At 44.0% G+C, this 143,280-nt stretch overlaps 8 protein-coding genes and 1 long non-coding RNA gene across 11 annotated transcripts in view; 6 read left to right on the forward strand and 3 right to left on the reverse strand.

The window, feature by feature from the left end:
* Nucleotides 1–16,118: 16,118 nt before the first annotated feature.
* LOC137097671 (uncharacterized) lies at nt 16,119–19,234 on the reverse strand. The gene is made up of 2 exons (XR_010910350.1): nt 18,282–19,234; nt 16,119–17,008 (listed from the first exon to the last, which is right to left on the reverse strand). It is a non-coding gene; the product is annotated as an uncharacterized lncRNA (long non-coding RNA).
* A 37-nt stretch (nt 19,235–19,271) lies between these two features.
* SMTNL2 (smoothelin like 2) lies at nt 19,272–27,408 on the forward strand. Of its 2 annotated transcripts, none has more exons than XM_067472123.1 (9): nt 19,272–19,515; nt 22,215–22,320; nt 22,421–22,537; nt 23,732–23,809; nt 23,924–23,963; nt 24,066–24,245; nt 25,305–25,422; nt 25,507–25,658; nt 26,182–27,408. In XM_067472123.1, exons 1-9 carry the CDS (start codon nt 19,294–19,296, stop codon nt 26,306–26,308), a joined length of 1,140 nt encoding a protein of 379 aa, XP_067328224.1. In that variant the 5' UTR covers nt 19,272–19,293; the 3' UTR covers nt 26,309–27,408. The 2 variants fall into 2 exon arrangements, with proteins under 2 accessions (XP_067328224.1, XP_067328223.1); XM_067472122.1 differs by having other exon boundaries at nt 19,275–19,515; nt 24,063–24,245.
* A 1,437-nt stretch (nt 27,409–28,845) lies between these two features.
* Nucleotides 28,846–34,303, forward strand: TEKT1 (tektin 1). Its single transcript, XM_060756828.2, has 7 exons — nt 28,846–29,068; nt 31,085–31,250; nt 32,532–32,660; nt 33,114–33,257; nt 33,483–33,705; nt 33,792–33,988; nt 34,072–34,303. The coding sequence occupies exons 1-7, from the start codon at nt 28,879–28,881 to the stop codon at nt 34,229–34,231; spliced, it is 1,209 nt and encodes a 402-aa protein (XP_060612811.2). The 5' UTR covers nt 28,846–28,878; the 3' UTR covers nt 34,232–34,303.
* Nucleotides 34,304–36,204: 1,901 nt separating this feature from the next.
* On the reverse strand, nt 36,205–45,288 carry XAF1 (XIAP associated factor 1). Its single transcript, XM_067472124.1, has 8 exons — nt 45,086–45,288; nt 40,724–40,859; nt 40,563–40,619; nt 38,663–38,855; nt 38,509–38,576; nt 37,516–37,788; nt 36,461–36,515; nt 36,205–36,370 (listed from the first exon to the last, which is right to left on the reverse strand). The coding sequence occupies exons 1-8, from the start codon at nt 45,283–45,285 to the stop codon at nt 36,333–36,335; spliced, it is 1,020 nt and encodes a 339-aa protein (XP_067328225.1). The 5' UTR covers nt 45,286–45,288; the 3' UTR covers nt 36,205–36,332.
* Nucleotides 45,289–52,241: 6,953 nt separating this feature from the next.
* SLC13A5 (solute carrier family 13 member 5) lies at nt 52,242–72,011 on the forward strand. The gene is made up of 12 exons (XM_060756830.2): nt 52,242–52,388; nt 61,663–61,791; nt 63,032–63,168; nt 63,259–63,485; nt 63,778–63,943; nt 65,061–65,183; nt 66,754–66,966; nt 67,869–67,990; nt 69,224–69,342; nt 69,697–69,858; nt 69,973–70,110; nt 71,439–72,011. The coding sequence occupies exons 1-12, from the start codon at nt 52,284–52,286 to the stop codon at nt 71,565–71,567; spliced, it is 1,770 nt and encodes a 589-aa protein (XP_060612813.2). The 5' UTR covers nt 52,242–52,283; the 3' UTR covers nt 71,568–72,011.
* A 13,672-nt stretch (nt 72,012–85,683) lies between these two features.
* Nucleotides 85,684–92,769, forward strand: MED31 (mediator complex subunit 31). The gene is made up of 4 exons (XM_067472125.1): nt 85,684–85,780; nt 85,866–85,943; nt 86,689–86,785; nt 90,633–92,769. The coding sequence occupies exons 1-4, from the start codon at nt 85,771–85,773 to the stop codon at nt 90,898–90,900; spliced, it is 453 nt and encodes a 150-aa protein (XP_067328226.1). The 5' UTR covers nt 85,684–85,770; the 3' UTR covers nt 90,901–92,769.
* Nucleotides 92,770–93,926: 1,157 nt separating this feature from the next.
* Nucleotides 93,927–97,331, reverse strand: TXNDC17 (thioredoxin domain containing 17). The gene is made up of 4 exons (XM_060756831.2): nt 97,096–97,331; nt 96,867–96,948; nt 95,122–95,197; nt 93,927–94,111 (listed from the first exon to the last, which is right to left on the reverse strand). The coding sequence occupies exons 1-4, from the start codon at nt 97,250–97,252 to the stop codon at nt 94,040–94,042; spliced, it is 387 nt and encodes a 128-aa protein (XP_060612814.2). The 5' UTR covers nt 97,253–97,331; the 3' UTR covers nt 93,927–94,039.
* Nucleotides 97,332–98,497: 1,166 nt separating this feature from the next.
* KIAA0753 (KIAA0753 ortholog) lies at nt 98,498–122,341 on the forward strand. Of its 2 annotated transcripts, none has more exons than XM_067472127.1 (15): nt 98,498–98,685; nt 102,745–103,086; nt 103,806–104,013; nt 105,462–105,568; nt 106,878–106,922; nt 108,980–109,243; nt 109,849–110,062; nt 111,658–111,779; nt 114,132–114,259; nt 115,941–116,016; nt 117,302–117,499; nt 118,990–119,074; nt 120,654–120,747; nt 120,849–121,058; nt 122,156–122,341. In XM_067472127.1, exons 1-15 carry the CDS (start codon nt 98,626–98,628, stop codon nt 122,280–122,282), a joined length of 2,280 nt encoding a protein of 759 aa, XP_067328228.1. In that variant the 5' UTR covers nt 98,498–98,625; the 3' UTR covers nt 122,283–122,341. The 2 variants fall into 2 exon arrangements, with proteins under 2 accessions (XP_067328228.1, XP_067328227.1); XM_067472126.1 differs by having other exon boundaries at nt 98,499–98,685; nt 106,878–106,940.
* A 2,859-nt stretch (nt 122,342–125,200) lies between these two features.
* Nucleotides 125,201–143,280, forward strand: part of PITPNM3 (PITPNM family member 3) — a 46,572-nt gene continuing 28,492 nt past the window's right edge. Inside the window, exons 1-4 of the mRNA XM_060756834.2 lie at nt 125,201–125,414; nt 134,432–134,539; nt 136,826–136,942; nt 138,532–138,582. Coding sequence (XP_060612817.2) covers nt 125,369–125,414; nt 134,432–134,539; nt 136,826–136,942; nt 138,532–138,582 — 322 coding nt within the window. The 5' untranslated portion in view covers nt 125,201–125,368. The remainder of the gene's footprint in view (nt 125,415–134,431; nt 134,540–136,825; nt 136,943–138,531; nt 138,583–143,280) is intronic.

Here is a 143,280-nt window from a genome sequence, read left to right on the forward strand (position 1 = left end):
TACAATAGAATGGGATAGTACCATATAATACTATTTTAATATAAATAGAATATAATCCATAGACTCCTCCATCGTGGGGCGGGGCCTCTATAGACACCTCCCCATTTCTGAGCCAAGGGGCAGGGTTTCCATACGCCTTTTTCACTCTTGCAGAGGGGCGGGGCATAAAAGGAAGGCGGTGCCCACCCACTAGCGAAGGGGAAATAGGTGGAGCTTCCGAGGGGCCACCACGAAGAAGGCCCTCTCCCTGGGATGGAGGCGGGAGCAAGAAGAGGGCCTCCCTGGAGAATCGAAGAGATCGTGCAGGTTCGTAGAAGGAAAATAGTAGAGTTGGGAGTCATCTGTGGACTCAAACAATGATGAATCTGGACCACACTTGGCACGGATCCTCAATAGGCCCAAATGTGAACACTGGTGGAGTTTGAGGAATATAGACCTTGACATTTGGGAGTTGTAGTTACTGGGATTTATAGTTCACCTAGAATCAAAGACCATTCTGAACCCCAAGACTCCATGACCATTTCAAGCCAGGGTACAAATAAACATTATTATTATTATTATTATTATTATTATTATTGACCAAATGGTCAAGGAATAATAAAAATAATAACATTAAGTATTGTCGAAGGCTTTCATGGCTGGAATCACTAGGTTCTTGTAGGTTTTTTTCGGGCTATAGGGCCATGTTCTAGAGGCATTTCTCCTGACGTTTCGCCTGCATCTATGGCAAGCATCCTCAGAGGTAGTGAGGTCTGTTGGAATTAGGACAATGGGTTTATATATCTGTGGAATGGCTGGGGTGGGGCAAGGAGCTCTTCCCTGCTGGAGCTAGGTGTGAATGTTTCAACTGACCACCTTCATTAGCATTTGAAGGCCTGGCTGAGCCTGGGAAAATCCCCTGTTGAAAAGTGTTAATCTGTGCCTGGTTGTTTCCTCTCTGCTGTTTTGCTGTTGTAATTTTAGAGTTTTTTAATACTGGTGTCCAGATTTTGTTCATTTTCATGGTCTCTTCCTTTCTGTTGAAATTGTCCCCATGCTTGTGGATTTCAATGGCTTCTCTGTGTAGTCTGACATGGTGGTTGTTAGTGTGGTCCAGCATTTCTGTGTTCTCCAATAATATGCTGTGTCCAGGCTGGTTCATCAGGTGCTCTGCTATGGCTGACTTCTCTGGTTGAAGGAGTCTGCAGTGCCTTTCATGTTCCTTGATTCGAATATACAGTATATTATTATTATTATTCCTTGGCCAGTTGGTCAAGCCAACTTTGGACAGTCCGACGTTTGATCCGGAGGCCAGGAAACCATTAAGTCACACTAAAGCAGGTTTAAATAACATATATTATTTTTTATTTACAAAAGTATAAACATAGAGTTTCTGTATTAATATAAATATAAATATAAATATGTAAATATATGTAAATCCCTCCCTCCCTCCCTAGCCCCCCCCCCCTTATTCAATAGATAATCGAAGGAATCTATCGCCATCGCCGAAAGGCATCAGTGGCGCCGGCTTCTACGACCTCCATGTCCTCCTCCGCAGGCAATGGCCCTGTGGGGAAAATTGGCATCAGAAATCAGTGAAGTCTGCACTGAGTGACATTGTATGACTGGGGTATGACTGGGGCCTGAAGACACCCTCCTAAGAATATCCAAGCCTGGAAAAGGCTGAGGACAGAAAACTACCAAATGGATGATACGACCCACAGTGAGGCCTACTCCCACTAAGGCCTTTCCTCCCACACAGAGGGGCTACTCTCACACTGAGAGCGCTCTCAGACTGAGGCGTGGCTAAGCAACAGGCACGCCTGCTTCTATCTCCATGCCTCAAATACCTCCCTGGTGAATCCAGATGATACGACCCACAGTGAGGCCTACTCCCACTAAGGCCTTTCCTCCCACACAGAGGGGCTGCTCTCACACTGAGACCGCTCTCAGACTGAGGCGTGGCTAAGCAACAGGCATGCCTGCTTCTATCTCCATGCCTCAAATACCTCCCTGCTGAATCCAGATGATACGACCCACAGTGAGGCCTACTCCCACTAAGGCCTTTCCTCCCACACAGAGGAGCTGCTCTCACACTAAGACCGCTCTCAGACTGAGGCGTGGCTAAGCAACAGGCATGCCTGCTTCTATCTCCATGCCTCAAATACCTCCCTGCTGAATCCAGATGATACGACCCACAGTGAGGCCTACTCCCACTAAGGCCTTTCCTCCCACACAGAGGGGCTGCTCTCACACTGAGACCGCTCTCAGACTGAGGCGTGGCTAAGCAACAGGCATGCCTGCTTCTATCTCCATGCCTCAAATACCTCCCTGCTGTATCCAGATAATACGACCCACAGTGAGGCCTACTCCCACTAAGGCCTTTCCTCCCACACAGAGGGGCTGCTCTCACACTGAGACCGCTCTCAGACTGAGGCGTGGCTAAGCAACAGGCATGCCTGCTTCTATCTCCATGCCTCAAATACCTCCCTGCTGAATCCAGATGATACGACCCACAGTGAGGCCTACTCCCACTAAGGCCTTTCCTCCCACACAGAGGGGCTGCTCTCACACTGAGACCGCTCTCAGACTGAGGCGTGGCTAAGCAACAGGCATGCCTGCTTCTATCTCCATGCCTCAAATACCTCCCTGCTGAATCCAGATAATACGACCCACAGTGAGGCCTACTCCCACTAAGGCCTTTCCTCCCACACAGAGGGGCTGCTCTCACACTGAGACCGCTCTCAGACTGAGGCGTGGCTAAGCAACAGGCATGCCTGCTTCTATCTCCATGCCTCAAATACCTCCCCGCTGAATCCAGATGATACGACCCACAGTGAGGCCTACTCCCACTAAGGTCTTTCCTCCCACACAGAGGGGCTGCTCTCACACTGAGAGCGGTCACAGACTGAGGCGTGGCAAAGCAACAGGCACGCCTGCTTCTCTCGCCATGTCTCAAATACCTTCCCGCTGAATGCGGTTCCTATTCACCGACTGAAATTGCTGTTTTTGATCCGCTAGGTGGGCGGGGAGCTGGGCCGAAGATTTCGGCGGGCAAGATTGACTGCAGCTGAACTAGGGATGAACCTTGTGCTTGTGCGGCTGTACCAGGAGTTCCCATTTCCTTTTCTTTCTTGGCTTGTTTGCATGAAATCCTTTAGGGCATGCATTTTGCAATAAGGTGGCTTCCCTTGGTTTGCAATCATAGGGCCAAGGACCCATCAATCATTGTTAAGTTCTTTAGTTCCGCCCCTTTTTCTAGGTTAAGGAGGGGAAAGGGGAGCTCTAGTTTCAGTTCACCCAGAGAAGCCTTTCGTACAGGATGTCAGTCAGTTCCACCTGTAGAAAGCTTCGCCTTTTACCGCTCTTTCTTTTGTGGGGGGAATTTGGGCCCACAGCTTAACAGCCAGCCTTCGCTGGGAAACAAAGGACTTCTTTCCTCTTGGAAATTTACACAGAGACTTTGGTCTGGTAAGGACCTCTCCCGGCACCCATAACGCCAATTGGAACTGGGTGAAGGGCCCCCACGCCAGCAAAGCCTAAATACAGATTGCCCAGGGAAGGGTCAAAAGGATTTCCCTGATAGTGAACAGTTCATGAAGAAAGTTGCCAAGATTAAGAAAGCCACCAGTTGTTAGAAAACCCTGAAGTATTTGTTTGATTGAAAATTTAAGCACCAATAAAGAACTTTCTAAGCCTCTAAAGAACTTTGTATAGGGAAATCCAAAGGACTTCTCATCCGAGGCACCCCCGGCGTCCCGTTGGGCATATAGAAAACACGTCCTGTCTACAGACCTTTTCACAGGCCCAGTGCGTGACAGCACAAACCTGCTTAAGGTGCCCAAATACTCAGAAAAATACACCTGCCTCCTCCCTCCCTCCCGCGCCTCCGACTCACCCTCATCCAATTCCATGGGCTCCTCTTCTAATTGGTCCACCTCATCCATCTTCTGACTCCTGTGAGGAAGAGAAGAGGAAGCTCTCCGTTGGGTTGGGGGCTGCAGGCCCTTCCGCCCCCCACCCACTCTCAACCCCGTCCGTCAAGGAGGCCGAGAGCAACGTAAACGATCCTGCTCTGCCTCCGGAGAGCCCCGTCGCCTTCCTCCCGGCCTCCTCAAAGCCATCGGAAGAGGGACGGAGAAAGGAAGCTCCTGCCTGACATGCGGCACTTACGTTTTCAGTGGAACATACGGCTTGGAAGAGGGCCATCGGTATTGCGCCATCCTCCTCTGGAAGGAGGAAAAGAAAAAGGAGGTCATTTGCACGCTCCCAAAGAAGCCCTGGATCCAAGAGGCTCCTTCGAGTCAAAAGCCGGCCGGCCTTGCGTTCCCCATTACAACCAAGACAATGACAACCAAGACAAAGAAGGTTTTGAAAAGCACTTGTTGGGCAAGTGGGCTTATTCACAAATACAGTGTTTCCTCACTACTTCGCTTTGAGCGGACTCCCTGTGTCGCGGTTTTCACAAAATATTAATTTACAATATATACCACGGTATTTTGGCTGTTTCATGGGTTTTTAATAATAATAATAATAATAATAATAATAATAATAACAACAACACTTTATTTGTACCCCGCTACCATCCCCCCAAGGGACTCGGTGCAGCTTACATGAGGCCGAGCCCAAATACAACAATACAGGCAATAAACAACAATATAAGCCATTAAAAATAATTGTATTAATTATTATTATTAATAATAATAATAATAATAATAATAATAAAAACATAGACAATAAAATATACACCATTACCAATAAGACAACACACAATTAAAAACAGTGGGAAGGTCAAATGTAATGTTGAAATTGGAATTAATGTTGGGACATGGACGCCAAGGTGAGAGAGGCGTTTGTGGAAGGGCATACGAGGAGACCGAAAGAAATGTCAAGTGCTTTGGAGGACAAAGTGCGATGGGATCATTATTCCGGGAAGGACACCGGAACAGCCACGTCTTCAAGCTCCTCCTGAAGACTGCCAAAGTTGGGGCCTGTCTGATGTCTTTCGGGAGTGAGTTCCAGAGTCGAGGGGCCACCACCGAAAAGGCCTTCTCTCTCGTCCCCACCAACCGCGCCTGTGATGCTGGTGGGATCGAGAGCAGGGCCTCTCTCCGGATGTTCGAAGAGATTGTGTGGGTTCATATATGGAGATGTGGTCACGCAGGTAGACGGGTCCCAAACCGTTCAGGGCTTTGTAGGTAAGAACCTGCACCTTGAATTGGGTCTGGTAAATGAATGGCAGCCAGTGGAGCTCCTTGAACAGGAGGGTTGACCGCTCTGTGTAAGGAGCCCCAGTTAACCACCTGGCCGCCGCCTGGTGGTTCATCTGAAATTTCCGGGCCGTTTTCAAGGGCAGCCCCACACAGAGTGCAGCACAGTAATCCAATCTAGAGGTGACTAAGGCACCACCGCTGCCGCTCTCCGAGGCGCTCTCCCTCTTCCGTCCTCCGTCCTCCCTCCAGCCTTGAAAGGCCTTCCCTTTCTTCACTTCCACAGTTGTTCAATAATATTGTTGTTGCTCATCCGTTCGGTCGTTTCCGACTCTTCGTGACCTCATGGACCAGCCCACGCCAGAGCTCCCTGCCGGCCGTCACCACCCCCAGCTCCTTCAAGGTCAATCCAGTCCCTTCAAGGATGCCATCCATCCATCTTGCCCTTGGTCGGCCCCTCTTCCTTTTTCCTTCCACTTTCCCCAGCATCATTCTCTTCTCTAGGCTTTGCTGTCTCCTCATGATGTGGCCAAAGGACTTCATCTTGGCCTCTACTGTCCTTCCCTCCAGTGAGCAGTCGGGCCTTATTTCCTGGAGGATGGACTGGTTGGATCTTCTCGCAGTCAGAACTAACCTCCAACACCACAGCTCAAAAGCATCTCTCTTCCTTCGCTCAGCCTTCCCTAAGGTCCAGCTCTCACATCCGTAGGTTACTACAGGGAAGACCATGGCTTTGACTAGGCGGATCTTTGTTGCCAGTGTGATGTCTCTACTCTTTACGATTTTAGAGTAGAGACATCACACTGGCAACAAAGATCCGCCTAGTCAAAACCATGGTAATATATTATATGTGACAATGGGAAGACAATGGCTTTGACTATGCAATGGATCTTGGTTGCCAGTCTGATGTCTCTACTCTTTACTATTTTATCGAGACTGGACATTGCTCTCCTCCCAAGAAGGAAGCGTCTCCTGATTTCCTGGCTACAGTCTGCATCTGCAGTAATCTTTGCATCTAGAAATACAAACCCTGTCACGGCCTCCACATTTTCTCCCTCTATTTCCCAGTTGTCAATCTTTCTTGTTGCCATGATCTTGTTTTTTTTTACGTTTAGCTGCAACTCGGCTTTTGCGCTTTCTTCTTTCACCTTGATTAGAAGGCTCCTCAGCTCCTCCTCGCTTTCGGCCATCAGAGTGGTGTCATCTGCATATCTGAGGTTGTTGATGTTTCTTCCAGCAATCTTCACCCCAGCCTTGCATTCCTCAAGCCCCGCACATCCTCGCATGATGTGTTCTGCATACACGTTAGAAAGGTTGGGTGAGTCTGCAGCCTTGCCGTACGCCTTTTCCAATCTGGAACGCGTCTCCTGTTCCGTGGTCGGTTCTGACTGTTGCTCCTTGGTCCTTGTACAGGTTCCTCAGGAGAGAGGGAAGGGGGCTTGGGATGCCCACCCCTCCAAGAACTTGCCACAATTTATGATGATCCACACAGTCAAAGGCTTTGGAATAGTCAATGAAGCAGAAAGAGATGTTTTTCCGGAACTCCCGTCCTTTCTCCATTCTCCAGCATCCAGATATTGGCAATGTGGCCTCTGGTTCCTCTGCCTTTTCTGAACCCAGCTTGTCCACCTGGCCACTCTCTCTCCATGTCTTGCTGGAGTCTTCTTCCTTGCAGGGTCTTGAGCATTCCCTTCCTGGCATGATGAGAAATAAGGGCCACTGTACGGAAGTTGGAGCAGTTTTTCGCAATTCCCTTTTTGGGTATGGGGATAGAAGTGGATTTTTTCCAGTCTGATGGCCATTCTTGTGTCTTCCATATTTGCTGCCATATGGCATGCATCACCTTGACAGCATCATCCTTTAAGATTTTAAACAGTTCAGCTGGGATCCCATCGTCTCCTGCTGCCTTGTTGCTAGCAATGCTTCTTAACGCCCATTCCACCTCACTCCTCAGGATGTCTGGTTCTAATTCACTCACCGCACCGTCAAAACTATCCTCGATATTATTATCCTTCCTATACAGATCTTCTGTATAATCTCGCCACCTTCTCTTGATCTCTTCAGCTTCCGTTAGGCCCCTGCCATTTTTGTTTCTTATCATACCAATTTTTGCCTGAAATTTACCTCCAAAGAACACTGTGGCTCCCACAAATTACAGATCTGGACTGAATCTGGCACATACACCCACCATGACCCATTTTAGATCCTGGTATGGTATGGGGGAGTACAGACCACGGATGATGGGATTTGCAGCATCTTCACTCACTTCCTGAGACCACTGTGACCCTCACCCAATGACCGATAAAGACCAAACTTGGCACACAGAGCCCCCATGACCCATTAACCCCCAAGCAAACCGTTTTCACATGAAGCACCTCTTACCTTGGGAAGGAATACAACTGCATTACAGGCGGAGGTGGAGGTGGAGGTGGCTGGCAACAGTGCAGGGTTGCAGTGTTTTCTTTTACATAGGCACTTCCGACCAGGGAGCGCAAGCGGAGCGCCAAGCCTAGAAAAAAAGGGGAAGAGAAGGGGGGGAGAGCATTGGCCTCGTCTCTCAGCAGAGAAACCCACCACCCACCCACCCACCCACGATTTCACCACAAAGTCTCCACCGCACTTGGCACTCACTGAAGTGAGTGCCAAGTGCTCCACCAGATGGTACAGGGCCAAGGGCCCAGGGCCCGCTTCTTCCAGTATTAGGGCATCTGCAAAGAATCACAGAATAATAGGAGTTGGAAGAGATCTGAAACTGAATCGTCACTTCAATGCCTGATCTGCAGGATGTATTTTCATTCACGGGACCAAATTTGGCACAAATACCCAATATGCCCAAATTTGGTGGGGTTGGGGGTGATAGATTTCGTCATTTGGGGATTGTAGTTGCTGGGATTTATAGTTCACCTACAATCGCAGAGCATTCTGAACTCCATCAATGATGGAATTGGACCAAACTTGGCACACAGAGACCTCCATCTCTTGAAGGGACTCGCTGGCATGAGCCTCCCTCCAGCCTCGCAGGCTCTCCCTCGCACCACGCTGCCACACGCCAAGCACGTCTGCTCTCTCCTCATTGTTTGGGGTCTCAGAAACAGCCCTCCCCTTGGCTGAGAAGCCAGCCAATCACAGCGGAGGAGGGCTTCTGGTGGGAGGAATCGCCGTCTGTTTCCAAAAAGGGAGAGAAGGACAGGCGGAGAGAGCGTCAGCCTTCTCTGCCAAAGGAGTTCCGAAGACCATCAGAAAGAGATGTTTTGGGATGGTCTTTGGCGACCCCTCTGAAACCCCCCTCGGGATCCCCCCAGGTTGAGAAACACTGACCTCAGCAGTTTGAAACCACTGTGAGCTGTGAGTAGAGAAATTAGGCAGGGAGGTATTTTACGGCACCATAAAAAAAGAAATACCAGACTCTTGACACAAGTAAAAGTTCAACCTTCACACATGAGACTTTCTCAGATTGAGGCCTACCTCACACTCTGAGGCCTACTTCACACCTCTCCCACTGAGGCGTCCTCTCACACAGAGAAGCTTCTCTCACACTGAGAGCTCTCACAGACCGAGGTGTTACTAAGCAACAAGCTTATACAAGGGTTGAATGAAAAGTACTGCCTCCACCTTCATAACTCCTCAACAGATGGCAGTACTAGTATGTGGCAGGTACTGGCTTGTTCAGAAGACTCTCCTCTACAGTTGCATTTTGGGCCTGCCTGCACTAATGTCTATGAGGGTGCATGGGCATCTGTCGAGAGGGCTTTGATGGGGGGGGGGGAAGAAGGGGCTTGGACTGGGTGATAAGTTTGGGAGGCGGGGGGTCGGTTGTGGACTCCAGTTCCCATCCCAGGGGGCCAAGGAGGGGGGCGGGCAGCTCAGTAGGCGAAGAGGAGGAAGGTCCTGAGCCCGGGGGGGGGGGATGCGTAGAGCAGCCCCAGGAGGGCGCCCACCACCAGCCACTCCCTCCAGCTCAGACCCAAAGGCAGGATGATGGCCATGCTGCAAAGAGAAGCACCACCAAGCCTGGGAAGAAGGCACTCCACTGCCGAGAAAGAAAGAAGGGCTCCAAAGGCCGCGAGAGAGAGAGAAGCGCCAGAAGCACTCTCCCAGCAAGGGCGCCCCACTCTTCTCGGCTGAAGAGCAGAACTGTCGCCGCGTGTCCGTTGTAAACAAAGGGGCGGGGCTTGCCGAGGACGGATTGGCTGAGGCGTTAAGAGGGCGGGGCCTCTCAGAACAGAGAGCCATCCCTGAGAGGGGGCGGGGCTTCCCAAGGCTGACTGGAACGAAAGGGGCGCGTCTTTTGAAAACCAAGGAGATTGATTGGCGGAGGAATTAGGAGGCGTGGCTTCTCAGAGCTGGCCGCAATAGCTGAAAGGGGCGTGTCCTGAGCAGCCACAGGGGCGTGGCTTATAAATAAGTCTGAAATGACTTGAAAGCACACAACAACAACAACAACAATCCTATCTCATCAGCCAAAAGCAGGCCCACACTTTCCATCCAAATACTAATAAGTTTATATTGTTAAAGTTGTTCTTCATTTTAATTATTGTCTTGTTTCTAAGTGTTTTTGCACTACAAATAAGATATGTGCATCATGCATAGGAATTCATTCCTGGGTTGTTGTTTTTTTTCAAATTATAATCTGGCCCTCCAACAGTTTGGGGGACTGTGACCTCTGTTTAAAAGGTTTGAGGACCCCTGGCATAGAGTATTATTATATATAACACTATCGTTATCTATATAAATAAAAATGTCATGTTTGTTTGTGGGATTAGCATAACTCAAAAACCACTGGACGAATTGACACCAAATTTGGACACAAGACACATATCAAGCTAACGAGTGGCCATCACTCATAAAAACACTGAAAAACACAGCAGAAGAGACTTAAAAAGCCAAAAAGAACAAAAATTACATTACAACGCATGCACCAAACCACACACACACACACACATATGCAAACACACATACACACACACAAAAAAAACACATATATACAGACTGGGCCACAGCAACGCGTGGCAGGAGGCAGCTAGCATATAATATATTAATAATATGTTAATATTATATCCATATTTTTAGTTATTTAAATAATTATATTCATATTATATCAATAATAAGTTGGATTTCAACTGTTTGAAAGTCTTTTGCTTGTGTTGTTAGGCCAAGGCCATCAACATCCGACTTACTAATGCCCTGAAAGATCTCCCTAGCTACTCCAAAGATAACCAGCCGAAGCCTAACCCTGCCAAGACACAAGTGTGTGCTTCCCATCTACGTAACCGTGAAGCCAACAGGAAACTGAAAGTCACCTGGGAAGGTCAAGAGCTTGAACACTGTCCCCATCCTGAGTATCTCGGCATCACATTAGATCGAACACTAGCATATATTAAACACTGCTTGAACACCAGGCACAAAGTAGCTGCATGCAATAACATCCTGCAAAAACTTACTGGCAGTATATGGGGTGCAGACCCCAAATTAGTAAGCACATCAGCCCTGGCTTTGTCTGACTCAACTGCGGAGTATGTCTGCCCTGTTTGGCACAAGTCTGCCCATACAAAGCAAGTGAACATAGCATTGAACGAACCATGCAGAATAATCACAGGTTGTCTTAAACCTTTGGCATAGGTCTGCCCATGCAAAGCAGGTGAACATAGCACTAAATGAACCATGCAGAATAATCACAGGTTGTCTTAAACCTACACCTGTTGATAAACTCTACAACAGTGGTTCTCAACCTTTGCCCAAATTTTAAAACAAGTGGAGTTTGGGGAAAATAGATCTTGACATCTGGGAGTTGAGGTTGCCGGGATGTATAGTTCCCCTGCCAACCAAGAGCATTCTGAACACTAACAAGAATGGGGTTCAAGCAAACCTGGCATACAGAACTCCCATGACGAACAAAAAAGACTGGAGAGGTTTGGGCAAAACAGACCTTGGCATTTGGGAGTTGAAGTTGCCGGGATGTATAGTTTCCTTGCCAACCAAGAGCATTCTGAATTCCAACAACAATGGGATTGAAGCAAACTTGGCATACAGAACTCCCATGATGAACAGAAAAGACTGGAGAGGTTTGGGCAAAACAGACCTTGGTATTTGGGAGTCGTTGGGATGTATAGTTCCCCTGCCAAGCAAGAGCATTCTGAACTCCAACAAGAATGGGATTGAACCAAACTTGGCATACAGAACTCCCATGATGAACAGAAAATACTGCAGAGACTTGGGGAAACAGATCTTGGCTTTTGGGGGTTGCTGGGATGTATAGTTCCCCTGCCAACCAAGAGCATTCTGAACTCTAACAAGAATGGGGTTGAAGCAAACTTGGCATACAGAACTCCCATGACGAACAAAAAAGACTGGAGAGGTTTGGGCAAAACAGACCTTGGCATTTGGGAGTTGAAGTTGCCGGGATGTATAGTTTCCTTGCCAACCAAGAGCATTCTGAATTCCAACAACAATGGGATTGAAGCAAACTTGACATACAGAACTCCCATGACAAACAGAAAAGACTGGAGAGGTTTGGGCAAAACAGACCTTGGCATTTGGGAGTTGTTGGGATGTATAGTTCCCCTGCCAAGCAAGAGCATTCTGAACTCCAACAAGAATGGGATTGAACCAAACTTGGCATACAGAACTCCCATGATGAACAGAAAATACTGGAGAGACTTGGGGGAACAGATCTTGGCTTTTGGGGGTTGCTGGGATATATAGTTCCCCTGCCAACCAAGAGCATTCTGAACTCCAACAAGAATGGAATGGAACCAAATTTGGCACACAGAACTCCCATGAGGAACAGAAAATACTGGAGTGTTTTAAGCAAAATAGACCTTGGCTTTTGGGAGTTGAAGTTGCTGGGATGTATAGTTCACCTACAATCAAAGAGCATTCTGAACTCCAACAACAATGGAATGGAACCGAATCTGGAACACATGCCTGATCTGCTTACAGTGGATGACTGGAGGGATTTGAGGGGAACTAACCTTTGTTGTTTCTGGGAGCTGTAGTTCACTCACAAACAGAGAGACCTGGATCAGACTTGGGTGGCTAGGCCGCAAGGGGAGCCTTCCCCTGGCCCCTTCCTAGCCTGGCAAGGACCAAGTGGGGAAGGCTCCCCAGTCTGCTAGGCCGCATTTGGAGCCTTCCTCTCAGCCCTGGCCCCTTCCGAGCCAAGCAGGGGGTGAGGGCCGAGTGGGGAAGGCTCCCCTGGTCGGCTAGGCCGCATTTGGAGCCTTCCCCTCAGACCTGGCCCTTCGGAGGCGGCGGCGGCGGCCATGTTCCCCGAAACTCCTCCCCCTGACTTCCGGCCGCCCTGTCTGTGGGAAGAGGAAGGGGAGGAGCCAAGCAGGCTGAGGGGCTGGCTGAGAGGCCGGCAGCCATTTGGGAAAGGGCTTTGAGACCCCCAGGAAATGGCCCAACGACCCCCCCCCTTGAGGAGGAGCCCTGGCTTTGGAGTGCTCTCACTGGAGGTCAGCTGTGACCAGCAGTGCTGCGGAATTCGAATTAATGTGGAATTAAGGGATGGGCTGAAAGCTAACCATAAAAACTGTGTCATAGACACCAAGAATTGGAAGCCCTGACCCTTGGACGCAGGGCAATGCCCCTTTTAAATGGTGGGGTCCACCACTGGACGCATGGCTATTGTTATTGTTATTATAGAATCATGGAGTTGGGCCATCCAGTCCAACCCCATTCGGCCAAGAAGCAGGAAAATCACATTCAAAGCACCTCCGACAGATGGCCATCCAGCCTCTGTTTAAAAGTTTCCAAAGAAGGAGCCTCCACCACGCTCCAGGGCGGAGAGTTCCATTTCTGAACAGCTCTCACAGTCAGGAAGTTCTTCCTCATGTTCAGATGGAATCTTCCTTCTTGTCCTAGTCTCCAGGGCAGCAGAAAACAAGCTTGCTCCCTCCTCCCTATGACTTCCTCTCACGTACTTATACATAGCTATCATGTCTCCTCTCAGCCTTCTCTTCTTCAGGCTAAACATGCCCAGCTCTTTAAGCCGCTCCTCATAGGGCTTGTTCTCCAGACCCTTGATCATTTTAGTCGCCCTCCAGCTTGTCAACATCTCCCTTCAATTGTGGTGCCCAGAATTGGACACAATATTCCAGGTGTGATCTAACCAAAGCAGAATAGAGAATGGGGAGCATGACTTCCCTGGATCTAGACACTAGACACCTATTGATGCAAGCCAAAATCCCATTGGCTTTTTTTTGCTGCTGCATCCCATTGTTGGCTCATATTTAACTTGTTGTCAGCGAGGACCCCAAGATCTTTTTCACACGTACTGCGCTCGAGCCAGGCATCGTCCCCCATTCTGTATCAACCCTACTCCGCCTTTGTTTGGTTTCTGTGAAAGAGGTTATAGGCCTCGATGTCTACATTCCAGCGACAGGAGTCATCCCAGCAGGTTTCAGCGATGCCTATGACATCCTATTTGTGGGGTTGTGCTAAGTTCGTCTTGTGCATTTTCCATGTTCTATGCAATAGTGTAAAGACATGTGAGCCCCTGAGATCTTCCCAAGAGGTGTTTATTTGGGATTATTGTGCTTTCGGTACTTGGTCCTTGTGTTTGTGCAGCCCTCCATTTAGCCTTCTGGCAGTTACCTAATATTGTGCGTAACGTACTTATTCCTAGTGAAGAGGAAATGTTCTTTTCATACCCAGCTTTTTGAAGGATTAGTAGTAATAATAATAATAACAATAATAATAATAGAAATTTTCATAGGACACTGGGCAATGACCCTTTTAAATGGTGGGGCCCACCATTGGATGCAGGACTATCACCGCCACCACCATCATAATCATAATTCCAAGTGAAGAGGAAATGTTCTTTGCAGACCCAGCTCTTTGAGGGATGAGTAATAATAATAGTAATAGTAATAATAATAATAATAATAATCGAAATGTTCATTGAATGCAGGGCAATGTCCTTTCTAAATGGTGGGGCCCACCATTGGATGCAGGACTATCATCATCATCATCATCATCATCATCATCATTCCAAGTGAAGAGACCCAGATCTTTGAGGTATGAGTAATAATAATGATAATAATAATAGAAATATTCATTGGACACAGGACAATGCCCCTTTTAAATGGTGGGGCCCACCATTGGATGCAGGACTATATTATCATCATCATCATAATAATCATCATTCCAAGTGAAGAGGAAATGTTCTTTGCGGACCCAGCTCTTTGAGGGATGAGTAATAATAATAATAATAATAATAATAATAATAGAAATATTCATTGGACGCAGGGCAATGCCCCTTTTAAATGTTGGGGCCCACCATTGGATGCAGGACTATCATCATCATCATCATTTCAAGTGAAGAGGAAGTGTTCATTGTGGACCCAGCTCTTTGAGGGATGAGTAATAATAATAATAATAATAATAATAATAATAATAATATAAATATTCATTGGACACAGGGCAATGCCCCTTTCAAATGGTGGGGCCCACCATTGGATGCAGGACTATCATCATCATCATCATCATCTCAAGTGAAGAGGAAGTGTTCATTGTGGACCCAGCTCTTTGAGGGATGAGTAATAACAATAATAATAATAATAATAATAATAATAATAGAAATATTTATTGGACACACGGCAATGCCCCTTTTAAAAGTTGGGGCCCACCATTGGATGCAGGACTATAATAATCATCAAAAACTGTGCCATAGACACCAAGAACTGGAAAGCCCTGGTTTTTGAGTGCTCTAACTGGAGGTCAGCTGTAACCAGCAGTGCTGTGGAATTCGAAGAGGCATGCATGGAAGGCGAAAGGGAAAAATGCGTCAAGCCAATCCTGACCAGGATTCTGTCTGGAATCCGATGTTCTCAATGCGGGAGAACATGCGTGTCACTACAGGAGAACATGCATGACCCACCACAAAGACACCACATCTGGAAGACAATCATCCTCAAGCTATGAGGGATCACCTAAGTAAAGTATATACACAAACCAATATAATAACTCACCTCTGGCCTGTTTGACTAGCCAAGAAGGGTCCAGGGCACAATAATAATATAAATAATAATATAATTAATATAATATAAATATATTCTAATAATGATGATCTATTGTCGAAGGCTTTTATGGCTGGAGTCACTGGGTTGTTGTAGGGTTTTCAGGCTATATGGCCATGTTCTGGAAGCATTATCTGCTGATGTTTCACCTGCATTTATAGTTGTGACCTCAATAATAATAATAATAATAATAATAATAATAATAATAACAGCAACTTTATTTTTATACCCCACTTCCATTTCCCCGAAGGGACTCAGGGCAGCTTACATGGGGCCAAGCCCAGATAGCAAAATTAAAACATAGCACATCAAAGTGAATCAACAGCAAATTAAAACAACATAAGCAACAACATAAAACAAAATATAAAACAGGCGTCAAAACCAACAGCAATAATATGATCCAGTCTTGACATGGGTGAGTGCCATGGTGTCCAACAGATCCGAGGATATGTTGGACACCATGGGGTTGGGCTGGATGGCCTTTGGGGGTCCCCTGGAGCTCCATAGAGAGAGCTTTGTTAAAGATAGAGCTCTCTCTCTCTCTATGAAAATAATAATATTATTATAATATATATAATTAAATATATAAATTATAATAATAAAAATATAATAATAAAATATTATTATATGTATATAATATAAATATAACATAAATAAAATAAAATATTAAATATAATATATATAATAAAATAAATAATAAGAAAATAATAACATAAATAATAATATAATAAATGTATTATAATAAATATATACATACAATAAATAAAAAAATAAAAAATAATATAATAAAATAATAAAATAAAATTTAATAGTAATAAATAAAATGTTACTGTTGGATAAAATTTAATAATAAACCAATAATAAATATATATATATATAATCAATAACATTGAAGAACAAAGAATAATAATAATAATAAACTTTATTTACACCCCGCCACAATAATACACGCAATTTAGCAATAATCAATCAAATAATAATAATAAACACAATAATAATAATAAACACGATTTAACAATAATCAAAGGCATAACAATGAAATATAATAATATATATTTTAATATTAACAATAATATGTAATAATTAATAAATAAAGTTAAATAATATGTAGAAATAATAATAATAATAATAATAATAATAACATGACCCGCCTCCCTTTGTGGTCTAAGAGAGATGATATAGTGAAAGCATAGGCTAACATTTAGTGCTCAAAGGCGAGTTCTAATGGGCTGGAGAAGGCCTCCTTCCTCTCTGGCTCCTCTCCTGCGCTTGCCTTCAAAGCTGCTTCTCCTTCTTTCTCCTTCTCCTTCGTGGTGTTGTTGTTGTTGTGTTGCTGCTGCTTCCCGGGGAGCCTCTGCTTATCTTGCCAACCGGGGCCTAAAAATAGTTGCTGCTCTTTGGGGCTGGAATGTGCCTGTTGGCCAAAGAAGGAGGAGGAGGAGGAAAGGCTTCGGAGGCCCCTTTGCAGCCCCATAAATCCCAGCCCCATTAAGCACCAGTGGCTTTCTCGGCTTCTCCCAGCCGTCGAACCTGGAAATGTCAATGGGTTTGTTTTCCTCTTTGGCAGAAGGTCAGCACTCCCTTTGGCCTCCTCCGCAGACAAAGGACCCATCTATGCTGTCACATCATTATAATGAATGTGCTTGAACTAAATGGCAGTATGGGATCTCTTATTCTGAGGGGGGTGTTTCAGCAGAAGCTGGATGGCCCTCTGTTAGGAGGGATTGGGTGGTGGGTGCACCTTCCTCCCTGGCAGAAGGAGGTTGGGCTGGATGGCTTTGAGGGTCCCTTGGAGGTCTAGAGAGAGAGAGAGAGGCATGGATAGATAAGCACTGATGTAGGTACACACACAAATGCACACTGGGGTTGGACTAGATGACCTTTGGGGGTCCCTTGGAGCTCTATAGAGAGAGATAGACATGGATATATGTCGTGATGGAGATACACACACAAATGCGCACTGGGGTTGGACCATATGGCCTTTAGGGGTCCCTTGGAGCTCTATACATAATGATAGACATAGTCATAGAGATACTGATTGAGATACACACACACACATGAATACAAGAGGTTGGACTAGATGACCTTTGGGGGTCCCCTGGAGCTCTATACAGAGAGATAGACATGGTCATAGAGATACTGACATAGATACAAATGCATTCAGGGGGTTGGGCTGGATGGCTTTTGGGGGTCCCTTGGAGCTCTATGGTGCACACAGATGACCTAGGACTGCCTAGATGGCCCTCTGTCAGGAGGGATTGAATGGTGCCTTCCTCCCTTCCTTCCTGGCAGAGAGAGGGTGGGACTAGATGGCCTTTGGGGGTCCCCTGGAGCTCTATGGAGAGAGATAGCCATGGACATAGACATACTGATTTAGATACAAATGCATTCAGGGGGTTGGGCTGGATGGCCTTTGGGGTCCCTTGGAGCTCTATAGAGAGAGATAGAGGCCCATCAGAGGCCCTGATGGAGATACAGACACACAAATGCATATAAGGTGTTGGACTAGATAGCCTTTGGGGTCCCTTGGAGCTCTATGCAGAGAGAGATAGATAGATATACAAGTTCTGATTGAGATACACACAAAAATGCACATAGGGGGTTGGGCTAGATGGCCTTTGGGGGTCCCTCCTGTAGGTCTGCCTGGATGGCCCTCTGTCAGGAAGGATTGCTTGATGCCTTCCGTTGTGGCAGAGAGGGAGTTGGACTAGATGGCCTTTGGGGGTCTCCTGGAGTTCTATACAGAGAGATAGACATGGTCATAGAGACACAAGTGCACACGGGGGTTGAGCTTGATGACCTTTGGGGGTCCCTTGGAGCTCTATACAAAAAGATAGACATGGACATAGAGGCCCTTATGGAGCGACAGCCACACGAATGCATACAGGGGGTTGGACCAGATAGCCTTTGGGGTTCCCCTGGAGCTCAATAGAGACAGACATGGGTATACAAGCAATGATGTAGATACACAAATGCGCATGGGGGTTGGACTAGATGGCCTTTGTGGGTCTCTTGGACCTCTATACAGAGAAATAGACATGGTTATAGACATACTGACTGAGATACACACATACAAGAGGTTGGCCTCAATAGCCTTTGCGGGTCCCTTTTTCCTCTAGGACTGCCTGGATGGCCCTCTGTCAGGAGGGATTGAATGGTGCCTTCCTCCCTTCCTTCCGGGCAGAGAGAGGGGTGGACTAGATGGCCTTTGGGGGTCCCCTGGAGCTCTATGGAGAGAGATAATAGATCTGAGGAAGATACAAATACAAATGCATGCCCGGGGGGGAGGCGGTTTGGACTAGATGGCCTTTGGGGTCCCCTGGAGCTCTATAGAGACAGGCATGGGTATACAAGCAATGATGTAGATACACAAATGTGCATGGGGATTGGACTAGATGGCCTTTGGGGCCCCTTCTTCCTCTAGAACTGCCTGGATGGCCCTCTATCAGGAGGCATTGAATGGTGCCTTCCTTCCTGGCAGAGTGGGGGTTGGGCTGGATGGTCTTTGAGGGCCCCTTGGAGCTCTATAGAGAGAGATAGGCATTCCCATAGAGATACTAATTTAGATACACAAGTAGACACTGTGGGTTGGGCTGGATGGCCATTGGGGGTCCCTTCCTCCTCTAGGACTGCCTGGATGGCCCTCTGTCAGGAGGGATTGAATAGTGCTTTCCTCCCTGGCAGAGAGGGGGTTGGACTAGATGGCCTTTGGGGGTCCCTTGGAACTCTATACAGACATGGTCATAGACATACTGATTGGGATACACACACACAAATGCATACAGGGGTTGAACTAGATAGCCTTTGGGGGAAGATCCCTTCCTCCTAGGGCTGCCTGGATGGCCCTCTGTCAGGAGGGATCGCATGGTGCCTTCCTCCCTGGCAGAGAGGGGGTTGGGCTGGATGGCCTTTGGGGGTCCCTTGGAGCTATATGGGGAGAGAGAGGCATGTCCATAGAGATACTAATTTGGCTAGACCCATGCCTCCCTCCTCCCCCTCCCTGCCTGGGACCCTCCCATTGGCCTGCCCCTCCTGGCTCTGTATAAAGCCCCTGGGCGGGCGCCGTCCCCTCAGAGGGCGCCATGGCGGGGTCTGGCCCGGGCGAGGCGGAGGCGCTGCTGTCGGGCTTGCGGGCGGAGGTGTCGGCGGTGCGGGCGGAGCTGGAGGCGCGCGTGGGCGAGGCGGTGCGGCTGTGGGCCCCGCTGGGGGAGGCGGTGGCGCAGGCGCAGTCCGAGGCAAGCGCCCTCCGCGCCCAGGTCGAGGCCCTCGCCCAGCAGGTGGCCGCCCTCGCCGCCAGGCAGCAGGTGAGCCCTGCAGGGAGGGAGGGAGGGGGAGGGGCCTAAGAGGGGGCGGGGCTTGTGTTTCATTGGACAGAGGAGGTGGGGCTACAGCTACCCTGTCCAAAGAGGGAGGTAGGAGGAGCCAGTCAGGAAGGGGCGGGGTTAGGGCCGCTCAAGGGGAGGAGACTAAAAAATGACTGACGCCCAGCTTGTGCCAATGAAGGATCCAGCTAGGAGGGGCGGGGCTAGGGGCTGTGCAGGAGGCGGGGAATTGTATTGCTTTGGGACTGAGTCTGGCAGGGGGCGGGGCTTCGGAAGGGGAGGAGCCTAGAGAGTGAGTGACACCCAGCTTGTGGCAATGGAGACTGGAAGATAGGGCCGCTCAAGGGGAGGAGCCTAAAAAGTGACTGACGCCCACTTTATGTCTAGAGCTTGTGGAGGAGACACCTAGGAGGGGGCGTGGCTAGAGCTGTGCAGGGGGCGGAGCCAAAGAGGCGAAGAATTGCATTGCTTTGCGATGGAACTGAGGCTGGCAGGGGGCGGGGCCTCGGAAGGGGAGGAGCCTATAGAGTGACTGACGCCCAGCTTGACTACCTAGGAGGAGGCGGGGAATTGCATTTCATTGCATTTCATTGCTTTGGCCCTGAGGCTGGCAGGGGGCGGGGCTCTAGAGGGGAGGGTCCTAAATAGGGGTGGGGCCTAAAGAGTGACTGACTCCCAGCTTGTGCCAATGGAGGCTGTGGAGGATCCAGCTATGAGGGGGCGGGGCCAGAGCTCTGCAGGGGGCGGGGCCAAAGAGAGGCGGGGAATTGCATTGCTTTTGGAGTGGGCTTGCAGGGGGCGTGGCTTAGGAAGGGGAGGAGCCTAAAAGTGACATACGGCCAGGTTGTGCCAATAGAGGCTGTAAAGGAGCCAGCCAGGGGGCGGAGTTAGGGCAATTCAAGGGGAGGAGCCTAAAAGTGACTGACGGCCAGCTTGTGCCAATGGAGACTAGAAGAGCCAGCTAGGAGGGGGCGGGGTTAGGGCCACTCAAGGGGAGGAGCCTAAAAAGTGACTGACGGCCAGCTTGTGCCAATGGAGACTGGAGGAACTAGCTAGGAGGGGGCGGGGTCAAAGAGAGGCGAGGAATTGCATTGCTTTAGGCCTGAGGCTGGCAGAGGGCGGGGCCTATAGAGTGACTGACGTCCAGCTTGTGCCAATAGAGGGGCGGGGCCTAAAAAGGGACAGATAGTTGCATTACATTGCTTTGGGACTGAGGCTGGCAGGGGGCGGGGTTCTGATGGGAAGTGGGAGGAGTCTAAAGAGGGGCGGGGCCTAACGAGTGACTGACGCCCAGCTTGAGTCAATGGAGGCAGTGGAAGAGCCAGCCAGGAGGGGGCGGGGCTAAGGCTATGTAGGGGGAGGAGCCTGCACAGCCCTAGCCTTGGCATTGCATTTGAGGCTGGCAGGGGGCGGGGCTCTGGAGAGAGGTGGGAGGTGCCTAAACGGGGAGGGGCCAATCAGGAGGGGGCGGGGCTCAGGGGAAAGGGAGGAGCCTAAAGAGTAACTGATAGCCAGCTTGTCTCTAGCCCTTCACTCCCTTCCTTCCTTTCTATCTGCAAGGCCGGCCTCTCTTCCTTCCATACACACCACTTGGATCCTTCCCGACAGATGGCCACCCAGCCAGCCACAGAGAGGATGGATATGGCTATATAGGCGGAGATAGACATAGATCTGATTGAAAGAGATCTGTCATAGAACCCTAGAGTTGGAAGGGACCCCATAGGGCATATCTATAATTATAATAATAATACAAATGCACCCTCAATCCCTCCCGACAGATGGCCAGAGATCTGATTGATGTGCATATGGGTCAAAGAGATCTGTCATAGAACCCTAGAGTTGGAAGGGACCTTATAGGGCATCCCTATAATAATAATGATAATAATAATAATAATAATAATAATAAGACACCCTCAAACCCTCCTGACAGATGGCCAGAGATCTGATCGATGTGCATATGGTTAAAAGAGATCTGTCACTGAATCCTGGAGTCGGAGGGGACCAGATAGGGCATATCTATAATAATAATACAAAGGCACCCTTAAATCCCTCCCGACAGATGGTCAGAGATCTGATTGATGTGCATATGGGTCAAAGAGATCTGTCACCAAACCCTAGAGTTCAGACGGACCCCATAGGGCATGTCTATAATAATAATGCAAAGGCACCTTTAAATCCCTCCCGACAGATGGCCACCCAGCCATAGACAGATGGACAGAGACCTGATTGATGTGTATATGGTTAAAAGAGATCTGTCACTGAATCCTGGAGTTGGAGGGGACCGCATAGGGCATATCTATAATAATACCAAAGGCCCCTTAAATCCCTCCCAACAGATGGACAGAGATCTGATTGATGTGCATATGGGTCAAAGAGATCTATCACTGAACCCTAGAGTTCAGACGGACCCCAAAGGGTATATCTATAATAATAATAATAATAATAATAATGCAAAGGCACCTTTAAATCCCTCCCAACAGATGTCCACCCAGCCATAGACAGATGGACATAGATCTGATTGAAAGAGATCTGTCACTGAACTCTAGAGTGGGAAGGGAGCCCAAAGACCATCCAGTCCAACCCTTTTTACCTACTGTCAAGGAGGAGCCCATCCGATCCCTCTTGCCAGATGGCCACCCGGCCCCTGTGCTTGAAACCCTCCCTCTCTCTTGCTTGGACAGGGCCTGGACCTGGAGGGCCCCCATCCCCAGCAGAGGAGGAGGAGCAGCAGCCAGGCCCTCTTGGTGGAGAATGGGCCCCGCGTTGAGGAGAAGGAGGGTCCCCCAGGTGAGGAGACAAGGGCACAGGACCCCCCCCCCCTCTTCATTGATAGACAGTGGGGCGGGCGGCTTGGCTGCAAGACCTTCCTTCCTCTTTCTTTCCGCAGGCCATGATCCGGAGGCTGCGCTGCCGTGCAGGGCACACCTCCCAGTGACGGCAGTGACCAAGGGGGAGACTCCCGGCCACAACAGCCAGGACGGGCCCAGGGACCCCTCCCAGACAGGTAAGGCAGGGAGGAAGAAAAGGAGGGAGGGAGGGATGATAGATAGAAAGAAGGAAGGAGGGGAAGAATGATGAAAGGCAGGAAGGATGGATGGATGGAAGGAAAGAATGGAAGAAGGAAGGAAGACTGGAAGGATGGATGGATGGACAGAAGGAAAGAAGGAAAGAAAGAATGATGAAAGACAGGAAGGATGGAGAAATGGAAGGAAAGAATGGAAGGAGGAAGGAAGGATGGATGGAATGAAAGAAGGAAGGATTGATTGATTGAACGAAGGGAGGGAGGGAGGGAAGAATAATGACAGGAAGGATGGAGAGATGGAAGGAAAGAAAGAAAGGAAGGAAGGAAGGAAGGAAGGAAGGGTGGACTGAAAGAAGGATGGATGGAAGGAAGGAAGGAAGGGAAGAATGATGAAAGACAGGAAAAATGAGTGGAAGGAAAGAATGAAAGATGGATGGATAGAAGGAAGGAAGGAAAGGAGGAAGGAAGGAAAGGAAGAATTAATTATGAAAGACAGGAAGGATGGATAGATGGAAGAAAAGAATGGAAAAAGGAAGGAAGGAATGAAAGAATGATTGATAAATGGAAGGGTGAATGGAAGAAAGGAAGGGAAGAAGGATGAAAGAAAGGATGGATGGATGGAATGAAAGAATGAAAGATGGAAGGAAGGAAGGATTGATGGAATGAAAGAAGGAAGGATTGGTGAATGGAAGAATGAATGGAAGGAAGGAAGGGAAGAAGGATGAAAGGAAGGAAGGATGGATGGAAAGAAAAAAATGAAAGATGGAAGGATTGATGGAATGAAAGAAGGAAGGATTTATGAATGGAAGGAAGGAAGGGAAGAAGGATGAAAGGAAGACAGGATGGAAGGAAAGAATGAAAGATGGAAGGAAGGATTGATGGAATGAAAGAAGGAAGGATTGATGAATGGAAGGATGAATGGAAGGAAGGGAAGAAGGATGAAAGGAAGGAAGGATGGAAGGAAATAATGAAAGGTGGAAGGAATGATGGATGGATGGATGGAATGAATGAATGAATGAATGATGGAAGAAAGGCATGATGGTTGGATGGATAGATGGAAGAGTTCTGCTCTGATTGGGCCTTCCTTCTCCTTCCCTTCCTTATATTATTATTATTATTATTATTATTATTATTATTATTATTACTATCCTTCCTTCCTTCCCTCCCTCCTTCTAGATGGGAGTCCTCCCACCCAGATCCCGCTGCAGGCCCGGGTGTCCAGCTCAGCCCCGAAGTTCCCTGCGCCCCTCTCAGGTCAGAAGTCACCTTTCCCCTTCTGCCCCAAAGAGAGAGGGAGAGAGAGAGAGGGAAGAGTCCCTATGAAACCTCCACTGATCCCTCTTCCTTTCCTTTCCTACTTTTGTGCAGAGCGGTTCTCCTCCTCCGTGCCGGCCATCAGCACTGAAAGGTGAGCTCCTCCTTTGAGGGTCACAGGGTCAGACTAGATACCCTCTCGGGGCTCCTTCAATAGGGGTCTTTTTACCCCCACTCTGCTGTCCCACCCCAGCAGCCCAACCCTCAAGGGCAGCCCACCCGCCTCTCCTCTTGACCCGGCGGTCAAGCCGCAGGCCGAGCGGCGCAAGGAGCTGGTCCGGTCGCAGACTCTGCCACGCACTTCGGGGGCCCAAGCGCGCAAGGCCCTGCTGGAGAAGTTCGAGCAGGATACCGGAGGCGGACGAGGAGGAGGGAGGTACTTACCTATCTATCTATCTCTATATATACAAAATATCAAATGTAATGATTATATATAATTATTAATATGTATTGTTATATATAATATTATTAATATAAATGTATATTATATATATAATTATGGATATTTATTTATATAAATAATTGTTATCATCATATTAGATTATTATACTATTACAATGACAGGTGGCTATCCAGACTTAGATATTAGATATATATCATATTAATATGTATTGTATATTTATACTTATTATATTATATATCATTATATTAGTATGTTATCATCTTCATATTAGATTATTATACTATTACAATGACAGATGGCTATCCAGACCTAGATATTATATATATATATATATATATATATATATATATATATAAATAGATATTATAATTATTATATTATATATCATTATATTAGTATATTATCATCTTCATATTAGATTATTATACTATTACAATGACAGAGTGCTACACAGACCTAGATATTTTATATATATATGTGTGTGTGTGTGTGTGTACACACACACACACACATATATACATATATATATATTAATATGTATTATATATTTATATATATCTAGATATTATAATTATTATATATCATTATATTAGTATATTATCATCTTCATATTAGATTATTATACTATTACAATGACAGATTGCTACCCAGACCTAGATATTATATATATATATATATATATATATATAAAATTCATATTATATATATATACACACACACACACACACACACACACACACACACACACACACACACATATATATATATATATATATATATATATATATATATATCAGAGGACCCTTAGAGACACCATCAAAGCCCTCCTGACAGATGGCCATCCAGCCAAGGATGGGGTTGAGAAGGACCCCACAGAAGGCAATGGGGGAAAGACTTAGCTGCCTCCTCATTGAGGACTAGCACCTTGTGTGGGATGTGTGTGTGTGCGTTGCAAGCAGCTCTAGCCAACTCGAGCCATGAGGAGAAGTGTGGAAGGAATACACTGATGGTGATGGTTATTATTCCTTGCAGGGGGAGAGGCGGGGGGCGGCCCAAGCTGCAGCGCTCGCAAAGCCTGGGAGTGACCAGCGCCAGCGGCATCAAGCAGATCCTGCTGGAGTGGTGCCGTTCCAAGACCATTGGCTACAAGGTCGGTCAAGCGGGATCACGCCCCTTCCCATAACCTTCACCGCTTGACCACTGACTCGTGACTTCTCCTTTCCCCTTTCTCCAGCACATCGACCTGCAGAACTTCTCCAGCAGCTGGAGCGACGGCATGGGCTTCTGCGCCTTGGTCCACTCCTTCTTCCCCGAAGCCTTCGATTACCAGGCGTTGCAGCCCGGGAAGCACAGGGAGAACCTCGAGACGGCCTTCAGCGCTGCGGAGTAGGCCACACCCCCTTTACATATCGGGGAGGGTGTAGGTGGACTCAAGAGTCCCAGCCCCATTTGCTGGGCACGTCCTGCACAAGTTTGCAGTCCTCATCAAGGACTGAGATGGGCAGAGGATGAGATAGTTGGCAGGGGAAAACCCCATTGGCCACTCTGCCTGCCCATCACTACTGTCTCCTCCTATTCCCTTCCTTCTCAGGGGCACACCCCTTTTTATTCAAATGGCCCTCTTCCCTCCTCCTATCCCCTTCCTCCTTGGGGACACGCCCCTTTTTATTCAAATGACCCTCTTCCCTCCTCCTATCCCCTTCCTTCTATGACTGACACCCCTCACAGGCACGCCCCCTTTTCTTGAGCACATGGCCAGCCTGCTCTTCTTCTCCTGTGAGCATGGAGAGAGGCAAGATGTCTGCTGCAGAGAACGAGATAGTTCAGTAGTTAGCTAGTCCCCCATTTTTTTTAGGGTCACGTGTTTGAATTATGCGTCAACCAACCCCAGGTATCCCTCCCTTTGCAGGAAGATGGCCGGCTGCGACCGCTTGATCGAAGTGGAGGACATGCTGGCCATGGGGCGCAAGCCGGACCCCATGTGCGTCTTCACCTACGTCCAGTCGCTCTACAACCATTTGCGGCGCTTCGAGTGAGAAGAATGGGGGCCGGGACCCCCACCTCATTTCATCCACATTTATCTCTGCATATGTACTTACTCTTCTACTTATGTCTGTGTGCATATGTGTGTGTGTATACATACATACAGCCTGTCCCCAAGTTATGAATGAGAGGTCCTGTGGGTTTGTTCTCAAGCTGAATCTGTATGTAAGTCAGAACTGGGACATTTTTTAAGTGCAACTTGAGCCATCTATTTATTTATTTATATATTTATAAATAAATATATATGTATATACATATACCCACAGTACAGTCTCACTTATCCAACCTTCACTCATCCAACGTTCTGTATGATCCAATGCTTCCTGCCTGGATCCATTGCGATGTTTTGGTGCTTTTTCTGTCCATTTGTTTTGGTGCTTAATGTAATTGGATGTTTAATAGGCTTTTCCTTAATCCCTCCATATTATCCAACATTTTCGCTTATCCAACCTTCTCCCGGCCCGTTTATGTTGGGCAAGTGAGACTCTGCTGTATATATAATTGAGTTTCGGATCAAATAGGGAAGGGTTCACAACCCTTGTAACATTTCCTTTGCAGTCTGTGCCTCTGTTCAGAAGATAATATGTTATTATAGGATAAAATAATATTTGCAACTCGGGGACAGCCTGTATGTCATAATATTATAATATATGATGATGATAATATAATATTTGTACCTTGGGAATGGCCTGTATATAATAATAATAATAATAATAATAATAATAATAATAATCTGGCACAAACCAGTAAAGATGGTCACAGTGATCTGCATACTGGGTGCAGTGCCTAAAGACCTTGGCCTGCACTTAAACACAATCGGTGCTGACAAAATTATCATTTGGCAGCTGCAGAAGGCCACCTTATTGGGATCTGCATGCATTATTCGCCGATACATCACACAGTCCTAGACACTTGGGAAGTGTCCAACGTGTGATCCAACACAACAGCCAGCAGACTGATCTTGTCTGCTGTGGATTCATCTTGTTGTGTTTCTAATAATAATAATAATAATAATAATATACAATATTTGTATCTTGAGAATGTCTTGTATATTATTATTATTATTATGGGATAATATCATATTTGTGTCTTGGAAACATCCTGTATATAATAATAATAATAATAATAATAATAATAATAATAATAATAATAATACATTATTATTATTATTATTATTATTATTATTGGATATCATATTTGTCTTTTGGGAATGCCCTGTATATTATAATATTATTACGTATTATTGTTATTATTATTATTATGTATTATTATTATAGGATAATATATTTGTATCTTGGGAACACCCTGTATATTATTATTATTGCACGTTATTATAGGATAATATAATATTTATCTTTGGAACGGCCTGTATAATAATAATAATAATAATAATAATAATAATAATAATAATAATAATTTATTATAGGTTAATATAATATTTGTAACTTGGGGACAGCCTGTATATTATATTATTATTATTACTGTTTGTTGTTGTTGTTGTTGTTGTTATAGGACAATATATATTTGTAACTCGGGGACGGCCTGTACATGGGAAATAAAGATAAAGTGTCATGCTGTGAAGGAATGGCTTTTTGTCTAGTGGCTGCTCTGTTGGGCATTTATTAATAGATGAAATGAATCAGCTTGGTAGCAGCTGGAGCTGGATGGTCATCTGTCAGGAGGGCTTTGATTGTGTCGTGGTAGAATGGGATGTCCAGGGTTTATATATATACATACATATATATATATGTATCATAGATGCATAAGTTTCATATAATCTCCACCATGTATCCCACTTGCCTTAATAACAATAGTAATAATTTCTGCCTAATTTATTCACATATTATTATATTGTATTTTAATTTACAATGTTATTATATTATTTTTAATATTTATATTAAAATTAATATTTTATTTTCACAATTTTATTATATAATTTTAAATTACATCATTATTTTTATTATAATTTTTGATATATTGATATTTATATTATTACATTATTCATATTTATATTATTTTATTATATTATTTATATTTTATATTATTATTATTTGTCATGTCAGGAGCGACTTGAGAAACTGCAAGTCGCTTCTGGTGTGAGAGAATTGACCATCTGCAAGGATGTTGCCCAGGGGACGCCTGGATGATTTGATGTTTTTATCATCCTTGTGGGAGGCTTCTCTCATGTCCCCGCAAGAGGAGCTGGAGCTGATAGAGGGAGCTCATCCGCCTTTCCCCGGATTTGAACCTGCGACCTGTCGGTCTTCAGTCCTGCCGGCACAGGGGTTTAACCCTGTTATTATTATTATACTATTTTATTGCATTATTATTATACTATGATTGGGAGTCCAAAACACCTGGGGGCTCAGTCCCACCTTCTCATTCATGCATTCCATTCATTCATCACTTCATTCATTCATTCATTCGCCGGCGGCCAATCAGGGCCGAGCTTCGGAACCCCGCCTCCTGGAGGCATCCCCGGTCCCCATGGCAACGCATGTGTTGCTTTGGTACACACTGTGAGTCTCCCTCTGAGGCCTCTCTCTCAGTATTGGCAGCAGCCATGGCCAAGCTAATGGAGGCTCCCCCCAAGTTCCTGCTGCCCGAGTGGCGCCTCTCCCACAAGGCCCAGTGCAGCGGTGCCGAGGCCCAGCGCTCCCAGTCCGAGCGCAACGTGGCCGAGAGCCAGAGGCTGGTGGAGGAAGTGGAGCGCTGCACCCAGAAGGCCCAGGGAGACTCCAGCAAGAGGATCGGTAACACCACCTTCCCATCTTCCTTCTTTCCTTCCTCTTTCTCTCCTCCCTCCAGTCTTCCACTTTCTTCCATCTACCATTCTTATCTTAACTTTCCCCTCTTTTCCTTTCTCTTCTCCCTTCCTTTCTTCCTTCTCCAACACGCTCATTTGTCGTCACCCATTTTCCTTTTGTCTTTCCTTCCTTCCTTTCTCTCTCCTCCTTCCTTCCACCTTAGAATCATAGAATCAAAGAGTTGGAAGAGACCTCTTGGGCCATCCAGTCCAACCCCCTGCCAAGAAGCAGGAATATTGCATACAAATCACCCCCGACAGATGGCCATCCAGCCTTCTTTCTTCCATCTACTATCTTTCCCTGTCTTTCCCTTTCCTTTCTTTCTCTCCCTCTTTCTTCCCTTTCTCTTATTTTTCATTCCTTCCTCCTTTTCCCCTTCATTTCTCTTTCCCCTTCCTTTTTTCCCTTTCCCTTACTTTCCCTTCTTTTCAATTCTTTTCCCCCCCTTTTCTTTCCTTTCTTTTCCTGTCTGTCTTTCCCTTTCCTTCTTTCATTTCCTTTCCCTTCTTTTCCATTCAATCCCCCTTCTCCCTACCTTTCCCTTCTTTTTTCTTTTCCTTTCCCATCCTTTCTTTTTTCCCTTTCCTTTCTTTCTCTCCCTTTCTTCCCTTCCTCTTATTTTCCATTCCTTCCCCCTTTTCCCCTTCCTTTTTTCTCTTCCTTCCCCTTTCCTTCTTTCCCTTCTCTTTACTTTCCCTTCTTTTCAATTCCTTCCCCCTTTTCCCTTCCTTTTCCTTTCCTTCTTTCATTTCCTTTCTTCTTTTCCATTCCTCCCCCCTTTTCCCTACCTTTCCCTTCTTTTCTCTTTTCCTTTCCCATCCTTTCTCTTTCCCCTTTCCTTTCTTTCCCTTCCCCTCCCTTTCCTTTGCCTATTTCCTTCTTCTTCCCTTTCCCCCTTCCCTTCCTTTTCTTTCCCTTTACTTTCTCTTCATTTTCCTGTCTTTCCCTTTCCTTTCTTTCTCTTCCTCTTTCTTCCCTTTCTCTTATTTTCCATTCCTTCCCCCTTTTCCCCTTCCTTTTTTCTCTTCCTTCCCCTTCATTTCTCTTTCCTTCTTCCCCTTCTCATTTTCCCTTTTCAATTCTTTCCCCCCTTTCCCTTCCTTTCTTTTCCTTTCCTGTCTCTCTTTCCCTTTCCTTCTTTCATTTCCTTTCCCTTCTTTTCCATTCAATCCCCCTTTTCCCTACCTTTCCCTTCTTTTTTCTTTCCCTTTCCCCATCCTCTTTTTTCTCCTTTCCTTTTTCCCCTTCCCCTTCCCTTTTCTTTCCCTTTACTTTCTCTTCATTTTCCTGTCTTTTCCTTTCCTTTCTTCCACTTATTTTCAATTCCTTCCCCCTTTCCCCTTTCTTTCCTTCCTCTTCCTTTCTTTCCTCTTCCTTTCTTTCCCATTCCTTTCTCTTTTCATTTCTGTCTTTCCCTTTCCTTCTTTCCTTTTTCCCTTCCCCTCCCTTGCCTTCTTTCCCTTCTTTTCAATTCCTTCCCCCTTTCCTTTTTTTCCTTTCCTTCTTTTCCATTCCCCCTTTTCCCTTTCCCTTCTTTTCCTTTCCCTGTCTTTCCCTTTCCTTTCTTCCCCTTACTTCTTTTCAGTTCCTTCCCCTTTTCCCCTCCCCTTTCCTTCCTTTCTTTCCCTTCCCCTTCCTTCCCTTTCCTTTCTTTTCCATTCACCCTTTTTTCTTTCCCTTTCCCTGTCTTTCCCTTCCTTCTTTTCCTTTCCCTTCTTTCCTCACATACACCTTTATTGATCTCGGTCTGCAAACTAGCCTTCCTTCCTTCCTTCCTTCCTTCCTTCCTTCCTTCCTTCCTTCCAGGACAGGCCTGGGACAACTCGGGCCTTCCCTCCAGGTGTTTTGGACTCCAACTCCCACAATTCCTAACAGCTTACTGGAGGGAAGTTGGCCCAAGTTGGCCCAGGCCTGTTCCATGGGGAGGGTCCCACTGACTCCCTGCTCATCCATCCCACCCAGAGCAGCGGCTGGAGGAGATCGGTTTCTGGCGGGAGCAGCTGCGGGAGAAGCTTGACCACTTGGCCGAAGAGACCGAGGCCCTGATGGATGCCGAGGTCCGGCTGCGGAAAGGCATGGAGGGCATCCGGGAGCCCCTCCTCATCACCCAGCAGTGCCTCCTCAACAGGTGCGTCCAATAATAATAATAATAATAATAATAATCACCATCATCATTATGGAGGGTCCCTTCTCCCTCCATGAAAATAATAATAATAATAATAATAATAATAATAATAATAATATGAAGAATATAAAATAAATAATATAAAATAATAAGAATAATAAATCTTCCTGCTTGGGTGCCCTTGGAGTCCCTTCTCCATAATGATGATGATAATAATAATAACAACAACCCTTAAGAAATGGGGCCACAAAGTGGAGTCCACGACATGCCAGTGCGGAGAAGAGCAAACCACGGACTATAATGCAGGCTGAGCCCTGCCACATGCACACTGGAGGACCTTCTCACAGCCATACAAGAAGCACTCCCAAGTGGCCAGCTTCTGGTCAAAGGACATTTAATATAATGCCAAGTTCTATTAACTTTCTTTGTGATTTTTTTTAAAAAATACATCACAACAGGGAGCTCTGGCATGAATGGATGGCATCCTTGAAGCGACTGGATTGACCTTGAAGGAGCTGGGGGTGGTGATGGCCAACAGGGAGCTCTGGTGTGGATGGATGGCATCCTTGAAGTGACTGAATTGACCTTGAAGGAGCTGGGGGTGGTGACGGCCAACAGGGAGATCTGGCATGGATGGATGGCATCTTTGGATTGACCTTGAAGGAGATGGGGGTGGTGACGGCCAACAGGGAGCTCTGGCGTGGGCTGGTCCATGAGGTCACAAAGAGTTGGAAATGACTGAACGAATGAACAACATGAAAATAATAATAATAATAATAATAATAATAATAATAATCTTTCCAGCGTCCCTTCTCCCGCCATGAATAAAATAATAATAATAATAATAACTACTGATCTTGAACTGGAACTACACCTTGTCATAATAATAATAATCTTCCTGCTTGACAAGATTGGGTTGGACTAGATGGCCACTTGGGAGCCCCTTCTCATTCCATGAACATAATAATAAAAATAATAATCATCATCATCTTCCTGCTTGGCAAGATTGGATGGGACTAATGGCCACTTGGGGTCCCTTCTGAGTATAATAATAATAATAATAATAATAATAGTAATAATAATAAATAAATAGATAGTAATAGTAATTCTATCCTGATGATGATGGAATCTCCATACCTGGAGGTTTGGAGGATAGGTTGGGTGGCCGTCTGTTGGGAGAGTCTTGATGCCTTTCCTGCATGGAGGCTGAAGGAAAGGGGTTGGGCTGGATGGCCTTTGGGGGCCCCTTCCCGCCCGCTGGATTGTCCCCCTCCTTCCGGGCAGGGAGCGCCGCGTGGGGCCGGACCTGGTGCGGGACGAGGCGGAGAAGGAGCTGCAGAAGGAGGCCGAGGTGCTGCAAGGGGCAGAGGCGCTGATGGATCGCACACGGGAACAAGTCCTGGAACAGATCAGGTGAGAGGAGGGGAGCGAGGGAGGGGCTGCGCTGAAGCATGCGGGGCTTGGACTGACCAATTATGGATCCCCATATTGTTCCACAGCAAGGACATCTATTTCCAGGCGAAAGGCAGTCCCAAGGGTTGGTTTGACGTGCCTTCTTCCTCTTGACATGTTTCTCCCAGGTCCATCCTCTTTAAAGATTTCAGCAGGGATCCCATCAGACCCGCTGGCTTTGTTATTTGAAGCCCATCTTTGAATCTCTTTTCCTGTCCATCAACATTTCGTTTTCCATTCTTGAGCTGAGAATAAAGTAACTGCTTTGGGAGATGGTGATCTTTGGGCATCTGGACAACATGGCATTCAGGGAGGGAGGGGCTGCGCTGAAGCGCACAGGACTCGGACTGACCACAAACGAACAAAGGGAACAATGCATGCCTCTTCTTCTTCCATATTCCCCCCTCATTTTAGGTTGAACCGCTCAGCCAAGTACACCGTGGAAAAGGACCTGGCCGACAAGGAGGCCGCCCTCAACATCGACACCTACTGCGCCGCCCTCAACAACAACACGCCCGACATCCGCTATGCTCAGAACGTGGTCAAAGTGGAGGAGAAGTGAGTCTCTGCAGAGGACCTTTCGTCATAGACTCAAACTCGGTCTGGGCCCATAACCCATTTTAGGTTTTTACCTTAGTCCTCTGTTCCTTAACTTGGTTGAGCAGTCAGAAGATGGATTGCTTTGCGCTGAGATTTGTTTAATCTAGTCATCCTGACTTCGTAATTAATTGTGAATATACTTTACCTATACGCAAATTGTACTCTTCCTCCGCTTTGCTTTAGCTCGGTCAGCCCCGAGGAGTGGATAGACTTCTCTGATGCCAACGCCAACAAGGCCGACCGCCAGCGGAACAACTCCAAGTCTCTGCAGGTCCTGGTTGACCGCATCCTGGCCCAGGTGGCCGCCGACGGGCGTAGGCAGAAGGCGGCCGCGGACAACGCCCTCCGGGAGCGCATCAAGGAGACCAAGGAGGCCAAGCGCACGCTGGAGGAGCACCTGGACAAGGCACAAACAGGGGAGAAGGTGGGCTGGAATAGGTGGTCCTCGAGGGTCCCTCTGTGACCCCGTTTTTTCTCTTTCCCGTCCTGAAGGTGATGGAGCAGATCGGCTCGCAGGAGAAGAACATAACGGCCCTGCGGAAGGCCATCGTGGACAAGGAGGGTCCGGCTAAGGTGGCGCAGACCCGCTTGGAGGCCCGCACCTACCGGCCCAACGTGGAGCTCTGCCGGGATGCGGCCCACATGCGCCTCATGCGTGAGGTCAACGAGATTGAGCGCAACATCCGCAGGTGGGTCCGTTGCGGGACCTTCGTGGGGGTCGCCCCTTTTGAGCCCCCGTACTGATGCTCCCTCCCGTTTGTGCACAACGCAGGTTGCAGGAGGCGCTGGCGCAGGCTGAGCGGGAGCTAAAGGGTCTCCTCCGGCGGCAGCTGTCCCTCGAGGAGGAGATCCAGGTCAAGGCCAACTCCATCTACATCGACGAGGTCCTCTGCCTGCAGATGCGGGAGTCCATCACCATCAACGATTTCTGACCTCACGAACCTCCCTTTCTCCATTGGTCAGATTGGTTGATAGAGAAGAATAAAAGTCATAATAATCGGCGATCCCTTGTGTCCGAGTCCGATTGCCTTCCAAGCGTAGAGTCTTGCCGGTGGCTCCGTAGGTGACTATAGAGGCCTATTATTGATCCCCATGTTGTTCCACAGTGAGGACATTGATTTCCAAGTAGAAGGTAGTCTCAAGGGTTGGTTTGACACGCCTTCTTCCTCTTGACATGCTTCTCCCGGGTCCATCCTTTTCAAAGATTTCAGCAGGGATCCCATCAACCCCGCTGGCTTTGTTATTTGAAGACCATATTTCAATCTCTTTTCCTGTCAATCAACATTCCATTTTCCATTCTTGAGCTGAGAGTAAAGTAACTGTTCTCCCAAGTCCATCTTCTTTAAAGATTTCAGCAGGGATCCCATCAACCCCGCTGGCTTTGTTATTTGAAGCCCATATTTCAATCTCTTTTGCTGTCAATCAACATTCCTTTTTCCATTTTTGAGCTGAGAGTGAAGTAAATGTTCTCCCAGGTCCATCCTCTTTAAGGATTTTAGCGGGGATCCCATCAGACCCGCTGGCTTTGTTATTTGAAGTCCATATTTCAATCTCTTTTCCTGTCAATCAACATTCCTTTTCCATTCTTGAGCTGAGAGTAAAGTAACTGTTCTCCCAGGTCCATCCTCTTTAAGGATTTTAGCGGGGATCCCATCAGACCCGCTGGCTTTGTTATTTGAAGCCCATCTTTGAATCTCTTTTTTCTGTCCACAAAGGTAAAGTAACTGTTCTCTCTTTAAAGATTTCAGCAGGGATCCCATCAGACCTGCTGGCTTTGTTATTTGAAGCCCATCTTTTGATCTCTTTTCCTGTCCACAAACATTCCGTTTTCCATTCTTGAGCTGAGAGTAAAGTAACTGCTTTGGGAGAGGGTGATCTTTGGGCATTTGGACAATATGGCATTCGGTCCAGAGTAGTTGATGGTGGATGATCATGACTTCAATGCTGGTGGTCTTTGCTACACTGACACTTGTCCACCTCTCTTCCCAAGAGATTTGAAGGATTTCCCAGAGGCAATGCTGATGGAATCATTCCAGAAGTCGAGAGTGATGTTTGTAGACGGTCCACGTTTCACACAACAGAGATGGGAGGACAATAGCTTTATAAACAAGGGGGGGGGGTCTTTGGAGGCTCACCCACCCACTAACAACTACAACAACAATAATAATAGGGAGGAGGGGGTGTTGGGGGTCACTTCCTGGGTGAGGCCTCTGGCCTATCCCTTCGAAACAATAACACGGAAAGAAGCCACGTCCTCGTCATTCTCAAAAAGGGGAAAGCAGAGGGAAAGAAACCAGCTCTTTCTTTTTTTTTTCTTACCCCACCGTGCAGGGCCACAGCAACACATGGCTGGTTACAGCTAGTCGTTTTGTAAACAAGCATCTTCGCCTCCCTACGAATGTCCTGATCATTAAACAAATAGCAAGCTATTTAACTTCAGCTGACTGAAAGACAAAACCAAGGCCACAACATCTGTGTACTCCAGTACGCTGATGATAACGTAGCCAGTGCTCATTCAGAAGGCCTACAATCACGCAAAACACATTGGCAGAAGCTTGCAAAAAGCTTGGACTCTCACCGAACATCGAGAAAACCAAAGTGCCCTTTTAGCAAAAGGCACCAGCCAATCCCTCTGCAATGCCACAGAAGTCAACATTGACACTGACAACATCTGAGCTCTGCGAGTGCAGCATTTTCTTGAATAATAAAAGTATTGCAGTGCTCGAGAGTCTCCTTCAATCTTGAGCAACACCAAGGAGCCCTGGCGATAATATTATTATCATCATCAATGATACCCATATTTCCTCGAATCTAATGCTCACATTTTGGGGCTCAATGACCTGGTTGCGCCATGCTCAGCTCTCCCGCTACCCTCGAGTCCCGCAAGGATCACCCACATTCAGCCTTGGGTGCAAATGGTACTCCTTTTATTCTCCATCGGGCAGATAACGGTGGACACAAGGCACCAAGGGTTAGTCTGAATGGGTATTGGAAAAGTCATTCTTTGCAGGGGACGGGGTGTGTGTGTGTGTTTCACTGCAAGCTCTTCTCTTCTGAGGGGCTCGGCACCTCTGCAAGACAAAGACGAGAAAAAGATCACTCCTATTCGGGATGGGAAGACGGGGAAGGATGAAGGGGAGAAAGATGGCGGCCATTATTACCTTCTTTGCCCAAGAAGCGGGGACTTCTCCGCAGCGCCTGCCCCTGGCACTTCCTCTAAAAGGGAGACAGGAAAGGCAGGCGTGAATGGAGAGTGGATCCCGGTCGAAGACTGCTGTGTTAAGATAGGAATGCTGTGAAATGAAATCTCTGCTAACTGTAACCAAGACTCTGCAGTGTTTCGGGGATTGGAAATGACTGCTTTTGGGATAGAGTGCTTATTAGAGGCGATGAGCTACTAAACAAGTTAGAGGCTGTTCTAAGAAATCTCTGCTAACTGTAACCAAGACTCTGCAGTGTTTTGAGGATAGGAACTAACTCCTTGCCTTCGGGACAGTGTGCTTATTAGAGGTGGTGAGCTACTAAACAAGATCAGAGGCTGTGCTATGAAATCTCTGCTAACTGTAACCAAGACTCTGCAGTGTGTTTTGGATTGGAACTAACTGCTTGCCATTGGAACAGTGTACTCATTAGAAGCTATGAATGAGATCAGAGGTTGTGCTATGAAATCTCTGCTAACTGTAACCAAGACTCTGCAGTGTTTTGGGGATTGGAACTAACTCGTCTTCGGGACATTGTACTTATTAGAGGCGGCGAACTACTAAACAAGATCAGAGGCTGTGCTATGAAAACTCTGCTAACTGTGACCAAGACTCTGCAGTGTGTTTTGGGGATCGGAACGAATTGCTTGCCTTTGGGACGGTATGCTTCTTAGATGCTGTGAATGAGATCAGGGAATGTGCTATGAAATCTTTGCTAACTGTAACCAAGACTCTGCAGTGTTTTGGGAATTGGAACTAATTGCTTGCCTTTGGGACAGTGTGCTTATTAGAGGCGGTGAGCTACTAAACAAGATCCGAGGCTATGCTATGAAATCTCTGCTAACTGTAACCAAGACTCTGCAGTGTTTCGGGGATCGGAACTAACAGCTTGCCTTGGAGACAGTCTGTCCCGTTACGCAACTTGAGGAGGAATTTGCACGCCTACCCAGTCAGTGTTGTGTGTTTTCTCTTCTAACCCGATGACACTTCAAGCCATTTCCGTGTCCAATAATTACCTGATGCTTCCTCAAAGTGGGGCCGGGGAGAAGGATGTTGCAGCGGGAGCAGCTGGCCAAGTGGTCGTAGGCGTCCTCAACATCCTCCGCTTCGAGGGGGGATTGCACTGTCGGGGTGAAGGCCAGTGATCCGTGGGCCCTTCTACTCTTGGGGGGCTTGAAGGAGGGCCTCCCCAGTCGCGAGGGGGGTTCCTTCTCCTTCTTTTTGGGGCGGACAACGGCCTCCTCGGTGCTGAGGCTCCCCAGGAGCCGAGGGAGGGGGCAGCATTGGTCCTGGGGGAAGAAGAGGGTTGGGGTGCGGGTCAAACCTGTCGGAATTCAACCCCATGCCGCTCATGCCTGTAGTCCTCAATGAGAAGCAGATGGATAGAATCAAGCGAGGCCGAGGAAATCCCTTTCCCCCCCGTCATTTCCTGAATGCCTGTTCTGTTTTATTTATTTTATTTATTTACGACATTTATATGCTGCCCTTCTCACCCCAAAGGGGACGCAGAGGTTATTATTTGAAACACAATAAGATGAGTTCACAGCAGACACTCTGCTGGCTCTTGTATTGGGTCACACATAGGACACTTCCCAAGTTGTTGTTGTTGTTATTATTATTATTATTATTATTATTATTTTACTGACCCAAAAACACAGTATGTCACAGCAAACGAGATCTCTATGCTGGATTTGATATCACAAAATCACAAGTCGAACATTTCTCAAGCGTCTAGGACTGCGTGATATATAATAATAATAACAATAATAATAAATAATTATATTAATTATATTATTAATTAATATAATTAATATTAATAATAATTAATATTAATAATAATTAATTAATAATTAATATTATTTGAGTCCCCTCGGGGTGAGAAAAGCGGTATACAAATACTGTAAATAAATAAATAAATAAAAATTATTATTATTATTATTCTTAAGAGGTTGGATTTAAGGAAACTCAGTCTTAAGGAAGGACCATCCCATTCCTTCTTTCCTTCCTACCAGGTGTTGGAGGTGTTCTTCCTTGGGGATCCGGCGATGGCACTGCGGGCAGAGGACCGTCTTGGCTTCTGTGGGAAAGGAGAGAGAGTGGCGTTGGCATAAGGGACACAAGGAGGGGGTCATTGTCCGGAGTGACCGGCCATGCTCCTCTCACCTGCTCTCTGTCCACCGCTGCCAGGGCATTCCCAGCCGTGACGGTCCAGGGCCCGCAGCAGAACGTACTGCCCGCAGTCCCAGCAGCGCTCGGTGCGGCTGCCACAGGCCTCCTGGTGCGCCTCCAGCCGGCGGAAGGGCAGCCCCAGGTTGCAGAAAGCGCAGGTGGACGGGCGCTCCGTGCACTGCTCCGCCTGCGGGGAAAACGAGGGGAGAGGGGGACAGTATTATTATTATGAGGCTGGGTGGCCATCTGGCAGGAGGGATCATATGGTGTCTTCCTTCCTGGCAGAATGGGGTTGGACTGGATGGTCTTTGGGGTCCACTCCAACTCTAGGATTCTGTTGTTATTAAATAAACACAGACTTGATGGCCGTTGGGGTCTCCTTCAAGTCTAGGATTTTATGACTATTACTGAGGCTGGATGAGTTTGGGGTTATATGGCAGAAGGAGGTTGGACTGGATGGCCTTTGGGGTCCCTTCCAGCTCTAGAATTAAATTATTATTATTATTATTATTATTGAGGTTGGATGGCCATCTGTTGGAAGGGATTGGATGGTATTTTCCCTTATGGAGCAAGGGGGTTGGACTGGATGGCCTTTGGAGTCCCTTCCAGCTCTAGAATTAAATTATTATTATTATTATTATGAGGCTGGATGGCCATCTGTTAGAAGGGACTGGATGGTATTTTCCCTTATGGAGTAAGGCGGTTGGACTGGATGGCCTTTGGGGTCCCTTCCAGCTCTAGAATTAAATTATTATTACTATTACTATTACTATTATTACTATTATTATTATTATTAAGAGGTTGGATGGCCATCTGTTGGGAGGGATTGGATGGCAGTTTCCCTTATGGAGTAAGGGGGTTGGACTGGATGGTCTTTCGGGTCCCTTCCAGGTCTAGAATTAAATTATTATTATTATTATTATTAAGAGGTTCGATGGCCATCTGTTAAGAGGGATTGGATGGTGTTTTCCCTTATGGAGTAAGGGGGTTGGACTGGATGGCCTTTGGGGTCCCTTCCAGCTCTAGAATTGTTGTTGTTGTTGTTGTTGTTATTATTATTATTATTGCCTCCTCTCTCTCTCTCTCTCTCTATATATATATATAAAAATCATATCTATGACCGTCTTATTTGGATGGCCATCTGTTGGGAGGAATCAGATGGTGCCTTCCCTTAGGGCACTATTATTATTATTATTATGACCCCCCTCTCTCTATATATATATTAATCCTATCTATGACCATTTGTCTTTGGCTGGATGGCCATCTGTTGGGAGGGATCGGATGGTGCCTTCCTCTAGGGCACAATTATTATTATTATTATTATGACCCCCTCCTCTCTCTTCATCTCTCTTTCTCTTTCTCTCTCTCTCTATATATATATCTGAATGATATCTATGACCATTCATCTTTGGCTGGATGGCCATCTGTTGGGAGGAATCAGATGATGCCTTCCCTTATGAATCTATTATTATGCCCCCTACTCTCTCTCTCTATATATATGTATGTATGTATGTGTATATGTGTGTATATATATATATGATATTTATGACCATTCATCTTTGGCTGGATGGCCATCTGTTGTGAGGAATTGGATGATGCCTTCCCTTATGGCACTATTATTATTACCCCCTCCCCCCCCCACTCTCTCTCTATATATTAATCATATCTATGACCATTCGTCTTTGGCTGGATGGCTATCTGTCAGGAGGGATTGGATGGTGCCTTCACTTATGGCACAATTATTATTATGACCCCCCTCCTATCTATATATATATATTAATCATATCTATGACCATTTGTCTTTAGCTGGATGGCTATCTGTTGGGAGGGATCGGATGGTGCCTTCCCTTATGGCACAACTATGTATTATTATGATGATGACCCCGCTCCTCACCTGATGGTGCTCCATCCGGAACTGCTGCATGGCCTGATGGCAGAGAGGGCATCGGACCTGGAGAAAGGGTGGATGTCAACAGGAGGAGACCCCAAGACCCCTTCCCACTGGGGATCCCCGGTGCCAAGCCCCGCCCCTCTCCCAATCCCATTGGCCCTTGCCTGGCTGTGGGCCCTGGCCAAGTGGCCCTCCATGTCTCTCAGGGCCACGGTCTCCTCGCACTCGGGGCAGACGGACAGGAAGCGCAGGCAGTGGGCCTCGTGCAGGGCCAGGTTGGGGGCCGACACCTCCCGGCCGCTGGGGGTCAGAGAGAGAGAGGGAATTATGGTCATTACATCATCATCATCATCATCATCAACAACATAGACTTGGGACCTCCAAAGGCCACCCAGTCCAACCCCTTTCGGTCAAATAGGGAGATGGAATTATTGATATCACATTATTATTGCTATTATTAGATTATAAAGCCATAGCGTGCTGGAGTTTAAATAATACATAAATATGTCATATTTGTATTATTATATATAATAATAAATTAATAACCAAGGCACCCCTGAAGGCCATACAGTCCAGCCCCATAAAGGAGGGCACCATTTGATCCCCCCTGACAGATGGCCACCCAGCCTCTGATTATAGAGGCATATCATACTGGAGTTTAAATAATAATACATAAATAAATCATATTTGTATTATTATACTAGCCATCCCCTGCCACGCGTTGCTGTGGCCCACATGGGGGTTCTGTGTGGGAGGTTTGGCCCAATTCTGTCATTGGTGGGGTTCAGAATGCTCTGTGATTGTAGTTGAACTATAAATCCCAGCAACGACAACTCCCAAATGTCAAGGTCTATTTCCCCCAAACTCCACCAGTGTTCACAATTGGGCATATTAAGTCTTCGTGTAGAGTTTGGTCCAGATCCATCATTGTTTGAGTCCACAGTGATCTATGGATGTAGGTGAACTACAACTCCAAAACCAAAGGACACTGCCCACCAAACCCTTCCAGTATTTTATGTTGGTCATGGGAGTTCTGTCTGCCAAGTTTGGTTCAATTCCATCGTTGGTAGGGTTCAGAATGCTCTTTGATTGTAAGTGAACTATAAATCCCAGCAACTACAACTCCCAAATGTCAAGGTCTATTTCCCCCAAACTCCATCAGTGTTTACATTTGGGCATATTGAGTATCCATGCCAAGTTTGGTCCAGATCCATTCTTGTTTGAGTTCAGAGTGCTCTATGAATATAGGTGAACTACAACTCCTAAACTCAAGGTCAATGCCCATCAAACCCTTCCAGGTTTTTTCTGTTGGTCATGGGAGTTCTGTGTGGGAAGACTGGCTCAACTACATTGTTGGTGTTGTGGTTCAGCACCATGGGATTGAGAATAGTGCAGATGTGGGCTCTCAGCTTTCTTCCCATGAATTTAGAGACAGGTCTGTGTCTTCAATGTTTTCACAAGATCGGAATGTGGGTGATAAGACAGTTGCTGGGAAGCAAGGTCAGCCGGTTGTTGGGATGCAAGGCCGCGCAGGACAGGTGGTGCGAAGGAGTGCGCGGCTGGCAGAGAAATGTTGACCTCATCTGTGGGAAAACTGCTCGTTAAGGCTTGTTTGATGTTTGCTGTTTTGATGTGTAACGTATAAGTAATCTGCCTGGACATTGATCCTGTGTTAGTTTCAACGTTGCAATATGGCTTGCAGTAGCCTAGTTCGGGGGCTAGGGATTTAGCAACGGCCTGCTTCATGTAACCTTAAGCTGCTTCCTGGTTTGGGCTTCTTGTTTTGCTTCATGTCTTCTGCTTAAACTCCAAAGGATTATATTGGACTTTCTACCTTGTGACCACTGAATTTTTTACTGCTTTTACTCTGATTGTTTCAATAAACTTCCTACCTCTCAAGATTGGCTGGTTTTGTCAGAGAAAGCAAGGTGAATCTATTCTGAGGCACAACAGTTGGTGGAGTTCAGAATGCTCTTTGATTATAGGTGAACTATAAATCCCAGTAACTACAACTCCCAAATGACAAACTCATAATTTTTGAGTGATGTGAGATATTTTGTTGCCAAATTTGGTGTGATTTCGTTCATTGGTGCTTTTGTTTTTAAGGCACTCATTATGCACAGAGCATTTATATATATAGATAGATAGATATCTATATATATAAATCTGTTAGGTTGGTTCAACAGGACAGCAAAACTCTAAAAAACCCCAACAAAACTTAACCAAAATTCCCATGCCCATAACACAACCCACAAGGTACAAACATATCTACTCAAAATGAAAAACAACACAACAACACACTCACAAAATGGCAATACAACAAAACTAAAAAAAAAAACTCAACGAAACTTAACCAAAATTCCCATGCCCATAACACAACCCACAAGGTACAAACATATCTACTCAAAATGAAAAACAACACAACAACACACTCACAAAACGGCAAAACAACTGAGCATGCGCATTGGCGCCGAGCCGCAAGTTCCCTGGCGCCCGCACACAGCCTTCGGGCCAATGCACACACACAACCCCACTCCCCCTGCCACCGCACATACAAACGCAACCCCACGCTCCATCACTTCCCCTGCCGCCGCACATACACACACAACCCCATGCTCCATCACTCCCCTGCCCCAATCTTACCTCCTTTTACTTCAGGCCACCTCCAAACCCCACCCCGCCCCTTCCCGCCCTGTCAAAATCCAGGAAAGACAGGAAGGAAGGAAAGAAGGAAGAAAGAGAAAGGGAGGTAAAGAAAAAGGGGGAAGGAAGGAAAGTTAGAAAAAGAAGGAAGAAGAAATGGAAAAAAAAGTAAAGATGGAAGGAAAGGAAAGAGAGACAGCAGAAGAGAAAGAAAAGGGGGGAAGGAAGGAAAGAGGTAGAGAAGGAAGAAATGAGAGACAGAGGGAGGGAAAGAAAAAGGGGGAAGGAAGGAGAGAAAGAAAGAAAAAAGGGAATGAAGGAAGAAAAGAGGGAGTGAAGGAAGGGGAAAGATGTAGAGAAAGAGGGAGGGAAGGAAAGAAGGAAAGAGAGAAGGAAGAAAAGAGACCAGAAGAGAAAGAAAAAGGGGGAAGGAAGGAAAGAGATAGAGAAGGAAGAGGAGAAGGAAAGATGGGAGGAAAGGAAGGAAGGAAGGAGGGAAAGAAGGAGAGAAAGAGGGAAGGTTGGCCACAGCAACACGTGGCGGGTAAAGGTTGTTATTTCTATGATTATGATGATGCTATTATTCTTCCTCTGAGACCCTTTTAGGGGGAATGGGAGAGGTGTCAGGTCCCAGAGGCAATGCATTGCATGATTGTTATTGTTATGATGGTGGTGAAATAAAAGGAAATAAAAAGAGAAAGAAGGAAGCAAACAGGGAGGGAAGAAAGGCAAAGGAAGGAAGGGAGAGGGAATGAAGGAAAGAGAGAAGGATGAAACCAAGTAGTGAAAGAAAGAAAGAGGTAGAGAAGGAAGAAAGGAGAGAAAGGGGGAGGAAAAGGGGGAAGGAATAGGTAAGGACCTCTCTTTCATAATAGTCCAGATATCTACCTCAACTTTGATAAGTTTTACTATAGGCCACAGCAACGCGTGGCACGGCACAGCTAGTAACATATAATAAGAAATGAATAACCAAGGCACCTCTAAAGGCCATCCAGTTCATCCAGTCCCCCCAGACAGATGGCCACCCAGCCTCTGATTATAAAGCCATAGCAAGCTGGAGTTTAAATAACAAGACATAAATAAATCATATTTATATTATTATATATAATAAGAAATGAATAACCAAAGCACCCTTGAAGGCCATCCATACCAGCTCCATAAAGGCACCATTCGATCCCCCCAGACAGATGGACACCCAGCCTCTGATTATAAATCCATAGGATGTTGGAGTTTAAAAAATAATACACAAATAAATCATATATTATTATATATAATAATAATAAATGAATAGCCAAGGCACCCCTGAAGGGCATCCAGTCCAGCACCATAAAGGAGGGCACCATTCGATGCCTCCCGACAGATGGCCACCCAGCCTCTGATTATAAAGCCATAGCAAGCTGGAGTTTAAATAATACATAAATAAATCATATTTATATTATTATATATAATGATAGAGTAACCAAGGCACCCTTGAAGGCCATCCAGTCCAACCCAATAAATTAAGGCACCATTCGATCCCCCCAGACAGATGGCCACCCAGCCTATGATTATAAAGCTATAGGATGCTGGAATTTAAATAATAAAACATAAATAAATCACATTTATATTATTATGTATAATAATAAATGAATAACCAAGGCACCCCTGAAGGCCATCCCAATAAATTAAGGCACCATTCGATCCCTCCCGACAGATGGCCACCCAGCCTCTGATTATGGAGACATATCATACTAGAATTTAAATAATAATACATAAAGAAATCATATTTGTATTATTATATATAACAATAAATGAATAACCAAGACACCCCTGAAGGCCACCCAGTCCAGCCCCATAAAGGAAGGCACCATTCGATCCCTCCCGACAGATGGCCAACTCTTTACCAGTTTTTGCAGGCCCGCGTCGCCCCTTCTTCCCCTCCTTCCTCCTCCTTCCCTTCCATGGCTGACTTTGGCGGGGCTCCTCCGCCTTTCGCTTTCATTTCCGACCCTCCAGGCTCTGCTGCCAGAAAGAAACGAAACCGGTGGTTCGGATTTCCCCAATAATTCCAGTTTTGGGAGGAATCCTCCTCTGCCTTCGCCATTGCAGTACCGGCGGGAGGCCACTGGGCGGCGGCAGAGGACTACCCTGCGCAGCTAAGCCTTCAACGCCGGGGAAACTCACCTTTTTCGGGGCGGCGCTTTGTCTTTCTTTGGCCAAAAGGGGGCGCCTCGGTCCCCACGATGCCCCGCCCCTCCCGTGACGTCACAGAAGCCCTTGTGTGGCAGCCAATCCCCTGCCAGTGGGCGGAGCCACTCCCCTCTAAGCCCAGAACAGATGATGATAATAATAATAATAATAATAATAATAATAATAATAATAATAATAAATGCAAATAGTGATTGTTTTCCATGTAACAATAAAAAACATATATAATAATACATGTTATATGTTATGTATGTTATATATAATATAACATATAATATATATAAAAGTATAGATACACATTTAATCAACTACCAAGCTTGCAAAATCTGTGTTTGTCTGTTTGTTTGTTTGTTTTTGTTAAAAATGTAATACAAATGTCTGGTTGCTGATGACACACTCTCTCTCTCTCTCTCTATATATATATATATAAAAAATAATATAATATAAAACCCAGCACAGATAATAATAATAATAATAAATGCAAATAGCGTGTTTGCTTTCCATATAACAATAATAATACTATATTATATATCATAAGTTATATAATATATATAAAATCATATATATATATATATATATATATATAATATTATATTATATAATAATATATAAAACCCAGAAAAGGTAATAATAATAATAATAAATGCAAATAGTGTATTTGCTTTCCATGTAATAATATATATATGTTATATAATATATAATATATATTAAATTATGTAATATAATATAATATATATAATATACATTATATAGTAATAAAGCTCAGAACAGATAATAATAATAATAATAAATGCAAACAGTGTGTTTACTTTCCATGTAATATATATATATATATATATATATATATATATATAGAATCATAGAATCATAGAATCAAAGAGTTGGAAGAGACATCATGGGCCATCCAGTCCAACCCCATTCTGCCAAGAAGCAGGAATATTGCATTCAAATCACCCCTGACAAATGGCCATCCAGCCTCTGCTTAAAAGCTTCCAAAGAAGGAGCCTCCACCACACTCCGAAGCAGAGAGTTCCACTGCTGAACGGCTCTCACAGTCAGGAAGTTCTTCCTAATGTTCAGATGGAATCTCCTCTCTTGTAGTTTGAAGCCATTGTTCCATTGCGTCCTAGTCTCCAAGGAAGCAGAAAACAAGCTTGCTCCCTCCTCCCTGTGGCTTCCTCTCACATATTTATACATGGCATTCATATCTCCTCTCAGCCTTCTCTTCTTCAGGCTAAACATGCCCAGTTCCCTAAGCCGCTCCTCATAGGGCTTGTTCTCCAGACCCTTGATCATTTTAGTCGCCCTCCTCTGGACACATTCCAGCTTGTCAATATCTCTCTTGAATTGTGGTGCCCAGAATTGGACACAATATTCCAGATGTGGTCTAACCAAAGCAGAATAGAGGGGTAGCATGACTTCCTTAGATCTAGACACTAGGCTCCTATTGATGCAGGCCAAAATCCCATTGGCTTTTTTTGCCGCCACATCACATTCCTGGCTCATGTTTAACTTGTTGTCCACGAGGACTCCAAGATCTTTTTCACACGTACTGCTCTCGAGCCAGGCGTCCCCCTTTCTGTATCTTTGCATTTCATTTTTTCTGCCAAAGTGGAGCATCTTGCATTTGTCCCTGTTGAACTTCATTTTGTTAGTTTTGGCCCATCTCTCTAATCTGTCAAGATCGTTTTGAATCCTGCTCCTGTCCTCTGGACTATTGGCTATCCCTCCCAATTTGGTGTCGTCTGCAAACTTGATGATCATGCCTTCTAGCCCTTCATCTAAGTCATTAATCAAGATGTTGAACAGGACCGGGCCCAGGACGGAACCCTGCGGCACTCCGCTCGTCACTTCTTTCCAAGATGAAGAGGAAGCATTAGTGAGCACTCTCTGTGTTCGTCCACTTAACCAATTACAGATCCACCTCACTGTAGTTTTGCCTAGCCCACATTGGACTAGTTTCCTTGCCAGAAGGTCATGGGGGACCTTGTCAAAGAAGGCCTTACTGAAATCCAGGTACGCTACATCCACGGCATTCCCCGCATCTACCCAGCTTGTAGCTCTATCGAAGAAAGAGATCAGATTAGTCTGGCATGACTTGTTTTTGATAAATCCATGTTGACTATTAGCGATGACTGCATTTGTTTCTAAGTGTTTGCAGACCGCTTCCTTAACAATCTTTTCCAGAATCTTGCCCGGTATCGACGTGAGGCTGACCGGACGGTAGTTGTTTGGGTCATCCTTTTTTCCCTTCTTGAAGATTGGGACCACATTGGCCCTCCTCCAATCTGCTGGAACTTCTCCCGTTCTCCAAGAACTCTCAAAGATGGTTGCCAATAAAGCCCAGAACAGATAATGATAATGATAATAATAAATGCAAACAGTGTGTTTATTTTCCATTTATTTATTTATTTATTTGTGTCATCAGCAACCATACCATTGTGTTACAATTCTAACAGAGCAAAACAAACACACAGATTAAAAAGAAAAAGAAACCCACAGATTTTGCAAATTTGGTAGTTGGTTAAATGTCCTTTGACCAGTATCTGGCCACTTGCAGTGCCTCTGGGGTTGCCGCAAGAAGGTCCTCCATCGTGCATGTGGCAGGGCTCAGGGTGCATTGCAGCAGGTGGTCAGTGGTTTGTTCTTCTCCACACTCGCATGCCGAGGATTCCACCCTGTAGCCCCATTTCTGAAGGTTGGCTCTGCATCTCATGGTGCCAGAGCGCAGTCTGTTCAGCGCCTTCCAAGTCGCCCAGTCTTCTGAGTGCCCAGGGGGGAGTCTCTCATCTGGTATCACCCATGGATTGAGGTGCTGGGTTTGGGCCTGCCACTTTTGGACTCTTGCTTGCTGGGGTGTTCCAGCGAGTGTCTCTGTAGATCTAAGAAAACTATGTCTTGATTTAAGTTGTTGACGTGCTGGCTGATACCCAAACAGGGGATGAGCTGGAGATGTCTCTGCCTTGGTCCTTTCATTATTGGCTGCTACTTCCTGGCAGATGTCAGGTGGTGCAATACCGGCTAAGCAGTGTAATTTCTCCCGTGGTGTAGGGCGCAGACACCCTGTGATAATGCGGCATGTCTCATTAAGAGCCACATCCACTGTTTTAGTGTGGTGAGATGTGTTCCACACTGGGCATGCATACTCAGCAGCAGAGTAGCATAGCGCAAGGGCAGATGTCTTCACTGTGTCTGGTTGTGATCCCCAGGTTGTGCCAGTCAGCTTTCGTATGATGTTGTTTCTAGCGCCCACTTTTTGCTTGATGTTCAGGCAGTGCTTCTTGTAGGTAATAGTAATATATTAATAAAGCCCAGAACAGATAATAATAATAATAATAATAATAAATGCAAACAGTGTGTTTATTTTCCATTTAATAATATATATATATATATTACATGTTATATAATATATAATATATATTATATAATATACATTATATAGCAATAAAGCCCAGAACAGGTAAGAATAATAAATGCAAAGTGTGTTTATTTTCCATGTAATGATATTATAATATATATTGTGTGTTATTTAGTATGTAATATTTAATATTTAACATTATATATATATATATATATATATATATATATATATATATATATATAAACTGCTTGGCAGAGGGGGGTTGGACTGGATGGCCTTTGGGGTCCCCTTCCAACTCTATGAGTCTAACAACAACAACAACAATGATAATAATAATAGATAACGGATTCCTGACGGCTCTTGGGGATTTTCCCGCCACCTCGGTAGGTGACCATGTCGAAGCCTTGGTCGCTCTCTGGAATGGGGAGATGACCAGGGCAATTGACAGGATCGCTCCGGAACGTCCCCTCTCAAGTAACCGAGCTAAACCAGCTCCTTGGTTCACTGAGGAGCTGGCAGCGATGAAGCGAAGGAAGAGGGAAATAGAGAGCGTGTGGCGCTCGGACCCAAGCGAGCCAAATCGAGCACGGTTTGTGTCCTTTTTAAGGGCATATGCCGCGGCAATAAAAGCCGCAAAGAAAACTTTCTTTGCGGCCACTATTGCGTCTGCAAAAAACCGTCCGGCGGAGTTGTTTCGGGTTGTCAGAGGTCTTTTAACTCCCCCTACCTCAGGTGGGAGCCCTGACAACTCGGCCACGCGCTGTGAAGCATTTGCTCGGTTCTTTGCAGACAAAGTCGCTTTGATCCGTTCTGGGCTGGACGCCACTTTAAATGCAGTCTCTGTGGATGTGACACAAGCACCTGCTTGTCCTATTTTGATGGATTCTTTTCAGTTTGTGAAACCCGAGGATGTGGACAAGATACTTGGAGGAATGAGGCCTACCACGTCCATCCTAGACCCCTGCCCATCCTGGCTTCTGAAAGAGGCCAGAGGGGGATTGGCTGAGTGGGTAACGGTGGTGGTTAATGCCTCCCTTCGGGAAGGCACGATTCCAGCGAGCCTAAAACAGGCTATTATAAAGCCGCTGTTGAAGAAACCATCATTGGATCCCACTAAATTTGACAACTTTCGGCCTGTTTCCAATCTTCCCTTCTTGGGCAAAGTCATGGAAAGCGTGGTGGCCTCACAACTCCAGGTATTCTTGAGAGACACGGATTATCTGGATCCGGCACAGTCTGGTTTCAGACCGGGACATGGTACTGAGACGGTCTTGGTCGCCTTAGTGGATGATCTCTGCCGGGAGCTAGACAGGGGGAGTGTGTCCCTGTTGGTGCTCCTGGACCTCTCAGCGGCCTTCGATACCATCGACCACGGTATTCTTCTGGGACGCCTTGCAGAGATGGGCCTTGGGGGCACCGCTTTGCGGTGGCTCCAGTCATTTCTGGAGGGTCGTACCCAGAAGGTGTTATTGGGGGACTCCTGTTCAACATCACAGCCTTTGACCTGTGGTGTTCCTCAGGGCTCCATACTGTCCCCCATGCTGTTTAACATCTACATGAAGCCGCTGGGCGAGATCATCCGGAGTTTCGGGGTGCGGTGTCACCTGTACGCAGATGACGTCCAACTCTGTCACTCCTTTCCACCTGCTACTAAGGAGGCTGTCGAAGTCCTGAACCGGTGCCTGGCCGCTGTGACGGTCTGGATGAGGGCGAACAAACTGAAATTAAATCCAGACAAGACAGAGGTACTCCTGGTCAGTCGCAAGGCCGAGCAGGGTATAGGGTTACAGCCTGTGCTGGACGGGGTCGCACTCCCCTTGAAGGCGCAGGTTCGCAGCTTGGGTGTGACCCTGGACTCATCGTTGAGCCTGGATCCCCAGGTTTCAGCGGTGACCAGGGGAGCATTTGCACAGCTTCGGCTTGTGCGCCAGCTGCGCCCGTATCTTGGGAAGTCTGACTTGGCCACGGTGGTACACGCTTTGGTCACATCCCGCCTTGACTACTGCAACGCTCTCTACGTGGGGCTGCCCTTGAAGACGGCCCGGAAGCTCCAGCTAGTCCAGCGCGCGGCAGCCATGTTGTTAACCGGAGCGGGACGCAGGGAGCACACAACGCCCTTGCTGTCCCAGCTCCACTGGCTGCCGATCAGCTACCGGGCCCAATTTAAGGTGCTGGTGCTAACCTACAAAGCCCTAAACGGTTCCGGCCCAAAATACCTTGAGTACCGCATCTCGGCCTACGAGCCCACGAGGACCTTGAGATCATCCGGGGAGGCCCTTCTCTCGGTCCCGCCTGCCTCACAGGCACGCCTGGCGGGGACGAGAGAGCGGGCCTTCTCGGTGGTGGCCCCCCGGCTATGGAACTCCCTCCCTGCTGAAATCAGACAGGCGCCTTCCCTCATGGCCTTCCGCAAGGGCCTGAAAACCTGGCTCTTTGAAAAGGCCTTCAGCTAGTGCTATGTTTTTTGGAATGACCACCGGAATGGACTATGACTATGAGACTGGCTATGACCCCAAACTAGACGAAGCGGATTTTTATATGTTGTGTTATGGTCTTATGCTACTGTAAATTGTTGTCTTTTCTGTGTTATGTACACCGCCACGAGTCGCCTCCGGGCTGAGAGTGGCGGTTAACAAGTGCAAATAATAAATAAATAAATAAATAAATAAATAAGTTGCTGTGTCTTTCTCCTTGACCACTCAACATGCTTTCTGGGAGTCATGGGAGTTACAATACAACAATATCAAGAAAGTCCAAGTTGATGTTACTTGCAATCAGCAAATATTTAAGCACAACTCCCATTGACATTGTCAATTGACCATGCCAACAGGGCATGGTCAATTTTCTGGCTATCAGTATTAAAAAACTCAAAAATTACAAGAGCAAAACAACATAAAGTAAACAATCAGGCACATCAAATCACCTCTCAAAGAAAGATTCCCCCAGGCACTTCCAAGCCATTAAATGCTAATCAAGGTGCTCAGTTGAAACATTCACACCTAGCTCCAGCAGACAAGAGTCCTTTGTCCCACCCTGGTCTTTCCACAGATATATAAACCCTTTTTCCTAGTTCCAACAGACCTCACTACCTCTGAGGATGCTTGCCATAGATGCAGGCGAAACGTCAGGAGAGAATGCCTCTAGAACATGGCCATATAGCCCGGAAAAACCTACAACAACCCAATAATAAATAATGATAAGAATGATAATAATAGTCATTCTAATCTATCTTCGTGCTTGGCAGAATGGGGTGGGACTGGATGGCCTTTGGGGGTCCCTTTTCAATAATAGTAGATCATACGAATCTGTATGAGGCTAACAATGACAACAATGCCAGATGCCAATCATGGGAAAGGTGGCCCTCTGTTGGGCCGAGGAGGCAGCGCAGGGCGGGCTAGGGGCGTGGCCTCGGGAAGGGGGCGTGGCCTGGGGGCGCGCGGTTTAAAAGCCTTCGCCCTCTGCTCTTTCCTTCCATCTCCCTCTCTCTCGCTCCCTCTCTGCTCTTGCTACTCTCTTCTGCTCCTTCTCCTGCAATGGCGCCCCCTTTTGTGGCGGCGCTGCTACGGCACCGCGCCCTGCTGACCCTGCTGGGCGCCCCACTGGCCTTCCTCCCGCTCCCGCTGCTGCTGCCTGGACTGGTAGGAAAATCAGGATGGCCATCTGCCGGGAGGGCTTGGATGGTGCCCTTTCTCGCCTGGGAGCGTTAGGGGGTCTCCAGCATTCTATGACACATACACAATATATAGAGATCTCTATCATATCTATAGCCCTCTGTCTTTGGCTGGATGGCCATGTGTCGGGAGGGATCAGATTGTGCCACCTGCATGGCCCTCTCTAGGGGTCTCTCCCCATAATAATAACAGTAGAATTTCTATATTCTCTTCCTGCTTGGGAGAAGGGTTGGACTTAATGGCCTTTGGGGCTCCCGTCCGACTCTAGGCTGGATGGCCATCTGTCAGGAGGGTTTTGATCCAACTATAAGATTCTATGAATATATATATATATATATATATATATATATATATACATACACACACACACACACACACACTCAGTGTCTCTCATATCTTTCCTATGACGGCCACCTGTTGGGAGGGTTTTGATGGTGCCTGAATGGGGACTGGATGGCCTTTGGGGGTCACTTCCGACTAGGCTGGATGGTCATCTGTCAGGAGGGTTTTGATCCAACTATAAGATTCTATGAATATATATATATATATATACACACACACACACACACACACACACTCAGTGTCTCTCATATCTTTCCTATGACGGCCACCTGTTGGGAGGGTTTTGATGGTGCCTGAATGGGGACTGGATGGCCTTTGGGGGTCACTTCCGACTCTAGGCTGGATGGTCATCTGTCGGGAGGGTTTTGATCCAACTATAAGATTCTATGATATACACACACACACACATACACACACACACACATACATGCGCGCACACATGATGGCCACCTGTTGGGAGGGTTTTGATGGTACCTGAATGGGGTTGGACTGGATGCCCTTCGGGGGTCCCTTCTTACTCTAGGCTGGCTGGCCATCTGTTGGGAGGGTTTTGATCCAACTATAAGATTCTATGAATATATATATATATATATATACACACACACACACACATACATACACACTCACTGTCTATCATATCTTTCCTGTGATGGCCACCTGTGGGGAGTGTTTTGATGGTGCCTGAATTAGGTTGGACTAGATGGCCTTTGAGGGTCCCTTCCAACTCTAGGCTGGATGGTCATCTGCCGGGAGGGTTTTGATCCAACTATAAAATTCTATGATATACATACACACACACACATATATACACACACACATACATGCACACACACACACTCGCTGTCTCTCATATTCATATCTTTCCTATGATGGCCACCTGTTGGGAGGGTTTCGATGGTACCTGAATGGGGTTGGACTGGATGGCCTTTGGGGGTCACTTCCGACTCTAGGCTAGATGGCCATCTGTCGGGAGGGTTTTGATCCAACTATAAGATTTTTTTGATACACTGATCATACACACATACACTGCATTTCATATCTTTCATATGCTGGTCATCTTTTGAGAGGGTTTTGATGGTGCCTGAATGGGGTTGGACTGGATGGCCCTTGGGGGTCCCTTCCAACTCTTAAATTCTATAAACAGAGTCTGGATGGCCATCTGTCGGGATGGGTTATGATCCAACTACAAGATTCTATGATCATACACACACACACACACACACACACATATTGTATATCATATCTTTCATATGATGGCCATTTGTTGGGAAGGCTTTGATGGTGCCTGAATGGGTTTGGACTGGATGGCTCTTGGGGTCATTTATCATCTCTCTCACACACCTATCTATCATTTATGGCCATCTATATTTAGCTGAATGGCTATCTGTCGGGAAGGATCGGAGGGTGCCTTCCTGCCTGGCAGAAGGGGGATGGACTGGATGGCCTTTGGGGAGACCCTTCCAACTCTAGGATCCTGTGACTCCATAGCCTGACTTTTCTATACACCTGCTAAATAATATCTATGAGGTTGGATGGCCATCTATCAGGAGGGCTTTAGTTGTATCACATAGAACCAAATGGGGTGGGGACAAGACCTTTGGGAAGAGAGGATCCTATATAGCAGAGTTTCTCATCCTGGGGATTGGGACCCTTGGGGATCGCCAAAGACCACTAGGAAACACAGTATTTTCTGTTGGTCATGGCGGTTCTGTGTGGGAAGTTTGGCCCAATTCTATCATGGGTGGGGTTCAGAATGCTCTTTGATTTTAGGTGAACTATAAATCCCAGCAACCACAACTCTTAAATGTCAAGCTCTATTTTCCCCAAACTCCACCAGTGTTCACATTTGGGCATATTGAGTATTCATGCCAAGTTTGGTCCAGATCCACCATTATTTGCATCCACAGTGCTGCCTGGATGTAGGTGAACTACAACTCCCAAACTCAAGATCAATGCCCACCAAACCCTTCCAGTATTTTCTGTTGGTTATGGGAGTTCTTTATGCCAAGTTTGATTCAATTCCATCGTTGGTGGGGTTCAAAATGCTCTTTGATTGTAGGTGAACTATAAATCCCAGCAACTACAACTCCCAAATGGCAAAATAAACCCCACCATTATTCAGATAGTAGGTGCTCTATTGTTCATATAGAGTTGTCCTACGGCAGCAGCATTCAGAGAGGAGAGGAGGATGATCATGGGAACTCTCGGGTGACGTTAGTGACGAGATCGCTCTATTGTGATCTGTTAAGGAACCAACAATTACCACTCCTGCCCAGAGAATTATGGGTTACGATTATCAATGCAGATCGAGTGGAGCGGGTGGCTAGTTTTAAGTTTGTGGGTGCGACATTGTTCTTGAAGAGTGCCCAGCAGAGATTGCATTCATCTCCGAGACTTTTAAGGAAACGATGGCTGTGTTGCACTTTAGGACAGGAAAAGCCCTCTGACTTTAAACACCACACTGTTGGATAGGGAAACAATCCTTTTATTGAAGATAATTAAAAAGTAGTAAAGTAAAAAAGCACTTTAAAGAAATAGGTAAATCCAATTAGATAGGAAGATAAGCAGGAACAAGGTAGTCCAGGGTAATAGTCCATAAAAACAAAGTCAAAACTTCCCAAATGCAAGAAATCAGGAAACACGAATCCCAGGCACGAATATAAAAGCATAGAATCCAAGAATCAAAACTATGAAACAAAGGCACTTAAAACATGAATTTCCTAAGCAAAGCTTCCATGAAACAAGGACGACATCTTGACTTGATTCCAAACTATGCTTCATCTGATTACATATCCTGTACTTGGGACTTTTATCTCCTTGTTAGCTATGTCTCTAACTCTCAGAAATTGGTATCGCTTTAGCCAAGAATTTCTTATCTTTTTATCTTGGAGCCTGGCAGAACGCCGAAGCCACTGTTCGGCTCTCCTGTTTTGACTGATCTCCTCTTGTCTATCTATTTGCTCATTAACTTCTGCAGCTGGGCCAGGTGCCGAGCTGTTTTCATGTTCCCTATCATGGGAACTCTCGGGTAGCAATTCAGGGAGCACAACATCATCCCCACACCCCTCAGGGACATTCTCATGGGAAACTGAGGATCAGGGATCTCCTGGTCATTCTCTGTATCAATATCCTTGACCAAACCATTGCCATCTTGCAACTCATTGACATCACTCCCTACATTCAAAGCACCCTGATCCTGAAACACAATAACAGGCTGAGTTCCAACAGGCTGGTGGCGTCGTACTCCAGAGCAGGAACACCTCTGACTTGGAACACCACACCAGCTTGGTAAAACCAGCAAGCAGTTTATTGTAGAATATATGTAGGCAAAGCAATAAAAAATAGTAGAATAAAAGTCCAAAATTCAAGATAATTCAGAAACTTTAAAAGGAAATCAGGTCCATCTATATAAATAAAAATATAATATTCGTTTGTGGGATTAACGTAACTCAAAAATCACTGGGCGTATTGACACCAAATTTGGACACAAGACACCTATCAGGCCAACAAGTGACCATAACTCATAAAACACTGAAATACCAGCAGAAGGGAGTTAAAAGCCAAAAAAAGCAAAAAGACGCTACATGCATGTGCAAAAATGACTCCCCCTGGCAAACAACACACACGATAGCATATCCACACTCTCTTTCAGACTACAACTCCCAGCATCCTCTAGACCGGGCCTTTTAGGAGAGGAAGATGATCCAAATGCACTGCTTCCAATCTGCAAGTTTTCTTCTTCTTGGATTTCTTTAAGGGCATCCCAATTTCCTATTCCTGGACTGCAACTCCCAGCAATCCACCAGATAGATAAGGTAGATAGATTAGAGATAGGTAGGTAGATAGATTGATCAGGAGGACTGATTGGAGTTGCAGTCTAAGAATAGTTAGAGAAGGAAGAAAGGGGAGAAAGAGGAAATAAAAGTGCGAGAAAGAGAAGAATGGGGGGAAGGAAGGAGAGAAGGAAAGGAAAAATAGGAAGGAAGAAGAGAAAGAAAGAAGAAGAGAAAGATGGAGGAAAGGTTGGCCACAGCAACGCTTGGTGGATACAGCTAGTTAGTACATATAAATCCATGAAGCCAGGAACTTGAAACCATGAAGCAAAACAGCAGGAACTCTTGAGCAAAACCAAAACTTGGCAACAACTTGATACATGAAACATAGAGCACTTGAAAACGAACCCAGCATGAATTAACAACGTTGACTTGACTGAAACACTAGTCTCCCATGAATCATTATAAACCCTTTCCAAAACCGGAAACCATGAAGGAAAACAGCATGAACCCTCAGGCAAACAACCCAAAACTTGGCAACAACTTAATACATGAAACATAGAGCACTTGAAAACAAAACCAGCATAAATTAGCAACGTTGACTTGACTGAGACACTAGTCTCCCATGAATCATTATAAACCCTTTCCAAAAGCCAAAACTCACAGAATGCACTTTCCCACTAGATAACTGTTTGCTGTAAATGAGCAGAGTGGCTGAGATTCTAAAAGTTCTGCCTCTGTTTACTAAAACTTTGCTTTCTGTCCAAGGTTTCACTGATCTTTCCTTCTGCACCTGGTACAGCAATCTCAGCATATTTTCAGGTTGTTGCTCTGAGAAAAGTGGTGAAAGGTCTTTCTCAGGAATGTGGCCTTTCTCAGGCCTCTCTTCTGAACTTAACTCCAACCTAGGCAAACCCTCATCCCCAGGCCCATCATCAGGAACATCATTCCCATTCCCATTACGCACATCAACATGAACATCACTCCCAACATGAACTTCATGAGTATCATTCCCATCATGAGCATCAGACAATACAATCACAGGCTGAACAGGCCTTCTCAGTGGTTGCGCCTTCTCTCTGGAACTCCCTCCCCATCGAAGTTAGAACAGCCCCCTCCCTTAAACACTCATCTATGCTCCATAGCTTATGGAGAGGTTGATGAGTAATGAAACCCCCCTCCTTCCCGACCAATGTCCTTGTTAAGGGTTTACACATTTGTAGTAAACTTTTACAATTTTTAGAGCATTGCGCAGGATCTTTGAAAAAGTCATTTTCGAAATTGTACAAAATGATAAGGTTGTGGGTGAACTACAACTCACATCGTGCCAGGTGAACCCCCTAAAACTCCATCAGTACTTAAAGTTTGTTATGTTGGGCAAGTTTGCTCTAGATGCATCATCAGTGAGCAGTAACCACACCAGCTTGGTAAAACCAGCAAGCAGTTTATTGAAGAAGCTATGTAGGCAAAGCAGTTAACAATAGCAAAAATAGTAAAGGTCCAATATAGAAAATAGCCCATAAGCTTCAGGGGAAACCAAGATCCATGAGTACATAAAAATCCATGAAACGAGGCACCTGAAGCTATAAAACAAGATAGCAGGAAAATCTCATAGACAAATCTTAAGCTTGGCAAAAACTTGGTACATAAACTAAGAGCTTTTGAAAGCAAGACCGTGATAAAATAACAACGTTGACCCAACTGAGGCAACTCTCTCCCATGAATCCTTATAAAACTTTTTCAGATCCCAAAATGGAAAGGAAAGCATTTCTCCCGACCTTCCCACCAGATGCTGTAGACAAACTTATCGTCTCTGAAGATTTTGTCTCTGTTTACTAAAACTTTGCTTTCTTCCATGATTTCACTATCTTCTCTCGCATTATCTTCTGCAGTCCCCGGTGGCACAGTGGGTTAAACCCCTGTGCCAGCAGGACTGAAGACTGACAGGTCACAGGTTTGAATCCGGGAAGAGGCAGATGAGCTCCCTCTATCAGCTCCAGCTCCTCATGCGGGGACATGAGGGAAGCTTCCCACAAGGATGATAAAAACATCAAATCATCCGGGCGTCCCCTGGGCAATGTCCTTGCAGACGGCCAATTCTCTCACACCAGAAGTGACTTGCAGTTTCTCAAGTCACTCCTGACATGACAAAACAAAAACTTCTACAGCTGACAAATCATCTTTAGTTGTTCTGAGAAAAGCTGTGAAAGGCCTCTCCCAGGAATGTGGCCTTGTGAATCTTCTTGAGACAACTCGGACCTCTCCTGCGAGAGCTTCACTCAGGCCCAAGCAAACCCTCATCCTCACTGCCAACAGACCCAGGTCCACCACCAGGACCATCATCCCCATTCCCATCATGAACATCAACATGAATATCAGACACATTCACAGGCTGAACAGGCTTACATACAACACACCCTGAATTGAGTTCTATATTGAACTCTAAGGTTTCACCCTTATATAGCACAGGCCATCCCCTGCCACACATTGCTGTGGTCCAGTCTGTGTATATGTGTTTTGTGTGTGTGTGTATATGTGTGTTTACGTATATATATGTGGTTTTGTGCATGCATTGTAATGTATTTTTTATTTTTTTGGCTTTTTAAGTCTCTTCTGCTATGTTTTTCAATGTTTTGATGAGTGATGGCCACTCATTGACCTGAACGGTGTATTGTGTCCAAATTTGGTGTCAATTCATCCAGTGGTTTTTGAGTTATGTTAATCCCACAAACGAACATTACATTTTTATTTATACAGATGGGGTTGTGCAATAGTGATTAGAATATGGAAGGATGGGTGTTTTTGTAATCCAACATAGGCAATGTGTATTGGGAATGGCATTCCATTTCGTTGTGCGGTGTGCAATGACAATAATAATAAGGAAAAATATTCTCTTCTTAGGGATTAACCTTTTGGCATCAGGTTAATCCCTAAACCCGGATGCTAGTGCTCAATCAATCATTGGCTTTGGGTTCAAGTTGGTGCCGCAAGCCTTTGAGCCCCATTGAGCTCTTCCTTGGCCTTCTCTGCTGCAAAACAGCCTTGCGGGTACAAACAATGGGGCGAAGGAGACATGACTTCAGGCCCCACTAATGGCTCTTCCCGCAGGGAAATTGCCCGGCTGGCAACTCCGCTGAAGGGCAAGTCGGGGCAACTTTTCGCCCGGGAAATGCGAACCGCGGCGTCTTGAGTGGTGGTTTGGCAGAGATCTGTCCCGGCGGCGCACCCTCTGTTTGTGCCCTGGGTGTGTATTTGTGGGCCTTTCTTGCACAGTTCTTGGCTTGCTTGCAGATGCCAAGGACTAATCCTCTTCTTGACCAGTGGCATTCCTTGCCAGTGACGGGGCTGGCAAAGCAATCTGACTGAACTGCCCTGAAGAAGCCTCCTTTCAGTACGAATCTGGCCATTTTCGGTATAACAGTGTTCCCTCGCTACTTTGCGGTTCACTTTTAGCAGACTCACTTTTTCACGGTTTTCAAAAAATTTAATTTAAAATATATATTGAGGTATTTTCAGACTGCATGGCCCTCTCTAGGTGTCCCTTCCCATATTAATAATAACAGAATTTCTATATTACCTTCCTGGTTGGGGTCCCTTTTGACTAGGCTGGATGGCCATCTGTCGGGAGGGTTTTGATCCAATGATAAGATTCTATAAAATCTATATTATATATGCACACATACATGCACACACATACACTCACTGTCTATCATATCTTTCCTATGATGGCCACCTGTTGGGAGGGTTTTGAAGGTGCCTGAATTGGGTTGGACTGGATGGCCTTTGATCCAACTATAAGATTCTATTATATATGTATGTATGTATGTATGTACATACATGCACACACACACATGCACAGTCTCCTATCTTTCCTATGATGGCCACCTGTTAGGAGGGTTTTGATGGTGCCTGAATGGGATTGGACTGGATGGCCTTTGGGGGTCCTTTCTGACTCTAGGATTCTATAAACAGAGGCTGGATGGCCATCTGTCAGGAGGGTTTTGATCCAATGATAAGATTCTGTGAAATACATACATATATATATATTATATGCACACATACATGCACACATATACACTCACTGTCTATCATATCTTTCCTATGATGGCCACCTGTTGGGAGGGTTTTGATGGTGCCTGAATGGGGTTGGACTGGATGGCCTTTGGGGGTCCCTTTTGACTCAAGGCTGGATGGCCATCTGTCAGGACGCTTTTGATCCAACTATAGAGTCCCTTCTGACTCTAGGATTCTATAAACAGAGGCTGGAGGGCCATCTGTCAGGAGGGTTTTGATCCGATGATAAGATTCTGTGAAATACATACATATATATATATATTATATGCACACATACATGCACACATATACACTCACTGTCTATCATATCTTTCCTATGATGGCCACCTGTTGGGAGGGTTTTGATGGTGCCTGAATGGGGTTGGACTGGATGGCCTTTGGGGGTCCCTTTTGACTCAAGGCTGGATGGCCATCTGTCAGGACGCTTTTGATCGAACTATAGAGTCCCTTCTGACTCTAGGATTCTATAAACAGAGGCTGGAGGGCCATCTGTCGAGAGGGTTTTGATCCAACTATAAGATTTTTTGATATACTGATAATACATACACACACACTGTATTTCATCTCTTTCATATGCTGGCTGCTTGTTGGGAGGGTTTTGATGGTGCCTGAATGGGGTTGGACTAGATGGCCTTTGGGGGTCCCTTCCAACTCTAGGATTCTATAAACAGAGGCTGTTTCGTGGGTTTTTGCCGCCGCTGCTCTCCGAGGCACTTCCCCTCCTCAGTCCTCCCTCCCTCCAGCCTTGAAGGGCCTTTCCTTCCTTTCCTTCGCTTTACTTTAAGTTTATAAAGACTTAAAATAGTGTATAACTACTAAAATAATGTATACATATTAAAATAAATATAGCCTCCCTACATGGCGGTTTGTCACTTATTGCGGGAAGTCCTGGAACCGCAATAAGTGAGGGAATACTGTATTTCCACTGGCGTCCGTGTTTCAAATCTAAAGCGCACTCCAATTTTGGCAAGGCCGTTTGGCCCCAAAATATGAGGATTAGATCCCAGTAAATAAGGTCAATATCATACACAGACACTTATGTTTGACCCCAGGAATCCCGATGCGGCTACGTGATCATCCTGATGGCCATCTATTGGTGCACGGAAGCCATCCCGCTGGCGGCCACAGCCCTCCTCCCCGTGGTCCTCTTCCCCATGCTGGGAATCCTAGAGTCCAAGAAGGTAAGACGCTTCTTCTCCAAGGCAGACCTTTTGCTCAGCACACACGTGTCTGGGCCCATAACCCTTTGTTGGGAATCAGAGCTGTTAAATGAACAAATAAACAACAACAAAGCTTACTAAGCTCATCTTCTAAGGAAGGTAAAAGGACAAAATATCAAAAATATCCATGCAGCTACATTTTGCCTGCAGAAAGGCAAAATGCGTCCTCAGTGGAAGGAAGACAAAGGCAAAGAGAAGGCAATGGAGAATTACCACATGCCCAAGCCAGGGCAATAAAAGTACCTTTCAAGAGGAAGTTATCTCATCCCTCATAGAGTTTCCATTGCTATATCTTCAAATGGGGAGGAGATCGTGGCAAGCAAGAAGAGTAAAGACAGAGCAACTTCTGAGAGAAGCATGCAGAGGAATATAGTGGAAGGAATCCCTCACTCTAACCGTATATCTAAGTCTACCTACTCGTTGAGGTGGTGCAGTGGGTTAAACCGCTGAGCTTGCCAACCAAAATGTCGCTGGTTTGAAACTGAGGCGATCTCCCCCTGATAGCCCCAGCTTCTGCCAACCTAGCAGTTTGAAAACATGCAAATGTGAGTAGATCAATAAGTACCGCTCCGGTGGGAAGGTAATGGTACTCCATGCAGTCGGACATGACTGGACTTGATGTCAGGGGAAAACCTTTACCTTTTACCAATATTATATTATAAAATAATAATAATAATAATAATGTATGATGATGATAATTGTGTTGCTGTGAGTTAAACCACTGAGCTGCTGAACTTGTTGACCGAAAGGTCACAGGTTCAAATCTGGGGAGCTGTATGAGTTCCTGCTGTTAGCCCCAGCTCCTGCCAACCTAGCAGTTCGAAAACATGCAAATGTGAGTAATCAATAGGTACTGCTCCAGCGGGAAGGTAATAGTACTCCATGAAGTCATGCCAGTAGCCAAATGACCTTAGAGGTGTCTATGAACAATGGCGGCTCTTTGACTTAGAAATGGAGGTGAGCACTAACCCCCAGGGATGAACATGATTAGAAAACCTTTACCTTACTCATTGAGGACTGGAGACTTGTGCAGTCCAGGGATGAAACCCAACAAATATAATTTAACCTCTGGCACTGGAGGCAGGAAGGCTTTGCTAGTGAGGGAACTGTGCGTATTGTAATCTCACAATAGTTGGCATATCGTAATCTTGCAATAGTGTATTGAAGACCGCTCTCTCCTCGCGGCTCATGCCTTTTGCAGGTGTGCATGCAGTACCTGAAGGACACCAATATGCTCTTTGTCGGGGGACTGATAGTAGCGGTAGCTGTGGAGCACTGGAACCTGCACAAGCGGATTGCATTGAGGGTGCTGCTGATCGTGGGGGTGAAGCCCGCCTTGTAAGTCAGGCTTGGTCGTTGGGCCTTGCGTGGCGCGCAAGCGACCCATGTGCGGGTTCTCGTCCCCAACCTCCCTGCCTCTCTCCGCAGGCTGATGCTGGGCTTCATGGGTGTCACGGCCTTCCTCTCCATGTGGATCAGCAACACCGCCACCACCGCCATGATGGTCCCCATTGTCCAAGCCGTCCTGGACCAGATGAATGGGGCCGAGGCCAAGCCGGAGAGGCAGGAGGGACACATCAATGCCGCCCTTGCCGTCGTCGGGCTGGAGATGGACGAGAAGGCAGCCACGGGTTTCTCTTCTGTGGCAGGGCAAGGTAAGCCTCGATCCCTACTCGTTGCAGTCCGTGGGCGCCTTTAACCCACACCTCCGTTATCTCGAGATAGGTCTTATCTTATACAGCCTGTGCAGACTTTGGTTTATTCCACACTTGATTAGATGTGTTTCCTGGATTCCTTCCCGAAATGGGCACAAGAAAACAGGCGCAAAGGAAAACAATAACATGGCTGCCTCGTACCAGGAGGGTGTGGGTCCAGGAGGTCACCCGAGGACAAGCAATGTTTCCCCCCGCCCCGACCCCCACAAACACGGACTTCCTTCTTCTGCAGGAAATGGTTTCCTCCCGGAGGTGCCCTCGGACCCCGAGAGGCAGGCGGCCAAGAAGCGCACCAACAAAGGGATGACCCTCTGCATCTGCTACGCAGCCAGCATTGGCGGGACGGCCACCTTGACCGGGACGGGGCCCAACCTGGTCCTGAAGGGACAGATGAACCAGTGAGTGGACCCGTCACTCAGGGGCAGCTCTCCTGCTTCCCATGGCCCTCTCGGTGGCTAGTCCCCTACTATTTCTTCTTCTATGTTTTCTCCCCTTCCTTCTCTTCCTTCACCTCTTCTTTCCTTCCTGCATCTTCTACCTTTCTTCCTTCTCCTCCTCCTTCCTTCCAATTCTCTCTTCTGCTTTCTCCTTCCTTCCTTTTCTTCTTCCCTTCTCTTCTTTGTTCATATCTTCCTTCTCATTTTCCTCCTTTTGAATTTTCTCTTCTTTTCCCTCCCTTTCCTTCTCTTCCTTCCTTCTTCTCTTCTTCCTTTATTCTCCTCTTCCTCCTTCATATCTTTCTTCCTTCATCCTCTACCTTTCTTCCTCCTCCTCCTTTTCTTTCTTTTGAATTTTCTCCTCTCCTTTCCTTCTCCCCTTCCTTCCCTCTCCTCCTCTTCCTTGTTCATATCTTCCTTCCTTCCCTGCCTCCTCCTTCCTTCTCTTCCTTCTTCTTCTTTTGAATTTTCTCCCCTTTTCCCCCTTCTCTTCTTCCTTCTCCTCCTCTTTGTTCATTTCTTCCTTCTCCACCTTCCTTCTTATTTCGACTTGTCTCCTCTTCTTTCCCCTTCTCCCCTTCCTTTTCTCTTCCTTCTCCTTCTCTTCTTCCTTCTCCTCTTGCCTGTTCATTTCCTTCCTTCTCTTCCTCCTCCTTCCTTCTCATTCTCTTCTTTCTCCTTCTTTTGAATTTTCTTCTCTTCTTTCCCCCTCTCCCCTTCCTCCTTTTCCTGCTCTCTTCCTTCCTTCCCCTCCTCCTTGTTCATATCTTTCCTTCTCGTCTTCCTTCTCCTTCTTTCAAATTTTCTCTTCTTTTCCTTTCTTCCCTTGTTTCTCTTCCGTCTTCCTTCCTTCTCCTCCTCCTTGTTCATATCTTCCTTCCTTATCCTCCTCCCTTCCTTTCCCTTCTCCTTCTTTCAGATTTTTCCTCTTCTTTCCCCTTCTCCCCTTCCTTCTCTTCCTTCTCCTTCGCCTCTTCCTCCTTGTTATAATCACTGTAATTCTTCATACTATCTGTGGGCTTATTTTTCTTGTTATGCTCCCTCCCCCCCCCCTCCTCCTCCTTGCCCTTCTGCACAGGTTGTTCCCAGAGAACGGAGACGTCTTGAACTTTGCCTCCTGGTTCGGCTTCGCCTTCCCCAACATGCTCCTGATGCTGGTGCTGGCCTGGCTCTGGCTCCAGATCTCCTTCATGGGATTCAAGTGAGGGCCAAGCTCCTGCTGCGGAGGGGGGGGGGGTGTCTGACCGAGGGACTGGGCTGGCCGGCTGCCCTTTGGCCCAACGGAGATGCTCTGGTGCCAATGAGCACCAACAAGGCAGCATTGATTCACCTCCCAATGGGAATGGCTGATTGGCTGAAGCGGCTGTGAGGTCATGCTCTGCACCCCAGGAGGTCATTTGGGGCCAGGACTGGACATCCAGGAAAGAGTAGGGAGAGGTGTCGGGACTTTTCATGCTTCTATGAGATGGAACATCCCTTTCTGACCAAGTAATAATAGTATCTGCCAAAGTACAAAGAAAGTGGCCTGGGACTACTATATGCCACAACAATATAATAATAATAATAATAATAATAATAATAATAATAATAATAATAATAATTTATTATTATTATTATTATTATTATTATTATTCATCAATACATCACACAGTCCTAGACACTTGGGAAGTGTCTGGCGTGTGATCTAATACATCAGCCAGCATAGTGACCTTGTTTGCTGTGTATTCATCTTATTGTGTTTCTAATAATAGTAATATTAATAATGTCTGCCAAAGTACAAAGAGGGTAGCATAATATAAAACAAACCACATGTAGTTCAGGTTTGATCAGTCCACACACTGCCTTGCCAGAGAAAGAAAATATGTCACGCAAGTGAACAGGAAAGAACAAGTAGTTTACTCTTTGGAGTTCAGAACGACTTATGTACAATATGATCAGTTGCGTGAACTCACTAAATGTCCTTTCATGAGAGATTTAAAATAGTATTTCTTTGTCCATGTGGATAAACTCGTCCAGCAGTTCATGAAGCAAGAGCACACTCCAAACTCTGCCTCTCTCTTTGTTTCTCTCTTCTTCCCTCTGCACTTGCATAGCTCAAGCTTGAACAAAAATGCTACAGTAATCAACAATCCCAGGCTCAGCCATTCCCCCAGGTATTGCCTGACCAATCAGCTTCATGCATCTTATTTTACAATTCACACACACACACACTGATTCCTTGCATGCTCCAATGGCCTGGAACTACTATATGCCACAACAATTTATTATTATTATTATTATTATTATTATTATTGTCTGCCAAAGTACAAAGAGTGTAGCTTGGGACTACTATATGCCATGACAAAATAATAATAATAATAATAATAATAATAATAATAATAATAATAATATCTGCCGAAATACAAAGAGCGTGGCCTGGGACTAATATATGCTGTGAGTTTTCTGGGCTGTATGGCCATGTTCCAATAGCATTCTCTCCTGAAGTTTCGCCCACATCTGTGGTAGGCATCCCCAGAGGTCTGTTGGAAATGAGGCAAAGGGTGTGTGTGTGTATATATATCGGAATAATATCCAGGGTGGGAGAAAGAACCCTTGTTTGTTTGAAGCGACTGTGGATGTTGCAATTAGAAAGCTTGATTAGCATGCCTTGCAGTTGCAAAGTCAATCAGTGAGGGTCTCTGCATAGAGGTAGCGTGGCTGTTGTTGCCTGGTGGAACCCAAGCTTGGGCTATCACAAGCGTCTATCTTTCCCAATGTATATTCCTCTTCAGCTTCCGGAAAACATGGGGCTGCGGGGCCCAGGAGACGGCATCGGAGCGGGCTGCCCTCCGGCTGCTGAAGGAGGAGCACCGCAAACTGGGCCCGGTCTCCTTCGCTGAGGGCAGTGTCCTGGCCGCCTTTGCCCTCCTAGTCCTACTCTGGTTCACCCGGGAGCCCGGCTTCATCCCCGGATGGGCCACCGTCCTCTTCAACAAGGACAAGGAGTGAGTGCCTTTCCCTCATCACGGGGGTAGGAGGGAGAAAAAGACACAAAACACCCTTGGTGGGTAGGCACGTGAGTTCCTCCTCTCACGGCCTCCTCCTCCAGTTGCGCAATGGGACAGGCTGTCTCACAGGCAAGCAGTTAGATCTGATGCAGAAAAACACTGCAGACTCTTGGTCACAGTTAGGAGAGATTTCATATCACAGCCTCTGGCAAAGTATCTAAGAAGGCAAAGAGCAAGCACATGGCAAATAGGAAGTGCACAAAGAAGCTTCTCCCATTTCGCCGTCTAGGGATCACAGGAAATGACTCAACTGTCCCTCTAGGATTATATCTCCACTCTTAGCCCTTCAGCGGACTGAGCTGTGAACACATGGCCAGTAGAACTGTATTTCTTCCACACACCAGAGGTACATGAAATGCATTCCTATCTAATAAGGCATTCTTCAACCTGAATCCGCACCCCATTCATGTCCGCCTTTGGTCTCCCTTGGTTGCTCCTTCTCTCTGGCAAAGAGTATCAAAGATGGCTGAGAGCAAGCACATGGCAAAGAGGAAGTGCACAAACAAGCCACCCCCATTTCTCCCTCCAGGGATTGCCCGCTTATCCCAGATTATTTGGCAGTGTAGACTCATATAGTCCAGTTCAAAGAAGGAGCCTCAGCTGCCCTTCCAGGATCACATCTCCACCCTTCAGTGGACTGTGCTGTGAAGACATGTGCATTAGAGCTGTATTTTTCACACACTGGAGGTACATGCAATGCATTCGTATCTAATATGGCATATTTTCTACCTGACGTCCCCATCGCCTCAACGGGGGAAGGCTGAGTGAGCACCTTTCCCCTACCCTTGAGGGGGGGAAATGTTGGCGGATGTGGCCTCACGGGTCACTCACTCTTGCAGGTATGTGACGGACGCCACCGTGGCCATTTTCGTGGCCCTGCTGCTCTTCATCATACCGGCCACCCGGCCCCGCTGCGGCCCCTGCTTCCAAAGCAGCTTCGACTTGGAAGAAGGAGGAGAAGGCAAGTTTCCGATCCACCAAAGATGCCTTTGTGACGGTCAACACACCAGAAGGCAATGCAGTATTAGAAGGAGGGGAGTAATATAGGATATGGCTTGACATTAGTAATATATCTATGAAAGGGATCTGGGCATCTTAGTAGAACTAAAGCTGAATATGAGTCAAGAGTATGGTGCAATGCAATTCTAGGTTGCAACTAGTGTTGAGATGGAGGGAAGTAATAGAAGCTTTGACTTGACTGTAGTTATATAGACACTTTGCCGTTATCATCACATACTTGACTTATCCTCAGCTTGTGCTGTAATAAGACTCCTGGATGCTTTTCATATATACGAGGGTTATCCGGAAGGTAAGGTTACAAGGCACATAGCTCTCGCTGGGAATTTTCTCAAGGAAAGTTCGTATCACTGCCGTGTAGTGGGAAGCCAGTGAAAACGAATGAGCAGTGCCAGTCGTCAGTAGTTCATCGACTGACATTGTGGTGAAGGTTAGAGGTGGGCATCCTCATTCTGTTTCCCTCCAAGTGCGAACTTCATGCTGTGCGAGGGATATCCGGAAAGTAAGGTAACAAGACACATAGCTTTCGCAGGGAATTTTCACAGGGAAAGTTGGTATCGCCGTTTAGCGGGAAGCCAGCAGAAGAGAACGAGCAGTGACAGTCGTCAGTAGCTCATTGACTGGTGTTGTGAAGGTTAGAGATGAGCATCCTCATTCAGTTTCCCCCCAAGTGCGAACTTCATGCTGTACGAAGGATAGCTGGAAAGTAGGGTTACAAGGCACGTAGCTCTTGTGGGAAATTTTCTCAGGGGAAGTTGCTAACACTGCTGTGTAGCGGGAAGCCAGGAGAAGAGAACAAGCAGTGCCAGTGGTCAGTAGCTCATCGACTGGCGTTGTGGTGAAGGTTAGAGATGAGCATCCCCATTCTGTTTCCCTCCAAGTGCGAACTTCATGCTGTGTGAGGGATATCCAGAAAGTTAGGGTACAATACATGTAGCTTTCACAGGGAATTTTCACAGGGGAAATTGGTATCACTGCTGTGTAGCGGGAAGCCAGCAGAAGAGAACGAGCAGTGCCAGTCGTCAGTAGCTCATCGACTGGCGTTGTGAAGGTTATAGATGTGTTGTCCAGCCTGATTGTCCATTGTGCATCTGGAACATGGGCTCTTCATGCTCCCCCTCCTCGGATGCTTTTCATGGGGGTTCTTGCCCTAATCCCTGTCTTGGCCTCTCTGCAGCCCTGAAGGAGTCCCTACCCCCGGCTCCACTGCTGGAGTGGAAGGTGGTCCAGCGGAAGCTGCCTTGGAGCATCGTGCTGCTGTTGGGAGGAGGCTTCGCTTTGGCCAACGGGAGTGAGGTAGGCGCAGTGTCAGGGTTGTGTGCCTCTCTCCCTCACAGTCAGGCCTTCCCCATGGGTCTGTGTGGGTCTCCACTGCTGAACTGGGCCCAACTGGTACACCAAGGCTTCAAAGAGGCCTCATGCCGAATGCATTTAGAGAGCGCTCCTTGGGATCTTCGCCGACTTGGGAGCCATCCCTTGCTCTTAGTTGGGTTTTCCTACCCAGCTCATTGGGAAAAACAAAATGCTGTTGCTGCTGTTATTACGGATGCTTTGAGCGCCCACTTCCCAACCACACGAGTAGGATTCAGCGTTGTGTCCATTGTATGCATGGGGTTGTCTTCACCGTCTGCCTTTTTCTTTTTTTGCCAGGTGTCCGGCCTGTCCAAGTGGCTGGGGAGCCAGATGACCCCGCTGCAGGGTGTCCCCCCTTGGGCCATTGCCATCATCCTCTCCCTCCTCATTGCCATCTTCACCGAATGCACCAGCAACGTGGCCACCGCCACCCTCTTCCTCCCCGTCTTTGCGTCCCTGGTGAGGCCTCATCCAATGGGCTTTCCTCTCTTGGGTGTCAATAAGGGGGCATTTTAGAGGGCCGGAGTTCACATGTTCATGCGAGGCCTGAATGTCCACTTTCCCCCCACCCAGTCGCAGTCCATTGGGGTGAACCCACTCTACATCATGATTCCTTGCACTTTGAGCGCCTCCTTCGCCTTCATGCTCCCCGTGGCCACGCCGCCCAATGCTATTGTCTTCTCCTACGGACACCTCCGCGTCACTGACATGGTAAGGCGGGCCCCCTGCGCAGCCCAACACTCTGCAATTCCCAACCCTTTTTGTTTTTTGAGTCACGACCACTGGTTTTTTTGAATAGGGGAAATGAAAACATATTGAAAATCGTATTCAAGCCGTCCCAGAGTTACAAACATCTGACTTACAACCGACTCCTTGTTAAGAACTGGGCTGAGACAACAGCAAATGAGACTCCTCTCCTTCCTTCCCTTCTTCTTCTCTTTCTCTTCTCCTTGGGGTCAAACACTTCTTCTCTTCTTTTCCTCCTCCTTCTTTTTCTCCTTCGGGTCAAATTCTACTCCTGCTTCTCTTTTTCTCCTTTCCCTTCTTCTCCTTCTGGTCAAATACTCCTTCTCCTCTCCTTTTCTTTACCCTTCCCCTTCTTTTCCTTCTCTCCTCCTCCTTCTTCTCCTTGGAGTCAAACACTCGTTTTTCTCCTCCTTCTCCTCCATTTCCCCCTTTTTCTTCTTCTCCTTGGGGTCAAATACTCCTTCTCCTCTCCTTCTCCTTCTCCTTCCCTTTTCCCTTCTCCTCCTTTTCCTTCTCGCCTTCTCCTTTTTCTCCATGGGATCAAACACTCCTCCTTCTTTTCCTTCTCTCCTCCTTCTCCTCCTCCTTGGACTTAAACATTCCTTCTTTTCCTTCTCTTTCTTCTCCTTGGAGTCAAACACTCCTCCTCCTCCTCTTTGAAGTCAAACATTCCCTCTCCTTGGAGTCACAGCTTCTCCTCCTCCTCCTTCTCCTTGGGCTCCTTCTCCTTCTTCTCCCCCTTCCCTTTGGAGTCAAACCTTTTTATCCTCCTTTCCCCCGCCTTTTCTTCTTCTTCTTGGGCTCAAACACTCCTTGTTCTCCACTCCTTCTTCTCCTTTTCCTTCTTTCTTCCTTTTTCTCTTTGGGGTCAAACACTCCTCCTCCTCTCCTTCATTTCCTTTTCATCTTCTTCTCTTCCTTGGAGACAAACATTCCTTCTTCTTTTTCTCCTTCTCCTTGGGGTTAAACACTCCTCCTCCTCCTTCTCTTCCTTCTCCTTGAGGTCAAACAATCTTTCTTTTTTTCCCCCTCCTCCTCCTTGGGGTCAAACACTCCTCCTTCTGGGTTGTTGTAGGTTTTTTTGGGCTGTATGGCCATAGTCTAGAGGCATTCTCTCCTGACGTTTCGCCTGCATCTATGGCAAGCATCCTCAGAGGTAGTGAGGTCTGTTGGAACTAGGAAAAAGGGTTTATATATCTGTGGAATGACCAGGGTGAGACAAAGGACTCTTGTCTGCTGGAGCTAGGTGTGAATGTTTCCTCCTCCTCCTTCTTCTCTTTCTCCTTCTCCAGGCGAAAACAGGGATCGTGATGAACATTATTGGTGTGCTCTGCATCACGCTAGCCATCAACAGCTGGGGCCGGGCCATGTTCCACCTGGACGCCTTTCCCACCTGGGCCAATGCCACTCTTGGGGAATGAAGGCCGCGACCCAAGGACGACGACGATGGTGCGCTGATTGGGGTCCGACCCAAAGGATCCGCCTCCCCTCTGAACCTGGCAGAAGGGCCCCAAAGCAAAAAGGGCATGCAAGTGAACCAAAGAGGGAGAAGGAGCTGGTACGGACCCACAGCAGAGCGGCACTGGGGGAAAGGGCTGGAATCCCTTTGCGCTTCCAAAGGGCAGCTTTTTAAAAATATGGACCAAGCAACTTTTGCACTTTGGAGGGTCTTCCTGGAGAAACAGATGGGCCTTTCAGACCTCTCTCCCCTTTCTATCCCTTTCCTTCCCTATTTCCCTTCCCCGAATCCTTCTAGCCGTCCGTCGCAAAGGGTGAGCCTGCAGGGCAGGGCTCTTTTAAAATATTTTTTCGGACAGAGTGTTTGATTCACTTTATAAAGAAATAAATATTATTTGTGTTCTGACCTTTGGAATCACCGCTCCTCCCGGGCGGTCTGTTTCCTCTTTCTCTCTCTCCTTGCTGGAGAGACTAAAGCGTGTTTCAAAGGAGGCACCGGGGTGGAGTGGCCCGAGTGCAGCCACTTTGCAAGGGCCTCCTTCCTGCACACAAATGCCAGAACATCCAGGGTGGGAGAAAGAACTCTTGTCTGTTGGAGGCAAGTGTGGATGTTGCATTTAATCTGTCATATACCAGTGCAGGAACACCTCTGACCTTAAACACCACACTAGCTTGGTAAAATCAGCAAGCAGTTTATTGAAGAATATCTGTAGGCAAAGCAGTAAAATTAGCAAAAACAGTAACGTTCCAAAACAAGGAATAGTCCATGAACTTCAAGGCAAAATAAAGTCCATTGGAACAAAAATCCATGAAACAGGGCAGAAGAATCCATGAAACAAGGCAGCAGGAAAAATCCAATACACAAACCAGCAGACAACCAAAAACTTGGTACATGAAACTAAGACCACTTCAAAGCAAGACCATCCTGAAATTCCAATGTTGACTCGACTGAGGCAATCCTTTCCCATGAATCAATATAAAGGTTTTCCAGATCCAAAAACCGAAAGGAAAGTGTTTTTCTCGATTTTACCAACAGATAAAGGTTTCTAATTTCTCTTTTCCTGGAAATTAACTGATTTGCACCTGAGCACTCTGTCTCTGTTTACAAAAGCTTTGCTTTCTATCTACACTCTCATTAACTTGACTCTCATTAACCTCTGCACCTGACAAATCATCTTCAGACATTTTCTCTGAGAAAGACTGTGAAGGGCCTCTCCCAGGAATGTGACCTTGTGAATCTTCCTGAGAAAGCTCAGGCCTCTTGTGAGCTTACCTCAGGCCCAGGCAAACCCTCATCCCCATTGCCAACAGACCCTGACCCACCATCAGGAACATCAACCCCATTCCCATTATGAATATCAGACACAGTCACAGGCTGAACAGGCTGACATACAACATAATCACCTTGATTAACATTGCAGCTTCAAAGCCTGGCTGCTTCCTGCCTGGGGGAATCCTTTGTTGGGAGGTATTGTTTCCTGTCTGGGATTCCCCTGTTTTCTGAGTGTTGTTCTTTATTTACTGTCCTGATTTTAGATACTTTTTTAATCCTGGTAGACAGATTTTTGTTAATTTTCATGGTTTCCTTGTTTCTGTTGAAATTGTCCACGTGCTTGTCTCACGCTGGTCCTTCCACAGATCTATAAAGCTCCCTTGTCTAGTTTCTAATATACCCCACAACCTATGAGGAAGGAGCCTTCGGTGGTGAAATGGGTTAAACCCATGTGCTGGTAGTACTGAAGACTGACATGTTGGAGGTTTTAATCTGGGGAGAGCGTGGATGAGCTCCCTCTGTCAGCCCCAGCTCCCCATGCCTCCCACAGGTAAAGTAAAGGTAAAGGTTTTCACCTGACATTAAGTCCAGTCGTGTCTGACTTTGGGGTGTGCTGCTCATCTCCATTTCTAAGCCAAAGAACCGGCATTGTCCATAGATACCTCCAAGGTCATGTGGCTGGCATGACTGCATGGAGCGCCCTTACCTTCCCACTGGAGCGATGCCTATTGATCTACTCACATTTGCATGTTTTTGAACTGCTAATTCGGCAGGCTGGGGCTGACAGCAGGAGCTCACGCCGTTCCCGATTTGAACCTGTGACCTATCGATTTGAACCTGTGACCACTGCGTCACCGGGGGCGCCTCTCCCACAAGGATGGTAAAATATCAAAACATCAGGGTGTCCCCTGGACGATGTCCTTGCAGACGACTAATTCTCTCACATCAGAAGTGGCTTGCAGTTTCTCAAGTCGTTCCTGGCACACACTCAAAAAACCCTTTGAGGATGCCTGCCATAGATGTGGGCGAAACGTCAGGAGAGAATGCTTCTGGAACATGGCCATACAGCCCAGAAAATTCACAGCAACCCAGTAATTCAGGCCATGAAAGCCTTTGACAACACAAAGAGCAGAAGGAGTCACCGGGCAACCAACACAATTGGCCCTTGTGCACAGAGAGACCAAAGACAACAGAATGTTCGCACAAAATTTCACAGTTTGCTGATTATTTGCGCACACAAAAAAAGGAGATGCCTGCCCAAGTCTTTGGATTTCCAAGTTTTGTCAGCCTTGGTTCGCAATTTGCATGCTAGAGCAAAACTATAGAAATACGAAAAGTTTTGTTCAGGGAATAGATCTACAAAAGTAATACAAATTCTGACTTTGGGTTGGTTCTGTTCTTTTAAAACTTTTTAAAACTTTGCAACCACTATCCTGCAAAATGAAGGAAACAGAGAGAGAGAGAGAGGCTCTAACTTTTAATTTAAGCTTGAATAGACAAAGGAGTGAAATGGGGAGACCAAGGCCAGCACATTCATCTCCGAATAGGTTTACAGCACTCTTCTCCCCACTACTTCCATTGAAAAGAGTGTTTGGGAAACAGCACAAAGGGAGGCCAGGCTTAAAGGGGGGAGGCTTGCTGGCCGGGACCCCAGAAGTGTCTCTCTCTCTCTCTTTCTTTCTGGGAGGGACTCAATGCAGGCAGGGCGCCATTCATTCATTCATTCCGCCTGTGGCCGTGTTGGTTGCGTTAAACCAACAGCAACTGACCAAGGCAGGCAAGGTGGGACTGACCGAGGATGCGATGGCAGAACGAGAAGGGAGGCATAGACGAACTTCAGCAATATTAAACAGGGAATGAACACAAGGAAACTTTGTGTGTGTAGGTTTGGGGAAGGGGATAGGCAATCATTGAATGCAAAGCCTCGACACAGCTGACGTTACTTAAAAACATTCCCAATACAGTTTAAAAATCTCCAAACAGAAATATCATTGGAATGACACTGTAAATCATCACCTTCCTCTGAGAAAAATGTATAACATTACAAAGGACTTTCACCTCGCCCGCTTCATAGGAAATCTGCTACCAAACAGGAGCTTTTTTGTTGAGTTCCAGGGGCAGAGAAGCAAATGGCGGAAACAGAAGAACAGGCTGCCTCAGGAGAGGGTGCTTGCTCCGTACATGTTTATCATTCACACAAATGAGCAGCTACTGCCAGAAGGGACAGTTTCATCTATACTAACGATCATGCCATCACCACCCAAGCAAAGAGATTTGAAATGGCTGAACAGAAGCTCTCCGAAGCTCTAGGTGCTCTTACTGCCTATTACAGGGGAAACCAGCTGATTTCTAATCCATCTAAGTTTTATCTATGCTGACGATCATGCTATCGCCACTCAAGCAGGGAGCATTGAAATGACTGAAAAGAAGCTCTCCAAAGCTTTAGGTGCTCTCACTGCCTATTACAGGGAAAACCAGCTGATTCCTAATCCATCTAAGATTCATCTATGCTGACGATCGTGCCATCACCGCCCAAGCAGGGAACTTTGAAATAACTGAACAGAAGTTCTCCAAAGCTTTAGGTGCTCTTACTGCCTATTACAGGGAAAACCAGCAGATTCCTAACCTATCTAAGTTTCGTCTATGATTATGATCGTGCCATCACCACTCAAGCAGGGAGCTTTTAAATGGCTGAACAGAAGCTCTCCAAAGCTCTAGGTGCTCTTACTGCCTATTACAGTGCTGGCTTTGGCCTTTAAAGCCCTAAACGGTTCTGGCCCTGCATATCTATCCGAACGTATCTCGGCCTATCAGCCCACCAGGACCCTAAGATCTTCGGGAGAGGCCCTTCTCTCTATCCCGCCTGCTTCACAGGTGCGGCTCGCGGGAACGAGAGATAGGGCCTTTTCTGTGGTGGCCCCGCGGCTTTGGAATGCCCTCCCTATAGAGATAAGATCAGCCACTTCGCTGATGGCATTTCGGAAAAAACTGAAAACATGGATGTTTGAGCAAGCATTCGGCTAATCCGATGCGATGAAGTTTTTGGATCACGGACTGGCAATCACAAATAACGAAATTGGATTATGTTTTTAACTAAGAGATGCATTGGTCTGTATTGGTGGCCCAATACTGTGTACTGTACATGTATGTGTTTTATTTTTTAATCGGAATTATTGTTGTTTTTAAATGTTGTAAACCGCAATGAGTCGCTGTTTTAGGCTGAGATATTAGCGGTATACAAGTGTACCAAATAAATAATAAATAAATAAATAAATAAATACAGGGAAAACCAGCTGATTCCTAATCCAAATAAGATTCATCTACGCTGATGATCGTGCCATCACCGCTCAAGCAGGGAGCTTTTAAATGGCTGAACAGAAGCTCTCCGAAGCTTTAGATGCTCTTACTACCTATTACTGGGGAAACCAGCTGATTTCTAATCCATCTAAAATGTATATGTGTGCTTTCTATCTTAAGAACAGGCAAGCATCTCAAGCTCTGGGGATGACCTGGGAAGGAATCCCACTGGAGCATTGCAGCACACCCAAATCCCTGGGAGTCACTATGGACCGTGCTCTGGCCTACAAGAAGTACTGCTTGGCTAGCAAGCAAAAAGTTCGTACTAGAAACAATATTGTACAAAAGCTGACTGGCACAACCTGGGGATCACAACCAGATACAGTGAAAACATCTGCCCTTGCGCTTTGCTACTCTGCTGCTGAGTATGCGTGCCCAGTGTGAAACACATCCCACCACGCAAAAACAGTGGATGTGGCTCTTATTGAGACATGCTGCATTATCACAGGATGTCTGCGCCCTACACCACTGGATTATACTGTTAAATTATACTGTTTAGCCGGTATTGCACAATTTGACATCCGCCAGGAAGTAGCAACCAATAATGAAAGGACCAAGGCAGTGACATCTCTGGCCCATCCTCTGTTCAGATATCAGCCAGCACGCCAATGCCTTAAATCAAGAAATAGTTTTCTAACATCTACACAGATACTCGCAAGAAAACCTCAGCAAGTGAGAGTCCAAAAGTGGCAGGCTAAAACCCGGAATCTCAAGCCATGGCTGATATTGAATGAGAGGCTCCCTCCTGGGCACACAGAAGACTGAACAGTCTGCGCTCTGGCACCACGAGATGTAGAGCCAACCTTAAGAAATGGGGCCACAAAGCGGAGACCACAACATGCGAGTGAGGAGAAGAGCAAACTACAGACCACCAACTACAATACAGTCTGAGCACAATGGAGGACCTCCTTATATGCACAATGGAGGACCTCCTTATAGCAACACTAGAGGTACTCCAAGGGGCCAGCTACTGGTCAAAGGACATTTATTTTATTTATTTATTTATTTGCTGCATTTGTTAACCGCCGTTCTCAGCCCTAGGGCGACTCACGGCGGTGTACAACATATAAAAGACAATTTACAATAAAGCCAAGACAACAAAAAACCAACATATCACTAATACACAATCATCTAATTATAAAAATTTCGTATCATGCCAAGTATTTTTTCCAAATACATTACAACTGTACCCTCAGTTCGCTTCTGATATGATAAATAAAATTAGTATTTTTAAAAATTCGGTTAAAATCCATCAAAAACCCTAGAAACCCAAGCGGTGGCCTCTCTGGACCCACAGAGGATTCCTCTGGGGACAAATGCGGTCACTCCGAGGCCGTTTTGCACAACGAGGGCTTTGTGACCCAGATGGCATCACCTGCATCTCTCTCCTCTCCCTCTAATCACAACGGTTCTCAGTGTCTTCCCCAGCAAGACCGAACTTTCCTAATGACAGGGCGAGAGCAAACCAAATTGCAGCCTTTGCCTGAACGGCCTTAAATAAGCACCCCGCGTCCTTATATTCACACAAACACATTGACCCATGTGGAGACACACACACACGCACACTTTTGCATGGTCAGCAGCAATCCAGTCTGTCTCTTTTGGAAATCTCCATGTTGTATCCCAGAGCAGGAACACCTTTGTCTTTAAACGCCACACCAGTATAGTAAAATCAGCAAGCAGTTTATTGAAGGATATATGTAAGCAAAGCAATAAAAATGATGGAAAGAGTATAGTCCAAAACAGTATTTTCCAAAGGTAACAAATGCTCCATGAACTTTTTACAAAGGTAAAAAAACACAAGATCAAAGGATACAAAATCCAAAACAACACCACAGCATGGAGATCCAATACGCAGAACAGGAACCTGGCAAAACTTGACATGACAATTCAATGTTGACGAGACTGAGCTAAAATATTTTCCCCGTCTCATATGAAGCTTTTCCTATCTCATGAAACAAAAGGAAAACATTCCGTTTGCCTTTACAACCTGATAATCTATCTGTCTGTCTGTCTGTCTACTAATCCATTCCACCACCTATCAATCTATCATTCTACCTATAAATCTAACTATCTATTTCTTCAACTATTTATCTACATTTCTTTCTATCCATCTACCTATCGACTTATCTATCTACTAATCCATCCATTTATATATCAGTGTATTAGCCTATCTAACTGTCTGTCTGTCTACTAATCTATTCATCCACCTACCCATCAACCTATCTATCTATCCATCTATTTATCTACCTTTCTAACCATCCATCTACCTATTGACCTATCTATCTACTAATCCGGGATTGTGGCGCAGCTGGCTGAGTGTCAGCTGCATTAAGATCACTCTGACCAAAAGGTCATGAGTTCGAAGCCAGCCCGGGCTGGAGTGGGTGTCCAGCCATTGTGTAGCCCATTGTCGACCTTTGCAACCCGAAAGACAGTTGCATCTGTCAAGTAGGAAAATAAGGGACCACCTTATGTGGGAGGCTAAATTTAACTAATTTATGAGGCCATAAAGAAAGAAGACTCCGGGGAATGTGGAATGCGGAAGAACTTCATCGGTGTCGTTGATGGACGATGAAAAGCAGCAGCTCCCCTGGCGGCCAGAAAAAAGTTAAATAGCCTTGGTGTATTTGTGTGTTAAATGTTGTTTGTCAAACTGGCATTGAATGTTTGCCATATATGTGTTGACTGTAATCCGCCCTGAGTCCCCTGCGGGGTGAGAAGGGCGGAATATAAGAACTGTAAATAAATAAAATAAATAAATAATCCATCCATTTATCTATCCACCTACCTGCCTGCCTGCCTGCATGCCTGCCCGCCCGCCCATCCATCCATCCATCCATCCATCCATCCATCCATCCATCCATCCATCTACTTTTCTATCCATCCATCCACCCATAACTGTCTATCATCTAGTTAACTATCTCTCTATCTATCTATCTATCTATCTATCTATCTATCTATCAATCAATCAATCAATCCAGTCATCCTCCTACATCTCTATCTCTTCAACTATTTATCTACTTTTCTTTCTATCTATCTCTATCCATCTATCTACCTATCTATCTACTAATCTATCCATTTATCTATCAGTCGATCAGCTTGTCTGTCTGTCTGTCTACTAATCTATTCATCTACCTACCTATCAACCTAACTATCTATTTCTTCATCTATTTATCTACCTTTATATCCATCCATCTACCTATCGACGTATCTACTAATCCATCCATTTATCTATCAACCTATCTGCTTATCTATCTGTCTATCCACCCATCCATCCATCTATCTTTCTATCCATCTATCTATATCTCCATCTATCTCTCCATCTATTTATCTACCTTTCTATCCATTCATCTACCCATAGCTGTCTATCAATTATCTATCTGTCTGTCTGTCTGTCTATCTCCATCTATCTACTAATCCATCTATTTATCTACTTTTCTATCCATCCACACACCCATAACTCTCTATCAACTATCTATTTATCTATCTCTTATCCATCTATCTACTAATCCATCTATCTACTAATCCAACCCTAGCTATCGAATTTTCTTTCTATTCATTCATCTAGCCACCTGTCTATCAACCTATCTATCTACTAATCCAACTATCTATCTATCTCTCCATCTAACTTTCTATCCATCCATCTACCTATCTATCGACCTATCCATCCATCCATCCATCCATCTTATCCATCCAGTTATCTATTTATTGACTTTTCCGTCCATCCATCCATCTGTATGTCTATCTCTTATGGGTTGGATTAGATGGCCTTTGGGGGTCTCTTCCAAATCTAGCATTCTATGATTCTCTGTCTTTCATTCCATACACATCTATTTCCTTCTCTGGACATTTTTAAGCAGAGGCCAGGTGGCCATCTGTCAGAAAGGATCAGATAGTGCCTTCCTGCTTGACACAATGGGGCTGGACTGGATGGTCTTTGAGGTCCCCTTTACAGCTTTGCCCTCAGGCAGTCCCTCTTCTGCTGTGTTATTTTTTTTCCTTCATAATAATGATCATTTCGCAAACCACGAAGCCCCCTCCCCCCCTGCGTAAGGGGATACCCTGTCATGTTCACAAAGGCTGAGAATAAGCCTTCTCGCCTGACTCTCCCCTTGAAAAAGGCAAGATTATAGGATGCAAAAGGCTGCCCAGGGATAAAAATAACGAAACCACAACTTAAATAAGGCTGGATATTCTGAATCCGGAGGCGTATTTTTGGAAATACCAAAGGCCCTCTGTGAAGAGGCTCCAGGAGATGGCGGCCGCCCCAGCCTTGCGGTTGACCACATGGCCCTCGAGCCACGTTGTGTGGCCAAAACTTGGGAATCTGGGTCAGCGGGACAGGCGCTGGCTTTGCTTTAAAGGGCAGCAAAACTAAAAGACCTTAGCTAAAATCAGTGTGCGCCTGAGATTTGCATCATATAGTCATCTTATAGCGCGCACACACACATAAACACAATAATAAAATGGGGCTTGGTGTCCTAACTTGGCACACAGAAATCACCGTGACCAACAAAAATACTGGAAACCTTTGGGAGAAATTCACCTTCATTTATAAGAGTTGTAGGAACTGGGATTTATAGTTCACCTGCAATCAAAGAGCATTCTGGACCCCACCAAGGATGCCCCTGGATCTAACTTGGCACACAGAAACCTCCATGCCCAACAAAAATACTGGAAAGCTTTGGAAGAAATTCACCTACATTTATAGGAGTTGTAGGTACTGGGATTTATAGTTCACCTGCAATCAAAGAGCACTCTGGGCTCCACCAAGGATGCCCCTGGGCCTAACTTGGCACACAGAAACCTCCATGACCAACAAAAATACTGGAAAGCTTTGGGAGAAATTCACCTTCATTTATACGAGTTATAGGTACTGGGATTTATAGTTCACCTGCAATCAAAGAGCACTCTGAACCCCACCAATTATGGACCTGGAACTAATTTGGCATACAGAATCTTCATGATCAACAAAAAATACTGGAAGTCTTTGTATGGCTTTATAGGAGTTGTAGTTCACCTACATCCAGAGAGCACTGTGAACCCAAACAATGATGGATCTGGACCAAACTTAGTACACATACCTTATATGCCCAAATTAGAATACTGGTGGGTTTTGGGAGGACTTGTAGGTGCTTGGATTTATAGTTTACCTTCAACTAAAGAGCACTCTGAACCCCACCAAAAAGAGAATTGGACCAAACTTGGCACACAGAACCCGAATTACCATCAAAAAATATGGGAGGTCTTTGGAGAAAATTCATCTTGATTTGAGGGAGTTGTAGTTCACCTAATTTAGAGAGCACTGTGAACCCAAACACCAATGGATCTGGACCAACCTTGGCACGCATACCTGATACGGCCAAATTTGATTCCTGGAGGGGTTTAGGGGAGGATAGACCTTGAATTTTGGGAGTTGTAGTTCACCTACAACCAGAGAAACTGTGATCCCCCCACCGACAACGGACCTGAATCAAACTTGACACACAGAACCCCTATGACCAACTGAATATACTGGAGGGGTTTGCGGGAAACTGACCATAATTTCTGGGAGTTGTAGTTCACCTACAACCAGAGACACTGTGACCACCAGTGACAATAAACTGGGACCAAACTTGACACACAGACGAATTGAACCAACTGTGGGGTTTTGAGAGGATTGACTTATCATGGTGGGAGTTGTAGTTTACCCTGCAGCCAAAGAACACACTGAACCCCACTGATGGTACATATGGAGCAAACTTGCCCAACATAACAAACCTGAAGTACTGATGGAGTTTCAGGGGGTTAACCTGGCACGATGGGAGTTGTAGTTCACCCACAACCTTATGCATATTGGACAATTAAAAATCTGACTTTTTCAAATAGCCTGGGCAACACCAAGTACACAGGCTAGTGTGTGTGTGTATGTGTGTATATATCTTGTATATATATCTTTGGGGAAGAATTCGCTTGTTGTACCTCTACATTGTCACTTTTTTGTACACATGTATTTTATACTGTGGTCAACAGTGCTGGCATGCCCGCATGTTGTTGATTCTATAACAGAGTTAGGAGCCAATAGGAATTTGAACAAGGATCACAATTGGCCCCCAGACCGGGCTTTGGACATGCCTGGCAGTCTTTCTCCCATTAAGGTCATACCTGAACATTAAGAAGAACGTTTCGTTGGAAAGAAGAGCTGTTCGGCACTGGAGTCTCTGTCACAGAGTCCCCTTCTCTGGAGGCTTTGAAGCAGAGGCTGGACGGCTGGACGGCTTTGAAGCAGAGGCTTTGACTGTGCCCTCCTCCATAGTAGAATGGGGTTGGACTGGATAGCCCTTGGGGGTTCCTTCCAACTAGAGGATCTCAGAATTCCATAGCCATACTTCTCCATAAACTTGCTAATATCTCTGAGGTTAAATGGCCACGGGTCGGGAGGGATGGCATCTTCCTTCAATAATAATAATAATAATAATAATATTAATAATAATAATAATAATTGCACACATTATTCGCCGATACATCACACAGTCCTAGACACTTGTGAAGTGTCCGATGTGTGATCCAATTCAACCGCCAGCAGAGTGTCTGCTGTGGTCTCATTTAGTTTTGTTTCAAATAATAATAATAATAATAATAATTATTATTATTATTATTATTATTAATATAATAGTAATATTATTTTCTTTCCTGGAAGAGTGGGTTGGACTGGATGGCCCTCGGGGTCCCTTTCAATTCTAGGAGAATAATAATAATAATAATAATAATAATAATAATGGATAATATAATAGTAAAGGTAAAGGTTTCCCCCTGACATTAAGTCCAGCCATGTCCGACTCTGGGGGTTGGTGCTCAACTTCCTTTCTAAGCCGAAAAGTCGGCGTTGTCTGTAGACACCTCCAAGGTCATATGGCCGGCATGACTGCATGGAGCACCGTTACCTTTCCACAGAAGCGGTACCTATTGATCTACTCACATTTGTATATTTTCAAACTGTTAGGATGGCAGAAGTTGGGGCTGACAGCGGGAGCTCACGCCCCTCCCCAGATTTGAACCTGTGACCTTTTGGTCGCAGTAATTCAATAATAATAACAGATAATATTAAATAGTAATTGTATCTTCCTGTCTGGCAGAGGGGGGATAGACTGCATGGCCCTTTGGAGTCCCTTCCAACTCCAGGAGTTTAATAATAATTACATAATAGACAATAATATAATAGTAATCCAATAATAATAATTGATAATAATGAATGATAATATAATAATAATTCTATTTTCCTTCCTGGCAGAAAGGGGTAGGACTGCATGGCCCTTTGGGGTCCCAACTTTAGGAGTCTAATAATAATAATTATATAATGAATAATAATATAATAGTAATCCAATAATAATAGTAATTATTATTATTATTATTATTATTATTATTTATGGCTTGTAGGTTTTTTCGGGCTATATGGCCATGTTCTAGAGGCATTCTCTCCTGATGTTTTGTCTACATCTATGGCAAGCGTCCTCAGAGGTTGTGAGGTCCCAACCTCTAAGGACACTTGCAATAGATGCAGGCGAAGCATCAGGAGGGAATGCCTCTAGAACATGGCCATATAGCCCGAAAAAATCTACAACAACCCAGTGATTCCAGCCATGAAAGCCTTCGACAATACGGTAATAATTTATAATAGTGAATAATAATATAAGAGTAATTCTATTTTCCTTCCTGGCAGATGGGGGAACTGCATGGCCCTTGGGGGATCCCTTCCAACTCCAGGAGTCTAATGATGATAATGCAGGGGTCCTCAAACTTTTAAAACAGAGGGCCAGGTCACAGTCCCCCAAACTGTTGGAGGGCCAGATTATAATTTGAAAAAAACATGAATGAATTCCTTTGCACACTGTATATATCTTATTTGTAGTGCAAAAAACAGTTAAAAACAATACAATAATTTTAAAAAATAATTAAAACGAACATTTTAAACAAATTTTAACAAATTTTAACAAATGTAGTATTTCAGTGGGAAGTGTGGGCCTGCTTTTGGCTGATGAGATAGGGTTGTTGTTGTGTGCTTTCAAGTCGTTTCAGACTTGGGTTGACCCTGAGCGAGGGCCAGGTAAATGACCTTGGAGGGCCGTATTCGGACCCCGGGCCTTAGTTTGAGGACCTCTGATATAATGGATAATAATATAATAGTAATCCAATAATAATAATAATAAGATAATTAAGAATACTAATATAATAGTAATTCTATTTTCCTTCCTGGCAGAAGGGGTTGGACTGCATGGCCCTTGGGGGTCCCTTCCAACTCTAGGTGTCTGATAGGCCTTTGATCTTTGATATTACTGTCTTTAAAATTTTTTTTAAATTGTTTTTAAATTGTGTTAGATTTTAGCCTGTTCTTGTAAGCCGCTCCGAGCTCCAGGGGAGTGGCGGCATATAAGTTTGAATAATAAATAAATTAAATAAAATTAATAATAATAATAACAGTAAAATAATTTTAAAAATTAATGGATAATATGCTTGGCAGAAGTGCATTGGACTGGATAGCCCTTTGGGGATCCCTTCCATCTCTAGAAGTCTAATAATGATGATGATGCATAGATAATAATATTATCTTTCTGCTCCTCCCTTCCAACTCTAGGATACAAAGATTCTAGGATAGGCCGGATGGCCATCTGTTGAGAGGGGTCGGATCGTGTCTTCAATGGCAGGATGGGGTTGGGCTGAATGACCTTCCAATTATAGGATTCTATCTACTTATCTATTTATCTATTAGGGGTTGGGCTGGATGCCCTTAGGGAGTCCCAATTATAGGATTCTATCTATCTATTTATCTATTAAGGGTTGGACTGGATGGCCTTTGTGGGTCCCTTCCAACTCTAGGATTCTATCTATCTACTTATCTATTTATCTACTAGGGGTTGGACTGGATGGCCTTTGTGGGTCCCTTCCAACTCTAAGATTCTATCTATCTACTTATCTATCCTTTAGGGGTTGGACTGGATGGCCTTTTTGGGTCCCTTCCAACTCTAGGATTCTATCTATCTACTTATCTATTTATCCTTTAGGGGTTGGACTGGATGGCCTTTGTGGGTCCCTTCCAACTCTATAGTTCTCTATCTATGTTTCATTCCATACAAATCTATCTCCTTCTCTGCAGGCTTTCAAGCTGAGGCTGAGTGGCCCTCTGTCGAGAGGGATTAGATGGTGCCTTCAATGCCTCGACTAGATGGTTTTGGGTTCCTCTTGACGGCCTCCTTGGACGCTTCAGGACCATAATGCAGACGGGGAGGGAGTGGGGAGAGCCAGTCCCGCTTCAAAAAGCAAAGGAAGACAAGGCCTCTCCGTTGCCTAGGCGACGACAACATGGCCGCCCTCCTCCTCTCCCTCCAAGAGCGCAGGTCCGGGGGGCGGGGCCTAAACCCGCCAATGGGAGGCCTTACTTTCGGAGAGGGCGCCGTCGCCATGGATACCGGACCCTCGAGTGCGCAGGCGCGGGGGGCTCCAGCCGCCATATTTTTGCGGCCTAGCGTTCGGAAGGCAGGCCTCTTCTCGGCGTCGCCATGGAGACCGGTGAGACTAGCACGGGGAAAGGGCTTCCTGGGGATTGTGGGAATGGCGCCTCATTGACCTTCCTTCCTTGTGGTTTTGTTCCTAGAGGACGGCGGGAACCGCCTGCGCTTCCAGATGGAGCTGGAGTTCGTGCAGTGCCTGGCCAACCCCAACTACCTCAACTGTGAGTCCCATTGGTACCCACTGAAGGAGGAATGAATAGGTTCTTGTGGGTTTTTTCGGGCTATAGAGCCATGGTCTAGAGGCATTCTCTCCTGACGTTTCGCCTGCATCTATGGCAAGCATCCTCAGAGGTAGTGAGGTCTGTTGGAAATAGGAAAATGGGTTTATATATCTGTGGAATGGCTGGGGTGGGGCAAGGAGCTCTTCTCTGCTAGAGCTAGGTGTGAATGTTTCAACTGACCACCTTCATTAGCATTTGAAGGATTGCCTGAGCCTGGGAAAATCTCCTGCTGAATCTCCCAGGCTCAGGCAGGCCTTCAAATGCTAATGAAGGTGGTCAGTTGAAACATTCACACCTAGCTCCAGCAGAGAAGAGTTCTTTGCTCCACCCTGGTCATTCCACAGATATATAAACCCTTTTTCCCAGTTCGAACAGACCTCACTACCTCTGAGGATGCTTGCCATAGATGCAGGCGAAACGTCAGGAGAAATGCCTCTAGAACATGGCCATATAGCCCGAAAAAACCCACAAGAACCTAGTGATTCCAGCCATGAAAGCCTTAGACAATACGAGGAATGAATAGGTGAATTAATCAAGCAAGGCCAAGCTGTACTCTCCCAGGAGATTGGCTTGCTAGATAATCAGTGGCGCAGGTGGATGGGAACACGTTGTTCCCTCCCCTTGGGCCTGGTCAAGAACTGGCCATTGTGTCTGACTTGATTTGTGTTCCTTTTCCTCCTTCCAGTTCTGGCCCAGAGGGGCTTCTTCAAGGACAAGGCCTTTGCCAATTACCTCAAGTACCTGCTGTACTGGAAGGAGCCCGACTACGCCAAGTTCCTCAAGTAAGAGCCTTTCTTTGGCAGGAAACATTGTGATCATGTTTATTGACACCCAGCTTATTCTTTCGAATCTGGGGAGAGGCGGATGAGCTCCCTCTATCGCAGTGTTTCTCAACCTGGGGGTCGGGACCCCTAGAGAGGTCGCCAAGGGGTGCCAGAGGGGTCACCAAAGACCATCAGAAAACACAGTATTTTCTATGGGTCATGGGGGTTCTGTGTGGGAAGTTTAGCCCAATTCTATCATTGGTGGGGTTCAGAATGCTTTTTGATTGTAGGTGAACTATAAATCCCAGAAAACTACAACTCCCAGATATCAATGCCTATTTTCCCCAAACTCCACCAGTGTTCACATTTAGCATACTGAGTATTTGTGCCAAGTTTGGTCCAGATATAGTGCTCTCTGTAGGTGAACTACAACTCCCAAACTCAAGGTCAAATGCCCACCAAACTCTTCCAGTGTTTTCTGTTGGTCATGGGCATTCTGTATGCCAAGTTTGGTTCAATTCCATCGTTGGTGGAGTTCAGAATACTCTTTGATTGTAGGTGAACCATGAATCCCAACAACTACAACTCCCAAATTATGTTTCATAACAGGAGTAAAATTACAGTTATGAAGTAGCAAAAAAATAATAATATTATGGTTGGGGGTCACCACAACATGAGGAACTGTATTAAAGGGTCGTGGCATTAGGAAGGTTGAGAAACATTGCTCTATCGACTCCAGCTCCTCATACGGGGACATGAGAGAAGCCTCCCACAAGGATGATAAAAACATCAAATCATCCGGGTGTCCCCTGGGCAACGTCCTTGCAGACGGCCAATTCTCTCACAGCAAAAGTGACTTGCAATTTCTCAAGTCGCTCCTGACAAGAAAAAAAAAAAAGCTTATTCTTTCCATAAGGGACTCAAAGCATGACGGCTTCAAACTACAAGAAAGGAGATTCCATCTGAACATGAGGAAGAACTTCCTGACTGTGAGAGCCGTTCAGCAGTGGAACTCTCTGCCTTGGAGTGTGGTGGAGGCTGCTTCTTTGGAGGTTTTTAAACAGAGGCTAGATGGCCATCTGTCAGGGGTGCTTTGAATGCAATATTCCTGCTTCTTGGCAGAATGGGGTTGGACTGGATGGCTTATGAGGTCTCTTCCAACTCTATGATTCTATGGCACAATCTGAAATACACAAATATTAAACAGTATTAAACATCATTAGAGAGGATTGATGGAGATACGGAGTCACATTAATGCCTATATTATTATAATTATATTATTATATTATATATTATTAAATGTGACTAGATCCCAGTGGGAAGTTAACCACGTTCCATGCAGTCATGCTGGCCACATGACCTTGGAGGTGTCTACAGACAATGCTGGCTCTTCGGCTTAGAAATGGAGATGAGCACCAACCCCAGAGTTGGACACAACTGGACTTAATGTCAAGGGACAACCTTTACCTATATATTATTATATTATATTATATTATCAAGCCCTGTTGTACTGGAAGGAGCCCGGCTACACCAAGTTCCTCAAGTAAGAGCCTTTCTTTAGCAGGAAACATTGTGATCATGTTTGTCGACACCCAGCTTATTCTTTCCATAAGGGGACTCAAAGCATGACAACACAATCTGAAATACACAAATATCAAAAAAGTATTAAACATCATTAGAGAGGTTTGATGGAAATACGGAGTCACATTCATGCCTATATTATTATAATTATATTATTATATTATTTATTATAAAATGTGGGTAGATCAATAGGTACCACTCCAGTGGGGAGTTAACAGCGTTCATAGAATCAAAGAGTTGGAAGAGACCTCATGGGCCATCCAGTCCAACCCCCTGCCAAGAAGTAGGAATATTGCATTCAAATCACCCCTGACAGATGGCCATCCAGCCTCTGTTTAAAAGCTTCAGAAGGGAGGCCTCTTCTCGGTATTCCAAAGAAGGAGCCTCCACCACACTCCGGGGCAGAGAGTTCCACTGCTGAATGGCGCTCACAGTCAGGAAGTTCTTCCTCATATTCAGATGGAATCTCCTCTCTTGTAGTTTGAAGCCATTGTTCCTCGTCCTAGTCTCCAGGGAAGAAGAAAACAAGCTTGCTCACTCCTCCCTGTGGCTTCCTCTCACTGTTCCATTCAGTCATGCTGGCCACATGACCTTGGAGGTGTCTATGGACAATGCTGGCTCTGTCTTTGGCAGGAAACATTATGATTATGTTTATCAACACCCAACTTATTATTTCCATAAGGGGATTCAAAGCATGACGGCACAATCTGAAATGCACAAATATTAAAAAGTATTAAACATCATTGGAGAGGATTCATGGAGATATGGAGTCACATTTATTTATTTATTTATTTATTTATTACTTTACTTGTATACCGCAGTTTCTCAGCCTAACAGGCGACTCAATGCGGTTTACAGCAAGGATAAAAATCAACAACGATATACAATTTAAAACCACAAGAGCATAATATACAATATTAACACAACAATAGACAACACAATGCATCTCATAACTAGAATCATGATCCAATTCGTCATCCAATTTTCCAGTTCCTGTAATCATCACATTGATTGCACTGTTTAACCGAATGCCCATTCAAACATCCAAGTTTTTAATCTTCTTCGGAACACCAACAGTGAGGGGGCTGATCTTACCTCCATAGGAAGGGCATTCCACAGCCGGGGGGCCACCACAGAAAAGGCCCTGTCTCTTGTCCCCGCCAGCCGCACCTGTGAAGCAGGCGGGATAGAGAGCAGGGCCTCCCCAGAAGATCTTAGGGTCCTGGCGGGCTGATAGGCCGAGATACGTTCGGATAGATAGGTTGGGCCAGAACCGTTTAGGGCTTTAAAGGCCAACGCCAGCACTTTGAATTGAGCCCGGTAGCAAATCGGCAGCCAGTGGAGCTGGTGCAGCAGAGTTGTATGCTCCCTGCGCTCCGCTCCTGTTAGTATCATGGCTGCCGAGCGTTGGACTAGCTGGAGCTTCATGTCTATATTATTGTATTATTGTATATTATTGTATTATATATTATAAAATGTGAGTAGATCAATAGGTACTGCTCCAGTGGGAAGTTAACGGTGTTCCATGCAGTCATGCTGGCCACATGACCTTGGAGGTGTCTACGGACAACGCCGGCTCTTCAGCTTAGAAATGGAGATGAGTACCAACCCCAGAGTCGGTCACAACTGAACTTAATGTCAAGGGACAACCTTTACCTTTACTTATATATTATAATATTATATTTTGGAGCCCCTGGTGGTGCAGTGGGTTAAACTACTGAGCTGCTGAACTTGTTGACTGAAAGGTCACAGGTTCGAATCTGAGGATCGGGGTGAGCTCCTGCTGTTAGCCCCAGCTCTTGCAGTTTGAAAACATGCAAATGTGAGTAGATAAATAGATACTGCTCCAGTGGGAAGGTCACCATGCTCCTTGCAGTCCTGCCAGCCACATGACCTTGGAGGCGTCTATGGACAACGCCGGCTCTTCGGCTCAGAAATGGAGATGAGCACCAACCCTCAGAATCAGACATGTCTAGACTTAATGACAGGGGAAACATTTACTGTTACCTAGGATTATGTTGAGAGGATAGATGAAGATACGGAATTCCATTCATGCCATTGTTATTATTATGTTTATTTATATCCCACTTTTTCTCTCTCCATAAGGAGACTCAAAAGCAGCTAATATTCAAAGCATGACAATAGAATTTAAAATATATAAATATTAAAGCACCCTAGACAGATGGCCACCCAGTCTCTCTTACAGTCAGGAAGTTCTTCCTAACGTTCAGGTGGGTTCTGGGGGACGTTTGCTTGATGTGTTCCTACCTGTTTTGCTACCCAGGTACCCGCAGTGCCTGCACATGCTGGAGCTGCTGCAGTACGAACACTTCCGCAAGGAGCTGGTCAATGCACAGTGCGCCAAGTTCATTGACGAGCAGCAGATCCTGCACTGGCAGCACTACTCCCGCAAGCGGGTGCGCCTCCAGCAGGCCTTGGCCGAGCAGCCCCTGCCCCAGCAGCAACACCAGCAGCAGCAGCAGAACCCTCAGCAGCAGCACCAGCCGGCCCCACAGCCCCAGCCCCAGCAGAACAGCAGCTCCCTCAAGTGAGAAGGAGAAGATGGCAGATGGACTAGATTCCGCTGTCTGCCACAATTTTTGGAATAGTAGAGTCTCTTATATGACAATATTTAAGCTGATGTCACTCCAAAAGTTGTAAATGAATGACAAGCAGCGAAAACATCCTGATTTCATTAGTTCTTGGACAGATGTTGACTTTGGGTTGCTGTGAGTGTTCTGGGCTGTCTGGCCATGTTCCAGAAGCATTCTCTCCTGACGTTTCACCTACATCTATGGCAGGCATCCTCACAAGTTGTGAGGTCTGTTTAGGCAAGTGGGGTTTATATATCTGTGGATGAATGTCCAGGGTGAGAGAAAGAACTCTGTTGAAGGCAAATGGGAAAGTTGACATTGGCCAACTTGATTAATAATAATAATAATAATAATAATCTTTATTTATACCCCGCCACCATTTCCCCGATGGGGACTCGGAGCAGCTTACGTGAGGCCAAGCCCAAACTGCAAATTACAATAAAGAGAAACCGAAAATGCAAACAATAAACAACAACAGCATAATTATTAGCATTTAATTATTTAATTATTATTCAATTATTATTATTATTTAATAAATATTACTATTTAATTATTAGCATCATAATTATTAGCATTTAATGGCCTTGTAGCTTCAAAGCCTGGCTGTTTCCTGCTTGGGAGAATCCTTTATTGGGAGATGTTAGCTGGCCCTGATTGTTTCCTGTCTGCAATCCTGTTTTTGAGCATTGTTCTTTATTTACTGTCCTGATTTTAGAGGGTTTTTTTAAATACTTGTAGTCAGAGTGTGTTCCTTTTCATGGTTTCCTCCTTTTTTTTTGAAATTGTCCATGTGTGTCTTGTGGATTTCAGTGCTTCTCTGTGTTGTCTAACATGCTGGATGTGAGAGTGGTCCAGCATTTCTGCGTTCTCCAATCATAAGCTGTGCCCAGGTTGGTTTATCGGGTGCTCTGCTATGTCTCACTTTTCAGGTTGAAGTAGTCTGCAGTACCGTTCATCTTCCCTGTGTTTGGGTGTTGTATTTGGTGGATCCTCCCAGGCAGCAGCCAGCCAGGCTTTGAAGCTGGCAGGGCATTAAATGCTAATCAAGGTGGCCAATTGCAATATTCACACTTGTCTCAAGCAGGCAAGAGTTCTTTCTTCAATCCTGGGCATTCAACAGATATATAAACCCAATTTTCCTAGTTTCCAACCTCCGAGAATACCTGCCATAGATGCAGGCGAAACGTCAGGAGAGATTGCTTCTGGACCATCGCCAGACAGCCTGGAAAACTCACAGCCTAGTGATCCCGACCGTGAAAGCCTTCGACAACACAGATGTTGTCTTTCCTTCCTTAAGTAGTAATTGGTTTTCCTTCTTAAGAAGCCTTGTTTGACTCCTTTAAGGAATGTTGGTTTTTATTCTGTGTTGACTTCCTTACTTAAAAGAGACTTTGCTAATGTAAACATGTTGTTTCCCACCACGGAGCGAATCATTTGTCTTTGGTCATCAACAGTTCAGCCATGTTTAATGACAGTTCATGGGTTATTCTTCTTTTTAGAGCAGATAATCTGGATTTGTATATATATATATGTGTGTGTGTGTGTGTGTGTGTGTGTGTGTATATATATATATATATATATCCCAGCCCCAAAGGAAGGTGAAACAAACCACCTCTGCCCGGTTGTCTTGCTGTCATTTTGATATTTTCCTGAACTGCAGATACTTAACAGGTCACTTTTTCCCAACCATAAGCACTCATAGTCTGTGGGATGATTAAGAGTGGCAGTCACCCAAATTCTTTGTTTTTTAATACTCAGTGTAAGTTCTTTTACTGTTTTTTTAAAAACCTGCATTCACGTTATAGAATAATAAATAATAAAACTTTATTTATACCCCGCTCCATCTCCCCCAGGGGAACTCGGTGCGGCTTACATGAGGCCAAGCCCATAGTACATACATTATAAAACAAAAGATAACAATACCTGAAAATAAAATACATAAAATGCAAAAATCAGTATAATAAGCGAAACAACAACAGCATAAAACAAACAATTAAAAACAAAAGATTTCACTGGGAAGGGCCATATTGAAGGATAAAAATTTAAAACACTGGGAGGTAGGACAATGTAAAATTATCAGGATGAGGATCCGAGTAAGGGAGGATCTAATTGCACGAACCATAGATAAAGTGCTTCTAAGGACATTTTATGCGTAGTTTGGTCAGGGAGTACCTAACATTCAATCACTGAAGGCACATTGGAATAGCCAGGTTTTCAGATTGCCAGCGTGGGGGCCTAATATCTCTGGGGAGTGAGTTTCACAGCTGGGGGGCCACCACAGAGAAGACCCTCTCATCCCCGTGAGTCGCACCCGAGATGCAGGTGGGAGCGAGAGAAGAGCCTCTCCAGATCGAAGAGATCATGTGGGTTCGTGCATGGAAATTCAGTCGCGCAGGTAGGCGGGTCCCAAACAGTTCAGGGCTTTGTAGGTCAGAACCTTCACCTTGAATTGGGCCCGGAAAATAAACGGCAGCCAGTGGAGCTCCTTAAACAGGAGGGTTGACCGCTCTCTGTAATTTGCCCCAGTTAATAACCTGACTGCTGCCTGTTGGACCAGTTGGAGTTTCTGGGCCGTCTTCAAGGGCAGCCCCACGTAGAGCGCATTGCAGTAGTCCAATCTAGACGTAACGAAGGCGTGGAGCACCATAGCCAGATTCGACTTCATGAGGTATGGTCACAGCTGGCAGTGTAGACTTCATATAACCCAGCTGAAAGCGGATAATGTGGATTATCTGTCCAGTAGCCTAGATTTATATGGCAGTGTGTAATATTAGTGCTCGCGCTTCCATGGATGGGTGCCTGCCTTCTTTCTACAACATGCAGTTGCTTTTCTTGGTTTGGTAAATACACAGGTCCGCATGGATTTTAAATAGTGGTAATACATTGGTTTGCTTGAATGAAATAAAACCAGTGTTTACTTGCCGCTGCAGGAGCCCAACCCAACGTGTTTCCGAATAGACGCTCTTTAAGAGAGCACAGACAACTCTGTTTTGATTATTTTATTGGTATGGTTTGTCAAGTCACCCCCTCATTCCCCTGCAATTGGAAGACATGATCCTGGTTCCCTTTTTTGTGGGCTTTTCAAAGCAGAAATGGCTCAGCTGTCTTCGGAGAACAGCATCCGGACGAGATCCGGCTTAAAGCACTCCTCTTCCACCAACTTCTCAGGCTGAAAGAGAAGAGATATATGTATGTATGTATATATAAAGAGTCCCATTAATACCCATATTATAATAATAATTATATTTATTATGTGGAAACAAGGATTGGGGATAAAGCTTCCCCATGATTATCATAACTCTTCCGGGAGTGGGTTTACCTTATTGGAGGCAAATTTTTCTCACTTCCTGTTGTCTCGGCCTCATTGTTCTCAAATGTGAGTTTTTTGTAAGCCTGTATTATTCTATTCTTTTTATTTATACCCTGCTTTATCTCTCCTGAAGGAGACTTTAATAATATATAGCTATATATATTCTAACTATAGGTTAGGTAAAGGTTGTCTCCTGACATTTAGTCCAGTCATGTCCGACTCTGGGGTGTGGTGCTCATCTCAATTTCTAAGCCAAAGAGCCGGTGTTGTCCATAGACACCTCCAAGTTCATGTGGCCAGCATGACTGCATGGAGTGCCGTTACCTTCCCGCCAGAGGGGTACCTATTGATCTACTCATATTTGCATGTTTTCGAACTGCTAGGTTGGCAGAAGCTGGGGCTGACAGCAGAAGCTTACGCCGCTCCCCGGACTCGAACCTGCGACCTTTTGGTCAACAAGCTTAGCAGCTCAGTGGTTTAAACCACTGCACCTCCGGGGGCTCCATTCTAACTATACTAGTACCTAATAATTTATTATTATTATTATTATTATTATTATTATTATTATTATTGGATTGTTAACTGCCTTGAGTCCCCTTGGAGAGAAAGGCAGGGTACAAATAAAGTAGGTAAAATATTATTATTACATTATTCATTATTATATTTTATAATAATATATTATATTACAAAATATTAGTAGTAGTAGTACTTTACATCATCATCATCATCATCATCATCATCATTATTATTATTATTATTTATTCTTGCTGAGCCCACCATGAACTCTGGGCCGAAGGAGATGTTTGTAGTCAGATGTTTGTAACTTGGGGACAGCCTGTAATGTCTTTTCTGAAAAAAACAACACTCACCGTCCCATATTTGAGCAGCGTAGGCACTCCGGTGAGCTTCAGTTTCTTCTTGAATTCGTTGTCGGGGTTTTTCCAGCTGCAGAAAGAAAAGAAAGAGCCATCGTCAGCAATCACTGTGGATGTTTCTGATCACACGCACTTGAGACTCCTGTATGGCTTCAAAGTCCAGTTGAAGCGGCAGGAGGCTATTGTGAGGGGAGGGGTGGTAGTCAAAGGTTAATTAAGTAAAATTGTTTTTATTATCATATTTACCATTCTATTTATTATTATTATTATTATTATTATTATTATATATTACATGATTTGACCATCATGAGTGCCGCTATTAATATTATATATTTATTATTGTATATTATCTATCTCATGACTTGACCACCATCAGCATTATTAATATTATATATTTATTATTATTATCATATTTATTATTATACATTACATATTAAATATCTCATGACTTGACCATCATGAGTGCCGGTATTATTATAATTATAGTATTTCTTATTATATAGTCATTATTTTATTTTTATTATATTACTTATTTAATTATTATAATTATTATTACTATATTCCTTATATATCTAATGACTTGACCAGCATGAGTGCTGGTATTATTATAATTATAATATTTCTTAATATATAGTCACTATTTTATTTTTATTATATTTCTTATTATATATTTATTATTATTATTATTATTACTACTACTACTACTACTACTACTACTATATTCCTGACCAGCATGAGTGCCGGTATTATTATTATTGTTGCTATTATATATTCATTATTATTTTCATCATATGTATTATTATAGTTCATTAATATTATATTTCTTGTTATATTTTCATTATTTTATAATCATATTTCTTATAATCATTATTTTCTTATTACTATATTTCTTATTATATTTTCATTGTTTTATTATATATGCATTATTATATTTCTTAAAATATATTGTTTATTTACATTTCTTATTATTCATTATTTTATTTTTACTATATTTTTATTTATTATTATTTTTATATATTCATTATATTATCTTTCTTATTCATTATTTTATTATCACTATATTTCTTACTATATTTCATTATTATTATATTTAATATATACATTATTATTGCTATATTTCTTATATTTTCATTATTTTATTATATTTCTTATAATATCTTCATTATTTTATTATGACTATATTTCTTAATATATTTCCATTATTATATACTCATTATTTCTTATATTTCTATTTATTATTATATTATATATTCATTATATTATCTTTCTTATTCAGTATTTTATTATCGCTATTTCTTACTATATTTCATTTTTATAATATTTAATATATATTTGTATTATTGCTATATTTCTTATATATTCATTATTTTATTATATTTCTTATTATATATTCATTATTTTATTATTACCATATTTCTTATTATATTTCCATTATTTTATTATATATTCATTATTTTATTATATTTCTTATAATATCTTCATTATTTTATTATTATATTTCTTATATTTCCATTATTTTCTTATATATTCATTATTTTATTATTGTATTTAATATGTTTATTATATATTCATTATTTTTTTATTATTACTATCATATTTCTTAGGTATTCTTTATGGGGAATTGTGGCTTCCGGGTCAGCAGAGTCTTTTAGAGGCTTTGGACTCCAACTCCCAGAAGCCTCTGCTGTGCGGGTGGGTGCGCGGGTCTTCTGGGGGATGTAGTCCGCGGGCTGACTCACTAGTCTCGGGGCCCCACTTGGCAGTAGATGAAGGCGGCGCCGTCGGGAAGGTGGGTCAGTTGCGCCCGCACGATGGGCTCCGCTGCAAAGAGAGAAGGGGGGAAGAGGGAAAAAAGAGCTGAGGCATGCTGGGAGTTGAAGTCCAGCAGGCAGGCGCCCCCATTGGGAGTCAGGGGACGCAGTGCCCCTCTGGACTCCATTTCCCAGGAGGCCCCGCGCTGCGCCGCACCTCGAACGCAGTCCGGGCACCAGCTGGTCCCCGTGTCCGGGTCCTTGTCGCCGCTGAAGTAGACGAAGACCAGGCCTTTCCCGCGCTTGTTCTCTTGCTCCCGGGCCACGCGCTCGAACTCCTCGAAGCCCCGCACGGAGAACTCCTCGAAGCCCATGGCGGAAGGAAGGAAGGGGAAAGAAGGCGGCGACGGTGGCCGCTTGGAGACAAAAAGAGGCCAAAGGAAGGAAGGCCGCGCCCACCTGCGAGAGGAGAGAAGGAGGCCACGCCCACCGCTTGGCAGGAAGACACGCCCACCGTTTACAAACATTAAGCCACGCCCCCTGCCACTTGAGAAGTTAAGCCACGCCCTCTGTGAAAGGAAATCAAGAGGCCACCCCCACTTCTAAGGCAAGAAACGGCGGGGGATGCCGAGGGATGAAATGCCACGCCCACCGCTCAAAGACTGAAGGCAGGAAGACACGCCCACCTCTAAGGGAGGAGGCCACGCCCACCGCTAAAGCAAGAAACATGAAGAGGGAGGCTTCGAAGGGACAAAAGGCCACGCCCACTGCTTAAGACACGCCCATCACAGCTAAGGGAAGACAGGCCACGCCCACCACCGAAGAAAGGGTGTCCCATCGCAAATGAGGCCACGCCCACTCTGAAAGAAAGGACTACAGGCCACGCCCACTGTTAGAGAAAGGGTGTCAGGAAGACACGCCCACCGCTAATAAGACCACGCCCACTCGCAAAGAAAGGAATACAGGCCGCGCCCACTGCTAGAGAAAGTATGGCAGGAAGACACGCCCACTGCTAATGAGACCACGCCCACTCTTTAAAGAAAGGAATGCAGGCCCCGCTCACTGCTAAGGAAAGGATGTCAGGAAGACACGCCCACCACTCATGAGACCACGCCCACTCTTTAAAGAAAGGAATGCAGGCCCCGCTCACTGCTAGAGAAAGGATGGCAAGAAGACACGCCCATCACTAATAAGACCACGCTCACTTTTAAATAGAAAGTATACAGGCCACGCCCACTGTCAGAGATAGGCTGCCAGGAAGACACGCCCACCGCTAATGAGACCACGCCCACTCTAAAATAGAAAGGAATACAGGCCACTCCCACTGCTAGCGAAAGGTTGGCAGGAAGACACGCCTACCGCCAATGAGACCACGCCCACTTTTAAAAGAAAGGAATACAGGCCGCGCCCACTGCTCGAGAAAAGATGGCAGGAAGACACGCCCACTGCTATGGAAGGAGGCCACGCCCACTGCTAGAGTAAGGATGACAGGCCACGCCTACCGCTGTAGGAAGGATGGCATAAGGCCACGCCCACCTGTCAGGCAAGAAGCTGAGACCAAAAGGCCACGCCCACCGCCGAAGTAAGGAAGGAAACCACGCCCACCACTAAGGCAGGAAGCCACGTTAACGCTGAATGGAGGAAAGAAGCAGACGGCGGCTGCGCAGGGACAAAAAGCAGCGTCCTTAGCGACGCGGCGTTGCCAGGCAGGCCCTTCCGCTTCCTTCCCGCCCTCTGTGGGGGGAACATGGCGGGAGGGCTGCTGCTCCCCATGGAGCCCCCAAGGAGGGCCGCCTCCCAGCAACAGGTCTGGTGGGGACACGAGACAGCATTATCCATATGGCAATACAGTATACTATGTATTCTGCTAGTACTTACAATATGTATTATTAATATGGCAATATAATAAATATTCTAGGTTCTTGTGGGTTTTTTCGGGCTATGGAGCCATGTTCTAGAGGCATTTCTCCTGACGTTTCGCCTGCATCTATGGCAAGCATCCTCAGAGGTTGCATCTATGGCAAGCATCCTCTGAGGATGCTTGCCATAGATGCAGACGAAACGTCAGGAGAAATGCCTCTAGAACATGGCTCCATAGCCCGAAAAAACCCACAAGAACCGAGTGATTCCAGCCATGAAAGCCTTCGACAATACAATAAATATTCTGTTAGTATTTACAATACATATTAATATGGCAGTACAATATATTACATATTCTGTTAGTAGTTACAATATATTCATTAATATGGCAATATATTGTTCTGTTAGTATTTACAATATATATTATTAACATGGCAATATATTATATATTCTGTTAGTACTTACAATATGTATTATTAATATGGCAATGTTGTTGTTCATTCGTTCAGTCGTCTCCGACTCTTCGTGACCTCATGGACCAGCCCACGCCAGAGCTCCCTGTCGGCCGTTACCACCCCCAGCTCCCTCAAGGTCAGTCCAGTCACTTCAAGGATGCCATCCATCCATCTTGCCCTTGGTCGGCCCCTCTTCCTTTTGCCTTCCACTTTCCCCAGCATCATTGTCTTCTCTAGGCTTTCCTGTCTCCTCATGATGTGGCCAAAGTACTTCAACTTTGTCTCTAGTATCTTTCCCTCCAGTGAGCAGTCGGGCTTTATTTCCTGGAGGATGGACTGGTTGGATCTTCTCGCAGTCCAAGGCACTCTCAGCACTTTCCTCCAACACCACAGCTCAAAAGCATCGATCTTCCTTCGCTCAGCCTTCCCTAAGGTCCAGCTCTCACATCCGTAGGTGACTACAGGGAATACCATGGCTTTGACTAGGCGGATCTTTGTTGTCAGTCTGATGTCTCTACTCTTCACTATTTTATCGAGACTGGACATTGCTCTCCTCCCAAGAAGTAAGCGTCTTCTGATTTCCTGGCTACAGTCTGCATCTGCAGTAATCTTTGCCCCTAGAAATACAAAGTCTGTCACGGCCTCCACGGTTTCTCCTTCTATTTCCCAGTTGTCAATCATTCTTGTTGCCATAATCTTGGTTTTTTTGACGTTTAGCTGCAACCCGGCTTTTGCGCTTTCTTCTTTCACCTTGATTAGAAGGCTCCTCAACTCCTCCTCGCTTTCGGCCATCAGAGTGGTGTCATCTGCATATCTGAGGTTGTTAATGTTTCTTCCAGCAATTTTCACCCCAGCTTTGCATTCATCCAGCCCCGCACATCGCATGATGTGTTCTGCATACAAGTTAAAAAGGTTGGGTGAGAGGATGCAGCCTTGCCGTACGCCTTTCCCAATCTTGAACCAGTCTGTTGTTTCGTGGTCAGTTCTGACTGTTGCTCCTTGGTCCTTGTACAGATTCCTCAGGAGAGAGACAAGGTGGCTTGGGATGCCCATCCCACCAAGAACTTGCCACAATTTATTATGATCCACACAGTCAAAGGCTTTAGAATAGTCAATGAAGCAGAAGTAGATGTTTTTCTGAAACTCCCTGCCTTTCTCCATTATCCAGCGGATGTTGGCAATCTGGTCTCTCGTTCCTCTGCCTTTTCTGAACCCAGCTTGAACATCTGGCAACTCTCGCTCCATGTATTGCTGGAGTCTTCCTTGAAGGATCTTGAGCATTACCTTACTGGCATGATACAATATATTATATATTCTGTTCGTACTTACAATATATATTATTAATATGGTAAAGCAATATATTATATATTCGGTTTGTACTTACAATATGCATTATTAATATGGCAATACAATAGATTATATATTCGGTTAGTGCCTTCAATATATATTATTAATATGGCAATGCAATATATTATATATTCAGTTAATACTTATAATATATATTATTAATATGGCAATACAATATATTATATATTCTGTTAGTATTTACAATATGTATTATTAATATGGCAATATATTATATATTCGGTTCATGCTTACAATATATATTATTAATATGGAAATACAGTATATTATATATTCAGTTTGTACTTACAATATATATTATCAGTGTGGCAATATAATCTATTATATATTTGGTTAATTTAGTGCTTACAATATATATTATTAATATGGCAATGCAATATATTATCTATTCTGTTAGTACTTACAATATATATCATCAGTGTGGCAATATAATCTATTATATATTCGGCTAGTACTTATAATATATATTATTAATATGGCAATATAGTATATTATTCGGTTAGTACTTACAATATGTATTATTAATTTGGCAATACAATATATTATATATTCGGTTAGTACTTACAATACTTCAGTTAGTACTTACAATATATATTATTAATATGGCAATACAGTATATTATATATTCTGTTAGTACTTACAATATATATTAATATGGCAATACAATATATTATATATTCAGTTAGTACTTACAATATATATTATTAATATGGCAATACAATATATTATATATTCTGTTAGTGCTTTCAATATATATTATCAGTGTGGCAATATAATATATGTTCGGTTAGTGCTTACAATATATATTATTAATATGGCAATACAATATATTATATATTCAGTTAGCGCTTACAATATATATTATTAATATATTATTATAATATATTATATATTCAGTTAGTGCTTAAAATATATATTATCAGTGAGGCAATACCATATATATTCAGTTAGCTTAGTGCTTACAATATATATTATTAATATGGCAATATAATATATTCGGTTAGTACTTGCAAAATATATTATCAGTATAACTATATAATATATATATTATGTTAATGCTTACAATATATATTATTAATATGGCAATATATTATATATTCTGTTCGTACTTACAATATATATTATTAATATGGCAATACAATATATTATATATTCAGTTAGTGCTTACAATATATATTATTAATATGGCAATACAGTATATTATATATTCGGTTAGTGCTTACAATTTATATTATCATTGTGGCAATACAATATATTATATATTCGGTTAGTATTTACAATGTATATTATTAATATGGCAATACAATATTCTGTTAATACTTACAATATATATTATAAATATGGCAATACAATATATTATATATTCAGTTAGTACTTAGAATATATATTATTAATATGGCAATACAATATATTATATATTCGGTAGTACTTAAAAGATATATTATCAGTATGGCAACATAATATATTATATATTCTGTTTTTATTTATAATATATATTATTAATATGGCAGTACAAGTCCCATTGTTCAGCCTCCTACAAACTGCACCAGGGTGCATCGTGGATCCTGGGGGCTCTATATGCCAAGTTTGGTCTTGATCAGTTATTGGTGTGGGTTGCAGTAGTCTCAGGAAGTGAGCACTGCTACTGCAAAGCTACTGCAAATCCCATCATCCATGGTTCATCATCCCCCAAACCACACCAGGACATAATGTGTGTCATGGATGCTCTGCATGCCAAGTTTTGTCATGATCCGTCATTGGTGGGGGTCGCAGTGGTCTCACGAAGTGAGTGAAGATACTGCAAGTCCCATCATCCATGGTCCAACTTCCGCCAAACCGCACCAGGATGTAAAGTGGGTCATGGGGGCTCTGTGTGCCAAGTGTGTCCTTGATCAGTCATTGGTGTGGGTTGCAGTTTGGTTCATGTCCGTCATTCATGGGGGTCGCAGTATCCAGTGAAAGTGACAGCCAATCAGAAAGCTGCCACATACATACACAGCCTGCCTACATATATAGATATAGATTATCATTTTATTATGTGTATAGAGAAGATATATGTATTGATAGATAAATAGGTATAGAAGATTATTATTATTATGATCGATATGAACAATAATAGTGCCTAGGTTGGAGGGAGGGCCAAAGTGGGACCATGCCTGCAAATCTATCCTCTGTTTCCTTTACAGCTGCAGTTCAGCCTGAAAGCCCCTTCCGTTGCAGAGAACTTGTCTGCCCGCTTTGCCAGCCCCCTTCCGATCGTCATTGAGAAGCTGAAGAAGCCCGCAGAGGAGGCGGCCCTTTGCGGGGGGGACAGTGGGGGTCCGGCCCCCTTGTCCTTCTCTGCTGTGTCCGAAGAGACCCTCCGGCGGGCTGTGCGCCTGGCAAGGCGGGACCTCAAACGGCGTCCGAAGCCGGAAGAAGACGAGGCGGGCCTTCCTGGGCACCCCAGAAGCAAGGCACTGGGCAAAGCGGGCCCCGTGAGGGCATCCAGCAGGTCCCAGAGGGAGACCACCGACACCGGGGCAAAGGTTTGACTCAAATCTTGGTTGGGGTTAATGGAGTTAATTTATGCCTAGGTCTAAGGTATTATAATAATATCATATAATGTAATATAATATAATATAATATAATATAATTTTTATGTATATAATGTTACAATGTAATACAATATAATTCTAATAATATTAATATGGTATTATAACTATATACTTATATTACATGTAATAATATTACAATATAATGGTATAGTACAATATAGTAATATTTAATACTGATTATATTTATAATTATAATTAATTGTTTTAATTGTTGTTTTAATTTTTAATATTTTGATTGTACTGTGGTTGCTTTTATGATGCTAGCATCTTATGATGCTTTTGTTAGGCTGCCCTGAGTCAAAAATAATAATAACAACAACAAAGCAAAATAATAAATAACCTTGACTCGAGTATAAGCCGGGGGGGAGACTTTTTCAGCCTAAAAAAAGGACTGAAAAACTAGGTTTATACTCGAGTATATACAGTAATAATATGAAGTTATAATAAAAATTTAATAATATAATAAAACAATAATAAAATATAATAATAATTATAATATTAATATACCGGCTATTAGGAATTGTGGGAGTTTTAGTTCGAAACACCTGGAGAGCCGAAGTTGGCACAGGCCTGGCCCATATACAGATGGGACTGGAGGGGTCATAACAGACAAGGAGAAGCATATGAGAGGTTGTTGGTTCTCCTAAAAGGTTTACATCTCCAAACCGACTCGTGTGAAAGCAGAGCCTTTGCTGCCTGATTCGCCTCCAACGCGAGACCCGGGACTGGTCCCATTTGCCACAAAGGCCGAGGCGAAGAAGGAGAAAGATGAGGAGGAGAGAAGCGCCCAGGAGGTCCGGCGGCTGCAAAAGGAGCTGCAGGGATACATCCGGAAGGTGGAAGTGCTGGCCCAGAAGGGTGAGGAGTCAGCATCGTCCTCATCATCATCACACTATGTCACATTATGATTGTTGTTCCTGGGTTATCAATGTCATTTCCTAATTGGTTCTATTATAAAAAAATTGGGGAAAGTTTTTGTAGGTTTTTCAGGCTATATGACCATGTTCTAGAAGCATTCTCTCCTGACGTTCTGCCTATATCTAGAGGTTGTGGGGAAAGTTTATTACGCTGCACAAACTTTGTTTCGGCAGGAGGGACGTCCTGATATTAAACATTTTGCTCTAGTTTTCCAATGAATCAATCTCATCATTGAGTCCCCACCAATTCAACATAATCATAGACATAATCTTGCATCACATTATATTATATTGCTATCTTGGGTCTTGGGTTATTTGAAAAAGTCAATTTTTTAGATGTACCAAATCGTAAGTTTGTGGATGAACTACAACTCCCATCATTAACCCCCTGAAATTCCATCAGTACTTCAAGTTTATTACTTTGGGTAAGTTTGCTCCAGACGCATCATCGGTAGTGTTCAGTGTGCAGGGCAAACTACAACTCCCACGATGGTGAATCAGTCCTCTCAAAACCCTCAAGTAGGTTGAGTTGTTCATCAGGGTTCTGTGTGCCAAGTTTGGTCCAGGTCCATCATTGGTGGAGGTCACAGTTTCTCAGGTTGTGGGTGAACTACAACTCCCAAAATGGAAAGATCAGTTCTCCCCAAACCCCTCAAGTCATCAAATTTCAGCATATCAGGTCTGTGTGCCAAGTGTTTTGGTTCACAGTGCTCTCTGGATGTCGGTGAACTACAACTCTCCCATTTTCAGACAGTTGCTCTGAGAAAATATTAATAATATTACAATATAATGGTATAGTGCAGTGGTTCTCAACCTGGGGTCCCCAGATGTTTTTGGCCTTCAACTCCCAGAAATCCTAACAGTTGGTAAACTGACTGGGATTTCTGGGAATTGGAGGCCAAAAACATCTGGGGACCCCAGGTTGAAAACCACTGGTATAGTGCAATATAGTAATATATAATACTGATATTGTACTATGCTAATAATATAATATATTGTATGAAAATATATCTTGTAAGGCGCTCTTCGGGGTGAGAAGGACGGCATATACATGTCGTAAATAAATAATAAATAAGGTCTCTCCTAGGAATGTGGCCTTGGGAATCTTCCTGAGACAGCTCAGGCCTGAACTTAATTCACGCCCAATCAAACTATCATCCACAGGCCCATCTTCAGAAACACTATTCCCATTCCCATCAGGAACATCAACAGGTTGAAGAGGCTGATATACAACACAATCCAAGTCCAACAAAAACAAAAGTTCCTAGGGTAGAACGACAACTTTCAAAGTCATGATTGAACAGGAAATGACACTTTCAAACCAGGAACAGAACATTTTTCCAATGGTATGACAAAGTAGTGTGATCCCACTCCTTGCCTGTTTTGCAGAAAGGAGCCAGACGTCCTTGGATCCCGAGGAGCGGCGCCGGGCCCGGATCTGGGGCCAAGAGCAGGCCGCCCGCTCCGCCCGCACTCTGTATGTGCTCCGACAACAGGTCCGCACCTGCTTCATGCGTTGTTATGGGTTCTGGGTTGGGATCCCGCTGCAGAAGCCCAAGAGATGCCCCCACTTCTCAGCGGGAAACGTCAGGGCTTTTTGCTGTATTTCTTCTCTTGCAAGATGGTACTTCCAGTACCAAGAACAACAAAAGGACATTAAGATATTCCTGCAATTCGAAGATGAATCCCATGTTCAGAGGTGTTTACATCAGGAAGAAAGTGCATCTTACAATGGAAGACATACAGTATCTATCTATTATAGAATCCTAGAGTTGGGACCCCAGGGCAACATCTATCTATCTATCTATCTAAAGGAAGGAAAGGAAAAGAAAGGAAAGAAAAAACAGATGGAAGGAAAGAGAGAAAGAAAATGGGAGGAAGGAGGGAAGGAAAAGGGAAGGAGAGAAAGAAGACAAGGAAAGGGAGGGGGAAAGAAGGGAGGAAAGGAAGGAAGGGAAGGAAGAAGAAAAAAGCAAGAAAGGAAAGGAAGGAAGAAAAAGAAAGGAAAGAAAGAAGGGAAAGAAGGAAGGAAGAAAAAGAAAGTAGGGAAAGGAAAGGAAGGAGAGAGAGGGAAAGAAGGTAGGGAAGGAAGAAAGAAAAGAAAGAAGAAGGTGAAAGGAAGGAAGAAAAAGAAAGGAAGGAAAGGGGGAGAGAGGGCGGAAGATGGGAGGAAAGGAAGGAAAGGAAGAAAAGAAAAGCAAGAGAAGAAGGAAGGTAAGAAAAGGAAGGAAGGAAGAAGAAGGAAGGAAAGAAAAAGAAAGCAAGAAGGAGGGAAAGGAAGGAAGAAAAAGAAAGGAAAGAAAGGAACAAGGGAAGCAAGGAAAGGAAAGGGAAAGGAAGGAAAGAAGAAAAGGAAGGAAAGAAAGAGAAGGGGGGAAGGAAGGAAAGGAAGAAGAAGAAAGTAAGAAGGAAGGAAAAGGAAAGGAGAGTGAGAACAAAAGGAAAAGAAGGGAAAGGAGGGAAGGAAGGAAAGAAAAAAAAGGAAAAGAAGCAAGGAAAGGTAAGGTAAAGCGGAAAGAAAAGGAAGGAAAGAAAAAGAAATAAAAGATAGAAGGGAAGGGAAGAAGTGTTTCTATCGTAGAATCTTAAGAGTTGGAAATGACTCCAAGGGCAATATCTATCTGTGTATCCAACTATCTGTATACCAATATGTCTGTCTGTCTATGTATCTATCTTTCTATCTATCCAGCCACCTATATATCATACAGGTCTGTCTCTCTGTCTATCTATCTATCCATCCATCCATCCCACCCTCCTCTTCCTCCTCTTCTAACGCTCTTCTTGATTTCCCTGTGGTGTCAACAGGTGAAAGAGATCCAGGATGACCTGGAGAAGCTGGGTCCCCATCAGGTGCGTCACACCAAGAAGGTGAGAGGCCAAAGCCAACCAGGGGCAAAGAGGGTTTCAATGGTGGATGGTGGCTTTTGTGAACCACATTATCGATATATTATTATTATTATTATTATTATTATTATTATTATGTATGATATTAGTACAGTATTTATTATATATCCCAAGACTTGGCCATTATTATTATTATTATTATTATTATTATTATTATATTGTCATATTCATATTATTACTATTATATTTCTTATTATATATTCATTATTATTGTATTATATATCTGGGACTTGACCGTCATGAGTGCTGGTATTACTATGATTGAATATTAATTATTATATATTATTATTACTATATTTCTTATTGCATTTTTCTTTTCTTTGTCTTATTATATTTATTATGCATGATATATCTCAGGGCTTGACCATCATGAGTAAATTCATTATTATATATTATTATTACTATAGTATTTCTCATATATTTATTACTATTATTATTATATATTATGTACCTCAGGACTTGACTATTATGAGTATTATTATATATTCATAATTATATTATTATTATATTTCTTAATGCATATTATTATATGATATATCTCAGGGCTTGACTGTCATGAGTGTCATTATTATTATTATTATTATTATTATTATTAATTCTATCATATATTATATATTCTCATATATTATTATTATTATTATTATCTTTCTTGTTATGTTTCTTAAGTAATATAAATCTCAGGGGTTGACCATTATGAGTGCCAGTATTATTATATTCATTTTATTGTTGTTGTTATATTTCTTATTATATGTTTATTATCATTATCTAGTACGTATCTCAGGACTTGATGGTATTAATATATATTCATAATTATATATTATATTATTACTATATTTCTTATTTCTTATTATTATGTATTATATATTTCATTAGTCGTCCCCTGCCCCTGCCACGCTGTGGCCCACTCTGATGGTCATGGGGGTTCTGTGTGGGAGGTTTGGCCCAATTCTATCATTGATGGGGTTCAGAATGTTCTGTGATTGTAGCTGAACTACAAATCTCAGCAACTACAACTCCCAAATGTCAAGATTCTATTTTCCCCAAACTCCACCAGTGTCCACATTTGGGCATATTGAGTATTCTTGTAGAGTTTGGTCCAGATCCATCATTGTTTGAGTCCACAGTGATCTCTGGATGTAGGGGAACTATAAGTCCAAAAGCAAAGGACACTGCCCACCAAACCCTTCCAGTATTTTCTGTTGGTCATGGGAGAACTGTGTGCCAAGTTTGGCCCAATTCTATCGTTAGTGGGGTTCAGAATGCTCAGTGATTGTAGGTGAACTATAAATCCCAGCAACCACAACTCCCAAATGTCAAGATTCTATTTCCCCCAAACTCCACCAGTGTTCACATTAGAGCATACTGAGTATTTGTGTAGAGTTTGGTCCAGATCCATCATTGTTTGAGTCCACAGTGCTCTCTGGATGTAGGTGAACTACAACTCCTAAAACTCAAGGTCAGTGCCCACCAAACCCTTCCAGTATTTTCTGTTGGTCATGGGAGAACTGTGTGGCAAGTTTGATTCAATTCCATCATTGGTGGGGTTCAGAATGCTCTTTGGTTGTAGGTGAGCTATAAATCCCAACAACTACAACTCCCAAATGACAAAATCATAATTTTTTTAGTGATGGTCACTCCTTGTGTTGTGAGACGTTTTGTTGCCAAATTTGGTGTGATTTTGTTCATTGGTTCTTTTGTTTTTAAGGTACTCATTATGCACAGAACATGTTTATATATATAGATATTACATGTAACATTACTAATAATATTACAGTATAGAGGTGTATAGTACAATATAGTAATACATAATACTAATATTCTGCTGTGCTAATAATATAATATATTGTATAAACATATAATATTGATAATAATATTATAAGGTAATGCAATATAATAATAATACAATACAATAATTATATATTTCATATTATACATTATGGGGAATTCTTGAGGCTGTTAGGAATTGTGGGAGTTGACTCTTCCCGCTTGCCTTTGCGATGCAGTCCAAGGCCATGGCCAGGCTGGCGGCCGCACACCGGGGGGCATCTCGAGCCCTGCAGGCCTGGCTCTCCCACTGGACCCTCGATCAGCCAGAGGATGAGGAGGAGGAGGAGGATCATCGTCTGGGCCTGCGCTGGGACCACTGCCGGGAACTGGGGCAGCTCCTCCGCCAGCTCTCCCTCTGCTCCGTCCAAATGGAGGTCCAGGGACCCTCTTCCACCTCTTCCCCCCCAGACGCCCTCCTGGACCTCATGCTGCAGATCGAGGTGAGCGCCACAGAGGGGACCAGGGGGCTTTGGGGTGGTCTTCCTTTACATATGGGATTGAACTGGGTGGCCATTGGGGACCCCTTAGAATCACATACATATATGTGCGTGTGTGAATGGCTGGATGGCCCTTTGTCAGGAGGGCTTTGATTATGTTTTCTTGCCCTGGTGAAGGGAGTTGGACTGGATGGCCTTAAGGCGGCATTTCTGAACCTGGGAGTGGTCCAGCATTTCTGTGTTCGCAAATAATATACTATGTCCAGGTTGGTTCCTCGGGTGCTCGGCTATGGCTGACTTCTCTGGCTGAATCAGTCTGGAGTGCCTTTCATGTTCCTTGATTCGTGTTTACGTTTGGTGGTCCCTCTGGAGACTTGTCCACAGCTGCATGGTATGCGATGGTAGACTCCTGCAGAGGGGAGAGGGTCCCTCTTGTCCTTTGCTGAACGGAGCAGTTGTTGGATTGTCTTGGTGGGTCTGCAGATAGTTTGTAGGCTGTGTTTCCTCATCAGCTTCCCCCTGCAGCCAGTGTCTCCCTTGATGTCTGGTGAGAACCCTTTTCCTCTGGGTGGGTCTTTGTCTTGACTCTCGCGGCTTCTTCCCCCCAGGACTTGGACTCCCTTCTGGCAAGGAAGGCCCCACTTGGGGTCAGGGCGGCAGACCCCCCTCCAGCCGGACCCCCATCCAAGGGCCGTCCTTCCCTCCGCTGCCCCAGGAAGGAGAAGGCTGTCCAGAAGCGGCCTGTGAGCAGGAAGCTGCCTCCCAGTTTGACCCCGGGACCCCCTTCGCGGCCCTTGCCTGTGGGTGAACCGCCTGAGACGGGTGAGCATCCATTGTCCCTAAGCGGGCTCTATAGATATCGAATCCTTACGATTCCTCTCACTTCCTGTTGCCTCAGTCCTGTTCTTATCTAGGAGTCATTTGCAGGTCAGATGTTTGTAACTCGGGGACTGCAGGTGTGTGTATGCGTATATATATCTATATAAATAAAAATGTAATGTTCGTTTGTGGGATTAAGATCATTCAAAAACCACTGGGCGAATTGACACCAAATTTGGACACAAGACACCTCTCAGGCCAACGAGTGACCATCACTCCTAAAAACACTGAGGGAGAGAAAGAGGGAGAGAAGAGAAAGAAGGAGGGAAGGAGAGTAGGGAGGAAGGAAAGGGTAGAGAAGGAAGGAAGGAGAGAAGAAGGGAAAGAAGAGAAAGAAGGAGGGAAGGAGAGAAGGAAGGAAGGAAGGAAAGAAAGAAGGGTAGAGAAGGAAGGAAGGAGAAGAGGAGGCAGAGAAGAGAAAGAAGGAGGGAAGGAAGGAAAGAAGGGTAGAGAAGGAAGGAAGTAGAGAAGGAGGGAGAGAAAGGGAGAGAAGAGAAAGAAGGAGGGAAGGAGAGAAGGAAGGAAAGAAGGGTAGAGAAGGAGGGAGAGAAAGGGAAAGAAGGAGGGGAAAGAAAGAAAAAAGGGTAGAGAAGGAAGGAGAGAATGAGGGAGAGAAAGAAGGAGAGAAGGAAGGAAAGAAAGAAGGGTAGAGAAGGAAGTAGAGAAGGAGGGGGGGAAAGAGGGAGAGAAGAGAAAGGAGGAGGGAAGGAGAGAAGGAAGGAAAGAAGGGTAAAGAAGAAAGGAGAGAATGAGGGAAAGAAGGAGGAAAGGTAGAGAAGGAAGGAAGGAGAGAAGGAAATAAAAAGGTGAAAGAGGAAACGAAGGAGAGAAGGAACAAAAGAGAAAACGAAGGAGGGAAGGAAGGAAAGAGACAAGGAAGGATGGAACCAAAGAGCAAAGGAAGCGAGAAAAGAAACAGATAGAGAAGGAAGAAGGGAAAGAAAAAGAGGGAGGGAAGGAAGGGTAGGAAAAAAAGGAGAGAAAGAGGGAGGGAAGGTTGGCCACAGCAAAGCATGGCGGGTACAGCTAGTATCTATATAAATAAAAATGTAATGTTCATTTGTGGGATTAACATAATTCAGAAACCACGGGGCGAATTGACACCAAATTTGGACACAACACACCTCTCAGGCCAACGAGTGACCATCACTCATAAAAACATTGGAAAACACAGGAAGAGACTTAAAAAGCAAAAAAAATAATAATTAAAAATACAATGCATGTGCCAAACCACATATATATACACAAACATGAAGGAGCAACGTAAACAATGTTATGGTTGGGGGTCAACACAACATGAGGAACTGTATTAAGGGGTTGCGGCATTAGGAAGGTTGAGAAACACTGGTGTAAGCGGACACCTCCGCCACATACACAGATTTTCACTTTTATCACGTGTATAGATAAATTGTATATAAGTTGTAAGCCGCTCTGAGTCCCCTTCGGGGTGTGAGAGGGCGGGATACCAATGCTGTAAATATATAAATAGTATTATTAATAATAGTAGTAGTAGGAATCATCATAGTCTTTGCCTTCAGGTGAGCCTCCAGAGTCAGGCGAAGGGGCGGTAGAGGCGGAGGAGCCCCCCAAGGTGCCCCCCAAGGCAAGACCTGTCATCGTTCGCCCGAAGGGCTCGGCGCTTCTTCAGTCCAGACCGCAGGTAGAGAGTGGCTTGCTCGCCTGCCCGCTGTCTCAATTCCCCCCCTCGAGGGGTATAATTTCATGCCGTCACGTCTGGAGTTTGGGGGGAAATTATAGGCCGGAGCTTCGTCGCAAACAGCCTTGTCAACAGGTTTCTGTTTTTATCCTAATTAGAAATGCACCCATTGTTTTTTTAAAAAGGGGTGATTGCTCCTGCCGAATCAGCAAAGTTATCTCAAAGTTAAAAGCAGCCGCTATAACACTATCTTATATAAATAAAAATGTAATGTTTGTTTGTGGGATTAACAAAACTCAAAAACCACTGGATGAATTGACACCAAATTTGGACACAATACACATTTCATAGAATCAAAGAGTTGGAAGAGACCTCTTGGGCTATCCAGTCCAACCCCATTCTGCCAAGAAGCAGGAATATTGCATTCAAAGCACCCCTGACAAATGGCCATCCAGCCTCTGCTTAAAAGCTTCCAAAGAAGGAGCCTCCACCACACTCCAGGGCAGAGAGTTCCACTGCTGAACGGCTCTCACAGTCAGGAAGTTCTTCCTAATGTTCAGATGGAATCTCCTCTCTTGTAGTTTGAAGCCATTGTTCCGCGTCCTAGTCTCCAAGGAAGCAGAAAACAAGCTTGCTCCCTCCTCCCTGTGGCTTCCTCTCACATATTTATGCATGGCTATCATATCTCCTCTCAGCCTTCTCTTCTGCAGACTAAACATGTCCAACTCCTTAAGCCGCTCCTCATAGGGCTTGTTCTGCAGACCCGTGATCATTTGAGTCACCCTCCTCTGGACACATTCCAGCTTGTCAATATCTCTCTTGAATTGTGGTGCCCAGAATTGGACACAATATTCCAGGTGTGGTCTAACCAAAGCGGAATAGAGCATGGGGATCATGACTTCCCTAGATCTAGACACTATGCTCCTCTTGATGCAGGCCAAAATCCCATTGGCTTTTTTTGCCGCCACATCACATTGTTGGCTCATGTTTAACTTGTTGTCCACAAGGACTCCAAGATCTTTTTCACACGTACTGCTCTCGAGCCAGGCATCCCCCATTCTGTATCGTTGCATTTCGTTTTTTCTGCCAAAGTGGAGTATCATTTCAGGCCAACAAGTGACCATCACCCCTAAAAACAAACAAAAAACCCAGCAGAACAGACTTTAAAACCCCCCAAAATAAACCATATATACATTCATTCATATACATATACACATGCATACAGACGTTATATATACGCAAGCACACACAAATATATACATACACACACATATATATACACATATAATAATAATTATAATTATAATTATAATTATAATCCTTATTTGTACCCTGCCACCATCTCCCTAAAGGCGACTCAGGGACACATACATACACACATATATGCATATACACAAATAAACACAGAAATACACAAATATATACACATGTATACACACATATACAAATATACACACACACAAAACATATATACACAAACGGGCACAGCAATGTGTAGCAGGGGACGGCTAGTAACACTATAACACTATAATTATAACGGCCACAGCTCTCCACTTCCACTGGGATTAAATCCCTCTGGGGGTTTTTAAAAAGAGGCTGGATGGCTGTCTGTTGGGAGGGGTTAAGTTGTGTCCTCCTTCCTTCCTTCCTGCTGAAAGGGGTCAGACTAGAAGCCCTTTGGGGAACCCTTCCAATGGAGTTTCCATCTCTGGAAGCTTTTAAACTAAAACTGAATGGCCATCTGTTGTGAGGGATTACACTGTGTCCTTCCTGGATGAAAGAGGTTCCACTGGATGCCCTTTGGGGGTCCCTTCCAATGGAGCCTCTTTCTCTATAGAGTTTTCTGAACTGAGGCTGGATGGCTGTCTGTTGGGAGGTATTGCATTGTGTCCTTTCTTCCTGCTGAAAGGCGTCAGACTAGGTGCCCTTGTGGAGTTCCTTCCAATGGAGTCTCCTTCTCCATGGGGTTTTCTGAGCTGAGGCTGGGTGGCCATCTGTTGGGAGGGGTTGCAATGTGTCCTTCCGGCTGAAAGGAATCAGAGTGGATGCCTTTTAGGGGTCCCTTGCAGTAGAGTCTCCTTCTCCATAGAGTTTTCCAAAATTGAGGCTGGATGTCCATCTATTGGGAAGGATTACATTGTGCTCTCTTTCCATCCTTCCTGCTGAAAGAGGTGAGACTAGATGCCCTCTGGGGGTCCCTTTCAGGGAAGTCTCTGAACTGAGGCTGCGTGACCATCTGTTGGGAGAGATTGCATTGAGCCGTCCTTCCTCTCTGGTCGGAAGGGGGTAAGATTAGATGCCCTTTGGGAGTCCCTCCATCCTGAGGCCACATTTCTTCCTTCCTCCTTCCTGCAGGGCGGCCCTTGCAAGAGGAAGAACTTCCGGGAGCCCACCCTCTCCTTCCGGCTCAAGGAGGCGAAGCCCCCCTTGAAAGGGGAGGGACGGCCCCCCTGGGTGCCCCCCAGCACTGCCTCCCCACCACGGTAGGCCACGCCCCTGCCAGCCATTACAGGAGCAGAGCAATATTCATTAATATTATTACATTATTAATAATTAAAGTCTTAATTGGTATTAGTATTACATTATTATTGCCATTATTGCATTACTATTATTACATTAGTATCATTACATTATAAAAATTATGACATTATTATTATTACATTATAAAATTATTATTACTATTGCATTGCTATCATTACATTAACATTATTACATTATTATTATTTCATTACTCAATTATGATTACTATTATTAACGTTATTATGATATTATTACATTATTACATTATTACTATTCTTACATTATCATTATTCCTACTACATTATTAAATTATGACTATTATTATATGACTATTGTTACATTATTTAATTATTGTTAGTACTATTACATTAATATTATGGCATTATTATTATTATTTATTAAAGAGTCTTCATTTGTATTAGTATTACATTATTATTGCTATTATTCCATTACTGTTATTACATTAGTATAAGTACGTTATCAAATTAACATTATTACATTATAAAATTATTGTTACTATTACATTACTACCATTACATTGACATTATTACATTATTATTATTTCATTACTCAATTATTATTACTGTTATCACATTGTTACATTATTATTTCATTACTCAATTATGATTACTATTATTAACATTGTTAAATTATCATTATTATGATATTATTAAATTCTTGTTACTACTCTTACATCAATATTATTACATTATCATTGTTGCTGCCACATTATTAAATTATTACTATTATTATATTATTGTACAGTATTTAATTATTGTTACTATTACATTATTATGACATTATTATCGCTACATTATTAAATTATGACTATTATTATATGACTATTGGTATATGATTTAATTATTTTAATTACTATTACATTATCATTATGACATTATTATTATTGCTAAATTATGACTATTAATATGACCATTGTTACATTATTTAATTATTGTTATTACTATTACATTATTATTATGACATTATTATTGCTACGTTATTGAATTATAACTATTATTATATGACCATTGTTATATTATTTAATTAATATTAATACTATTACATTATTATTATGGCATTATTATTGCTTTGTTACTGAATTATCACTATTATTATATGACTATTGTTACATTCTTTATTGTTATTACTATTACATTATTATTATGACTATTATATGACTTGGTACAATATTTAATTATTGTTATTACTGTTAGATTATTATTATGACATTATTCTTGCTACATTATTAAATTATTACTATTATTATATGACTATTGTTACATTCTTTAATTATTGTTATTACTATTACATTATTATGACATTATTATTGCTACATTATTTAATTATGACTATTATATGACTATTGTTACATTCTTTAATTATTGTTATTATATTACATTATTATTATTATTGCTACATTATTAAATTATTGCTATTATGGCATGGCTATTTTTACATTATTTAATTAATAATTAATAATTATTATTAATAGTATTAATTATTGAATTATTACTATTATTATACTATTAGTACATTATTAAATTATTGTTACGATTACATTGACAATGTTACATCATCCTCATCATCCTTACGATCCCATTCTGAAAGGGCCGGCCCTCTTCCTCCTCTCTCCTGCAAATCCAGGTCTGCGGCCCAGGTGAAGGCAGCTGAGAAGAAGGTGGAGCAAGCAGTGCTGGAGCCCCTCCTGCAGAGAGTGCAGGTGAGCCAACGTGCACAACGGGAACAACAACAACAACAACAACAAGGGGGCACCCCGTCCCTTCTTTGCAGTGCTGGTTTGGGGGCACTCCCCAGCATCCCTCCCCTGGTTCAGTCCCACATGGCAAGGGCCACTTCTCAGCCGTGTCCTTGCTTGTCTTGCCTTCCTTTCCTTCTTTCTTTCTTACCTCCCTTCTTTCGTTCCTTTTCTCTTTTCCTTTCCTTCCTTCCTGTCCCTTCTTTGTTTCTTATTCTTTCCTTCCTTTTTCTTCTTTCCTTTCTTTCCTTTCCTTATTTTCCTTTTTTTACTTTCCTTTCCCCTCCATCCATCTCTTCCTTTTTCCTCCTCCTTTCCCTCCCTCCTTCCCTTCTTCCCTTCTTCCCTCCCTTCCTTTCCTTCTGTCCTGCCTTCCTCCTTTCCTTTCCTTTCCTTCTTTCTCTCATTTCCTTTTCCTTCCTTCTTTCCTTTCTTGCTTTCCTTTTCCTTCCTTCCTTTCCTCTTCCTCTTCTTTCTTGCTTTCCTTTTCCTTCCTTCCTTCCTTTCCTACATTCGTTCCCTTCTTTCTTGCTTTCCTTTTCCTTCCTTTTGTTTCTTCCTTTCTTCTTTCTCACTTTCCTTTTCCTTCTTTCCCTTCTTATCTTTTCCTCCCTCCCTTTCCTTTCCTCTTCCTCTTCTTTCTTGCTTTCCTTTTCCTTCCTTCCTTTTGTTTCTTCTTTTCCCTCTTTCTTGTTCCATTTCCTTCCTTCTTTTTCTTCCTTTCCTTTCCTTTTCTTTCCTTTCCTTTCCTTTCTCTTCTTTCTTGCTTTCCTTTTCCTTCCTTCCTTCTTTCCCTTTCTTGTTTTCCTTTTCCTTCCTTTTGTTTCTTCTTTCCCTTCTTTCTTGCTTTCCCTTTCCTTCTTTCCTTCCTTCTCTTCCTTTCCCTTCCTTCCTTCCTTTCCTTTCTCTTCTTTCTTGCTTTCCTTTTCCTTCCTTCCTTCTTTCCCTTTCTTGTTTTCCTTTTCCTTCCTTTTGTTTCTTCTTTCCCTTCTTTCTTGCTTTCCCTTTCCTTCCTTCCTTCCTTCTCTTCCTTTCCCTTCCTTCCTTCCTTCCTTCCTTCCTTCCTTTCCTTTCCTTTCCTTTCTCTTCTTTCTTGCTTTCCTTTTCCTTCCTTCCTTCCTTTCCTTCCTTCATTCCCTCCCTCCTGCCATTCCTTCCCCATTTCTTTTCCTTTCCTTCTCTATCTCCTTTCCTTTTTCTCCTTTCCTCCCCCCTCCCTCTACTCCTTCCTTTTCTCTCTCTTGTGCAGAAGGTGTCCCTCTCCCTGGAGAAAGAGCCCCAGGAGGTGAGAAGTGGAAGGCAGGCCAGCACTCCGGACCGGGAAGAAGGGTCCAAAGGGGACGGGGACCCCAAAGGGGGACCCCCTTGGCAGCAGGACAAGCAGGAGGAAGGCATGGATGCCCGGCTGGACCTGGTGGAGATGCTGCAGAGGATGCAGGAGATCGAGGTAAATCGGGGCTCCCCTGTGGCCCCCAAAGCGCCATCACCCTCCTCCTCTATTGCGCTGCCTCCAACTCAATGCCTTCAAGAGCCACTGGAGGGGGCCCTCTGACTGCTTTCAAGGAGGCTTTAAAGGTCATGCTTAATTCTTGGACCTTAACTGTATGTTAATGTGTGTATCCTTGGCATACATGCACAAACACACACCATAGATAGATAGATAGAGAGAGAGAATGAGTGAGTAATATAATAATTCAATAATAGTAATGTAATATAATAATAATGCAATAATCGTAATGTAACATAGTAATAGTATTACAATAACACAATAGTTAAGTATAGTGATAATAGTAATGTAATATAATAATGATACAATAGTTATGTAATATAGTAATACAGTAATAGTAATATAATGATGCAAGAGAAATGCAATAATAATGCAATAATAGTAATGTAATATAGTAATTGTGTTACAATAACACCATAATAGTAAATAATAATGCAATATAATGATAATACAATAGTTATGTAATATAGTAATACAGTAATAATAATATAATGATACAAGAGAAATGTAATAAAGCAATAATTAGTAATGTAATATAGTAATAGTATTACAATAACATCATAATAGTAGAAGGATATAATAATAGTAAAGTAATACAATAATGATACAGTAGTTATATAATATAGTAATACAGCAATAGTAATATAATGATACAACAGAAATGCAATAATAATGCAACAATAGTAAAGTAATATTGTAATAATATTACAATAACAAAGTAGTAAAGTAATATAATGATAATAGTAAAGTAATACAATAGTTATATAATGTAGTAATACAGCAATAGTAATATAATGATACAACAAAAATGCAATAATAATGCAATAATAGTAAAGTAATATAGTGATAATAGTAATGTAATACAATAATGATACAATAGTTATATATACAGTAATACAATGATACAAGTAGTAATAATTCAATAATAGTAATGTAATATAATAATAATACAATAATAGTAATGTAATATACAAATAGTAATAATAATAAGAAGAAGAAGAAGAAGAAGAAGAAGAAGAAGAAGACAATGGTAGTAGTGTAATAATAATAATAATAATAATAATAATAATAATAATATACAACATCTGTAGGTAGTAGTGATCTCAGGCCTTGGAGGACTTCCTTAACACCGACTAAAATGCCCCATAGCACTGATGTCCAACCAAACTACAAATCCCAGGGCTCCATAGCGTGTGATGGAAGAAGCATCTGGGAAGGGTCTTAAAAAGAGGTGTCTTAAATGTATTTTTAACTTGTATCCATATATAATTGTGTTTTGTTTTTAATTTTTGCATTTGCCGTGTGTTTTAAAAAACGTATTGGGTTGTATAATGTAATTGTAAGCTAATATGAGCCCCCAATTTGGGGGTAGGGGGAGAAAGGCAGGAGGGAAATTAATTAATGAACTAATAATATATTAATGTATGCAGCGCTCCCAGGAGGCCGTGCGGCGGCGCTACCATCAGCTGGTCTATTCGGATGTTGAATTTTGTGCCCAGGAGAAGAAGAATTGGGGTGAGTCTCTCTTCCCTTAGAATCCTATAATAATAGTAATAATAATAGTAATTTTTATTTGCCACCACCTCGAGCTGAAATGAGAGGCGGGTAATGAATAAAAAAAAATATTATTATTATTAATTTATATTATTATATAAATTATATTGTTATTAAAGTACTATTGGTATTATTAAATTATTATTACACTATTATTACAACATTAATATGATTGCACTATTACATCATTATTAGTAAATTAGTAAATTATTATTCTTACATTACTGTTATTATTACATTGTTAATAATAATGATTATTAATTCATTATTGGCATTGGCATTATTATTACCACATTATTACTATTATTACATTATTGGTATTATTGCCATTATTAAATTATTATTATTTCTACATTATTATTAACATTATTACTTTGTTATGTCATTAGTGTTATTACAATATTCTTACATTAATATTACTACATGAGTATTGAAAAAACACTACTAGTAGTAGTAAATTATAAAATTATTACATTTGTTTATAATATTACTATTACATTATTGGCATTATTATTATTATCACTATTACATTATTGGTATTATAATTATCATTACTACTACATTATTGGTATTATTACCATTATTAATTATTATTACATTATTATTATTATATATTTTATTATTATTATTGGTATTGCTATTGGTATTAGTATTACTACAATTGTTAAGGTATTATTATTATTACATTATTGGTATTGTCATCATTACATTATTATTAATATTATATTATTCTTACATTGGGTTCTTGTAGGTTTTTTCGGGCTATATGGCCATGGTCTAGAGGCATTCTCTCCTGACGTTTTGCCTGCATCTATGGCAAGCATCCTCACTACCTCTGAGGATGCTTGCCATAGATGCAGGCGAAATGTCAGGAGAGAATGCCTCTAGACCATGGCCATATAGCCCGAAAAAAACCTACAAGAACCCAGTGATTCTGGCCATGAAAGCCTTCAACAATACATATTCTTACATTATTGGTATTATTACCATTATTAAATTACTATTACATTATTATTTATTATGTTGTTGTTATTATTATTATTATTATTATTAATATTGGTATTTTCATTATTAAATTATTATTCTTACATTATTGGTATTTTCCTTATATTATTATTACATTATAATATATTATTATATATTATATTATTATATCCTTATATTATATATTATATATTGTATTATATATTATATTATAATATCCTTATATTATATATTATTATATATTATATCCTTATATTATTATTACATTATAATATTATTATTCTTACATTATTGGTATTATTACGTTATTATTATTATTATTATTATTATTATTATTATTGATATTGGTATTATCATTATTTCATTATTATTATTATTTCATTATTATTCTTACATTATTGTCATTATTAAATTACTATCACTACATTATTATTCTTACATTATTATTGTCACTGCATTATTACATCATTATTCTGATAACACTACTCGTAGTAGTAAATTATAACATTGTTATTCTTATGTTACTTTATATTATTATTATTATTTGGGCTTTCAGAGGGCCCGCCTCCTCCCATCCAGGTCACTCAGGCCTTGAGCCGCAAGGAGGAGCCACAAGTGGACATTGTCCTGGAGAGGCCTTCGGACACCAAGTGAGTGTGCACCTTGGACATCATTCCACAGGTATATATACACATGCAGCCTTTTGGGGGGGAAGCTGGGTTCTCACCTGTGTTCTGCTCTATCCCTGCAGCGCTGTGGAAGAGGAGGAGGAAGAGGAGGAAGCCGTGCGCCCTTGCATGGGGGAGAATGGGCCTCCCATGGGGCCCAATGGCGCCTTCCTCTCCGTCCCCCAAAACGTGCTGCAAAGCATTGCCGACTATGGGGCCCGCTACCGGCGCCACTTGCGGCTCATGGCCCACGAAGCCGTGGGGCGCTTTGACCCCTGGCGCATCGCAGAGAGGTAATCATCTTCATCCTACATGTAATATTCATTTCTGGGATTAGCATAACTCAATAACCACTGAACGAATTGACACCAAATTTGGACACAATACACTGATCAGGCCAACAAGTGACCACCACTCATAAAAACACTGGAAAACACAGGAAGAGACTTGAAAAGCCAAAAATAATTTTAAAAAAATACATTAAAATGCATGCACAAAACCACACACACACACACATATATCTATATAAATAAAAATGTAATGTTCGTTTGTGGGATTAACAGAACTCAAAATCCACTGGGCGAATTGACACCAAATTTGGACAGCATACACCTAACAATCCAATGTATGTCCTTCACTCAAAATTTTTTGATTTTGTCATTTGGGAGTTGTAGTTCTTGGGATTTATAGTTCACCTACAATCAAAGAGCATTCTAAACTCCACCAATGATGGAATTGAAACAAAGGTGACACACAGGACTCCCTTGACCAACAGAAAACACTAGAAGGATTTGGTGGGCATTGACCTTGAGTTTGGGAGTTGTAGTTCACCTACATCCAGAGATCACTGTGGACTCAAACAATGATGGATCTGGACCAAACTCTACACAAATACTCTACACGAATGTGAACACTTGTGGAGTTTGGGGAAAATAGAATCTTGACATTCAGGAGTTGTAGTTGCTGGGATTTATAGTTCATCTACAATCACAGAGCATTCTGAACCCCACCAACGATAGGATTGAGCCAAACCTCCCACACAGAACCCATGTGGGCCACAGTAATGTGTGGCAGGGGAAGGCTTGTGTGTGTGTGTGTGTGTGTGTGTATAGATGTAATATTCATTTGTGGGATTAACATAACTCAATAACCAGTGAATGGATTGACACCAAATTTGGACACAATACACTTATCAGGCCAAAATACAGTGGAAGGGACTTAAAAAGCCAAAAAATAAAAAAAAATACATTGCAGCACATGCACAAAACCACACACACACACATATATATGCAAACACACATATACACACACAAGGTGGACTGGATGGCCTCTGGGGTTCCCCTCCCAAGCCCCTGATGACCCCTTTTGCCCTTGCTTGGGCCCCTTGCAGCCTGGCGGAGGAGTTGACGGAATCGGCGCTGGAGGAAGTGGCGGCGGAGCTGCAGGGCCTTTGTGAGGACTGCGCCGAAGCCCTCTTCGTCTCCGAGTTCCTGCAGCCGCCAGTGGCAAACCAGTGAGGGTCCCGAGACCCCCCCCCCCCCCCATCATCACAATTGCAATAAAAGGTTTTGTACTTCTTTTACAAGCCGATCAGTGTGGTCTCTGGGCTCCAGGTCGACGAGGAAGGAGGAACGAACTGGAGGAACTGTTTTGAAGGAGGAGCTGGATGCGCATTAGCATCGATCTATATAAATAAAAATATAATGTTCGTTTGTGGGATTAAAAGAACTCAAAAACCATTGGACGAATTGACATGAAATTTGAACACTACACCCCTAACAGAACGACGAGTGACCATCACTCATAACTCTCTCCCCCCCCCAAAAAAAACAGCAGAAAGGACTTTAAAACCCCCAAAAAAGCTAAATGGGGAAAAGCAAAATGACGATACAGAAAAAAGGGAAGAAGAGAGAGGGAAGGAAGGGGAGAAGGAAAGAAAGAGAGAAGGAAACATGGAAGCATGGAAGCAAAGGCCAATGGAAGGAAGGAAGGAAAAGTAGAGAAGGAAGAAAGGAGGAGAGAAAGAGGGAGCGAAAGAAAGAAGGAAAGAGAGAAGGAAGGATGGAAACAAAGACTGAAGGAAGGAAAGATGTAGAGAAGAAAGAAAGAAGGAGAGAAAGAGGGAGCAAAAGAAAGAAGGAAAAAGAGAAGGAAGCATGGAAGCAAAGACTGAAGGAAGGAAAGATGTAGAGAAGAAAGAAAGAAGGAGAGAAAGAGGGAGCAAAAGAAAGAAGGAAAAAGAGAAGGAAGCATGGAAGCAAAGACCAAAGGAAGGAAGGAAAGATGTAGAGAAGAAAGAAAGGATAGAAAGAAAGAAGGAAGTGTGGAAGCGAAGGAAGGAAGGAAGGAAGGGGAGAAAGAAAGAGAAGGAAGGAAAGGGAGAGAAAGAAGGAAAAAAGGGGAGGGAAGGAAAGAGAAGGAAGGATGGAAGTGAAGGAAGGAAGAAAAGAGGTAGAGAAGGAAGAAAGGAGAGAAAGTGGAAGGGAAAGGAAAAGGGGGAAAGGAAAGGTAGAGGAGGAAGGAAGAAAAAGAGGCAGGAAAAGAAAAAGGGGAGGAAGCAAAGAGGCAGAAAAGGAAGGAGAGAAGGGAAGGAAGGAAAGGGAGCAAGGGATGGAGGGAAAGAAGGATAGAAAGGGAGGGAAGAAGGAAAGAGAGAAGGAAGGAAAGAATGGCAGCAAAAAGCAAAGCAAGGAAGAAAAGAGGTAGAGAAGGAAGGAAGGAGACGAAGAAGATAAAGAAAAAAGGGGAAGGAAGGATAGAGGTAGAGAAGGAAGGAAAGAAAGAAAGGAAAGAAGGAGAGAAAGGGACGGAAGGAAAGAAGGAAAGAGAAGGAAGAATGGAAGTGAAAAGCAAAGGAAGGAAAGAGGTAGAGAGGGAAGAAAGAGAATGAGGGAGGAAAAGAAAAGGGGAAAGAAGGAAAGAGGTAGAGAAAGAAGGAAAGAAAGAGGAAGCAAAAGAAGGAGAGAAAGAGGGAGGGAAAGTTGGCCATAGCAGTGCATGGCGGGTACAGCTATACTATATATTGTACTATATTACCACAATATCTATAACGCACGGCCAGTACATTATACTATTAGTATCATATAATATATTGTACCATGTCATAAGTTGTAGTATATACAATATATTATATTACAACATTATTAATATTACATACAATATACCAGCACTATTATAAGAGTAACTCCATCTTCCTGCTTGGCAGAAGCGGGTTGGACTATATTGCCTTTTGGGGTCCCTTCCAATTATATAACAATAACAATATAATAGTAATAATAACAATAATAATATTCCTCCCTTCTCTCCCTCCGCTTCTTTTTTCTTCCCTTCCTTCCTTTCTCTGTCTCTCCCATTCCCTCTTTTTCTTTTTCTTCCTTCCCTCCTTTTGTTTTCTTTTTTTTCATTCCTTTTCTTTCTCTCCTCCCTTTTTTCCTTCCTTCCATCCCTCCCTCCCTTCCTCCCTCACTCCCTTCCTCCCTCACTCCCTTTTTCCCCCTTTCTTCCTTTCCATTCTTTCCTCTCTTCCTTCTCTCTCCCCCTCCTTTTCTTCTTTCTTTCTTTCCTTCCCTATCCACCCTCCCTTTCCTTTCTTCTTTTCCTCCCTCCCTCCTTTTGTCTTTCTTTCCTTTCTTCCTTTCCTTCCTTTTCCTCTTCCTATTCTTTCTCCCCTCACCTTTCTTTCCTTCTTTCTTTCCTTCCTTCTCTTTTTCTTTCTTCCCTTCCTTTCCACTCTTCCTTTCTTCCTCCCTTTCCTTTCTTCCTTCTCTCTCCCCTCCCTCTCTTCTTTCTTTCCTTCCCTCCTTCCCTTCCCTTCCCTGCCCTTCCCTTCCTTTCCTCTCTTCCTTCCTTCCTTTCTTCTCATCCTTTTTTCTTTCTTCTCTTCCCTCCCCTTTCTCTCTTCTTTCCTTCCTCTCCCTTTTCCTCCCTCCTTTCTCCCATTCCCTCTTCTTTCTTTCCTTCCTTCCTTCCTTCCTTCCTTCCTTCCTTCCTTCCTTCCCTCCCTTTCTTTTTCCCTCCCTTCCCTTCCTGTCTTCCTTCTCTCTCAGTCTCCTCCTTTTTTCTTTCTTTCCTGTTTCCTCTCTTCTTTCCTCTCTTCCTCCTTTTTGCTTTCCTTCCTTTCTTTCCTTCCTTTCTTCCTTCTCTCTCCCCCTCCCTCTCTTCTTTCTTTCCTTCCCTCCTTTTCTTTCCTTTTCCCTTCCTTCCTTTCCTCTCTTCCTTCTCTCTCCCTCCCCTCCATTTTCCCTTTCCTTCTTTCTATCCCTTTCTTTTTCTTTCTTCCCATCCCTTCCTTTCCCTTTCTTTCCTTCCTCCCTTTTTCTTTCTTTCCTTCCTTCTATCCCTTTCTTTTTCTTTCCTCCCTCCCTTTTTCTTTCCTTTCTTCCTTTCCTCTTGCTTCCCTCCCTTCTTTCCCTCCCTCCCTCCCTCCTTTCCTTCCTTCTCGCAGCCACCTTTTTTATTTTTGGATGCGGTGCCTTTAAATAAAAGCAAGGGAGGGGGAAGCTGAGAGCAGAGCCTCAATCAAAGGAAGGAAGGAAGGAAGGAAGGAAGGAAGGAAGGAGCCAGGTTTGCGGGAGGAAGGAAGGAAAGAAAGAAGGAAGGAAGGATGTCTAGTGACGACACACCAAGAAGGAGGAGAGCCCCCTGCCCAGGTGAGAGAGAGAGAGACCCTCCCAAAAGGGTGAATGTGGGAGGGAAGGAAGGAAAGAAGGAAGGGAAGGGAAAGAAGGTGAGAGGGAGGGAGGTGTGGGTCTGTTGATTGCCCCAATTAAAGCCTCTTTTGGGAGGCCTGGGTCTGTTTCCCCCCCTCTCCTTCCCTCTTTTTCTGTTACCCTTCCTCTTTCATCATCCTTTCTTCCTCACCTTCTTTCCTTCCCTCCCTCTCTTTCTTTCCTCCTTCTCTTCCTTCTTTCCTCCCTCCCTTCCTTTATCATTTTTCTTTCTCTCCTTCCTCTTCTTTCCCTCTCTCCCTTTTTTGCATTCCTTCCTTCCTTCTTTCATTATTTCTTTTCTTTCTTTTCCTTCCTTTATTTCCTCCTCTCTCTCCCTTCCTTCCCTCATTTTTTCCTTCTTTCTTTTTTGCTCTCTTTTTTCTTTCTTTCTTTTTCTTTCCCTCACTCCCTTTTTTGTACTTTTTCCTTTTCTTCTCTTTCTGATAATAATAATAATAATTCCCTCCTTTTTTATCCTTCCTTTGTTCCCTCCTTCCCTCTCTCCTTTTCCTTCCTTCTTTATTTCTTCTTTTCCTTCCTTCCTTCCCTCTCTCCATTATTTCTTTTATATCCTTTATTTGCTTCCTTCCTTCTCTACTCCTCTCCTCCCTCCCTTCCTTCTGTCTACCACTCTTTTCTTTTCTCTCTCTCTCTTTTCTTTCTTTCTTTCTTTCTTTCTTCCTCCTTCCCTCTCTCTCCCTTCCTTCCTGTTTTCATTTTTTCTTTCTTTTTTCCTTCCTTCCTTTCCTGCCTCTCTCTCTCTTCCTCCCTTTTTTCATTCTTTTCTTACTTCTTTCCTTCCTTCCCTGTCTCTGTCCCTTCCTTCCATCCATCCATCCTTCCTTCTTTCCTTTCTTCCTTCCTTCCCTCCTTGTCTCCCCTCCTTCCTTCCCTCTCCCTCTTCATTCCTTCCTTCCTTCTTTCTTTCATTCTTTCCTTCCTTCCCTCCCTCCCTATCTACCTTCCTTCCTTTTTTCATTATTTCTTTTCTTTCTTTTCCTTCCTTTCTTCCCCCCTCTCCCTTCCTTCCCTCCTTTTCTCCTTTTTTCTTTACTTCCTTCTTTCCCTTTCATTCATTCTTTCATTCTTTCATTCTTTTCTTTCCTTCCTTCCTTCCTTCTTTCCTTCCAATCCTTTCTTGCCCTCCTTTTTCTTCTCACAAAACAGGAAAAACTACATTTTTTGACACTTGGCTTTGGGAGGGCCGGGCCGGCATGTGTGGGCAGTGCACATGCGTGTCAGCATGACATGACATGACATGACATGATGCGAGAGGCCTCAGTTTGCGCGTGTGCCAAGATGCTCTGCCTGCCTCCATCCTCTTGGCCAAGGCCGTTCCCATGGCAACGCTGGACCAGTCTGTCTCCTGGAGTCTCCTTTGCAGACAGAAAAAAGCGGGGTATAAATAAATAAATAACAACAACAACAATAATTAGGCCTGTTTGGATGCCTGCCAACATGAGGCAAACTTTCCCAATTTCCAAGAGGCCTCCTTGGGGGCTTTGTAGCCAAAGCCGGATGGATGGCCATCTGTTGGGAGGGATTTGCTGGTGCTCTTCCTCCATGAAGGCAGGAAGAAAGGGGTTGGGCTGGATGGCCTTTGGGGGCCCCTTCCAGTTCTAGGGTTCTGTGACCAGCCCCTTCCCACTCCCTCTTTGGGCTTCAGGTGGCGCCCCGAATAGGGGGTGATGGGCCTTGTAGTCCCTTTGGGCCCCTTTGCCCTGGGCGCCTTAGGAAGTTCAAGGGAAGAAGGAGGGAAGAAATGGAAAGAAAGTAAGAAAGAAAAGTAAGGGAAGAGATAAAAGGGATGGAAGAGGGAAGGAAGGAAAGAAGGAAGGAAGGAAGAAGGGATGGATTAAGGCACAGATAAAAGGAATGAAGGGAAGTGATAAAAGGAAGGGAGGGAGGAAGAAGGGAAGAGAAAGATGGGAGAAGGGAAGGATGGAGGGATGAATAAAAGGGAAAGAATGAAGGAAGAAGAGAAAATAAAAGGGAGGGTGGGAAGGAAGATAGGAAGAGAAGGAAGAAGGGATGGATAAAAGGAAAGAAGGGAAAGAGAAGAAGGGAAGAGACGGAAGGAAGAAGGGATGGATAAAAGGAAATATGAGATGGAAGGGAAGGAAGGAATAAGGGAAGAGAATGAAAGAAGAAGGGAAGTATGAAGGGATGGATAAAAGAAAAGAAGGAAGAACAGAAGAGATCAAAGGGAAGGGAAGAGAAAGAAGGAAGAAGAGATGGATAAAAGGAAAGAAGGAAGAACAGAAGAGATAGGAGGGAGAGAAGGAAGAAGGGAAGAGAAGGAAGGATGAAGGGATGGATAAGAGGAAAGAAGGGAAAAACAGAAGGAAGGGAGGGGGAGGAAGAGAAGAAATAAAAGGAAGGAGGAAAGAGGGAAAGGAGGAAGGGAAAAGAATTGAAGGAAGGAAAAGTGAAGAGAAAAGAAAGGGAGGGAGGGAATGAAAGAAGAAGGGAAGGAAGAAGGGATGGATAAAAGGAAGGATGAAGGGAAGAGAAGAGATTAAAGGATGAGGAGAGAGGAAAGAGGGAAAGGATGAAGGGAAGAGGAGGAAGGAAGGAAAAGGAAGGGAAGGAAGAAATGATGAAAGGAAGAATAAAAGGAATGGAAGGATGAAGGAAAGAATGGAAGAAGGAAGAGAAGGGAGAAGGAAAGAAGAAATAAAGAGAGGGAAAGAAGAAGGGAATGATAGAAAGGAAAAAGGAAGGAAGAAAGGATGAAGGTAAGGGAAGGATGAAGGAAAGAATGGAAGAAGGAAGAAAAGGAAGGAAGGAATAAAGAGAGGGGAGGAAGAAGGGAACGATAGGAAAAGGGAAGGAAGGATGAAACGAAGGGAAGGAAAGAATGGAAGAAGGAAGAGAAGGGAGAAGGAAGGAATAAGGAGGGGAGGAAAGAGGGAATGATAGAAAGGAAAAGAGAAGGAGGGAAGGATGAAAGGAAGGAAGGATGAAGGAAAGAATGGAAGAAAGAAGAGAAGGGAGAAAGAAGGAAAAAAGAGAGGGAAGGAAGAAGGGAATGACAGAAAGGAAAAGGAAAGGAAGGAAGGATGACCTCCAGAAGAGCCTTCAGGTCAATGGGAGAGCCATGGGGTGTGGGGGTCAGGGGGGTGCCTGCATGTGCTTGTGCGCAAAGGTGTGCTTCCCCCTCCTCCTCCTCTTCCTCCTTCTCTTCCTCCTTCTCTTCCTCCCTCCCTCCCTGATCAGCCTTTCAGGTTATGTAAAAGCCTCCTGCCCAAAAGAGCGTGGAATTCATGGCATTGACGTAAGACGAAGCGGGGTGCATGTGTGTGTGTGCGTGTGCAAAGAGGATTGTGTCGCTTTGAGTGCCAAAGCCATTTTTCCTCCCAGGCGAAGAAGATGTTTACATTCCCAGAGACACTTTGCGTGCATCTCTCTCGGGGTGGGAGCCAAAAGGGGCCCACGGCAGGCAGGCAGCACATTGGCTTCTGACAGGGCACGGCGGGGAGGGTCTAGGTGGCCTCTCGGGCCTCTTGGTTCATCTCTGGAGGGTTTCGTGCAGGATGGACATCTGTCGGGAGGGCTTCAGTGGCGCTTTTCCGGCCTCACATGAATAGGGGTGGAATGGATGGCCTCTTGCAGTCCCTTCCAATTCAATAAGGATAATAATGATAATAATAATATGGATAATAATATAATAGTAATTCTTGATGATGATGATGGGGTTGGACTGATATATCTAATGTGTGTGTAATAGGTTTGGCTGGATGGCCATCTGTCGGGAGGGATCAGATGGTGCCCTGCTTAATAGCATGGGGTTGGACTGGATGGCTCTTGGGGATCCCTTCCATCTCTAGGATTCTATGATATAGCACACACATACACATATATACAGTGTGTGTGTGTGTGTTTGCTTGGATGGCCATCTGTCAGGAGAGATCAGATGGTGCCCTGCATAATAGAATGGTGTTGGACTGGATGTTCCTTGGGGGTCCCTTCTAGCCCTAGGATTCTGTGATATATCTAGGGCATATATGGGCATGTGTGTGTATTGTGTGTGCATATGTGTGTTGGGCTGGATGGCCATCTGTCGGGAGGGATCAGATGGTGCCCTGCTTAATAGCATGGGGTTGGACTGGATGGCCCTTGGGGATCCCTTCCATTTCTAGGATTCTGTGATATAGCACACACATACACATATATACAATGTGTGTGTGTGTGTGTGTGTGTGTGTATGTTTGGCTGGATGGCTATCTGTCGGGAGGGATTGGATGGTGCCCTGCTTAATAGCATGGGGTTGGACTGGATGGCCCTTGGGGATCCCTTCCAGCAATAGGATTCTGTGATATAGCACACACACACACACACAGGCATATATACAGTGTGTGTGTGTGTGTGTGTTTGGCTGGATGGCCATCCGTCGGGAGGGATTGGATGGTGCCCTGTTTTACAAGGGTCCCTTTCAACTTTAGGATTCTGTGATGTATCTAGTGTGTATGTTTATGTATGTGTGTGTATATATATGTGTGTGTGTGTGTGTGTGTGTCAGGAGCATCTTGAGAAACTGCAAGTCGCTTCTGGTGTGAGAGAATTGGCCATCTGCAAGGACGTTGCCCAAGAGACACCCAGATGTTTAATGTTTTACAATATATATAGTGTGTGTAGGTGTGTGTGTGTGTTTGGCTGGATGGCCATCTGTCGGGAGAGATCGGATGGTGCCCTGCTTGGGGGTTCCTATCCATCCATAGGAGTCTATGTAGGCAAAGCAATGGAGTGTCCCATGTTTCCTTACGTTCTGCCCCTCCAAAGGGGACCTTTGCCCTCCAAAATGCCCCCCTGGATGAAGAGGAAGATGAGGAGGAGGATGGCACTGCGGCGCACCAGGCCTCATTGGCATTCTTCTCATCAACATGCGCCGCCGGCGGTCCCGTCAAGGCTATTTTTAGCTATTTTAGTGTGTGTGTGTTTTATTTTTTGTGGGCCAGTGGAGCCACCGATGTCCTTCTGGTGGAACCTCCTTCTTTTGGAGGCTTTGAAACATGAGGCTGGATGACCATCTGTTGGGAGGGATCAGGTGGTGCCCTGTATAACAGACTGGCCCTTGGGGTCACTTCTAGCTGTAGGATTCTGTGATATATCTAGCGTAGATAGATAGATTGGTCGATAGATGGATAGACAGTGTGTATGTGTGTGTGTTTGGCTGGATGACCATCTGTTGAGAGGGATCGGGTGGTGCCCTGCATAACAGACTGGCCCTTGGGGTCACTTCTAGCTGTAGGATTCTGTGATATATATAGATAGATTGATCGATAGATAGATGGATAGACAGTGTTATGTGTGTGTGTTTGGCTGGATGACCATCTGTTGAGAGGGATCAGATGGTGCCCTGCTTAATAGAATGGGGTGGGACTAGATGGCCTCTGGGGGACCCTACCAGCTCTAGGATTCTGTGATATATCTAGCGTATATATATGTGTGTGTGTACATATATATATAGCGTGTGTGTGTATGTATCTGTATGTATGGCCATCTGTTGGGAGGGATCAGATTATGCCCTGCTTAACAGAATGGGGTTGGACTGGGTGGACTTTGGGGGTCCCTTCTAACTTTAGGATTCTGTGATATATCTTGCATTTATAGATTAATAGATTAATAGATTGTGTGTGTTTGTGTTTGGCTGGATGGCCATCTGTTGGGAGGGATCGGATGGTGCCCTGCTTAACAGAATGGGGTTGTGTGTGTGTGTGTGTATAGTGTATGTATATAGAGAGAGAGAGAGAGAGGGAAGGAGAGAAAATATGTGTTTGTATATGTCTCTGTGGTTGGACTAGATGGCCCTTGGGGTTCCCTTCCAACGCTGTAATAATAATAATAATAATAATAATAATAATAATAATAATAATAACAACATAGTAATTCTATCTTTTATGATGGAAGGGGGTTGGACTAGATGGCCCTTGGGGTTCCCTTCCAACTCAATAATAATAATAATAATAATAATAATAATAATAATAATAATAATAATAATGGGTAATAATATCACAGTAATCTTCCTTTTAATGTATCTCTCCTTCCTTCCTTCTTTATCAGTCCCTTCTTTCCATCTCTTTTCCCCCCTCTTTCTCTTGGCCTCTCCTCCGTTTGGCTTAATTAAATCCAGAGCCTGCCTTTTAAACTCAACGAGCCATTTGCGGCCGGTCTAATTCCTGCTAATTAATAGGAGGGCTTTTCATTTGCTTTGGCTGCCGAATCGGGAAAGAGAAAGCCTTTGGGCAGACGGATGCTCCTCCGGGAATGGGGCCAAACACGGAGATTTCAATGGGGAGGGTGATGATGAAGGAGATGAAGACGATGATGATTGTGATTGTGACGATGATTAAGACGATGCGAATGATAATAATGATTTAAGGGTCTGTCAGCTGAGCTTCAATGGAAAGATGATGATGAAGATGACGTTGCTGCTGCTGATGAAGACGATGGTGATGATGATGATGAAGGTGACAATGATGAGGATGATGAAGATGATGTCGACTCAAGGGTGTTGGCTAAACACTGAGCTTGAATGGGGGATGATGATGAGGATGAGGATGATGGGGATGATGAAGACAATGATAATGGTGATGAAGATGATGATGATGGCAATGAAGATGATGGCAATGATGAAGATGAAGATACTGACGACAACACAAGGGGTCCGTGAACACAGCTTGAATGGGGGACTGATGGTGATGGAGATGATGAAGATACTGACGACAACTCAAAGGGCCTCTGAACGCTGAGCTTGAATGGGGGACTGATGATGATGGAGATGATGAAAGTGATGATGAGGATGATGCTGAGGATGGTAAAGATGATGATGACAATGAAGATGATGGTGATGGTGAAGATGAAGATATTGACAACAACTCAAGGGGTCTGTGAACACTAAGCTTGAATGGGGAACTGATCATGATGGAGATGCTGATGATGGTGATGATGACTCAAGAGGTCTGTTGTTTGAACACTGAGCTTCAATGGGGCATGATGAAGATGAAGATGATGATGTTGAAGATGTTGATGACAATGTAGATGACAGCGATGATGAAGATGAAGATACTGACGACAACTCAAGGGGTCTCTGAACACTGAGCTTGAATAGGGGACTGATGATGATGGAAATGATGATGATGATAACTCAAGAGGTCTGTTGGTTGAACACTGAGCTTCAATGGGGGATGAAGATGATGAAGATGACAATGAAGATGGTGGCAATGAAGATGAAAATACTGACGACAACTCAAGGGGTCTGTGAACACTGAGCTTGAATGGGGGACTGATGATGATGAAGATGATGATGATGGTGATGATGACTCAAGAGATCTGTTGGTTGAACACTGAGCTTCAATGGGGCATGATGAAGATTATGATGATAATGATGTTGAAGATGTTGATGACAATGAAGATGATGGCGATGATGAAGATGAAGATACTGATGACAACACAAGGGGTCTGTGAACACTGAGCTTGAATAGGGGACTGATGATGATGGAGATGATGATGATGATGATGGTGACGATGACTCAAGAGGTCTGTTGGTTGAACACTGAACTTCAATGGGGCATGATGATGATGATGTTGAAGATGTTGATGACAATGAAGATGATGGCGATGATGAAGATGAAGATACTGACGACAACACAAGGGGTCTGTGAACACTGAGCTTGAATGGGGGACTGATGATGATGGAGATGATGATGATGATGATGATGGTGATGGTGATGGTGATGGTGATGATGACTCAAGAGGTCTGTTGGTTGAACACTGAGCTTCAATAGGGGATGATGATGATGATGATGTTGAAGAAGTTGATGATGATGACAATAAAGGCAATGGTGATGGTGAAGATGAAGATATTGACGATGACTCAAGGGGTCTATGGACACTGAGCTTGAATGGGGACTGATGATGGTGGAGATGATGATGATGATGATGACATAAGGGGTCTGTTGGCCGAACACTGAGCTTCAGTGGGGGGCTGATGAAGATGATGTTGATGATGATTGAAGGGATCTGTTGGGTGAACACTGCGGTTCAATGGGAACTGGTGAAGGTGATGATGATGATCAAGAGGATGAAGGTGATGATAAAGATGATGTTGAAGATGAAGATGATGACAGTGATGATCCAAGGGGTCTGTTGCTTCTATGGGGAGGGGGGTGATGAAGAAGATGATAATGATGACAGTAGTGATGACTTCAGAGGTCTGTTGGCTGAACACTGAGTTTCAATGGGGGTTGAAGATGACAATGATGAAGATGATAATGGTGATAACTTAACGGACCTGTTGGCTGAACATTGAGCTTCAATGGGGGTTGATGATGATGGTGGTGGTGGTGATGATGAAGATGATGATGATGAAGATGATGCTGGTGATGACTTAAGGGGTCTGTTAGCTGAATGCTGAGGTTCAATGGGGGTTGATGATAATGATGATGACTCAAGGGGTCTGTTGGGTGAACACTGAGGTTCAATGGGGGATGATGATGATGATGATGATGATGACGACAATGACTCAAGGGGTCTGTTGGGTGAACACTGAGTTTCAATGGGAGTTGATAATGACGATGATGAAGTTGATGATGATGGTAATGACTTAAGGGGTCTGTTGGCAGTGGGGGTTGATGATGATGATGATGATGATGATGATGATGATGACTCAAGGGGTCTGTTGGGTGAACACTGAGTTTCAGTGGGGGATGATGAAGAAGATAACAATGATGATAAAGACAATGGTGATGATGATGAAGATGAGGACTCAAGGCTCTCTGGGCTGCACACTGAGCTTGGATGGGGGCTGATGATGAGGATGATGAAGATGATGACAGCCCAAGGGGTCTGTTGGGTGAAATGCTGAGCTTCAGTGGGGGGCTGATGATGACGATGATGATGATGATGATAAAGTTCCCCTCTCAACCCCATTTTCCCTCTCTCTCCCTATTTTGCAGGATCGGGACTTTCCCCATGTGGTGCCCCCCACTGGCGCCCCAGTGACTCAATGGAGATGAGCTCCGAGGGTGAGGAGGAAGAAGAGGAAGAGTTCTTTGACGCCCGAGGTCAGCATCACATCCCTGTGCCCCCCAACCTTGGGGTTGAGAACTCCACCCCCCACCTTGGCCAGCTGGCCTGCCTGCCAGTTCCTTGAATGGAGCTACTGAGCCGAATACTAGAGTCATAGAAAGGGTCATCCAGTCCAACCCTTAGATGGAGGGAGGGATGGATGGATGGATAGATAGATAGATAGATAGATAGATAATAGATGGATACATAGAAAGGTGATGGATGGATGGATGGATGGATGGATGGATACCTAGATAGGTGATGGATGGATAGATTCTAGGTGGCTGGAAGGATAGATGGATACATAGGTGATGGATGGATGGATGGATGGATGGATGGATAGATAGATAGATAGATAGATAGATAGATAGATAGATAGATGATGAATGGATGGATGGGTAGATTCTAGGTGAATGAGTGGATAGATAGATGGATACATAAATAAATAAATAGGGGATGGATGGATGGATGGGTAGATATATAGGTGATGGATGGATGGATAGATAGATTCTAGGTGGATGAATGGATAGATGGATGGATAAATAGGTGATGAATGGATGGATGGATAAATAGGTGATGAATGGATGGATGGATAGATGATGAATGGTTGGATGGATGGATAGATTCTAGGTGGATGAATGGACAGATGGTTAGATAGATAGGTGATGAATGGATGGATGGACAGATGATGAATGGTTGGTTGGATAGATGGATACATAGATAGATAGCTAATGGATGGATAGAGAGAGAGAGAGAGAGAGAGAGATGGTAGGTGGATGGATAGATGGATACATAGTTGGTGATGGGTGGATGGAAAGATAAATAGATGGTAGATGGATGGATGGATAGATGGATGCATAGATAGGTGATGGATGGATGAATGGATGGATAGGTAGACTGATGGATAGATGAGTGATAGATAGATGCTATGTGGATGAATAGATGGATACATAGATAGTAATGGATGGATGGACAGAAAGACAGATAGGATGTGTAGATGAGTGGATGGATAGATGGACAGATAGATGCTAGGAGGATGGATGGATAGAGATAGATAATAGATGACTACACCAATAGATGGATGGATAGATAGATAGATAGACTGGATGGCGAGATGAGTGGATGGATAAGATACATAGATAGATCCTACGTGAATGGATAGATAGATAGATAGATAGATAGATAGATAGATAGATAGATAGATAATTGGATGGAGAGATGAGTGAATGGATGAATGGAAAGATGGATACATAGATAGTGATGGATGGATGGATTGATCAATCAACAGGTAATAGATGGATGGATGGATGGATGGATGGATAGATAGATAGATAGATAGATAGATAGATAGATAGATAGATAGATAGATAGATAGAGATGATAGAATCATAGAGTTGGAAGAGACCCCTTTCCAATGGATTGGTGAATTCATAGATAGAGATAGATAGACAGACAGACAGACAGACAGATAGATTGATCAGTAGAAGCAGCTATCTCAGTCCCTTTGTGGCTACAGCTGTCAATCAAACCTGGAGAGGCCTCTGTTTGTCCACTTTGGGGGATGCAGACGGAGGCAGTGATGCAGTCGGTCTCCATGGCAACCCCCAAGTCATTGCTGCAGGGAAGCAAAAGAGGTTGTTTTTCTCCCAGCGTTTCTTTTACTTCTCCATAAACCTGCTAAGATCTATCGGGCGGGATAGACGTCTGTCAGGAGGGGTCAGATTGTGTCGCCCTTTAGAGCTCTCTTCCAACTCTATCATTCAATTAATCCTGAAAGCTACTAATATATATCAGGCCATCTGTCAGGAGGGATCGGATTGTGTCTCCATTTGAGGCAGAAATGGGTTGGACCAGATGGCCTTAAGAGGTCCTTTCCAACTCTATCGCTCCATGACTCTATAGCCCTACTTCTCCTTAAACTTGCAAATATCTATCCATCAGGCCATCTGTCGGGAGGGATCAGATTGTGTCTCCCTTTGAGGCAGATATGGGTTGGACCAGATCGCCTTAAAAGGTCTCTTCCAACTCTATCACTTTATGACTCTATAAACTTGCTAATATCTATCTATCAGGCCATCTGTTGGGAAGGATCGGATTGTGTTCAGATGACCTTCCAACTCTATCATTCTATGACTCTCTATCCTTCTCTGTAAGCCTGTGAGGGCGGATAGACATCTGTCAGGAGGGATCAGGTGGGGTCTCCCTTTGAGGCAAGACGGGGATGGTCTAGATGGCCTCTTGGGACCCCAACCCAGCTTCTGCTGCTATCTGTCCTCCTCCAGAGGAAATGGCGGAGGGGAAGAACGCGGCCGCCATCTTGCTGGGGATGAGTCAGTGGAACTCCAACGACCTGGTGGAGCAGATTGAAACCATTGAGAAGCAGATGGAGCACAGTCCAGGTATTGCTGTTGTTGTTGTTGTTGTTGTTGTTGTTGTTGTTGTTAAATGCTATTGAGTTTGTAGTGCAGTGAGTTCCAAGGGTCTGGCTGAGATGAAGACGGTGATGATGACAATAATTACCTGGGTTGTATCCTACCTTGATACTGGGGAAGTGGGTAAGAAGTAAATATTATAATGTAATATATTGTAATGTAATTTTATTATTGTTATTTTGGGTACATTATTATTTTTATATATGAGGGTTATCCGGAAAATAAGGTTACAAGACACGTTGCTCTTGTGGGGAATTTTCTTGGGTGAAGTTGGTATCGCTGCCGTGTAGCAGGAAGCTAGTGGAAGCGAGCAAGCAGTGCCAGTCGTCAGATGCTCATCAACTGGCAATGTGGTGAGGGTTAGAGATGAGTGTCCTCATTCCGTTTCCCTCCAAGTGCGAAGTTCGCAGTGCATGAGGGATATCCAGAAAGTAAGGTTACAAAGCACATAGCTCTCATGGGGAATTTCACGGAGGAAATTGGTCTCACCGCCATGTAGCGGGAAGCCAGAGGAACAGAACGAGCAGTGCCTGTCGTTAGATGCTCATCAACGGGCTCATGTGGTGAAGGTTAGAGATGAGCCTCCTCATTCCGTTTTCCTCCAAGTGCGAAGTTCACGCTGTACGAGGGATATTCAGAAAGTAAGGTTACAAGGCACATAGCTCTCATGGGGAATTTTCACAGAGTAAATTGGTCTCACAGCCATGTAGCAGGAAGCCTGAGGAATGGAACGAGCAGTGCCAGTCGTCAGATGCTCATCAACTGGCAATGTGGTGAAGGTAGAGATGAGCGTCCTCATTCCGTTTCCCTTCAAGTGCGAAGTTCGTGCTGTACGAGGGATATCCAGAAAGTAAGGTTACAAGGCATGTAGCTCACATGGGGAATTTTCACGGAGGAAATCGGTTTCACTGCCGTGTAACGGGAAGCTGGCGGAACGGAATGAGCAGTGCCAGTCGTTAGATGCTCATCAACGGGCAATGTGGTGAAGGTTAGAGATGAGCGTCCTCATTCGGTTTTCCTCCAAGTGTGAAGTTCACGCTGTACGAGGGATATCCAGAAAGTAAGGTTACAAGGCACATAGCTCTCATGGGGAATTTTCCCAGAGGAAATCGGTCTCACCGCTGTGTAGTGGGAAGCCAGAGGAACGGAACAAGCAGTGCTAGTCGTCAGATGCTCATCAACTGGCAATATGGTGAAGGTTAGAGATGAGCATCCTCATTCCATTTCCCTCCAAGTGTGAAGTTTACACTGTACAAGGGATATCCACAGTAATGTGCTACCGAAATGCTAAGGGTATGAACGCTGCTGGCTGAAAAAAGACGGAGAGAAACTTCTATGACATAGGCATCAAAAACTCATTCCACGGATGACAAAATGTATTGATCTGAATGGTGATTTTGTGGAAAGATAATGTAATACCTATGCTACAGTCCATGTAAATATATCCATTCTCTGGATTAAAAAAAGTCTTGTAACCTTACTTTCCAGATAACATATTATGCATATTATTATTGTTGTTATGATGATGATGGTGATGATGATGATTATTATTCCAGCTGGAGAAGAGGCCCCGTTTTGCTCCTCGGTCGTCCTGCAGGAGAAGCAACGTGAGTCCTGCCTGCTCTCGATCTTCTTTTGTTTTGTTTTGCTTTGTTTTGTTTTTATTTAATGCGTCAATTAGAATTGGGAACAAGGCTTCAAATCCACCCTAATGCTCTTTTCCGAGGCCATCTGGAGGCAAAAAAACCCACTTTTCCTGAAGGATTATGACAATGTTGGTTATTTATAACGGCAAGCATGTTCCGCAATGTGTGCTTTCCCGCTCCCGCCTTCTCTCTGTTTATTTAGCTTGAGTCCAGGTTATGTGACAAAGTCAAAAATACACAAGGTTGTGGTTGAACTACAACTCCCATCATGCCAGCTTAACCCCCCTGAAACTCCATCAGTACTTAAAGTTTGCTCTAGATGTATCATGGGTGGGGTTCAGTGTGCTCTCTGGCTGTAAGGTAAACTACAACTCCCACTATGGTGAGTCAGACCCCTCCAACCCCTCCAGTAGGTTGAGCCGGTCATTGGGGTTCTGTGTGCCCAGTTTGGTTAATAATAATAATGATAATCTATATACTAAATAAAAATGTCATGTTCGTTTGTGGGATTAACAGAACTCAAAAACCACTGGACGAATTGACACCAAATTTGGACACAAGACACCTAACAGTCCAATGTATGTCCTTCACTCAAAAAAATGGATTTTGTCATTTGGGAGTTGTAGTTGCTGGGATTTATAGTACACCCACAATCAAAGAGCATTCTGAACCCCACCAACGATGGAACTGACCCAAACTTGGCACACAGTTCTCCCATAACCAACAGAAAATACTGGAAGGGTTTGGTGGGCAGTGAGTGTCCTTTGGTTTTGGAGTTGTAGTTCACCTACATCCAGAGAGCACAGCATGATGGATCTGGACCAAACTTGGCACGAATACTCAATATGCCCAAATGTGAACACTGGTGGAGTTTGGGGAAAATAGAATCTTGACATTTGGGAGTTGTAGTTGCTGGGATTTATAGTTCACCTACAATCACAGAGCATTCTGAACCCCACCAATGATAAAATTGGGCCAAACCTCCCACACAGAACCCCCATGACCACCAGAGTGGGCCACAGCAACACGTGGCAGGGGACGGCTGGTCTATATAAATAAAAATCTAATGTTCATTTGTGGGATTAACATAACTCAAAAACCACTGGATGAATTGACACGAAATTTGGACACAAGACACCTAACAGTCCAACGAGTGTCCATCACCCATAAACACACACAGACACAAAACCCCAGCGGAACCCCATATATACATATACACATACACATGCACACATTCAAACACTCACACGTATATATATGCACAAACACACACAAATATACACATATACACACGCATACATATACATACACTCAGATATACGTATGCACACATACATATATACATATACACACGCACACACATATACATATCCACATACATACATAGATAAACACAAAAATGCATAGAGACAAGCACACACATATACATAATATGCATGTACACATATAAACACACAAATATACACATATACACACATACATATACATACACACAGATGTACATATACACATACATGCATGCGCATATACATATATACATATGCACATGCACACACATACATATTCACATACATACATATATACACGCAAATATGCATATAGACAAGTACACACATATACACAATATGCATGTACACATATAAGCACACAAATATGTATATATATGCACAAACACACAAATATACACATATACACACATGCATATACATACACACAGATGTACATATATACATACATGCATGCACACATACATGTATACATATACACATGCACACACATATACATATCCACATACATACATATATACACACAAATATGCATGTAGACAAGCACACACATATACACAATATGCATGTACACATATAAACACACAAATATACACATATACACACATACATATACATACACACAGATGTACATATACACATACATGCATGCACACATACATATATTACATATACACATGCACACACATACATATCCACATACATACATATATACACACAAATATGCATATAGACAAGCACACACATATACACAATATGCATGTAGACAAGCAAACACATATACACAATATGCATGTACACATATAAACACACAAATACACACACATATGCACACACTTATATACACCCATATATATATATATATATATATATATATATATATATATATATACACACACACACACACACACACACACACACACACACACACACAGACATATACACACACTGGGCCACAGCAACGCGTGGCAGGGGACAGCTAGTGATAATAATAATAGAATCCTAGAGTGGAAAGGGACCCCTAAAGGCCATCCAGTCCAGCCCCTCTCTGCCATAAAGAAGACACCACTCGATCCCTCCCAACAGATGGACATCCTGCTAAAAACCCATAACCTCGAATGGGGTTCCTCCAGCCCCAGTCTCTCTCCTTTTGCTAGGAAGCAGATGCCCACTTGAAAGCGAGAGAGAGAGAGAGAGTTTATTTCTCCCCAACAGATTTGTTACCATAAACAAGAGCCAGCAGGCAGCCAAACAGATGGCAGATTTGGCGGAGGAGGAAGAAGCCACGGCCGCAGCATGCCAACAAGTCCCATTGAGGGAAAGAGGAATGCTTCCTTCCTCTCCTTTTCCTCCTTCCTTCCTTGCTTCCTTCCTTCCTTCTTTCATTCTCCTTTTTATTAGTAGTACTAGCTATCCTCTGCCACACATTGCTGTGGCCCGCTCTGGTGGTCATGGGGGTTCTGTGTGGGAGGTTTGGCCCAATTCTATCATTGGTGGGGTTCAGAATGCTCTGTGATTGTAGGTGAACTACAAATCCCTGCAACTACAACTCCCAAATGTCAATATTCAATTTTCCCCAAACTCCACCAGTGTTCACATTTGGGCATATTGAGTATTTGTGTAGAGTTTGGTCCAGGTCCATCATTGTTTGAGTCCACAGTGCTCTCTGGGTGTAGGTGAACTACAACTCCAAAACCACTCACTACCCACCAATAGGCTTGTTTGATCAAGAAAAAATTTGTTTCTAAACTCGCTTTGTTTCCAGGGGGCGCCAGCGTTTTGAATTTCTGAGGACTTCCGAAATTTAAGATTTCGAAATTTCGAAATTTACGAAATCTCGTTAATTACGAATTGATTTGTTAATGTATTGTCGAAGGCTTTCGTGGCTGGAATCACTAGGTTCTTGTGGGTTTTTTCGGGCTATAGAGCCATGTTCAAGGAACATGAAAGGCAGCACTGCAGACTACGTCAACCAGAGAAGTCAGCCATAGCAGAGCACCTGATGAACCAGCCTGGACACAGCATATTATTGGAGAACACAGAAATGCTGGACCACTCTCACAACCACCATGTCAGACTACACAGAGAAGCCATTGAAATCCACAAGCATGTGGACAATTTCAACAGAAAGGAAGAGACCATGAAAATGAACAAAATCTGGCTACCAGTATTAAAAAACTCTAAAATTACAACAGCAAAACAACAGAGAGAAACAACCAGGCACAGATTAACACCTCCCAGCAAGAGATTTTCCCAGGCTCAGGCAGGCCTTCAAATGCTAATGAAGGTGATCAGCTGAAACATTCACACCTAACTGCAGCAGAGAAGAGCTCTTTGCCCCACCCCAGCCATTCCACAAATATACAAACCCATTGTCCTACTTCCAACAGACCTCACTACCTCTGAGGATGCTTGCCATAGATGCAGGCGAAACGCCAGGAGAAATGCCTCTAGAACATGGCTCTATAGCCTGAAAAAACCCACAAGAACCTAGCGATTCATTAATGGCGGACGCGATTTCCCATGCGCTAAAAACACCTCCAAACAGGACAGGGGGAACTTCTGAAATTCAGGATGAAATTAAAATACATTAAGTTAGTAAAAATACAAATTAAAATCACTTAAAATTAATAAAATAATAAAATAATAAAATAATAAAATAATAAAATAATAAAATAATAAAATAAAATAATAAAATAATAAAATAATAAAATAAAATAATAAAATAAAATAATAAAATAAAATAATAAAATAAGTAATAAGATAATAAAATATCTCCAGGAGGAGGAGGAGGAGGAGGATGGGGAGGAAAGGCAACGCTGGAACCTTTTCTCTCCTTCTTTGCCGTCGAAATAATTATGAAATAATTACGAAATAATTACGAAAATTTGGAAAAATTGTTTCGATTCTTAATTACTCTTCACACTATTCCTGCATGGCTCGATATTGGATCGTAAGCTAATTTAAATACGAATTAATAACGACTTTAGAAACTAACAAACACGATCAAACAAGCCTACCCACCAAACCCTTCCAGTATTTTCTGTTGGTCATGGGAGAACTGTTTCCCTGTGGATTTATTGCTCTTTTTTTACTTCCTACTCAATTGGATTTGCCTTTTTACTGTGGATAACTTGTATTGCTTTGGCTTTTTCTGTCTTCAATAAACTGCTTGCTATTTTAACTCAACTGTGTGGTGGTGAGAGTCAGAGGAATCCTGCTCTGGAGTGCAACACATTGTAGATTCTCCGAGGAAACACATCATTCAATTCAATACCCTGCCTTGTGTGGCTGTGTCTATGTGGAGTGAAGGGAAAGGGAAGAAAAAGAGGTTTTTAACAGAAATGTAGTGTATTGGCTACATTTTTGGTTT

This window comes from Anolis sagrei, chromosome 11, assembly GCF_037176765.1.
Source record: "Anolis sagrei isolate rAnoSag1 chromosome 11, rAnoSag1.mat, whole genome shotgun sequence".
Lineage (NCBI taxonomy): Eukaryota > Metazoa > Chordata > Lepidosauria > Squamata > Dactyloidae > Anolis > Anolis sagrei.

Excerpts from the sequence above, each read along its gene's own strand:
- SMTNL2 (XM_067472122.1), top strand. The coding sequence starts at position 19,294 with ATGGCGGGGTCTGGCCCGGGCGAGGCGGAGGCGCTGCTGTCGGGCTTG. Across the intron at positions 23,964-24,062 it reads CCGGCCATCAGCACTGAAAG|CAGCCCAACCCTCAAGGGCA; the intron begins GTGAGCTCCTCC and ends GTCCCACCCCAG. Across the intron at positions 24,246-25,304 it reads GGCGGACGAGGAGGAGGGAG|GGGGAGAGGCGGGGGGCGGC; the intron begins GTACTTACCTAT and ends TATTCCTTGCAG.
- TEKT1 (XM_060756828.2), top strand. The coding sequence starts at position 28,879 with ATGGCCAAGCTAATGGAGGCTCCCCCCAAGTTCCTGCTGCCCGAGTGG. Across the intron at positions 33,258-33,482 it reads GTGGTCAAAGTGGAGGAGAA|CTCGGTCAGCCCCGAGGAGT; the intron begins GTGAGTCTCTGC and ends GCTTTGCTTTAG. Across the intron at positions 33,989-34,071 it reads ATTGAGCGCAACATCCGCAG|GTTGCAGGAGGCGCTGGCGC; the intron begins GTGGGTCCGTTG and ends TGCACAACGCAG.
- XAF1 (XM_067472124.1), bottom strand. The coding sequence starts at position 45,285 with ATGGCGAAGGCAGAGGAGGATTCCTCCCAAAACTGGAATTATTGGGGA. Across the intron at positions 38,856-40,562 it reads TCCGGATGGAGCACCATCAG|GCGGAGCAGTGCACGGAGCG; the intron begins GTGAGGAGCGGG and ends TTTTCCCCGCAG. Across the intron at positions 38,577-38,662 it reads CAGCGGTGGACAGAGAGCAG|AAGCCAAGACGGTCCTCTGC; the intron begins GTGAGAGGAGCA and ends CCTTTCCCACAG.
- SLC13A5 (XM_060756830.2), top strand. The coding sequence starts at position 52,284 with ATGGCGCCCCCTTTTGTGGCGGCGCTGCTACGGCACCGCGCCCTGCTG. Across the intron at positions 65,184-66,753 it reads ATCTCCTTCATGGGATTCAA|CTTCCGGAAAACATGGGGCT; the intron begins GTGAGGGCCAAG and ends ATTCCTCTTCAG. Across the intron at positions 69,343-69,696 it reads CTTTGGCCAACGGGAGTGAG|GTGTCCGGCCTGTCCAAGTG; the intron begins GTAGGCGCAGTG and ends TTTTTTTGCCAG.
- MED31 (XM_067472125.1), top strand. Across the intron at positions 85,944-86,688 it reads CAACCCCAACTACCTCAACT|TTCTGGCCCAGAGGGGCTTC; the intron begins GTGAGTCCCATT and ends TCCTCCTTCCAG. Across the intron at positions 86,786-90,632 it reads GACTACGCCAAGTTCCTCAA|GTACCCGCAGTGCCTGCACA; the intron begins GTAAGAGCCTTT and ends TTTGCTACCCAG.
- TXNDC17 (XM_060756831.2), bottom strand. The coding sequence starts at position 97,252 with ATGGGCTTCGAGGAGTTCTCCGTGCGGGGCTTCGAGGAGTTCGAGCGC. Across the intron at positions 96,949-97,095 it reads GTGCCCGGACTGCGTTCGAG|CGGAGCCCATCGTGCGGGCG; the intron begins GTGCGGCGCAGC and ends CTCTCTTTGCAG. Across the intron at positions 94,112-95,121 it reads CGCTGCTCAAATATGGGACG|CCTGAGAAGTTGGTGGAAGA; the intron begins GTGAGTGTTGTT and ends CTTCTCTTTCAG.
- KIAA0753 (XM_067472126.1), top strand. The coding sequence starts at position 98,626 with ATGGCGGGAGGGCTGCTGCTCCCCATGGAGCCCCCAAGGAGGGCCGCC. Across the intron at positions 106,941-108,979 it reads AGGTGCGTCACACCAAGAAG|TCCAAGGCCATGGCCAGGCT; the intron begins GTGAGAGGCCAA and ends TTTGCGATGCAG. Across the intron at positions 114,260-115,940 it reads AGCACTGCCTCCCCACCACG|GTCTGCGGCCCAGGTGAAGG; the intron begins GTAGGCCACGCC and ends CTGCAAATCCAG.